This window comes from Gavia stellata, chromosome 3 (genome assembly GCF_030936135.1).
Source record: "Gavia stellata isolate bGavSte3 chromosome 3, bGavSte3.hap2, whole genome shotgun sequence".
In the NCBI taxonomy this organism is placed as follows: Eukaryota; Metazoa; Chordata; class Aves; order Gaviiformes; family Gaviidae; genus Gavia; species Gavia stellata.
This window is the reverse complement of record NC_082596.1, coordinates 26,615,975-26,740,101: the sequence shown is the minus strand read 5'-3', so window position 1 is coordinate 26,740,101 and position 124,127 is coordinate 26,615,975. Positions and strand designations below refer to the sequence as shown.

At 41.7% G+C, this 124,127-nt stretch overlaps 4 protein-coding genes across 4 annotated transcripts; 2 read left to right on the top strand and 2 right to left on the bottom strand.

The window, feature by feature from the left end:
- Window positions 1–7,439: 7,439 nt before the first annotated feature.
- LOC104261222 (RING finger protein 151) lies at window positions 7,440–18,636 on the top strand. The gene is made up of 5 exons (XM_009817180.2): window positions 7,440–7,659; window positions 9,442–9,581; window positions 11,409–11,571; window positions 12,794–12,914; window positions 13,866–18,636. Exons 1-5 carry the CDS (start codon window positions 7,454–7,456, stop codon window positions 14,100–14,102), a joined length of 867 nt encoding a protein of 288 aa, XP_009815482.1. The 5' UTR covers window positions 7,440–7,453; the 3' UTR covers window positions 14,103–18,636.
- A 3,362-nt stretch (window positions 18,637–21,998) lies between these two features.
- Window positions 21,999–46,789, bottom strand: VIRMA (vir like m6A methyltransferase associated). The gene is made up of 24 exons (XM_059815434.1): window positions 46,727–46,789; window positions 43,790–43,905; window positions 43,461–43,547; window positions 43,006–43,054; window positions 42,198–42,366; window positions 41,143–41,265; window positions 40,317–40,601; window positions 38,434–39,586; window positions 36,906–37,397; window positions 35,958–36,112; window positions 34,444–34,526; window positions 33,874–33,967; window positions 33,193–33,737; window positions 32,381–32,616; window positions 31,370–31,622; window positions 30,081–30,301; window positions 28,716–28,848; window positions 27,961–28,113; window positions 25,889–26,049; window positions 25,540–25,636; window positions 24,307–24,473; window positions 23,829–24,160; window positions 22,739–22,882; window positions 21,999–22,279 (listed from the first exon to the last, which is right to left on the bottom strand). Exons 1-24 carry the CDS (start codon window positions 46,787–46,789, stop codon window positions 22,122–22,124), a joined length of 5,469 nt encoding a protein of 1,822 aa, XP_059671417.1. The 3' UTR covers window positions 21,999–22,121.
- A 5,692-nt stretch (window positions 46,790–52,481) lies between these two features.
- Window positions 52,482–85,005, top strand: ESRP1 (epithelial splicing regulatory protein 1). Its single transcript, XM_059815267.1, has 14 exons — window positions 52,482–52,613; window positions 52,818–52,946; window positions 53,828–53,941; window positions 56,451–56,565; window positions 64,546–64,644; window positions 64,748–64,802; window positions 66,627–66,737; window positions 66,828–66,960; window positions 67,044–67,086; window positions 68,573–68,874; window positions 70,410–70,628; window positions 72,603–72,801; window positions 74,690–74,858; window positions 84,915–85,005. Exons 1-14 carry the CDS (start codon window positions 52,482–52,484, stop codon window positions 85,003–85,005), a joined length of 1,911 nt encoding a protein of 636 aa, XP_059671250.1.
- Window positions 85,006–110,076: 25,071 nt separating this feature from the next.
- LOC132316808 (GSK-3-binding protein-like) lies at window positions 110,077–110,679 on the bottom strand. The gene has a single exon (XM_059815889.1). It carries the CDS (start codon window positions 110,677–110,679, stop codon window positions 110,077–110,079), a length of 603 nt encoding a protein of 200 aa, XP_059671872.1.
- Between the last annotated feature and the right edge of the window lie 13,448 nt (window positions 110,680–124,127).

Genomic DNA, 124,127 nt, shown 5'->3' with positions numbered 1-124,127 from the left:
CGCTGACCACAGCCAGCTTCAGGTGCCATATGAATTTGAACGAGTTCTCTACCCAATCCTATGATGCATGGTGACACTTGGGAAGACAACCCAGGACACCCCACAACTCTATGTGAGGAACTATGCATAGCATGGCTAAACTGCTACACTAACTCAGCCCACTTCACTTCTAGAGCTTGTCACGCCTCCCGAGGAACAGGGGAGTTCTGCAATTCATAAATTGCATGTATCTGTGATTAAAGTGGTTTTGTTTCCAAATCCATTTGGACTTTGCACTGTCATTTGGTCTTAAACCACAAAAACAGACTCATTAAGAGATTTGCAAATTATTAAGAAATTTAAAGATATGATTCTTGTTAACTCAGTAACTTCACTCCCATTAAATTTAAGAACATGTAAGAATATTACCAGTATTACCTACTTGCAACTACAAAAACCATTAGGGGTTTGCGTTTTTTAAGCTGTAGTATTGCTTCCAGCAATACATCTCTCTGTCTTCAAAATATAAGCTTTTATAAAATATAATAAAATATAAAAAATATAAAATACAAAAAAATAATAAAAGGTTTATATTTTGTATCTTTACAGTGCTATACAGAAAAAAAGGCCATTATGGATGTGCAACAACTGACTGATGATAGATCTTTTAGATGGGATCAGAGTAGGTGTAGCTAGGGCAAGGAATAGCTCCACACTACAACTAAATCAACTGATAAGCAAATATGCCCTTTCCTCTAAGGCAGTCACGAATACATTGAATCACCCTGTACTTGCAATACCGTTAGGTATGGTTGCAGGGAAACAGCTGGAGGTAATGAGAAAAGCACCGCTCTTGCCTGCTATTAGCAACCTAGCTTGACCAAATTAAACATACCAGAAAACCACATCCTAAAACGTCTCATGAATGCATCTGGTTTTGCAAGCATTGAAACTTTCTCCTTAAAGGTATCTTAACAGCTGCATTAAAACACAAATACAAAGTATTTCAAAATTTTACACATGCCACTCTGTGTAAAGTATGCATGGAGTCCTGTAAAAGGCAGTTACATTAGCCATTTTAGCACAAATTTAACAGGCTGCTCTCCTGAACATTTGAAGAGACATTCCCGGTACGGATGACCAGGCTGAGTGATTTTTGCAGGCAACTACAAAGATAGGACACAGGATTAACTTTTACTCAGTTAAACCGCAGGCAAGGAGCGCATCAGTATTAGTGAAAAATCACCTCAAATGAGTAATAACCGTAAGGATTTGGAGCAGGTCCAAAAAGCAACGCTATTCAAATCGCTGTTAGCCCGACCCCCGGCGCACCCCGCCTCAGCCGCCCGGTAAGGGCCGCGGGGAGGTGGGTGTCCTCCTGGCGGGCAAGTGCAGGGGCTGGGAGCGCCCAGCCGGCTCCTCCGCCCGCTGACCCCGCGAGGAGAAGCCAGCGGCCGACCTGCCCGCCCGGTGACCCGCAGCCGGCGCCGCCCGCCCCCAGCCGTACCTCAGCCACCAGCCCCGCCGCCGGCGCCGGCCCAGCCGCTGACTCGGCACTCAATTGTCCCGCCGCCGGCTCCCGTCAGCCCTGGCCGCGCCGCGCATGCGCCTTGCGCAGCCCCCACCCCCCCCCCGCGGAGTGAGGCGCTTCCCGCCAAGCGCGCATGCTCCGGGGCCGTGCGCGGGGTTAACCTCAACTGCGCATGCCCAATCCCTTCCGCCTAGGAAACGCTGCGGTACGCGTGTGTAGTGGTTGACCAGCGGGGTGGTGCTCGGCGGTGGCGCGCTTGGAAGCGGTGCATGCTCGAGGCCTTTGTGCCACACACAGCATGGCGGAGAGGCCGTGTTCCCTGAGGCGTGCCGCGCGGCCGTCAAGCAAGAGCGGCCGCAAAAGTAACCTCGATTTTGCGACAGCGTGCTGCGGCGGGGCGAGGCGGCGACGGTGCCGGCGGCGGGCAGGGGTGAGTGGATGGCTGCGAGCGCCCTCAGGGCCGCCCGCGGGTTGAGGCGGCGACGGGCTGGGCCGGGGCGGGCTGTGGGCAGCCGTGCTGCGGGGAGCAGCGGGCCCGAGGCGGATGGCTGTGCGGAGCTGGGCCGTGGGGCGGGAGGCGGTGCGCGGGGGCCTTAGCGTTTGTCTGGGGTCACTTGCCGCCGGCAGGCCTGGCGCTTGCACCTTCAGCCCCTGTGCCGGGCTGGTGGTGGCTTTGCCATCCTATTGAGAAGGTAACGGTAAGTGGGTGTTCGTTGTTTAGGTCCACTTAGGTGCGGTTGCTTGGTGTTATGGTGCTGCTCCAGGTGTTTCCAGGCCAGTTTTGTTCTCCGTGGCCAAGACCGTTGACCATTCCTGAGTAGCCTACCCAGGCATGACCCGGAGGCCTTCCTCCTACCTGTGCAAAGTGCCCCCCTCCCCACCAGAGCCTCTGAGGAGAGCTTTTCTGTCCTTGGTCTTGCCTCTGTGCAGCAAAGTCCAGCCCTTCAAAGCCTAAAAAGTGGTCTGTGAGATCCGTATCTCATATTGCTCTGTTTTGAGTAGGTTTTGCAGTGGGACAGCAAGTGGAAGCATTACGTAAAAATGTTCTTTATCAAAGTAGTTCTAGTTTCTTAGGTAGTTCCTGGTAGAGGCATAGGTCTTAAATTAATTGTTTATCTCATACGGGTTATTATAGAAGCGTTTGTTGATTAAGTCAGTTTTTTACATCGCTGTAGGCTGGTATTGCTATCCATTCATTCTTATCCTCTTCCGCTCCCTTTCTCTTACACAAATGTTGATGAGACTCCATGAGGTACCAGTCTGGGGACCTGACCTGCGGGTGTAGCTCTACAGCAGCCTTAGCCACAGATGCTGCTGCTGTCTTTCTTTCCTTCCTACCCTGGCTGTGGTTTCTCATCCCCTGTCTTGCCCCACTTCCACAGACATTGGAGCTTTTGCTGAGTCATCTGTAAGGAAATCTAGCGTAGCAAATCAGTGAGTAGTTTTCTATATGGTTAGTTGCCTGAGCCAGTTCAGAAAAGGGCCAAATTAAACATTCTAATGGATTCAAAGGAGTAATTAGAAGAAGGCTAGGGGGACATTAATTAGCTGATAGATTGGCTTGGGCTACTTTGACAGCTGTCAAAGTTGAAACTTTTTTTTTCCAGTTCAGTCATAAAATGTATGACACATCAAGTAGCTGTAGAATCAGCTTGTGCTGTCACAGTTGCAGGGGTGAGTCTGCCTCTTTGGGCTTTAATACTGACTTAAACTGGCTTACAGTCACTGTGGCAAATGGTGTAAGACACCCTAAAACATTGTTTCTATATAGCAGGATTTAAAGCACAGTGTATCTTTGTGAAAATAGAAGCTGAAGCAATAGTGTGTTTTAAAGTCACCTCATTTCTGGGCGCTGCATAGAACAATCCCATGTGGATTGTTCTTCCAGCCACACAGCGATTCTGAAAATGCTGTCTTAGTGGTGCACATCTGTAGTTCCGTCGTGATTCACTCCAGCCTTGCTTTTTGTAACATGGAAGAGAAACAGTTTTTAAATACCAGAAAGTAGTGTAGAAGTAAAATCGCAAGTCACTAATCGGATCTCACTGTCCTGATTTTGACAATGGGATAGCTTTGATTAGTGCCAGACATTTAGCAATCTATACCATTATGTTGTTGAGAACTACATCCCATCTGTATCCTCCCTGCTATTAATAGCCACACAAAATCTCTGTTTGAAGGCAGTACAGGCCGTAGCTCAAGGCTGGTTTTAGGTGTGCATCTGCCTGGCAAACAACGTGGGATGACAGCTACTATAAAAGGACTTCGTACCTGTGAAGTCTGGGGGAAAATTTTGCATGTCAAAAACTGTGGGGAGAAATTAAATATATGTGAAACAATGGAAGTAAAATAGCAGGTAATAGTTTGGGGTTTTTCTGCCTTCCAGATTTGGCACCCGCGAATTCCAGATATCCCTGTGGACAGTGTCGCTGGTAATGGCCAGGTGATGGGCAAAATTCTGGACCAGAGAAACCAAAGACAAGGCAAGGTTTGGAAATGTTAATGGAGTGTGGGAAGGCAGTGATAAATAATGTAATTTCTAGGTGCAGACAAAAAACGAGTGTGACAATCGGTGAATTGTAATAGAAATAGAAGAAGAGGTTTTGAGGCCAAGTCAAGAAGAGAGAAGTTTCTGGGGAAGAGCAGAAGTTGAAAATTATGTCATTTTGTGGTGGAAGTACTGAGTAAAGTGATCTGTACTGCTGGAGTGCGTGGCATTTATCTGATGGTTTCCCTCTGCTTATCAGTTGACTAAAGTGTATTTCTTGAAGTTGGCAGAAGATAAAACATCTCTGGTTCTTCAGATCAGAAAATTTCTACTGGAAGAGGTCTGGGACTTCAGTGACAGCTGTTGTTGTAGGTCTCAGACTCAAAGCCACAAGGATTCTGGCACTGTGTAGGATGGTCCTTCTCCAGTGTCAGTCTTGAAAACATACTGAAGTTCTCATCAGAAAACCTTCTGATTTTATTTTTTGCCTCAAAGTTCCCATCCACTCTCCGTTTGAACTCTGGTTTTGGTTGGGGCTTCATTTTTGTTGCACTTCATTTTTCTGTCAAGCACAAATAAAGTTTTTGTTTCCCACTTGATAAAAATACTCTTTCCTGCATTCTGGTAGACTTCAAACTTGCTAAAAGAAGCTGAAGAGTGTCTTGAAGACCTAGTGCTCAGGGATCAACAACGTGTGTGCAAAATGTAGCTTACAGAATCCACAATTCCAGTAGGGCAGAAACCCTAGGACAGCAAAAATACTCACAGTTCTGTTGACATATCTTATATCTCTATGAAAGTTTTCTGAAAGCTGAATCCTCTGGGATCCACCAAGCCAAATCAAAATTTTAGGCTGACAGCTCAAATTATAGAATGTATATATGATGTTTAACAGTCCTCCAGCATAAACATGCTATATGTTTCAATGCTTTCAGTATTGGGAACTAGTATTTGTCTTCACATTCTGCTACTGATTGTTCTCCACTTTTAAAACTTTCCATTGTGGTCCTTGCTGTTCCTGAAATCACAGCTTTGTGCAAACATGATGCTCGTTTTATTCACGCTGAACTAGCAAAGTCCTGAATTTCCTGTCTTTGCAGGAGACCTGTAAAAACATACAAGGAAATAACAGTATTAAAAGAATTCTTTATCATCTTCATAATATGGTATTTTCTTGAGCAGAATCTTCTAAGACACAGAATGTCCATGCTGTGGCTGAAGGAATAGCATATCCCAGATACCAGTAAATTTAGTTTGCCTGTGGTTTTGGTGATAGTGTAGCCACAGAAGCACAGAGCTAAATGCAGTCTGTGAAATCTGCGTGGGACCTTGTCAGGAGTCTATGTGGATTGCACTCCCTGCTGCTGTGGCAACGCTGTCACTAGGTCACCTGGCTGGTAGGTGTCCCAGCTAATCTAAAGCTAGCTCAAGCGTCTCTGCAAGCCATGGTGTTGGCTGTGCGATAAACATGCCAGTAGAAACAAAACACAATACAGAAAACCATGTAGCAGATGATGTGTTTTGTATTTGGGTAATACACATGCTTGCTTGTGTTATGTATACTTTCACGACAGATTTTATTAACTTCAATTTTAGCAAATACCCTTTTAACACAAGTACCTTTCATAATCAGTGAAGCTATGCTTTGATACTGAGATAGATAAGATTTTCTAAATGCCAGATTTATATTGTATTCATGAAGAGGAATTGCAAAGTTCTTTTTTCCCTTTAGAGCAAAATTTGACGTTAGTCCTTAGAGATCCTTACTGTTCTTACACAGTTCTTATTCATATTGAGATTCTCTGAATGTCATACTGCAATTGTTAGATATCAACTTAAGGGATTTAAATGATGACATCCTTTTTAATTTTTTGTTTTAAGTGAGAAACCTTAGTTATGCTACACATCAGAGCAATGTTGTTTGTCAATACAATAAACTTGACTAATAGTTTTGTTTTAAAAATGAACTGCATATCATGCCTGGATAAAACCAGGTTAGATAACAAACTTTCATCTTTTTAAGGAGTATAATTTTAACAGATTTCTGTTGCTACTTTTCAATAATATTGAATTCTGTTGTCTTTAGTCTTACAAACAAATCTGTAAGGCTTCAAAATTAAATGGCAGCAGGGTGTTCAATTTTGTGACAAGTATTTGCATCAGTAATAACTGAAAGAGAGACTGATGATTCCTGCCTCCCCAGTCTAGTCAGATCTCTTGTGTGTAATTGTAGGTTTTACAGTGGCTTGCTTTGGAAAGCTTTATATTAATGGGCTGTTAGGACAGCATCTATTCAGCAGCTGGCTGGTTACACGCAGGGCTCAGTAACTTAGGAAACACTACTGAGCCTTTTTCGTTCTAATTTTTCTCACAGGCATAATAAAGCAGTGAAGAGAAACTGAAGGAAGGAAGTATTACAGGTCTTACTGATCAGAAAACTGTTTCTGAATTATTTGGACAAACTACGTGTATATGTAGTAAAATCTAAAAAGGTAGGATATCTTCCTTTTCTGTTTTATTTAGAAAACCTCATAACTAATGAAAAACTCTTTCATGAGTCTCAGTGGGGTTACGAAAGTAATTTTTTATGTTAAGGAGGAATGCAAAGTCTAAAACATTTTCTTTTAAGTGAGTTCTGTAGAGTCTTACCAGATTCTACTGGGCTTTTCATGACAGGATTTTGATGAAGGCAGATTGCCTGTTAGTTCTTCTTCAAAAAACTTCCAAATCCATTTAAAGCGTACTTGGTTTTGTAAAATAGACCCTGTAGGAGAAGACAGTAGCTCCTCATGATTTCAGGGTAGCTGCCATTTTGGCTCCTGAATATTAAGTATTTCTCTAGGCATGTGGAGATTTCATGCTGTTCCCTCTGGAATGGAAGTCTACAGTGAGTAGGGAATCTTAGCCTTTTTTTTTTCATTATGAAAACAACACATTAAGTGATGTGCAGTTCATAAATACAAAATCTGCTGGCTGAAAGTACCACAGCTATTGTCTGTAAGGACATGGTTTTTTAAGTTTGTTAGGCATTATATAAAAGGCATTAAAATGGAAAGCAAACATTTGCATTTGAACTTCTATGATGTTTCTGCCTCAGGTAGAATTCAAGTAAATAGCAACTATATGTTTCACAGTGGCTGCTAGAACTTTGTTCAATAACAGAGTTCAGAACAAGCGCAGCTCACATATCTGCTACAGCCTTTGCTGTCAGAATTCAGAGAATCTTGATAGAAAATTGGGCTTCTGACATCCAGCAGTACAATCCTCAGATTCTTAAAGTCTCCAAAGTATGTAAGTGTTTGCATTCTCCCCTGTAAAGTTCTGTATTCATGTTAAGTTCTCCATATTTCTAGAACTGCTTCCAGGCCTTTTTGTGGATCTAGCCATACGGATTCAGGACAAAGACTGCTTTATTTCTCTACATTGCTTTAATAGGTTGAAACTGTGTGGAGAGCATGGGTTATGATATTGAGCGTTTCGTTGGCTATGTTAATGAAGGGCTGTTATGCTCCATCTGCCGTGATGTGTTAGAAGATCCGTTACAGGCACCTTGTGAACACGCTTTCTGTACAGCTTGTATACATGGATGGCTTGTTCATCACAGTAACTGCCCTGAAGACAGACAAATGATTGATGTATCTTCACTACGACCTCTCTACAGGTATACAATAATCTTGCTGTATGTTGAAATTACATTAATTTGCTTGCACAGCTTCATCTCTCGTCATTTTCTGTCACTCAAATTGTCTTTACTCAATATGCCTATGGCAGAAACTGATCATTTGCATGAAAGCATTAGCATTTTCTATGTATTATAACTAACCTTCAAGGTATTAACATTTCTAAATGGAAATAACACTTAGTTTGTTCTCCATGTGCTGATTCTAGATATCTGGCTGGATATTACTCTGAGTGTCTTCTACAGCACCAAAACTTTCACATACTTTTTTAGAGAAAGCAGGCAAAGCAACTCTTGACAACAACAGTCACTAAACACTATATCTTTTGTTTTTCTTTTCAGTCTTACCTAGATACTGTAGTGGGGCTTCACACAGAATCACAGAATCATTAAGGTTGGAAAAGACCTGTAAGATCATCAAGTCCGACCATCAACCCAACACCACCATGCCCACTAAACCATGCCCCAAAGCGCCAGGTCCACACGTTCCTTGAACACCTCCAGGGATGGTGACTCCACCACCTCCCTGGGCAGCCTGTTCCAATGCTTCACCACTCCTCAGTAAAGAAATTTTTCCTAATATCCAGCCTGAACCTCCCCTGGCACAACTTGAGGCCATTTCCTCTTGTCCTGTCGTTAGTCACTTGGGAGAAGAGACCAACACCCACCTCTCTGCAACCCCCTTTCAGGTAATTGTAGAGAGCGATGAGGTCTCCCCTCAGCCTCCTCTTCTCCAGACTGAACAACCCCAGTTCCCTCAGCTGCTCCTCATAAGACTTGTGCACCAGACCCCTCACCAGCTTCGTCGCCCTTCTCTGGACACGCTCCAGCACCTCAATGTCTTTCTTGTAGTGAGGGGCCAAAAACTGAACACAGTATTCGAGGTGCGGCCTCACCAGTGCCGAGTACAGGGGCATGATCACCTCCCTGCTCCTGCTGGCCACACTATTTCAGATACAGACCTTTTTTATAAGGGTCTTTAGCCATAAATATCTGTCTTGAGCCACCTTGTCATGTAAAGCAGGCTGTTTTCACAAGTGTCTTCCATAACTGGTGAGGCAGTTGGACTAGATGATTGTTGTAGGTCCTTTCCAACTGAACTGTTCTATTCTGTTCTATTAATTCCTGCTATTGCCAGCACACAGTTTCATTAGCAGACACTGATGTTTAACCCATCTTGCTCAGATTAACAGTTATGTTGTGTTCAAAACCGTCAGCCACAAGTGTTAACTCCATTAGTACTCCTAGTACTTTTGTCACTAAGGAGATTTTACTGTATGGAAAATTGAAGTATACTGTAGACAGAGCCCTAGAGATTAATTTATGGATTGTTTTGTCTGTACTCACTGTAGTCAGTTTGATTTGGCATGGTTAGAAACACAAACTAAAACTTAAATGATGAATGAGTAGTCTAAGTGTTTGTTATTGGTAATATCTGCTGAGCTAGTGAAAGATGACAGTTAAAAATTTATTCAAAAATAGAAAATTCATTTGCACATTTAATTTTGGAGATTGACTTTTCCTTTAACATTTTTTCTTTTAAGCCTGTTCTTTTCCAATATGGTCACTTGAATTCTAAGAAAAAAAATTAAACTGATTACTACTGATGGTTGAAATTGATGATCTTACAGGACTTTTCCAACCTTAATGATTCTGTGATTCACAAGTTTTCCTAACAGAAATTAGAATCCTACTTTCCTTTCCCAAAAGTTGAAAATACAAATTTTTCAGTAACTTTTTTCATTTTTTTTTTTTTTCACATAGATATATGAAAAATGATTTAAACCGTCTTCAGCTACATTGCAAAAACAGAGAGTATGGCTGTCAAATGGTTTGTTCTCTGGAGTCTATAGACAGGCATGAAAGGGAGTGTGAATACAGTCAGATACCTTGCTCCAATGCCGGTAAGTAACGTTCAAAAGAGTTGAATCCTTTGTATTCAGAAACCTGTGTTTGTCATCTTTCTGTCAACAGAATGGCAATAATGGCTGTTATTTCCAAACGGAAATTCAAAGCTTTAGCATGATCTACTTTTTATAGCAGTCTTTTTGAACAAAATTTGTTGCCAATTTACGGCAATCATGGTCATTAGCAACAATTTTTTATCCAAGAACTAACCAAAATGAATGAGAATGATGGACTTCAAATTTATGAAAATATAGTAGTGTATTTGCTTTGCTTTGCTTTCTGTCAAGTTACGAGTTTGTATTTCAATTTTGACTGTTCATTTTGATGTTTGTAATAGCACCTACAGAATGCTTATGGGTCACAATTTATTTATAAAACAGCTGGTTGCCTGGTGCATGTGCAGCCGCTCACTCTGTCTTGTGGTTTTAACAAAAACATATTTTGGACATGGGAATTATTTTAACCTAAATTCTGGTTAGAATTGTTGTGTTCATGTTAAGATCTTCATTTAAAACAAACCTGCATCTCCTGAGGAGGAGACATAACTGCTAAAAGGAAACACACTGTTAAAACTTCCCAGGCGATTTTATTCAAAATGTCATACGTTCCCAGACAAAGTTAATTTCTAATTAGTGATGCGAAGGCCATAGTCAAGTCTGCCATTGTAATTAATAATAAGAAGATTAAGGTGCTAGAATTGCTCCACTGGAAGTTATAATTTCTCTCAGCAGTAAGTGACTCATGCAGATGCTTCAGATTCACCTGTTTTACTTTCTACGGAAACAGTAGCACTTACAGAGTTACCACGCCTTATCTCTGATGTCTGGTGTTCAGGGTGTGGGGGCTCTTACATCTCTTAAACTCTTTCTCAAGAATACATTGGGCTGTATATTTAGTACCTCAATTACAAATCATTATATTTATTAGTAAAGCTCTTCTAGAGGGCTGTCTTTTGTAATTTTCTGGTATGGTTTGTTGGCAAGTTTCATTGCTCCATTGTTTCGGTTTTCTTACCTCGATTTTTATCTTCAAATTAAATGGAAGGAGCTATAGTATGTATTAGAGCAAACAGCGCCTCAAAGACTAAACATTAAGACCACAAACTTCAAGTTTAGAGTGTTAAATGTAGCAGTAATTTATATAGTGTTCATTTTTGGTTCTCTACATTTTACTTTTAATCACTATGGACTTGTAAAGTTCATATCCTAGAATTTATGTGCAAATGTTTCTATTTTTGCATCAGTTATTAAATGTTCATAAGTAAATGTTCTTGTTTGTTTATGTGGTCTAGTATGTTACACACAAGACCAACTAATGGTCAGGAAAACAAGGTTACATTCCAGCTCACCCACATCTCTCTTACTACATGTCTTTGGACCTTTTTTCCTAAATTTGATAAGCTTTTTTTTTTTTACGCATATGCATTCTTCCTCAATTCCAGTCACTGCAATCTGTGTTGGAAGTGCAGGCAAGCTGCTAGAGTCTTAGCTTGGCATCAGTGTTGTCATTAATGAAGTTGCTTTAATGCCAGACCAGTGGTAGAAGACTTTACAGAAAATACCTACTTTCAGTTTTTCAGTATTTTCTGTTAATTGATAAATATTTTAATAAGACTTTTTAAGAGTGTTTTATTACTAGTTATGTGTGTTATAACTGTCACATTTCATGTTCTAAAGAAATCACTTTTTTCATTGCTGTAACAGATTGACAGTTGCTTAGCTCAGGATATTGCAGCTTGCTTGTTTGAGTGGTTTTGTTTGGAATTAATTAAAATGCTTTTGTTAGTTGTAAATGACTGGCTTACCTTACTGTTCCCTGTTCAGGTTGTACAGTTCAGATTGAACGACGTAACTTAGATGGTCACCTGGCAGTGTGTGAATATCGGAGCCGTGAATGCCCCAATGGTTGTGGTTACACCATTCTCAGTGCAGAAGACACACAGCATAATTGTGTAGCAGAGCTAAGAACCGAGCTAGAACTACTTCGGTACAAATCTTCTATTTCTTTGATCTTTATGTTAGTCTGGGCCTAAAATCACTGCATAAAGGACTGCAAATACTAGCACTGGATTCCGGTATATGTTAAATAGTCTGCTAATTACTTGATACTAATGGGACAGAGTATTATTATGTGTCAGCATAGACTTTAAATTCTTACTGTTCTGATTTTTTTGCTGTTATTTTTTTGTCCAAGTTGTCATAAATCCTGAAATACCATTGTTTGCCATTAAACTGCAAGCTGACCATATAAAATGACAAAATACCTAACAAGAGTTGGAATGAAGTTGGCAATTTCATTTTTCCATTGGCCTGACATAGACCCAAAGGCACATTATTTAATAGTTATGTTTAGTTCATATTTTTTTACAAATCCTGAAGATAAAAATCTCTAATTATTTGGCAGGTACAGACTGGTAGATTAAACCTCTGAGGATCTAATTTTCAATTTTCATTAAAATCCTGGCAGATTAATAACAGTTGGTGAATACGACTCTTGGTACTGGCATCCTCTTTTTCCTCTTATATATGTTTCTGTAGCTTTCCCTTTCCATGATGTTCCAGTTGGACTGGTTTTTTCCATGCTCCTTCCTGTTTCTGTCTTTCAGCTCACTGTCTGAGTCTTGTGGTGTTGATTATTGCTGTGAAGTCAGGCTCAAATCTGTTTTAAATGCATTGAGGCACGAGGGATTCTGCTACCTAGTTTCTGAACTCAAAAGGCTAATGTAGTAACAGCTAGATTTTGGCTGTGAATCTGTGTGAGTGATTAGGTTTTAGTAATTTACTGCATACTATCATTTAGTGTCCATCATAAAAGTACATGTTCAGCAATACTATAGTATTCACACTTTTTGTCTTGACTACCTGTGCTTAGTAATACTAAGCAAGCACATACTATAAGGAAAAGACAGTAAATCATTTAAAATCAGAAATACATGATCTTGATCTCATAGAATTATTTCAGGAATATGGTACGGTTGTCCCCTATATAGGCTGTCCGTGGTTGCTTTAGTGCCCCCTGGGCACAATGCACTTTTTTATGCTAGTTTTATTTAAATTAATAAATAATACTGTCATGCCTCTAGAGAGGTGTCCTGTAGAGTATGATTGGAATTGGATCGGGCTCTTTGGCTGCAAGAAGGCTTTCTGGAATTTGAAAATCATTTTGTCCCATGCTTACAAGACCTAACAAGGAAAAATAAACTTTTTAGGTCAGAAATGATCTGCAGAGTGGAGGAGGCAAAACATGAGATGGAGTCAAGGTTAGATTCACAGAGAAGGCATATGGTCCAAAAGGAGAGTATTCTGCAAAATGAAATTGAAGAACTAAAGGTAAATATGATCATTTTCTTTTCTTTTTTTTTTTTTTTTTGCGTCTCCTAACAGTCTAGCTTTTTGCTTTTCCCAGTAGGAGTCTCTTATTTTGTAAATGTAATCTTGTACAGATGAGAATTACATTAAGTATGGGAACCAAACAAGTGTTAGCACAATGCTTTGCCTAGGCTTATCAGCTCTGTCGAGAAGCAGGCTAAGTGTTGTATTCGTGTGGTTTTCCTACTTCAAATTCATTTGGAGCTAACCTGTACCAGGGCTGCATTGTTCTGTGCGTACATAACATGTCAGCAAATCAGTCTGAAACTCATTTTCGGTGTCTAAACATAGGGCATACATCACAAATCGGATGTAATTAAATATCCAGCTCCTTTTTTAGTGCTGTCCAAAGTGGCTTAATCCAGTGCAGACACAGGCCTACTGCGGACAGTGATATTTACACTATGTTCAGCTGTGGTCAAAAGGTTGAAAAGTTGCACTGTAAACTTAATCAAGTAATGAGCAAGGCCATCTTATCTTTTCATTTATCCAGTTCTTATTATATCACAGAAATGGATGTGCTATATAGTTTACATTTTTATTTGTACTGGATTTGATGTTAAATCTTTGAAGAATGTATTTGAATGTAACCAAAACCTTATTTTGGTTGGGGTCTTGAAATACAAAATTTAAGCAGCAACTGGATAAATCCACTGTTTCTTGTTATACTTTTAAGAAACTTTTTGCACTTCTAGGAAAACTGTATTGGAATCTTTGAAACAAGACCATCTCAGAGGCTGAATGCTGGATTGTGTCTCAAAATTGTTTACATTTGTTTCGCTATCAAAAAATTATTTCAGTGTTGCTTATTCTTTATAATCCATCACCCTGCATGTATGGCCAATTCAACTTCATACTACCATCATTAGAAAAGAGATTGTTTCTTGCAGTAATTTTGTGTTTGCATTTCAGAGTCAGATGTCACGAATGATGTCAGATGTACGCTCTCTGATGGCTGCCGAGAGACAGCACCGTCAAGAGCTGGAGCAGGCAGAGCTGGAAAAACGGGAATTAATGGAGCTGCTGAGGGGGCTGCAGAAGGACTGTCGATTAAATACTACAGAAGGAAGCAGGAAGTCAACAAATTTCCGCCCTCTAGCACGACTAGAGAGTGTAAAACGAAAACCTAGGGAAGTTACAGTTATCTAAATATAAGTAAGCTCAAAAAGCATTTTCTTCTAATTTCTGTGACCTTCTGGCAAACTTTTCCACTTTCTATGAATGATTGGTAAACTGTGTATCATTTCTGATTTACTTGCTTTCTTTTTAAATCTAGATTACTACTTTATTTCCTCTTGGGGCATAAAAACAAATGGGGGAATTTTCTCTTAGGGAACACTGGGCATTAAAACCAGTAATTGACAAATACCTTTTTAGCTGATGTTTTTATAAAAAGGGGGAAGGAGACTTGATTTATTATCTCTTCAGTGCATCATTTACAGGAGTCTTTCAAGCCTGAAAGCTTAAGCCTGAAAGCTTAAGCTTGAGACAGAAAGAAAATATGATCATCAGTAATGACATTTGGGATGTACTTAATTTGGGGAAAAGTCAGTAATAGAATTAGTAAGTCAGTAATAGAAATTAAAAGATTTTGCTTGTTTATGGTCTGTAGAAGGTCTATTTCAAAGGCGGAAAGAAAGCACTTGAAATTGTAATTCGACTGCTATCTAACAGCTTCAGGTGAGGTTGACTCATATTTTAGAGCTTCTGTAGTTTTCCAGGCTGATAGACACTTAAGAGACTGATACCAAAGCCCAAGGTAATAGAGTCATCTAAAACCTTTTAAATAGATGTGTGAGTAACTTGGAGTTTGTGGGAGGGCATCTGTATTTTATTTAAAAATCTGAAATTTTTGTATGTGAAAGTATCAACTATTTCTACAGGGTCCTTTAAGCTTAACAGCAGCCCATTCGGTACTCAGTGTCTTTAAAGCATATATAAATACCTTGAGTATTCTTAATTTTCTTTTGGCAGGTTTAAGGCTACTTGAACATTAATATCCACAACAGACAAATATTTGCACAGTCACTTGGACTTCAGGTGTCTTTATTAGTACTCAAGTTTGCAACTGTATAAGAGCTAGGATTTTTTAACAGACCCACAAATAGTGAATCAAGGGGGCATTTATCTGTAAGGACTGCATGAGAAATCTGTACAGTTCAAAGACTTTTCTCTAAACTTCTCACACAGCCTGTTCATGTTGTTTTCAGTGCTATAATTAAGCCATATTCTGTCCTCTCTTGCAGCTCTTCAGTGGAGTAACTAGGGGAGAAGCTGGCCTCCTGTTTACTGAATGTGCTAAATCAGTTTTGAGCTTTCAGGAAAATGTGTGCAGGTGCAACAATCTGAATAAGCTAATTTGATAGTTTAGAAAGCAAATACATTACTGTGCATGCCTTGCTGTCACTCAGAGCAATGCTTTTATGGCTAACAGCATAACCAAAGAGAGAGCCAGCAACCTTCTTTAGCACATGTACTACATTATGAAGACTTGCGATCAGAGCCGTCTTAACCTCAGGCATTAATAAATCCTTCTAACTTGCTGTTTCTTTACTACCACTGAAGCAGATGTGCACATGTTCAGCTCTTGTGTATTTTAAAACTGACAGAAAAAATGCCTCTGTAGAAGTTGGCTGGGTTTTTTTCTGAAAGAAAACATTCGTAGGAAGAGTTATGTCCAAATATTTATTTGTTTTCAGTCCTTATATTCTAGATTAAATTACAATCATTGACAGTATTTAGGTCACTATAGCAGCCTCACCAAGTCATGACATAGCACGTCTCTTAAGCAGCCGTATTTAACAATCTGAAATAGTAAAACAGTAGCTATAATTTGGGAAGACCTTCATTCACACTAAACATTCAGTGGTCAATTCACATACATCAGTGTGCATATTAAAGCTGTAGGTAGAAAATGAGAATGCTTTTATTATCTTGTGTTCTAAATAAGCGAGCCATTAGTGTCTGTGGTCTGTCTGTTTCAGCATTCACGCTAATTTTGAAGCTTCTTGGCAGCACCAGATTTCACGCTATTAGAATCAATGTATTTTCAGGATGTGCTCTTCTGTGTACTGTAACTGTGTGGTTCTGTGATGTGACTTTATCTGCTTTGCTTAATGTGAAAGAAGAAAATTCCTTCAAAATCCTGTAGAACTCAGCTGAGCTGGATCATTGTTCCCAAGTTGGAGGGCAGTAATGATCACCCAATCTTTTCTGTTCTGACCACAGGAAAAAGCAAGTTATTAGCTCTGTGCTTTCTCCATAACGGGATCTCTGCATTTGTTTGTTTTAGGAATTTCACCCACTTACTTATAACTAATTTCTTTCTAGTATAGGAAATAGGGTTCATTTAATACTTACTTAGCATTTGGTCTGCTGTCTGTCCCCTAAGTGACAGACATGAAACTGTGTAAGAAGACGCATCCTAGGTGGTAAGGAAGGACTTTCTGATACGCAATCTATGTAGCTTCTAGTTGCCAGCTCTGGAGAGTCTCAACTTCCCGTGTTGAAATGTGGCAACACTTTGGGCCCACCTGCTGCTGGAATGACCTGTCAGCTTGGGTTTCCTTTAGCAGCAAAGGAGCACTTGCAGAGATATTTTAAATGGGCACATACCAGCTGATAACATCAGATCCCTCCAGTTACTTTAAGCTTAATCCCATTCCTCAGTGTTGATAACTGTTCTGCACTTGAGATTTTCCTCTGCGAATGAACCACTCACAGGGTGGTATATGCTTAAGTATGGTCATCATTTTACCTGTCTTAAAATTAACTAGGCTGAAATTAAATATCCCACTACTATGTTAATATTTTATCTAGTTTTAGCTTTTCCAGCTCTTAATAACAGCTGGCAGAAGCAAGGAATTTTTTTCTTTCTTTCAATAGTCTGTTAATGCTGTTTATAAAAACTAAGGGTCCAGGTATTGTAGTAGACTTGGTGTAAGAGAAGACATGCACTTGGAAATGCTACTTCCCTAGTCATGATCATATCTTAGGATTAGATGAGAGATACCGCTGAAAGTGCGTAACAGGAGGGTCCAGCACTGAATTACTGGTATTAGTAGTCTCATGCTAAATAGCACTTCGGTCAGTTCCATTTCCTTAGTGGAACTGTGCTGAGCGTAAGTTGAACAGTTACTCAGGTGGACCAGTAACTGTGCAAGCAGTTGTTGTATTTTTAGTTGCTTCTAATAACACTTTGTGGCTAGAAAAGGGAGAGCAAAGACTGTGGAGCAGGGAGAGTGGAGAGAAAGAGTAAGTGCGGTCTGTCTGTCTTCCCTCAGCCCAAGAGCAATGATGAAGCTGCACCACTCTGTACACCAGCTAGCTTACGAGTGTAAACTGCTACAATTAACATAGCATTAGAATTAAAAGGAGAGTAAATCTTTAGCCACAAGTAAGTGGGTACTAAATGTCATAGTACCAAAACTGGGAGATTTGCAAACAAAACTCGTAGAGAGCAGGCTGTTAAGTAACATATGTGAGATTGCAAGGTATTGCAAGGAGTTGAGCAAATCCTTATCCTGCATTAAATTGGGTAAAGAATAACACTAAGGATGTATTTAGATAAATTAATATTTTAAAGTGAGTGGTAAGTTTGTCTTTGAAAGAAAATCGACATTTACATATTTATTCTGAAGACCCAAGAGGCCAATTACAAATACATTTAAACTAGTTCCCTCAACTGACTTCTCCACTTAAGAAGTCAAATTCAAGACAAAATATTGTTTCCTCTGTTTCCTTCAGCATTAAAGCTGCATTCCCTGTTCTCCTGCACTCCTCCCAAAGCAAAAAATTGTCGGTGGTCTTGGCCAGTATGGACCATTGCTGCTTGGATTACTTTATTTGGAACAGCAACAGTAATTCTGGGGAGAGCTTCTGGTAGGTTTGGATGAGATTGAACAAAAGGTGTGGAACTGAGAACCACGCATCTGAGCCAGGTGCAGGAGTGGTAAGGAAGAATTTTGCTGGACTTCCTAATTAAGGTGGCAGTTTTTAATTAGCATGGTTCTAGTATTAGATTAACAGTCTTATACAAGATAAATTACTTTAACAGCACATATATACAAGAGTTTCTTGTCAGCACAGAAGGGAATGATATTACATAGTCAAGTGAAATAGTGAAGTATTTTGACTGGCCAAAAGTGGTTTTATCTATCTATCTATCTCAAATGTTTATAGGTGTTTTTAAAGAAGTTTAATGTGTTAATAGATCCCAGGTGGCAAACAGTTCCCAAGAGATACAGAAATGGGTAGGCTTGCAAATTAACCTTTCCCTGTGCTGTCCTCTTGGATGTTTCTGGCATGGTGCTTTTCTACAGCCCTTTTCCTTAGGAGTGCTGGATGGTATTTAAAAGGAGCAGTACTAGCCTTGCCTTTCTCCCGTACTGCTTATCGGATGAAGTATGGTAGGTCAGGGAGATTTTTACCACATAGATAGATGCCTTTAAAAAGACCTACAATTCTATGCAACTTTCTATTAACAAATAAACATTGAACTGTCTTCCAGCATTATGGTTCACTGCCAATCTATTTACATTTTCTATCTTTATATACACAAGAAAAATAAACCAGTGCGTAACAGACCGTAATCTCCAGTCTGTAAAAGAACCAGTAATGTTATTTGTATCACTTTGAAGTACACTTTGTATAAAAGTTGAACTAATAAAGGGTCTATACCATAGTTGATGCAGTTAGTTCACTTCTTTCTGTTGCAAAGTTTAAGTATCCTCTCTATCAGATGAAATAGCATACTTTAGGCATGCTGGCTGCACAGCGCTGGAAGTCATGAATAAACTACACTATAGGGTCAGCACACTGGAGCAGGTAAGGCTATATACTTGTTGCGCAACACTTTGCCAAATAGAGGGAATATATAGCAATAAACAAGGCAGGCATTTGATCAAACAGTATCCTTTCTCAAGGATTTTTTTCTCCTGCCTTAAAAATGGGAGTTTGTGAATGCAGCTGTTTTGAGGGAGAGAAGAGCTGGCGTAAGTAAGTTGAAAACTCCTCCAAGAGGATGACAGTCCAGTCCTGCACAGACAGCAAGATTATAAACTGGCAAGAAGGGGGGTGGGGGGTGCGTGGAGAGAATTCCCTATACATCAGTTAAAGGGATCGCACCTGTAATGCAGGTTTTTTGTATACACTACAAGAGCCCATGTGAGATATGAATATGTAAGAACAGGAAAACAAGAGTTTTTTAAAGTTTTTTACTTCAGAAGTTGTAATCGAGGGATGCATTTGCTTAAACATGACCACTCTGGACATAGGGCACGCAAGAGCATGAATTTGCTGCACACAGTACTCTGCAGTAACTGTCTCAAGCATATTCTCTTACCTGATGGGAGTTATTGAGCAGAGGGGAAAAAAGGCTGAAAGCTTGCATGTCACAACAAGAGAGAGGAGCATACAGCTTGCTTATAACTATTGCATCTGCATCTGGCTTTCAGCCAGGATAGAATAATAAAGGCTGGACAGCTGCTAAAGATTCTGGAAGTAAAAAAAAGCACACACAACTTGCCTCACACTTATCCTATACACAAACTCTGCATTTGTCTGTCTGTTAACAAGGACAGTCGCTGAATCAAAGCAATTCTTACACATTTCAGCCAGAAGCGCAGCCTTTGTTCAGATCGTCTCCTTTTCTTACAGCACTCAGCCACGGGACTTCAGGAGGAAGAACTGTAGCGAAGAACTGTAGCGCACTGGGGGTCTGCTCTACCTTGCTCACTCCTCAACAAGTGTTTTGCTCATCGCATAAGCGTATGATTCACTAAGCAGTACTTTGACTTTAGCATTAGACACTGACAGTGTTCTAGTGCTCCAGTCAGGAAACAAAACTTGAAAGTTTCTTTTTGGGCAGAGTATAAAAAGCAAAATTTAATGCTTAAACTGTCATTTACTCATGGTAGGAAGCCAGTTTAAAACAGCAAACCAAGTAACTCCCAAGTTTTAAACAGCATTATTTCAAGTTGAATTCATCCAAGAAAGGAACCACTTTGCATTGAAGGGTCACAGAACTAAATTCATTTTAAAAAAAAACAAACAGAACGTGATAGACATATACTTCTTTTTCAAGTTTAACTAAATTTACAGATCTTGCATACATCAAACAATTTAACCAACCCTTTATTTCCTCCTAGTTTGAAAATGACTAGTGTGACATGCCATATAAACTTTCAAGAACCAGTACTGAATATTTACATATTTATTCCATGCTTGACAATTAACTTTTTTGTATTTCAAATTCCCTGACAGAAAACAAATTATTTATATCCCTGCTAGTTTCCAACACAGTAAAGTTTCTAAAAAAATAAAACAAGCTTAAACACATGGTCTAAAGGAGCTAGTCAGCTTTAAAAATATTTATGCAGTGCTCCTTAAAAAAATAGGATTAATACCTGTAATGCCTGTGAGAGCTCCACCCATCTTAGTAATTTACAATTGCATTATTAGTAAAATTACATCTTCCTGTTATTTTACCATTCAGAAAGTTGTTTGGCTTCCAATCCAAGTTTTTGTTCATGGTTTTAAACAACGTTAAAACACATACCTTTGTGAACTGATACTATTCCCTTCAGCTGCACCTAGTCAATTAGAAGTTTGCCACTTTCATAGGTTATGTCAATTGACTTTGTGCAAACTAATCACCTCTCAAACAGTGGAACCCTGACCCAAAGTCTCTGCCCAGAGAAACTACACAGAACAGGGACCTTCTGTGGTTCAAATAAAAACCTACTTAATTTAGCCAGGAAGTATAAAGCTAAAAAAATGCAATTCAAAGTCTTATCATAATTTAGAAACACTTAAAATAGGGCATTAAAGTTTATGATTCTAGGCAGACAAGCTTGTCCAAGTAAGTTAAGATTATGTAAAACAAGAACATCACAACTGGGCCTTATTTAAGTAGACTAAGACCTCTTTATAGCACTTCCATAATGTCAAGAGACCAAAGTGTAAGTGAAAAATCAAGCTCAGCTGAGTCTGACAGTGGAGCTCATTTGTAAAAATTGTATATAGCCTTTAGAAAAAGCAACCACTCCTTACCCCATCCAAAAATCCAATAAAAGGCTATTGAGAATCAGTTAATTCCATGGAGCCCAAAGGAATGCAAACATGTAAAAAGCTTACTTCAATCACTGAATTTAATATGAAAATAAAATTAGAGTTGAATCTAGTAGTAACATTTCTTTATGAATTCCTACTTCTCAAAGGTTTTCTTCTCAGTCTAATTACAGAAACAAAAATCCAAACCATCTATTTAAAGGGAAGGTTTAGTATTACTGCTTCACTATGTGGTGGTTCAGTTAATACATCTGTCTCTATGCCCTCTCCTCAACTACGTAAGTCAGCAGAGAGGCAGGCAACTACTTAACTCCAGGCTCTCTAAGGCTACAGGTATCTTGCCTTTTAATTTCAAAGCATACTCATGTTTCCCAATGAGATAACTCTAGTGCTCCTAATACATGAGCTGGAGTTACAAAGTAAATGCTAGAATGTTACCTTACTCTCCCTGAAGTCAATGACAGATTTTCTACTAATTTTAGGAGGTGTGGGATCTTATTTAACTGTCTAATCACATTACCAAAGATGTACAACAAAAACCTACACAAATTACATTTACATTTGTATTCTTCCACAGATGAATTCATTTCAGTCAATCTTCTATCACCTGCTACTTAACTGCTGTCAGATGGATCTTATTCATTAATAACTCTTAACTGGCTAAAAAAAAGGCTAATGGCTCTAAACCTGAGAGAAAAAAACTAAAATTGCCTTACATATTTTTTTTTTTTTATTATTTTCTTGCAGTAAGAAGTCACACACGAGACACCTGTACCTTTCTTTTGGCACAATAAGTATTTCAGAAGTCCTTCAAGTCTTAACTCAAAGAGGTTCTTTACTGAGTATTGTCTACTGAAGTCCACAAAAAAATGAAAACATTCTTTCAAAAAGAACAAAAAATTTACAGTTGTACACAAAAAGTCTTGAATTTTATTGAAATTTCAAGTCTTGTATCAAACAAAAACTTTTCTTCAGACAAAAATATTCTCTTGATGTCCTCCAGATACCAGTAACTCTGAATTGGTCCTTTAGTGCCGCCACTTTCTTTGTCATCTTCACAGAAGTCCACACGGTTGGGCTGTTCCATTAGGACCCATTTTATCGTGTGAAGGAACGTACATGACGACCTCTTCCACTGCCTCCACTAACAAACTTTCCTCTTGAGCCACCACTGCTACTACTATTAGCACTTGTCCAAGACGGTCCAATTCCTCCCCGGCCTCTGGAAGCACGGTCGCGAGGACTCGGTCGGTAGCCTTAAAGCAAAGAAAAGTATACTCAGTTGGAAAAAAAAAAAAAAAAAAAAGCCCTAGGCGTAGTAGCTGCTGTGAAAGCATAGGAAACAAAAACAAGATGAGACACAAACGGGGTCTGTTTTCTCCTTTCAATTTTCACTTTTCTTTTAGGCAAGCATTTTTTGCTTGGATTGGCTCTATAATTACCATGTAGGTACGAAGACAACTGAATTGCAAAAATCTGAATGCAAAATTAAGTTTCTGCGATCAAGTGTTCAATTCAGCAAGTTTTACGGATTACAGGGCAGTTCGTATGAAAGCATGTATTTGACACAGTCTCAGTGACAACTGTTCATATATGCTTAAAACATTTGCTGAATTTCAAAGTGTCTGCAGCATCCTTGCATGGTTTCATTTGTAAAGCAAAAATGAAATTCAAGGAATTTTCTATAGTTCGATGCCCATATGAATACCATGTACCTGCTGAACTTAATGGTCTCAGTGGTGGCAGTGGACCCCTGTTAAAATTGCTCTGACCACCTCTACTGTCATTGTAGGTTCCCCTGGGCGTACTCTGTGCACTCCAACTTGAGCCTCGAGCACCTTCACGACGACTGTAATTTCCTAGATAGGGAGAGAAAAATCCACACACTGTTAAGCAAACATAACTTTTTTTTTTTCATTTCAATCTTCACAATACTCAGGGTGGTAAACATAATACTTACATAATTCAAATAGATAAAGCTACTCTACATCAACATACCCTCAGTATTCTAACTCATCGAAGTCTACAAGGTATCATTATTATTATAATATTATACATTAGTTTATATATAGTATTGTATTATTATATATTATTGTATATATTATTATAGTATTATTATTATACACAGAATCAGGGGAAAATATCTCTTTTTCCAGACACAAACTCAAGTTTTCTAAAAAATTGCATTATCCAGTGCATTAAGATAGACTCCTATACCTTAGGTTTTTGTTGTAAAATACATCCTAGTATTTATAACTACTAAAGGCAAGTATATTCTGTTTCTACTGTGCAAGGACTTGCCCTAATTACAGGACCGAATGGAAAGGAATGCAACCTTGTCTGTGTATTAAAGAAACGTAACACTCTGTGGCTAGAATCTCCAGGTTCACTGAAAATTGCACCTTACTCCTGTCAGGATCTTCCATCCTTCTGTTTAAAAGCCTCATTTAAACCCAGAGATATATTGTGATGCTTGATTTCAGGAACTACCACATGACTACAAACAGTAGAAAGGGCTTTTTATTTTTCTGACTGCATCTCTGAAGCACTCCAACAGTTGCTAAAAGAAAACAGCTAACTCCTTTTGTGAGGGAGAGGGAGAGAGAGGCAACACAGGAACTCACAGCCTTGGTTCAATTTCACAGCAGTCGAGAGAACCTTTTCTAGTGCCAAACAACTTATTTCCACAACACTGCTTCAAGAACATCTCATGCAGGGATGATTAATTGCTAGTAAATTGGGTTAGTATTACTGAAGCATTTTTAGCATTCATTTATTCCAATTTTAATACATGAGACAACATACCTTTTGAAGCAGGTGGTGTAAAGAACCTGTTCTGACTGTGAAAAGCTCCTCGTCCTCCACGATTCCCTGAGAAGCCACCACGTGAAGAAATCTTCTGTGACACTTTTGGTGGCCTTTTGGCTGGTGGTATCCCATCTGGAGCAACCACTTCTTTGCTCTCTGCAGCAACAAAATCATCCACATGCATGGAGGGTGGCCTGCTTGTATTCTGTTTCCTCTGACGGAAGATATCATGTGGTCGAATTCCTTGTCCAAATCCTCCCCTGCCTCTTCCTCTTGGTGGTGGCACAACATGAGCTCTCTTTGCAGGCTCTATGTACTCAGATTTTCCACTGTCATGACAAACCATGATTTATTTAGTTAATGTAAAAATGTGTGCATGCTGAAGGTCAGGCATTCTCCATATTGGAGATGCAATCTGAGAATATACAAAACAGTGCTGAATGCATGAAATGTTTACTCACTACACTCATCTTACCTTGAAGTTATGAAGGTCTCATGCTTGTGCTTGCCAAGTTTGAACCCTTTTGTGGTTTTTGTGCGGCCAGGAGATGACGGTTCTGACAAAAATGACCTCTCCAATTCAGCTTGCAAGTCAAAGTCACTGCAGCCCTTCTCTGACAGTTCAATTAAGTCAACTTTTACCTGCAATGACAGAGTTTAGTTTTATCACAACAATCATTACTAGCACCTCTTAAGAGGAAAACATGCTGCACCAGAATGGATGACATTCAGCTAGGGCCCTTCCACTACAACAAAAAACCTCCATCCTCTACCTTTTAAAGCAGTAGTGTGGCTCAAAAAAAAAAAAAGCAGCAGTAACAAAACAAAAAAGCAGCACAGCTGCAGCAAAATTGTCTTGATGGTTCTGAATCTCAACAAAGTCAAATATTTCAAGTATGAACACCTGTCTTGTCACTAAATGACCTACAGTGATGCACTCTTTTGCTTAAGCTACAGTCCTATAAATTTATTAATACTGTTTTTATACAGGAATCAACAGTTTTGGTTTTGCTTAAGAAATTAAAAACACAAGTATCTTAGCACATAAATTAAAAAAGAATAAAACTAAAAAAGAATGAAGGTGATGAAGTCAACAGAAACTCATTTCTCACATAAGAAGTTAAGACACTGCCAATTGCTTAGTTTAAAAAAAAAAAGAATGTTATTGTATATTTCTCAAAATGACATTTAAAGTTTAGATTATAAAAATCAGTTTCAAATACTATGAAAAGTTTTTGTGCAAGTAGTTTAATTTGCTACTGCCATTTTTTCCCACTTTTGTCACTACAGAGCAAAAATGTAAAAAAAAAAAAAGTGTAGCTATCAGGCTTTCTGGATATTACTGCAATGACAGAAGACAAGCAAGGAAAAGAAAATAAATCACATCCTTTGTCTACGTTTTACACAAACTGTTGAGAAGCCCCAGCAGCAATGCAAAAGCAGGTTAGGATTGACACAACTGTTCCTCTAAAGGAGGTTACTTCTGCATTACAGCACTGCAGAAGGTGCCAATTTTGTGGCTGCTTCCGAGTGAACCTGAAGGCATTTGATAACAGCCTTTAATAAATGTCAACCCCTATATCTGGGTCAATTTACAAGGGTGAGCTCAGGAAAACAAACCATTTGGCCATATGAATTTCCAATGCTACTAGCCCAGATTAACCCTCATTTTTAAATCCAGTTCAGTCACATTAATGAAACTTTTTACCATATCCAAATCAGTATCTATTTCTTCAGCCTGAAAGGGCGAGAACCACATGGACTTCAGCTGGTCATCCATCACGTCTGCCAACACGTATGTAGTCCTGCAATAAAACAACATCAAATGCCTATTTGATTATGAACTACAACCAGCTGCAAGCATACACAGCATTACAGAACCTGAGGTGAATGTTATTGCCTTACCCTTGATACTTGCATGAAATTAAATACACTGGGACTAGTAGGTAGTAGTGACAACAGTGCTGCTTAGCTCCTGTTTGTACTATACTTACACATAAATTATTGCATTCTTAAGTAAACTACAGGTAGTATGGTCACATACTTAACCATTTTACCTGTTGTTAAACAAATTCTGAAGAGAGTCTGGTGCAGAAAGAATAGGCTCTACATCTTGGTCACTCAGCGGACAAGAATCACCTGCCGATTCCAACATCTGCCTCACTCCAACAATGTTGTCCAGTAAGGATTCAAGGCCATCATCTTCCTTAGAACGATCCTAAGTCAACACAACACAAGTCAGAACTTTTTCCCCTCCTCAGAGAAGGAAATATGCTTTTGTTAATTAAGAAAAAAAAAGGGGGAGTACTACACAAAAGTCTATCCATCCACAGACAGTGAAACTAAGACACCCAAGTACACAAACAGCAGCAGACAGCTCCTCAGTATGCTACAAAACAAACCATGTCACCACACGCACATTCTAGTCTTCGTTTCCAGTTAATGCAATAACCTCCATAACATAGTCCCAAAGAAGGCATCACCCCAGGTTTTCATTAACAAGCTCTCTGCTAGAGCATTGCAACATCCTAAGTGTCTGCTATTTCCCCTTCAGCACAGTTGTGGCTTTTAATCTTTTACCACAGATGTAGGTGGCCAGGGAAGGGACAGGAGGGAGTATAGCACTGGAAAGGCATCTGTGATCAACAGGCTGTGGAGCACCTGTTTTATGGACTCTTCTAAATTAGCCATCTACTGCACAGCTGCTATCAATTATGTAGGATTAGATTTGAATATTAGAGTTAAGTTTGCAATTAGAATCACAGAAATGTTGGATGCATTGAATTCTGCACACCTTCTAGTCCAATCCCCCCCTGCTTGAAGCACGACTATCATCAAAGCCAGATTAGGTCAGCCATAACTCTATCTAGCCACGTCTAAGAAAAAGCTCCAGTGACAGAGAGCCCACAGCCACTCTGTGCAATCTGTTCCAGTGCTGCACTTCTCAGTGATTTTTTTTTTTTTCCTTAATGTCAACCTGAACCTCTGAAGCCACAATGTGGGGTCACTGCCCCTTGTTTATCATCTGGAATTACCAAAAGGAATTTGATTCCACCACTTTTGTTACTGTCCCCCAAACAGCTGTAAGTAGCTGTGAGATAGCCCTTTAGCCCTCTTCATCAGGCTAAACAAGCTCGGCTTCCTCTTGCTTTCTCTATAGCACATGTGTTCCAGGTCCCTGACCACCTTGGTAGAACCCTCTTCAGTTTCCCTAGATCTCTCTAGAACTGGCGAGAGGGCAAAGCTGGCCAAAGGTGAATGCAGCACTTCACAGGAGAGCTCACCAGCATCCCACGGAGGCAGACAGTAAGGTCGCTTGACTTGCTGACCATGCTCCTTCCAGGATAACTCAGAACACAGTCTGCCTCGTTTGTAGTGACCATGCACACTGTCGGCCCATGTTCAACCTAACATCCACCATAACCATCTGGCCCTTTTCAGCCCAGTCCGCATCAAGGCATAGGGTTATCCTGCTCTCACTGCAGACCTTTGCGTTTTTCCTCATGACCCACACAAGCTTTCTGCTAAATCAACCCTAAAAAGTTTATTGAGGTCCCTCTGGATTGAAGCTTTGGTGTTTGTCGCATTAGTCACTCCCCCAGCTTACTGTCATCCATAAATTAGCTGATGATGTATCCATCGTTTGGGTCTCTAATGAAAACATCCAACAATATCAGCCCCACTGCTGACTCCTGGGTATTCCACTTCTTACTGGTCACCAGTAACATGAAGCCACTGCTAAGCAGTGGTTCCTGTTACTTATTACATCAACAATCTGCTCACCACTACCCAGTGCTCTCTGTTGTATGCATTCGCTGCCTTTCATCACACAGTTAACTGCCTGTGCTCTTATGGTGTGCAAATACTCTCAGCACAAGGGGATCCCAACACTACCTGAAACTTCTTAGCATTACCACAACACAAACAATAAAAGTCAGAATCCATCCTGCATCAGAATAGGTGATTTTGAACATCAGTATTAAAGAATGGCAACAGCTATCACCAATTTCGCAAGCTATGCCACAGAATTGCGCACCCTTCTCATCAAGGAGGGATAGTCTATATTGCTTTAAAAAACACGTTCAGATACAACACCGCAACATCAACTTGATTATTTAAATTCTTTTACCATAACATGTTTCTCCAGATCAAGCAGCAGGTTTTCTGGGGTTTCTTCTTTGTTCTGCAGTAGATGTTTTAACTCTGCAGTAGTTAGACCCAGCGTTCTGCCTGGATGAGATCCATCTGCTTCCATAAGGCTTCCATCATCTCCACAACATCCCTGAAATATTTGACAAGTGGGAAATAAGTATACGTAAATACTTACACTTCCACACTGCAAACCCCTTAGAATTCAAATGTACATTAGTGCAAATCTAGCAAAACAAGAGTAATCTCTTGATTTAAAAACATATTATGCAAAATATTTTAATAAAGTACACTTCAATAGGCAAGTTTAGATGCTGCATCAAGATGAATGCAATCCTTTCCTATACAAGCTGAGGTTTGTATCACAGAATTAACAAATATTTTATATTCCTTTCTATACTACATATCAATACAGCAACTCTCTTAATAGGATCCCATGAATCTAAAACCTGGACACAACAGAATGCTATTCACTTAGGAAATCAATATGAATCAATATGCCGTTCTTCCTACTGAAAAAAACTCTTACTTACTAAACATATATTCTGCCCAGCTTTCACAGATTTCATTAAAAACTAAAGATGGCATTAACACTACTGATGGAAAAGCCTTACACACCAAAATCTGCATAATCAATTGCTTTCTGAAGTAACTGCTCCTGAACGTGTCTCACACTACAGGTTTTAAAAGAAATGCAGCTGAGTTTCTCTAAGTATTCAATACATATTCACTTACCAGCGTATCAGAGTTTAGAATCTGTCGCATAAAATCCAAAAAAGAAGAGGCCAGTTCACCTGTGTCTTTGCTAAAACTAGTTATTACTCGTTTTAATACAGTGTACAGAGCACTGCTATGTTTTCTTAGAGAGCTGTTTTTATAATGAAAAGAGAGAAAATACTTTATTAGTGCATACATTGTGACCACTCCACTGTTATAAGAAAACAACATATATGCAAAATAGATTTGGTAAATTTTATAATTATCAAGTTGAGTTTCGATTATGAAGCTGGAGCTTCATTATTTTCTCTGTACTAGACTTGTTCTCCCTAGTCTACAGATATTTCAGACTGGACATATACAGCTATACATACTGCAGCAATACCTCTAATACCTGCAAAAAATTACATTTTCATCTTTGAGAGAAAAGGGATAGGACAACAGAAATTTTTCTTGCACAAGGGCCTTACGTATAAAGCAGAATCAAGAATCATGCTTGCTGTTACAATTTCACTGCATCCCATGATGCCTAACTGCAGGAACTAACCAGAAAGGTAATCACCAACACAGAAATAGCAAGGCCACGCACTGAAGGTAACAGCTAGACATATGAGAGCATAGAAACAGCATCTTTAACCTACTTATTTTTCATTTGCAGTTTGTATAGCGTCTTGCAGTCTGAGCAGCGCAGTTCTATAGCACTGCTTAGAAGAGTGTTTTGAACAACCTTTTATTGACATGGCTCCAGTTACTACCTTTTTCTCTTCAGAAACCTCACAACTTTCTTGCCTCTCTGCACCTCACCTTCAGTGGACAGAAACAGGTCCAAATACAGGACAAGGAATTAAGTGTCAAAACAACACAATACTGTCCAATTCATATATATATACTGTTCAAAAGGGAGTGGAGTCAACAGAAATAGTTAAAAAAAAATATATCTCCTCATTTCAAAAGCCCTAATTGCCTGGAGGTCAGAACACTCTGGGGAAGTGCAAACTGAATCCCCTCAAAATAGAAGGAACAACAGCTCTCCAATGTCCTAGATGAGAGCTCTAACTACTGAGTGACTCAACATGAGCACTATATCTCCTTCTAATCCTCCAGCTTCAGTGTGGGGAAATGGAGGGTACAAACCTTTTTTCAACGCTTTGTTTATTTCTTGAAAGAAAGTGCTCCTGTATGCATACTGCAGAAATCATTCAGAGGTAAAATCTCAAGTGAAAGAAGACCAAAATATTCAGTAAAACACTGAAGGCCCAAAGAGAAATGAAAGTTTAGGTGCCTTATCCTCAACATTTCCTATTAGATGAGTAAGAAATTATTTCACATTGCAGAAGTTTTGAAATAATTCTAAGTTGTCAGAGATATATTAAAATACCATACCTCTTTAAGTGATAGAAGCCATAGTCATGCTCTGTAAGGAACATCATTGTTCGGATACATGTCAGCAGACAACTGTAACTGCTCTCAGAATTAGTTAATGTTTCCATCAGACAGTCACAAATTAAGGGCATCAGCTCTTTGCTTGGTAAGGAATTGGAAAGCTGCTCTGATTCAGACACAGAGCCTTCTGATGATGAACTTGGTAAAATGAGTGCAATATCCTATAAAAAGTGATTATTATACAAATAGTAAAAAATGCATTCTGTATACCAGCAATAACTAACCATATATTAAGTCAGAAACACTAGGTTCTTTCACTACTGCTTTATCCAGTGTATCTTTTTAAAATTGGTTCTGTTAAGGGCTACAAACCATTATTGATTTTTAAAACCATAAAAGCTCCAAAGGGTGATAAGTGATAGCAGAGACACAACTAAAAGCCAAACAATCATCAGCTAATATCTTATACTTGCACACTGTTTCTTGCCTATGTAGTCAAACTGTCCCTTAATCTCAAAACATTCATCAAAATTAAGAGGCTGCAGACACCACCTAGGAAGTTTAAGATCTACTGCCCCCTCCACATTTTACATAAAATAAAACAAGATTGACTTTCACAAAGAATTTGCATGGGCAAAGAGCTCTTGTTTATATGCAAATGGTTGACTGATATCTACTGACCACCAACGCACAAATGTCTTTTGCATAAATGGGTAAGCACTAAAGCAAATAAATACATGCAACTAGTAAAACAAATAATGACATACAAATCTATGCATGCAACTAACGAGAAACTACTGGGGCTAGTCTATGAATCAGTTTTCAGATAACATTTCTTATTTTGCTCTAGTAACTTATACTTTTTTTTAATGGTGTAGTTTTATGGTAGCAGCATATCATACATATCTTTGAATTTGGAATACATTTTTAATATGTTTCAGTTAGACAACTAAGAGATACATATTTATTCAACTAGGTGATAGGTGAATAGTGACAACTCAAGTTTTGCCAGTAGCCCATGTTCCAAAAATCTTTGTGCCATTCAGTTTTGGGTCTCTAATGAGATACCACATAATGCAAAAGAGAGATCGTAAAATGAAAGTATTTACATTCAAGAGCAAGAAGACAGCAAATCTGTCAAAGCAGTCAACGATGCTCTTTTTTTTTTATGTTTTAACAATGTTGATTTTTTTTTTTATTTTGGAAAAAAACTAGGCACCTAAGAAATAACCTTATTTAATTTGTCTCCTACAATTATCAACACATTACACATTAAATATAGAAAATACCTGATCACAGAGAGATTGCAAAAGGGAAGTTACATATTCAGCGCTCTGTTGATGAGTGACATTGTCCCCAGCCGATCGCATTAAAGCCAAGAGCTCCTGGAAAATCTCTGCATACTTTTCATCACCTTTAGTAGTTCCATTGATAAGATGCAAAATAGCCAATTTACAAGCTTTGTGAGAAGCCAGGGCATCCAATAAAGCAAGCAATCGAGTGGTCTGTCCAGTGTACTGTTTCTCTTTATCTTCTGTGTTGCTGAAAGGATATCATACACTTTGAAAAAGCTGTTTTTAAGTGATCTAAAAAAACTATAAAAACAACCATTACAGGAGTCATAACTCTGAATTTTTAAAAAATCACCTGGTTTACGTACTTGAACTTACAGTTCAATTTACTTTTTGAATACTGCTCAACTTTACTAAATGACTTCTGGTTGCATAATAAATTAATAAATCTACTATGCATTTAACATACTATAGGGCATCTAATTGTGTATGGATAAATATGCTTTTATACAAACAGTATCTAACTTTATGTGGCTAATTATGCTTTTAAATAAACAGTACTCATTGTTTCAAAACCCTCTGAAATGGTAGTAGTCAACTTCCTCCAGCTTACAAACATCTACAGGTTCTCCTGTTAGCATGCAAATCACAGCATAGCAAACTTTACTGGTCTACCTTTGTTGTTTGTATCAGACAGGTCCCTTAGAAGCAGTTCACAGACAAGATAAGGCTTTGTAGGGACAGCCTGAAGAAAATCTTCCTAAAATACTTACCATAAACACACAATGTGAAACTGTCTACATCACAACTTAAAAGTATGACATGGTTGCTTGGCAACATTAAGCATTATCAGCACACAGTATACAGCACTTGTCTGAGAATTCATTCAGTTCATAATGGCTAAGTAATATTTCTGAAAGTATTTTTCTCCTGCTAAATCTACTGTACAGAACAAAGGTGAATTTAATAGTCCATTGAAGAAATCTTTGCAATAGAAAACAAAGATACCTTTGTAGGTCTTCTACAATCAGATCCAATACAGTCCTCATGATAAGAAGAGCAGTAGGTGAAGCCAAGTCACACAACTGAACACAAATACGTCTCAACATATGCTGAATAGGCTGGCAAGATGAACCAGAGAAAGATCGAACTATCTCTTGTATCAGTTTGGCTTGAACATGAAGATGCATACTCCACAGCTTCCTGGTGTTGAGTGCCACTGAAATATCATGTGGTTCAATTACCTGCAGGAACAGAAGAACAGGAGGTTTTTCCTTTCAACTTTTGTCATAAAACCTGAATTCTACCACAAGGTATAAATGAAGACTAAGTACTAATACGGTCCTCAACAAAAACATGCAATGCCATTTTCCTTATTATCACTGAGTGACAGGGCACGATTCCAGCAAATTAGGTATGCCTTTGGGAGCATGGGCTGTCACACACCTTTTACGCTTACTTATTAAAGATCACAAATCCAAGATGCATGCCAAAAGAAAGGAGACTCTTAACATCCCGAGAGTTTGGCATTCAGGGTTAAATCCAAAGGCTTCATAGCCAATCACTCAAGTAACAGAATGGAAGTCTAGATAATTTCATAAGGGACAAAAGCAAAACATATGACCGCTAATTTAAAAAGATGCTCCAAATAAGAACAATTTTGTTTCTGATGAAAAAGATGTCTCTTCAAAGAATCCATATGAACAGAAATGCTTTACAGAAACTTCAATTCATCCTTTCACATATCTGTTTTTTCCACAACTACAAAAACGGTCTAAGGGTTATACAATTCTTTAAAAACTAAATAAATTAAATTATACCTGAGTTGTCTGCATGGGCAGTGGAAGAGGCAACAATTCTGAAAGCAGTATAAGTCCAGAGAAAAAGCCTTCGGGAATTCTCAAAATTGAAGAAAGAACTTCCTTCAGCATTAAAGACCAAGTATTGTTCGCCAAAGTTTCTTCCGAAATGGTAAGTTTTTCATTAACACCTTGTGTAAAAGTCAGTAAAATATCAACAATGTCATTCTGAATTTTTTGTTCATCGCTATCTAAGCGGCCTGAGAGAGGAATAGAACACAGGAGCATGTGTAGAGAAACAAGTGCTGATGGAACACGCATGTCTTTGAATTCAAAAGATCCACCCCTCAGCAGTTCTGTTAGCATTGTTTTAAGGAGAGTAAGTGTACAGCGGGCCATAGAAATAGTAGTAACTCTGTGAAGCGTGGTGCCCATGTTGACATGGAGTCGCCAAGGCTGAATAAGTATGCTGTTCAGCTTCTGCAATACCCGAATGAAGGTGTCCATTCCCTCAGAAGAAAAGAGCTGAATAACTGCAAGATTCCATTTAAGGTCTTTCTGTTGACCTGTATGGAAAAGAAATAACATTTCTGTATGCTTAATTTCTCCTGGGCAATCACAGTTACACTTGAGACATGTTTAAGTAGAAGACTCAGAAGACTAAGATTTCTGTGTTAAGCAGTACAAATATATCAACCATACCTTCTACCAGAGGTGGTGGACATGCAACATGACAAAGAACACGAAGCGCAGTAGGAAGACCAACTCCATCTGGGGTCATCAAACTGTCAATATTCTTAAAAAAAAGGGGAGGGGGGGGAAGAGAAAAACAAAAAAGAACCCATATTACAAGGAAGGACTTTACAACAGGTATATCACTAGCTTACTATTCAAAATCTATATCTAGTTACTGTAAGTATTCCACAAAATTTAAGTTCAATTATTCCATTTTTGGAAAGCAGTCACAAATACAGCAGATGCAAAAAAAAATGGAGGGTCAACATTTGTGTTGTGGTTTTATGGTAAGCTAGAAGATTTAAATAGTTGGATCCCTGCAGCACATAGTTACCTTAGATTTTGATTCAATAAATATAAGTGAGAGCAAGAACTTGCCTAGATCATAAGCTTTAATAAAAACATCCATTTTGGATAATAGTGTGTATTTTTAAACACCGTATGTTAATACATACCTAAGATAAAAGATCAAACTACAAAAAGGTCTAAGCTTATAAAGCACAACTAAAAGATAGTACCTATCTGTATTTTACTAACCTGTTTGATATATTCAATGAGATTTGGAATACAATTTATTTCAAATCTAAGGTTTTTCAAAGGTTCAAGCCACTTGCTGAGCTCTGGAGGGAAAAAAAAAAAGACTTAAGTAACTTTTAAATGCATTTATGAACATAAAAATTCTGTAATAAAAATGTACTTAATTTATACAACAGGTACTAAGTCCAAGTGCAAAATCTGTGAGGCATACATTACACATTGCAGCTGTAGCCAGCTGTAAAGCATCAACAAAAATAAGACTTCAGAACTGGCAACAGACCTCACATACATGGACAAAATTCGTCTCAAGTCAACCTGAACACTCAAATAATTTTCATCTTATTATTTGTAATTAAACATATTTTATAAAAGACACTAAGGCTCCCACTGTCAGCTAAAGAAAAAGCCATCAAGAGCAAGGACCAAAGCACATTCGCCTTAATGTACATAACAGGTTATTACAAACCAAATACAAAACTCCTATTAAATGTTCAAATGGAGCCAATCTCTGCACCAGTAACACATATTCTCTCTGGAAGTCTTTATAGATTAACAGCCTCTCTCTTAGTCCAGAATAACCTGAAAGTCCCAATCTTTGGGGACAAGAGATTTAAACTTTTAAAACCCATAGTTCCTGAAAATATTTAAAAGAATGTGAAGGTTCAAAGGTCGACTGGATATGAATTGACAACTATTCTCAGACTGATTTCATTATTTGGTTTAATAAACTAGCGCCGCTTCTCACGAAACTGTCTGATGATCAGGTGAGGAGAAAAGAAATGAAAGCATGGCAGAGGAGGGAATTCAATTAAAATTTTGAAGAATTCTGATTTTTCAGTGCATTTAAGTTTTAGAAGAAATTGTTGGTATGCCTATGCAAGTCAGTTAAGCAGTGCAGAGCACAACTCTGGACAACAAAGCTTCAACATTCAGTTGTCAGAATAGTCCTCAGCAGGCTTTTTCCCTATCAGCTCCAATCCAAATGATTTGGGCCTCATCTGTGAGTCAACACAAGCCAGGGTACACCTTGAGACACAGTTTGGAGTTCAAAAGACTTAGTAACAGGGTAACATGGACTATTCCCTGCCAGTTGGCCTAGATGCCAGAAAACAGTCCCAGGATTATTTATTAGTATATACAGACCCTATAAGGCTACATCACTAAAGGAAACAAAAGTAACAGTCAGCTCACTCACTAGTTTAGTCCATTTTACTAAAATTTGCTCTATTTTCAACACAGATATAATTTCAAACTTCCTGTAATTATCCAAAATTCATGGTAGTTAATATTGCTTGAAAAATAATTTAACTATAAAGAATTTCCTATTTAACTCTAATTAACAGAAAAAAAAATTACACATTATCTCAGTGACTCAACTAACGAGATGCAGCTGGAAAAGGAATTTCATTATACACATTATCCAAACCAGATGATCGTGAAGCACCAATTACCCACATATAAAAGGTTTCTTCTATACATTCAAACAATTCAGCTGATAATGACACATACTGTACCTTGCAATTTGGTGTTATTTTCGTCTGCCTTACAAAGCTTCAGCAAAGGCGCTGAGTGCTGTTCCAACATTTGGACATCACTGGAAGATTGAACGACCAGCAAAACAAGGATGCAGGCATAATTATAAGCAACTGACTTCTTAGACTTTGAGTCTCTGAAATACCAAGAAGGATTTTCTTTAGATCTCAACTAATGCAACTGAATATTTGTTAGATTTTTCACTCTCTGACCCCTAAAAATCTACCTACAGAACTGTTACCTTCACCAAGACTTGCCCCATATAATTATCAACCAAAAAAAGCAAACCACCAAACCCCCCAAAAAAAAATTCTCCTATGCTTTTTGAAAATGGAAAGCTTTCTTTTACATTTACTTCACACTTATTTCAGCATCCACAAAAGATGAGAGCTGAAAGCACTGACAAGAGTCAGGTAGCAAACAAACTTCTCCATAACCTTGTCTGTTTTTACAAATCTTGCTTTAAAAGCACTGCTACCTAAAGTAGTGAAACTGCCTGTCCAGAGAAAATAATGACTGTTTTTAACATTTACAAGAACTTACAGAACTGAGAGAGTCCCACACTAGAAAAGTGTCCAGTGTCATTTCCCCAATCAAATCTTTTGCTCATTTCACAGTCAAGTTTTATGCTTGAATGAAAACTGCCTACTTACTGATTTTTTTTTTCACATAGCCAAAAGTCTGACCTATATCACAACACCTTTGTGGATGACCTACACAGATTGTGGGCATTAAGTACTTGATCGCAAGTGACAGGCCTGATTTTCTACTACGTTCTTCTACTTAAAACTTACTTCTACTTCTTGTTTTGGTTTTAAACAAAAAGATCACGATCTAAAAGAAAAACTATTTTAGATTTACTGAATTACTTATAAAAGGTAGATACTTTTCAAATTTAAAAACCTAAAGAATATAAACACTTAAATTACCCTAAAGCTTCTTTGGAATAGTACTCCATTAAAGTAATAAGACTTTGGAGATTTTTCTCCAGATTGAATACATGAGCCACTGCAGATCTTCCCACAGGGTTAAAGGTAATCAAGTAAAGGTTGTGAAGTGTTCCCAGCAGATCCGAATGGTCGGTCTCCTCACTGGCTGTGCACCGCTGAAAGTGGCAGAATAATTCTGAAATGCACTGTAACGTCTGTGTCGAATGCAGGAGCCACAGGGCAAAAGTATCCTCATTGGCACCATCCGATTGGAGACCTTCCTCTTGATCCGGATCAGAAAACTGGCAAAGTGCTCTAATCAACAAGTTTGTTGCTTCATACTCAGAAATAAAGAAAAGAAGACCCTTCTGTGACTGTGCCAGGAAACGCAATATATCTCGTATAGCTTGAAGCACACCTGGATGTGCACCTGTCACTGGAATAGACAGTAGCAAAGTAATGCATTCCAAGAAATGGTGACTATGAAGATATCTGAAAAAAATGTATGGCAAAGAATCAGTAATACTACAATCATCTGTCAGCTCTGCACAATAACATATACAAAATTACATGCCTTCTAGCTTCAGCACTTACTGTTCTGTGGACTATGAGAAATAACAACTAATTATGAAGTAGTACAAAATTTTAATCATACAAAACATAATTGTTATAATATTTACAGGAAATAAATCCCTAAACATATAGTACTGATTTTAAAAAACATCAAAACAAAAAAACCCTCACCTTATCTACAAACAAAATAACACTTTACCTTTTCTTAAATTTGCTGTATTTGAATCATCATTAATGCTGCATTAAATGTTTTTAATGTGCTAAGAAATTGATCATTATAGCACATGCAAGAGGTGATTTGGAGATTGTTTGCATGTAGGTACTTATATTCAGCCATGACTTACGCCGCTACTATCAAGGAAACCCGTTAGTATTTAGAGAAATACTTTCTAGACAGAAACTTGCTAACAGAGAAATAACCCATGGGATCCTTTACATGGCTGAAGGCAGATAGGCCTCTAATCCTCTGCCTGTGCTCTGAAGCAGTGAGCTACACTGACACAACTGTATGACTTCTTACCAGGGCTGGCTTCTATCTTGCCACCTCAGCATACAGACAGAGGTATTCCAGACTTGTTTTATCCATACACATAGACATGTTCCAAGATGACAAAGGGAAAACACTCTAGATCTATAACATTCAAATATGCACCTGTACAGCACCTAGCACAACTTGTCAGGATCTGTGAATGCAACTGAAGTGCCAGCATGGCACCAATAATAACAAGAGGTTAACTTCTTGTTATATGCATGCTAGGTTGATTGAAAGCCAACAAAATAACAGGTATATTAACTATCAAACTCTCTCAGACTTTAAAAGCACAATCTAGAATCCTCCAATAAAGTATGAAGTGAAACATCTAGGGAAGTGTTAGTCAACAAGCTCACCCCTAAAAAATATCTGTATCAAGTTGGAGCAAATACACTCTAGAACATGAACTTGCAACTGCCTTACCTAAACAGGACAGGGTAAGGATCATCCCTTTCTGGAGGGCCTGTAATGCGTGCCATAGTTGGGAAAGATTTCACAGGTGGCTGAATCATTGTATGAGGAGCAGTTTCCATCAAATGGAAGATTTCTTCAAGAAGACTAACAAGTTTTTCCATCTCTCCTTCGCTTATATTAGAAGATTCCAAAAGATGATCCATATCCATAGGAGCCTCCACATCATTCTCATATTCTTGGTTGGTTCTTTCAAGTCCTGCCAAGTCCTGGTCTTGTTCTGGCTCCGTGTGATTAGGAAGAGAAGGAGTGTTCTCTGCTAACTGATCAACCACCTTTTTAATATCCGACAGAATCTCATAGAAGTGGCATTTCTGGAGAATTGCAGAACCAGCAGTAACTACTCTCACAGTCTGGTCTAATAGTATGAGTTCCAGGAGTTTCTGGTAACCACTTTTTTCATGTACATCTACACCGCCCCTTAGAAACATTTCCATTCCCTCAGTCATGCTAATAACACTATCCAAAGCTTTAAAAGCATTAAGTTTAAGGGAGGATGATACATGATCTGCAAACAACAGTTCAAATAACACATTAATAACTCCTGCCTGCAAGAGTGCCGTTATTCCTTGAGTCCCACATTCTCCTAACGATGATACCAGTTTTGTCCCAGCTTTGAGTTGTCGGACATTCAAAGCAATGGGCTGTTTGAGAGCTACCTGAAGGTTTAAAGCTTGCAGGGTCCAGTCTACTAGCTGGGTAATATAGTCTTGCTTTGTGTCTTTCACCTGCAGGTAGCTCAATCCTTTTACTATTAAACTCGGAACTTCTTCTAATGCAGTGACCCACTTTGCACCCCTTTCCTCTTGATATAATTCCAACAGTTCAGTTAATTTAACTGAGGCTTCCACTGCCCCTGAATTTTCTTTTTCTGGGTCTTGGTCCTTTATTTTAGCAACTTCATTTTCAAATACAGTCTTGTAAGGGCAGCTGAAGTATAAAAGAGGTCCAAGCTCCCTTTCAAAAGGTTCATAAGTCACAGGAGGCACAGAGGCCAAATCCTCGGGAGTATATTCAATATCAAAGCTTGGATACTTAAATGTTTCACGTTCCAGATCAGCAATTCCATCTTCATCACTTGAAATCTGCTCATATCCATCATCGCCTAAAAAGAAAAAGGTTCAGTTATGAAATGAAATCAATTATGGATAAACCAGTCCACAATTGCTGAGAATCTGCTCAAAATAAAAAAAGTAATAATTTAATACAAATGTTACCGGTTAGAGAACAATCGTACACTAACATACAGAAAGCTTTCTCTCTCCAAATGTAAGTGAAAGCCCCAGTTGACAGATCTTTTTATGTAATAATGGAGATATTTAAAAGAATGTATAAAGCAAAAAGTTTAACTAGGGTACACATTACTACAAGCATGTTGACCAATTTTCTTCCTATGATTGCATCTATCATAAAACTTCTAGCCTGAAATTTTGCACAGGCATGGGTGGGAACTTTAAGTAATACAACAAGGTGACTACTGACATTATTACATAAACAACTTTATTTGACTTTTAATTAAGAAATAATTTCTTTCACCACTTTCCTACATTTTTAAACAAAACATAACAAGATCAAATGTTCATTCTCACCTATAAAAGCTGTATCTATTTTCCTCTATTTACAGAAAGTAACAGGAAGATTTACTACAAAGGAATAAATATTCCACAGCAAAATACTGTTCTCAAGAGATGTCAGAACCATAAATAAGGCAGACAATGGTGCAATGACCAAGGGAAAAAATATCCAGTTCTCTTCGCACTTAATCATCATAATGGTACTGCCATCAATATTTCATAAACCTGATTTTTTTCTTAACTTTTTACAACTTCACTTACCTTCACCTTCTTCCTCATCTTCACCTTCTTCTTCATCTTCATCTTCATCCTCCTCTTCCTCTTCCTCATCAGCAATACTCTCTACTGTATGCCCATCATCATCATCCTCATCGTCGTCCTCCTCAACATCCACATCATCTTCATCTTCTCCTTCTTCTGGTTGATCTTCCTCCACTTCTCCATCATCAGAATACTGGCTTTCTTGATGAATGGATGTTCGATCAGGAGAAATGGGCTCAAAGTAATCCTCCCTATGGTCCACATCATCTTCTTTTTCCCCAACCACTAAAAATATATACAAAGTTTAAGAAATAAGAGTACTTCTCTGAAATCCAATGCTCAATAATATGTTTTAGAATTCTGCATTACACATAGTAGAGATACAAAAAAAGTATCTTGAAGAAAATCTTCAGATTATTTGACTGAACACAAGCAACAGTCACTCAGTTCAGTAAGACTATAAAGAAATATGTAAAGAGTCCTTGGCACTTTTAACCCATAGGGAGACCAGAGAACTCGGCAGATGCTGCAGAGGGATGGAGAAGAACAATGAATATCAGAGTCAACAGAACTTTTATATAAAATATGAGCAGCATGTTCAAGCAGTGTACTTGGTCAACAGCTAATATTCTCAAATCTACTAACTTTTAAATTGATACAGTTTAACATAGCCAACAGATTTTCTTTCAAATCCCTTTCCTAAAATTTAATCTGTCCAGCAGGAGTAACAGCAGACAGGAAACCTCACACTGGGCAGGAACACAGAATTCTGCCTCCACTAAGCAGTGACGTACAGCAGATAAAACACAGTTTGTTCTCATTCTACCTGACACTGGCATAGGTTCATCCTCATCATCATCAGGAGGAGGAGGGCCTGGAGGTGTCCTTGGTCCCCTAGGTTGTGGTCTTGGAGGGCTGCCATTGAACTGGTCTTCTTTCTCTCCATCAACTGTATTTATTGTGAGAATAAAAACTTGCATTTAATGGAATCACCAGAATAGAAGCAGGAAATTGTAGTTTTTCAGTGCTACTTCTGACTAGGGAATACCTTCATTTCCCAGCTGTTACTTAATCTGTATTCTGCATCTGCAGTATGTGAGGCAATTTTCTGAAGTCACTTTTGATGTAAACAAGAGCTACATCAATAAAAAACCTTATTAACACTTCTGATGTTTTTTTAATATAATACTAGGTTAAAATCAGCATGAGTAATTGCCATTTTTGGCTTTGACACTAGCAAGACTGTAAGTCTACCAATAACATCTGAGTTATTTTAAAAAAAGTTTACATTTTAATCAACTGCTTTTTACAGTTTACAACTGGTTTTTACTACAGAGAGTATTCAAATTTTGCAGCCCAATAGCTGTACCTTGAACAAGAGAGTTCTAATTTTAAATCTAAAACCAAAAATGAAGCAGAAACTTCATCATGGATTCTATTCATGGCTATTCTAACACCAATGCAAAGCAAACACTTCTGCAATGTACTTCACACACAAGACGCAAAAAAAAAGGTAATTATGACTGTGAAATTTTCTTGTTATGATTTCAATACTATTCTAATCACTTTTTTGATATTTCAATCATCTATATTTTAATGAGTTCACATAAATTAAACTGCATTTTGACCATCCTAAGTAATTAGCAATAGCTCAAGACACCCAGCCTCAAAAAAGCACTACACAAGAATCTGCTTAAAACCATTCAATATCAATCTAAAAGAAAGTACAAAAAGTAAAGGACAAAGACATAAAGCTAGAAAAATAAAGCCACTGAAATCTAAAATGTTAAAGAACTGGGTTTTTTTCAGATGGGATACTATAATGTTAACTTAAAAAAAAAAAGAAAAAAACAACAATCTATGTCTTCTCACAATGCTTACCATGTTTTGGGTTTCTTTTCAAACCAGGCTGTTGCTGGGGAGGTGGTGGCGGAGGTGGGGGTGGAGGAGGTGACTCTCTCTCATGACTTATTACCCTGTCGACTGAGCCATATATTGCCAAAGTCAGACAGTTGTACCACCCTCTTAGAACTAATCCATCCGTGTTGACCTGTTTTTTTAAAAAAGAAAAAAAAAGAAAAAGCACTTAAAAACAACACAAGACAACTTCAGAAAAGTATTTTATTTTAATATCACTGTATCAGTATCTGCATAAATGCAAGAAAGAAGAACCAAACATTAAAATGTCTCTTTACCCTACATTTTGAAAACTAAGAAAACTTTAACTATATCAGTCATTACAACAAAAAAAAAATCTTTCTCTAAACACGTTCAATTCCTTTCAGTATATTACTTAATCTACTACAGCCTAATAATAAAAAAAAACCAACATTACCATGGGTCACACAGACACTGATCTGAATGAAATAAACCCAAACAGAACTGAAAATTACGTGCTTAGCTGTGGCCTGCAGCCACAGCATTCTGATTCATCTTTGCTCATAAGTACAGAACAACAGAACTATCCACTAGTTATGTTGGTAATCTACATAGCAATTGTAGAAGATTTGATTGCTTGACAACTCATGCCATTATAGATGCAGACTCTGAAGTAATGAGTATCTAAACTACAGGCAGGTTTTAGATCTTAAGCAATAAATGCTTTACACAGTGCTAACACACCATACGCAACCATATTTATACCTAAATGACAGACGTAGAAAAGGAGGTTTAAATCACATTGCATTACCTTTGCATTGGGTCTGAAAATAATTGAAGTGTTTTCATCATATTCAAGGCTGTTAAATAAAATACACCAAGTTATTTTTCCATTAATATAAAGCATGTTTACAGAAATGAAACACAGCAGTACTAAATGCATAAGCCAATAATAAAACACTGAACAAATACATGCTCTTAAAAAGAAGAGTGCAAAATCAGTTATTTCTACAAAACACTTTTCATTAATATATAAGGGCTCTGGAAGTTTAAAAAATAGCAGCATCTTTTCTTCTTTTAAGCATGAGCCTCTGTCCTCCCACACAGATTGGAGGAAAAGCAAAAGAACACAAACTAGCAAAAACCAGACCAAACATGAAAATCATGAGAGAAACAGATTTTCTATTATGCATTTTCTGCACTAAAAAATTCTCAGGAAGAAAAGGTAGATAATGAAGTCACGTGCTAATCTTGAAAAGTACTTACCTCCCCAGCCTATCAAAAACAGGGGCACTTGGCTTGCTGACATTGTTGAAAAACAAGTCCAGTTGAAATGTATGTGGGGATGTCTCTCTGGAAACAGAACAAAAGTAAAAATGAAATCTGATGAGCTCCTTATCAGAGTAAGTAGGACTAACACGGGAAAAAACCTTTAAATTATACTGTTTAAATAATTCTCCAAAATAATTACAAGTTTAGCAGACACATAAATGTATTTTACCTTTTTATATAGGAGGTTCTATTGAGATACACAAGTTCAAGAAAAAATAACAGGAAGGTGTTCCTGAATCAGATACCTTGTATCTTTCACTTACCCATAAGCTCTATTGTCAGGCAAACTTGTGTGAGCTCTCACTCCTGGAGGAATGACACGTACTTCATTTATGTAAACCACGCATGGAAAACGAACTACATCTATATTGGTACTCTGCTACAAAACAAAGAATAAAGGAAGTCTAAGAAACATAAAATGGAAACAACATAATATACTCACATTCTTTACCAACCAAATTAAGGTTGCAATCCTAATAATTACAAAATTCAATTCTGTAAAATGCTAAATACTGTTAGACAGGAAAGTTGGTTTTTTTTAATAATCTTCTGGCACATTTCATATATTTAACACTGTTTTTTATAAAAAGCGTCACTGGTTTATTTACATGATTAGTTCCCTTTGTTTGTGAGAATCTTCTAAACAGTAACAGGGTTTTTTCTAACAGAACATACATTGGTAAAGGTAACAACTGGAATTTAAATTATTAACAAAAGACTGAGCATATTGTTCCCTTTTAAAAAAAACATATCAATTTTATAATTAAAAGAAAATGTGTTTTTTAATTTTAAACATTAGCAAATGTTCTACTTCAAATGTAATATTAGAAATGATGGTACTATAAATCTGTTCTACTAGACCTGTACAAAAATTCCATACAATGCTCATTTCTCCAGTTTTGCAACAACATCTGGAAACCTTTTGCAAATAACTTTTCTGTTTACCACACAGAAAGAGCAAGTATAAAGAAAAGTTACACTTCAGCACTCCTAAGTTGTTTGTACAAACTAGGAAGTAATCATAAAGTCACAGTGACTTCCCATGTAGCAGCCACCAAATTAATGCTGAAAGTCTCCTCTCACTAGATTCACTATATTAGGTCTTATTACATTTATACATCATCTCTATCATATATACACTTACAAAATAGTAAAGATGATCAACTATATATCCAACTGTAAGCATATAAAGACTTTCTTGAACAGAAGCTCAGAATCACATTTCTCACTGAATGTTTACAATTAGCAAATTGGATTAGCAAAAGACTGCACTAGCAAAAAAAAAAAACCACAATCCACAAAACCAAACAACTGATCTAAGTATCTACCAACATAACTAAAAAAATAAAAATTAAAAAACAGATTGATCTGCAGTCAAAAGTCATAAAACTTTCATCACAATCAGAAAGCAAAAGAAACCCCAAAATTACCAGCGTAAGGCAAGGAAGTATGAAGATTTTTAGAAAACTAATAAGCAAAGAAATAGTCACAAGTAAAGTTTTAAAAAGAATATTTAAGCATGTGCTTTTGGGCACATATTACTGTCATTTGTTAAGAACTCTATGCATACATCCTTTAGTACACAAATACAACATCTTACACTAAGGGCTAACGTATTACAAGCAGGGTGGTAGAACAAAAGGAACCCCACTATGACAGAGAGCATAGCCTTAGGAACAGGAACGGGGTGACTGTAGCCTGCGAAGAGTGATGGTTGTGGGAGCTCTTTGTTTTGCCTTTAAAAGAAGGTGTATGTGCCACATGTGAGACTCAGGTTTCTGGAGGAAGGGCTGCTGCTGTGTCCCCAGCAGCACTGCCCAAAGACAGACAAATTCCTGCTTAAATGATATGGGATTACGCCCTGACAGCCACACATCAACATCATCACGATGGCAAGTGAACCCAATCTACTTTCTACTTTCCCTCCAATACATTAAAAAAAAATAACTACATCAGAACTGTTCAACGCATGTTAAACTGCATAGCTAAGTGAAACAAATAATTTTATTAGAAAACTCAGCAGTACTTTTCAAGAATTGCAAGTTCGAAGGCAAGACTCACGATCCATTTAGCTGAAGAATTAGCATAACATAAAGAAGTCTTTCCTGCAACGTGTAAAATACATTTTCTATTTCTTTAATGAAAATTCAATACGGTTCAGGTTTGGAAAATGTCCCTGGCAAAAATGAAAGTGCCAGAAAATGTTATACACAATTAAAACCTTCAATAAGAGAACATACTGTCCTGGAGGGAAGAGGAGTGGCTAGTGTTTCCTAGCCAGGGGAACGGCAGTGGCTAGCATTTCCTGCCCAACACCGTCTTAAACAGTAAAACCAAAAATACATGTGTGTCTCCCTGATCCCAGCAGCTAGAAAGGATTCCAGAATAGCTTCCCATTTGTTTTTAATTGCAGCACCAGCTCAAAATACTAAACTTTCTTTCCCTAACGCCTGTCCACGAACACAGCACCTTTCTCAGGTTACACTACACTTTGTGTTTTCCCCCTCATGGTCCCCTTCTTCCACCCTGAACAACACAGAGCCCTGGGCAAACCTGCTGCAACACAACCAACAGGATCCCAACAGCCTCGAAGTGGAATATTTCAATGAACTCCCACTGCTAAAGGAAGTTCGAAATACTCCTTTTGCTCACGAGGCATACAGGCTGCATAAATCTAAGGGAACATCTCACACGCACACAAATACTTATCCTCCTCATTAACCACAGAAAAGCATTCGGTATCGCTCAACTGGACAGGCATGGCCCTCTGCCTGACTTCCTCCCTTACGGGCTTCTCCAAGCAGTTTTATCCTTTTTGTTTCCCACTACCTTCTTCCCCCCGTCACCTCCTCCCTCCTGTCCCACCACCACAGGCTCCCTCAGCCCCCTGCCCGACGCACCCCGGGCTGCCAGGACAGCGGTGGGCTGGGCGCACCCCGGGGTCCGGCGCCGCGGCCCGAGAAAGGCTTCGTGGGCAAGGCAGGGAGGCAGCGGAGATCCCCCCGCGGCGGGCACCTGACCAGGGCCTGCTCCCTCCTGCCCGGCCACCCGCCGAAGCGAGGGCCACCGCCGGGGCCTACCCCAGCCCCGCTCGACCCAGCAGTGCTCCGTGCCCCGCAGCCGCCGCGGCCCAGGGAGGCCCCGACGCGGGAAGAAGGAATAGGAGGGAAGCAGCGGCCCCAACGTCCTCGCCGCGTTACCTCCGCGCTCTGGTGCTTGAACGTGTCTAAAAACAGCAGCTCGGTTGCCGTGTCCACCGCCATCTTGGCTCGGCCGAGGGGGAAGGGCTTCCGGGCGGCAGCGAGAGCGCTTCCGGGCCGCCGCCGTGCCCGGGGGCGGGGAGGGGCGGGGCTGCGGGAGGCGGGCGCCGGCCGTTGCCCCGCCCGCCCTCAGCGCCCTGAGGGGAAGCGGAGCTGGGGCGGGCGGCGGCCGTCGCGGGGCTTCCGGCGGGCGAGGCCCCGAACCTGCCGCCCCCGCTGCACCCCGGCCCGGGGGAGGCGCGGGGCCACTCGCGGCGCTGCCGAGTGCACCGGAGCAGCGCAAAGGCTCGGGGAAGGAGGGCGGGGGGGCCGGGCGGCCTTTCCCCTCAGCGATGGCTGCCCGCTGGAGGCAGCGGAGGGAGAGCTGCGGGTCGGCGGCGGGAGCGGGGTCGCTGCCGCGGCAGTCGTGCCTGCAGGTTGGGCTTGTGAGGCGGGGGCCGGTGCCCTCGTGCGGTGCCCCTGCTCTCCAGAGACCGAGCTCGGTGTGCATCGCCGTGAGTTTGGCTGTGCGCCACTGCAGTCTGCTCCAAGGCTTGGTTCTGCTTGGTTTCACAAGCTTTAGCTCCAGCTCAACACGGGCTAAATTCTGTCCTGCTTGAGAAATCTCCTTTGCAGCCTTTCCATATTTAAAACTAACCCTTTCCAGATGTAAGAAATTGTCACTTCTCTCAAGTACCTGTAGAACAATTGCTTGCAACCTTTCCGCAGCTCCCGCTGTTCTTGTTTAGCATCCAGTGCCCTTCTGCAACAACAACTAAGTTGTACGTGCATTAGAGACACCGTGAAGCCAAAGTCAGCTGTGGCCAGGAGAATGATGTGGAATTGATCTTACGCAAGCGATGTGTAGTTACACAAGTTCTGTGTACAAGCTCTACGTCTATAATAGCAAAACTGCGCCATGTGCCTTTAGAGGAAGGCTAGAAAAGGGTGTGTAACATCTCTGAACTGCCGACTGGAGCCTCAGCCATATCCCTGCACTTTTCTTAATGGTGATAATTATACCTTACCCATGTCTTGTTTCTGGAACAGCTTCTTAATGAAATAAGCTGTTTTCTATGCGCACCAGGAATTGGTGAGTCCCTTTTTTGTTTCGGTAGCTAAGCTTGCTGCTCTCAGAGCTCCGGAGTTTAACTTGCACCAGGGGTGGCAGTCCTCTAGGTTGGACTTTATGTGAAAACTTTGCATCAGTTTAAACAAGGGTGTGGTTCGATACATCCATTTTCAGTGGTGAAACGAGTTCAGGAAGTTCCTGTCCCCACACCGCATGTTGGGGAGCTGGGCCACAACGCGCAGTTCCACAACCAGTTTTATTGGCACACCTGAAGAGGTGTTCTGTGGCAGTGCAGGGAGTCTCATCAACTGGAATTGCTTCTGAATCCACTGAAAACACGGTACTGCCTCCTCATACTGTTTCAACAGACGTAGTTAAAATACTGCAAATCCCTTCACAGAAACATGTCAGAATTTGAGAATCAAGGGGCCTCCTTGGCCGTGTAGGCAGGTTTGCCCGCTCTCTTTCTTGCCCCAAGCTGGGACCCTCTCATCCTGATGGATAAATATATCTAAACTCCTGGAATTAAATATAAATTTTGAATATAGAAAAACAAAACTTGAATGTATATGTATTTTGCTAAATCAGTGCAATGCCTTACAGCCGCTAGTGACACTTGCCATGGCATATTTGAGTTATGTTTATGGGCTCTTTGGAGACTTCTATGTGAGAATAGCTTTGCAGATCTACTCCAAACATGGGCATCGTTGCGCGTACCATTGTGCCGGAGGAACGCAGTCCCAGTCAGATGGCTTCTCTCCCGGGACAGCCTGGAACAATATTGCAACCAGGTCAGCTAGCACAAGTAGTTTCAGTAACTGGCAGGGGAATTCCAGCCCTGCGTTTTTATCTGCAACGACTCCCTCGCTGCCGGTAACAGCTACAGCTCTGGATGTGAGAAGAATCAGCTTTGCAGGATTAAATTCAGATGGCTCTGAATGCAACGTCATTGATTTCAGCACGTGGCTGGGCTTACAAGTCAGTGGTGTTTCTTTGCTGCAAGGTAAAGCAGCAGTGTTTGAATGTCACACCCAGTTGCGGGATTTCAGGGAACAATTTGGGAACCAGCAAAGAGATACATAGTAGCTGATGAAAGTGGAGAAAACAGAATTCCGTTAGCAGCAGCAATTATCTTAGAGAGATTTAAAAAAACAGTTGGTGGTAACCATTAACCCATTCCAACAAAATGATACAGCTCTGCCGATTCTCCCATTCCAGTTGTAAAAAGTTGATATCCTGAAAGAAAACACAAGCAGTGATGGGGAAGAATGATACAGGTGGGAGACCTGGCATGAACCAAATGTCTGTGCAGGGAAGGATAACAGAGTTGCAGTGGTATTGGGGTGAATTGAAGACTCTCCTATAGAGGAATAAAGCAGGGTGGGAGAGGCAGAACTCTCAGCAAAAAGGTGGAGACAGTGAGATGTGCAAAGTCACAGGTTTGTTCAAAATAAACTGGGAGAAAGGGGGTTGATGGGTGAGAGGAGGAAGCTCCAGGAACACGGGGGAAATAAGTAAGAGACCACATAGGTCTGTTGCTGTGGGCAGGGGGTGGTGTTAAGACCAGCTCCTTGGCGCGAAGGAAGGTGTGGGTAGTTTCAGAAACATCCTAAAGCAGAAAATGGCACAAAAGGACGCATGGTGGGAAACCAGAACTAATACAAAAACGACAGAGAAACAGTTACACTGAGATTAGCAAAGGGGCTGGAAATTAGACAGATGGACAGCAGGCAGGAAACGGAAGGAATATCAGAGGAGAGAAATGCAGCAACAGGGTGCTGGGAGGAGCCTTGAGAGGTCATTGTGCCCCAGAGCACCCTATACATTCCTGTAGGTAACAACACTGATGTCATATGGAAGGTGACACTTCATGCAAAGACTATGCTTAAGCAGGCTGGGGATCACCAATGGCCAGGGAGAAGCAACTGGAATGGGAGTACACAAATGCCAGGAGCCTGGGCAACACAACACAGGAACCTGAACAACTGGTGTGTGTTGTCAGACCAGATACTGCAGGCATGAAAGAAAGAGGGTGGAATGGGAACTGTGACTGGAAAACAGGCATTTTAGGGAATGAGTTACCCAAGAAAGAGAAAAATAAAAGGTAATGGCACTACAGTAGCATTTAGCTACAAGTGGCTTCCAAAATAAATAAATAAATAAATAAACCATGGATTAATCAAGAACCCAAAAGATGTAATGGGAATTAAAAATACTTTTAGGGTACAGCTTACCCTGTGAAAGGGGTTACTGTATGTAATGGCAACCTGCTGTAGCAATAAGCTGGGGAGGCTGATGCTCCGAGATGGAAAGAGACAAGGCAGGACAAAACAATAAGGCAGAAGTGGGAAGAAAAAAAGAAATGCGTAAGCCAGAACACAACAAATCACAAGTGAAGGAACAGGTACCCATCCAAAAATTGTTCTCACAAAGGCAAGGGCTGCATCTCAAAAGCCAAGCAGGCATTGGGAAGAAAAATGTCTAGAATGGACGATTAAGTTTCACTGAAAGACAACCAGCCAACCATACAAGCATTATCTATCTGGCATGCTCCAATGTGAAGTCATTTCAGAAATATACTTCTGGACTTTTTTACTAAAGTATAAAGTTTAATTGAGAAGAAGTTGCACTAAACTAAGACCTGAAAGGGAAACTGTGCAAAGAAATTCACTATACCATTGAATCCCTCCATTCCAGGCTAGGCAAAGGCCACAAAGCAAACACCCTCTGTGAGGACCAACCCCGCTCCTCAGATGCTAAGTACAGATCAGCTGCAACCACCACTGAGGACACACCCCCCAGTGCTCTGCTTCACGTATGTTTTGCTCAATGCATCAGAAAGTTGGAAAACAAACACGCAAAGAAAACCAGGCACTAACCCTCCGACAAAAGGGGCACGATTACCTGGGGTGTTTCCTGATGCCAGATTCATATGGACAATTTCAGCTACTGCTTTTAAAAACTGGAGGAATTAATTTGCTCTCTTTACCCCTCAAATTGCAGTATCTGCTGTCAGTGAATGCCATTTTTGCAATCTTATACCAAAAGGGGAGAAAATTACTCCAGCCACCCTCTGTCACGCAAAGGCTGCCTGTCGAAGCCCATAAACTATGAAGCAGGGGGCAGTCCCTGCAAGGAGAACCATGCTGCACCAAACTGCGGCAGGGCAGGACAAGGGTGCCGGGTGCTATTTGGACTAGTCAGTGATCCCCTGTGCTTGTCAAACATATCCTCTCCTTCCTGCCAAACCAACGCATGCCTATACGTTAATAAAAGATGGTGCAAGCTGTGAACCTGCACCAGCAGAAGGAAAAATGATAAAGAAAAGCATTATGTGCACCATCATCTCAGTAAAAATTTAGAGAAGCATCATCACAATGAAGTTGGAAATACACAACCAGGGTCTTAAAGAACTAGATGTACTACAGGATTTCCTTGGGGAAAGTTAGTTACTTGTTTACCCTACATTCAGTGACCTTTTCCGTTATTTGTAATGAAAAAATTGGGTTTTGAGCAATACGCATTTAAAACATAAATTTCACAACGAAACAGTGATCACCACTGTGATCACAAGGTCCAAAATCGAGGGAAGGCTGCCACCGCCAAACCAGCCCGCTCTTAACACACGACTAGATCCGCCGTGCCAGAGCGGTACAGAAGCTGCGATGCCGCTGCCTTGCACACGGCAGAGGAAAAGACTCCACCGTCCTGAGCCCGCTCGGCTCCCTCGGCAGGAGTTGCTCTCAGCGGCATCCGGCCCGTGCACCGCCACGGTGCTCCCTGGCACCGCGCGGCCCGGCCCCTGCGGCCCCCGACGGCCGCGCTCAGCCCGCACCGAGGGAGAAGACCCAACGGGGCGGCTGCGGGCAGCGTCGCCATCTCCCCTCCCCTTCCGTCCAGGCGGACGGGGCTGCGGGCTGCCCGCGGACGTAGAGCCGACCCGCTCGACCCGCCCGCAACATGTCCCGGCAGGAGCAGGCGGCCTCGCCCGGGCCCGCTCCCTTCCGCCGCCCCGTCGGTGAGGAGTCGCACCTTCCCGGGCAGCGCGCTCCGGCGGCGGGCGGCGCAGCCCGGCAGGGGCCGCGCCGCCGTCGGTGCACGTTAGGGCTTCTCGGAGACCCGGAGCGGCTCCGGAGAACTCGTCCGCCGCTGCCCCCCGTACCGCGCCCGCAATCCCGGCCCCGCGCTGGGCACCCCGCCCGCAATCACGGCCCCCCACTCCGCCAACCACCCCCCCGCGCTTGCCACGTCCCTGCTTGGCGGGGCCAATGGGCGGACGGCGCCAGGTGTGTGCTACCTGCACCACGTGGGGCGGGGGGTGGGCAGGTAGGGCCGCGGCCCCGCGCAGAAAAGCCTGCAGCCATTGCGCGCTTCCCAGGGGTGCAGTTAGCGTGGGAGCGGCTGCCGCCCGCCCCGGAAAAAAGGGGGGGTGGGAAAGGGGGCAGCCGTGCGCCTTCCCCGCGTCAGGTCCTCGGGGAGTAAGGCTGCAGGTGGGGGCTCTGCCGCTTGGGTTTCGCTCGGAAGCGCCTCGGGCGGGGAAAGTTTCTGGCCTCTTCTCTTCCCCCTCCCCCCTTTCTTTCCCCCTTTTTTTCTTCTCCCCCCCCCCCTTTTTTTTTTTATCCTTTCCACTGGCTCGGTGGCACCATGACGGCGTCTCCCGACTACCTGGTGATCCTCTTCGTGACCACGGCGGGCACCAACGGAGCAAGGCTGGGCTCGGATGAGCGAGAGCTGCTCCAGCTCCTCTGGAAAGTGGTCGACCTGAGGAGTAAGGAGGTATTTTCCCCCGAGGGGGAGCACCCCGACCTGCTGCTCCCCTTGGCCCCAGCTGTGCTGGGTACAGGCAGGGTGGCCCCAGCGCTGGGCTGGTGGTGGGTGCCCCACGCTGGAGCAGGCTCTGGTGGAGGGCAGGGGCCGGTGCTGCAGGTGGGGACCTCGAGCCCGTGGAGCTGACTCGCCCCTCCTCTGCTTTCTCTGGAGCTGGGGCACCTGCATGATGTGCTGGTCCGGCCTGACCACCCGGAGCTGACGGCTGAGTGCCAGGAGATCACCCAGGTGGATGTGGAGAGCCTGGCACTGGCTCCACCGCTGGAGCAGGCATTGAGACAGGTGACACCCCATAACTGGCTGCTGGGTGCTGGTCTTCCTTGGGGGCTTCCTGGTGGGGTAGAGGCAATGTTATCATTCATTTATCCTCGCTGCCACCATCGGGGCAGTGGAGTCTGGCACAAGGGCACCACAAACATGTGTGGGCTAGGTAGCCTGGTCTGTGGTGGGCTTTGTGGGGATTTCTCCTTTGCCTTTTGCTCATTTACCTTGGGAGGGACTGAACCCCAAGAGAGGATGGTCAGAGTCAAGCATCCCCCTGCCCTGGTCTCCTGTCATTTTGGACCTTGAGTCTCAGCTGAAGGTAGGCCCCAATCAGTGTTGGAAGAGGCCAAGTTTAGGTGCCCCCTGAAAAGGCTGGGCGGTGGCAGGCCCTGTTAAGGCTTGTGGTGGCTCATCAGCCCTGGGAAAGGAGACAGTACTGAAGCCTCTAGATAACCAGGGAGGTGTGTGTGAGTCTCATTGAGGGTAGGGCTGAAAGCCTGTCTTCTTTCCAACATGCTTGAGTGCCCTGTCTGAAAAGCTCTTCTGCCCCAGCACTCCCTCAGCTCTCTGCAACTGGCTTTACATTGCCTTGCAGTGCTCTTGCAAATGCTCCTGGAAAACAATTTTTTTCTATGATGTGGACTGTCTGTGTGGCCATTTCTCAGTAGAAGGGGGGAAAAGGGGCAATTACCTTGTGAAGATAATTATCATGAAAGTGATCATGTCCTTAGCTAGTAAGAAACAAATCAACAGAAGTAAAGGACTAGGCTCATACAAAAAGAAATTCCAGTTCCATGTTCCTGCTGCCCAGGAATAACATGTTACCAACCGATGACACTGCCTAGCGCAGCCACTCTGATCTCTTTTACATGTGTGTCTTTTGTTGTTCCTGTTTTCAGTTTAATCAGTCCGTGAGCAATGAGCTGAACATTGGTGTAGGTACTTCCTTCTGTTTCTGTACTGATGGACAGTTGCACATTAGGCAGGTTCTGCACCCCGAAGCTTCCAAAAAGGTATGTAGTTGTAGCTTAAGTTTGACTCTTAGTGCGCTTTATATGATTTCTTGCAAAACTGATCAATTTCCCTTTAGTATGAGGGTGCCTCCACACCACCATAGTACAAGCATTGCTCATATGTTAATATGTTTACCAGACTACAGAGCCTTGTGGAAAGCATAGAGAATGCCCTGTGCTTATGTAGCCCTGAGACGCCTTTTTATGTTAAATAAGAAAAAAGACTTTATTGAATTAAGTGTTTGAGAAAGGAGCAATGCATTGACAGAGTACTCCTAGTTCCTACAGTTGTAGGAGCTACAATGGGTTAACAAGTGGGAATTTGGAAGTGTTGCCAAATAGTTAACCACCTTAATCATAAACTGCCTTTTGAAATTTTACATTCACCTTTAGCTTCAGCAAGTTTCAATCTTAGTATATTCAGTTGACGTTCTGAGGGCGGTGCTTGTATTTGTAAGGAGCTGAACAGTAGTTCAAGGCAGGCTATGAGTGATGACTAGTCCCATAGTCTAGAGTTTTCTATAACTTCAGAGTTGCCAAATCACTAACAGTGTTATGAGGTCCTACCTACTTTTCATTAGTGATAGAGTTGCTGCAATATGCTGAGTCTCTAGTCCTGAAATAACTGCACCAATATTAATAACAGCTCATTTTGTGGTTTGCTATGAACATGTATTGCTTTGTAACTGAGCTGTTCTGCTCCTCTCATTGCAACTGATCTCTGTGCCCATCAATTTGCTGCTTCATCTTTGAAGGGGCACTGCTGGGAGTCTGTGCTGCTAGAGAACTGATATTGGATGAGTTTGGTTTTAATACTTGTTGGTGCTCTAAGTATTCATACCTTTGAAGGTTTAGAAGAGAAACAGTGAGGATGATTCATAGTGAAGGGGCAGTCCTTGTATATGTATATATGTAACTTGTCTTAGGGTAGAATGTGAGAAAATGGGGAAACAGGGTTTTACAGACTTTCTTGCTACTTGTAATGGGTATGTGTTTTATGCAGTTAAATTATGTGGATAAAAGAAGGGACCACTCCTACCCTTATAAGTTTGTTTTGGTGTTGGGGATAGGCATCCTTTTTCTATATCATCACAGGGTCACTGATAGGAATCAAATCTTCGTCGAAATCTTCTGTTGCTGTTTTGCTAAGAATTATTCATTTGAAATCTGCTCTGTGCTGCCTATAGATTGAGTAAACCAGATGCTTATGAGACCTGTAATGGTTCTTTGGTGAATACCCTAATCCTGAGGTTGGGATGGGGGAATCACTAAAATCCAGATAGGCAGAAATCACTAGGCTCTTGAAAATAATTATTTCTTTTAAGATGCCCAGTCTGAACCAATCTAGTAGCTCGTGGTATTCAGAGAATGAATTGGCATCAGCTGTTCCAACTGAATGTCAGTGAAGTAAAGAACTTGATCTCTCATGGAGGAAGAAAAATAGCCATGCTAAAACTAGGGCAGAAAATGTTGGCAAGCACACCTGCATTTCCATAAGTTTGTCTTTAAAGAGTATTATTTGTCTAATGCACCTGTCCATATGCTAAGATACCTCAAAGCAGAACTTGTTTTGGAGCCTAAACTTCTTTCTTTGGGCTCCCTAAATGTGCTTTTACATATCCTGTCATTCTGTTATAATGCCAAGATGCTAACTAGTTGTTAAACCACAGAAAGACCTTACTTTTGGTCTAGAGAGCCATTGCAGGCAACAAACAGCCAAGTGGAGTACAAAGTATTGTGTCTGTGGGGAAGCTCTGGGGTGAAGAGCTAACTGAAGGAGTAGGGGTTTGTGTTGCTTTAAACAGCTTCCCCCAAGTCTTCTCCATGTCTTCTCCTTCCCACCCCCAAAAAATTAAAAGCATGTGGTAGGTGTACTGGTGGGGCGAAAAGGGTTTTATTGACTTCCAGTGGGCTATGTAACTTGCTTCTGGCTTCATATGCTGCAATTACAGGGGTTACCATGCATAGAGTGACAACCTCTGCACCATATCAAACCCTCATCTGCACACAGTTGGGTTTTTGTTGTTTTCTTTTTTAAGGGAATAGATATTTGAAGTGTGACTATTCTCTGAAAATCCAGCCTTGTCTATAAACCAAAACATCTTCTGCTAGTCTTGCAAAATTTGCTTGGCTCTATAAACTGAACTGAGTGCCCTCTGGCTTTTTACAGTTAAAATTGGAATCAAGAATTGATGATAACTGTTGCAATAGCAGGCATTTACTCTCCTACATATATATTGGATTTGAGGCACTAGCAATAATAGCAAATGTTTCTCTGGCAGTGAAAAAGCACATTTCTCTTTTTTAAACCACGTAGAAAGGAAGCTGCTTAAGCAAAAAAGTTTATAAACATACTTATGTGGCTAAGAGGAGCTATGAGAGTTTCTCTGCAGCAAAGGCTGTTTGTGTTTCCTACCCATTATAAGGAAATTGTTAGAAAGTTTGGTATCTAAAGACAAAGTAGATGAAACTCACCCTAGCTGATAGTAGTTGCTTTCTCCTTTTACAGAATATCTTACTGCCTGAATGCTTCTACTCCTTTTTTGACTTGCGGAAAGAGTTCAAGAAGTGCTGCCCTGGCTCACCCGAAGTTAGCAAACTCGATGTTGCAGCCATGACAGAATGTATCCTTTTAACAGTGATGGTGCCTACTGCTGTTACAGCTTTGGCTGAATTTTAGGACAGATGCGTGAGTAATGCTTGCAACACATGTTTAAGGGTGGTATAACTTTAATTAGTGACTCGGAGATGTACTGAGCTTTCTCACAAAGATAAAGATAAAAACACGAGGATGCACGCTCCCATGAGGAAAACCCTGTATTTCTTCTTGATTTCTGTACAGTTTTTTTCCTACCTTTATAGTTTTGTCTCTTTAAACTTCATAGTTTAGTGTAATTGGCACATTTGTTCAAATAGCTGATATAAATCCTAATATTGAAGTTGTGAGGTTGCTTGTTGCATCAGTTAAATTTTTATGTTATTTTTAGGTAAGAGTGAATGTTGGGAGACCATCCTAATTTTTAGGTGGGGGAGTGGTTATTCTTGATGTGAACTTGTAGTGAGTCTTTGATTCAGGAGTGAACTTAAGGCAGGGATGCTGTCGGCACATGTGGTATTCAGTCTCATCAAAGTTGTACATGTCAGCCCAGCCTCACCTTGTGAGGTGTAACAATAAGATGCAGTCAGTAACATGTTTCCATTTTCAGTGATAGGGTTGGCTAAAATTACTTTCTGACTAGTCTTAAGTAGTCTGTAACCTAGTCCTGTCTGGCTCTTTACTAGTCTTAGCCACGTACAATTACCAGAGCCAAAACTGGGGCTGGGGATGATTTGGCTGTGCCTTCCTCCTTTCTTCCCTGGCAGTTCCCCTCTTGCTGCAGGCTCCAGTCCTAGTCTCATATATATACTCTTGGACATGGAAAACACTTGACTTCCCTACTGACCTATTGAAGCAGTGACCACAAAAGCTAGCTAGTAAGGAAGGATAAAGAAATTTGAGAATATTTGTTGTTGTTGTTTTTAATAACTTTTTTCTCTGACTAGCTTATTGTGTCCATAGAGTGGTTGCCATTAAGAGCTGGTTATTTTTCAGACTTAAAAGTCTGTGGCTTCTGAATTATTTTGGCCTTTCACTGCAGGACTAGTATTGATTGCCTCGGCTTTGTACCAGTGTCAGGGGGCATAAAATATCTATGTATGTGTGGATTTTTTTGGTGTTTAACCATAAGGTTGAATACTGTTGGCTGTTTGGTCTGCTTTGCCATCTGCAAATTAAGATTAATCTCCCCTAGTGAAGGGGCAGAAATCACTTCTCGCACTACTCTGAAGCAAAGGAGTAAACTTAGTGTAGGAGTGTGAATTTTTATGTAGAAAAGCAAATGCTTGTGTTGCATAGTCTAGAAGCTGGATGATGGAGACTTCTTAAAGTTATGGTCAAAAACTTAACACATCATTTAGGGATGCTTTGACATGAGCAGGAGAAGTTAATTAAAGACAATGAGCTACTTCAGCTGTTTTGGAGAGATGCCTTTGCTTTCTCCTTGTGTGAATGTCTTGTGTATGTCTTGCCACTGTGGAAATAGTCATATGTCTATAGCCACCTGGAGCATCACTGGTCAGCTACGGCACAGTGACAGACTGTGTACTTTCTGTCTCTCTGCTGGTAGAGGGGAGCAGACCATCCTGCATTATCTGACTGTCAGGAAGCCCATAAAGAGTCAGTAGCATCTGAGGGTGGTTTTGGCAGTTGCCAGTAGTATTTCCTTCAAGTTCCTAGAGACTTGGTCAATCTATCCAAATACTCTCAACTTGATTCTGAATTCTGGATCCTGTATGCTTTTTAAGGTATATAAACCTAAACAACTTCATTCTGTTTTTATATTCATCTTTGTGGTTTGTTTTGTTTTGTAACTGCTGATGCTCTTACTTGTAAACTTGCTATGTTTATGCAACATGGCTGAAATAAACTCTCTCTGCCCTATATTGCTTGAGAGTGTTAAGGGGCAGAGGATGCAGATACCAAAAAGGTAAAATAGTTTTTGTTTTCCTTTTATTGACAAATATGATAATTTTCTTTCTCCTCACCTTGCTGAAATGTACTAACTTAATCTCCTTGGTGTCAGAAGCTGTATAATGGAGGGTCTGGATGTGCATGTAATGCTTGCGAGCAAAAAAAAAAAATTGTTGAAGTAGGTGCGAAGTCTGAAGACTAGTTCAAACAGTTATGTGCAGAGATTTTTTTCCTTCTTCATGTAAGCAGGACAGCTACTTTCCTCCTGAGACAGTTATGTAGCAAAGAAAATGTCTAAATGAAATCCACTTGGATTTGAAGTGGATATGCTGGCGAGGGGGACACAAAAACAAATTAAACAAATGGAGTAGGTTGAAATGAAGTTGCAGATTTGTGCCCAGAATCTGACCAAGCTCTTGTTATTCTTGTAGAATGTGTAAATCTTCCACCCTATAGCTAAAGGGGCTGCATGAGTGGAATTTTCCATGATTTGTGCCACAAAAACTATACTGGGACAGGTTTGTTAGCATTTGGTGGGGAAAGAAGGTGTTGGTTTAGGGGTAGGGTACTGACTAGAGATGCAGAAGACCTCCATTAACAAACTGGTAGGAGCGGGAGTAGAATGATTTTGTGGCACATCCCTTCATGTTCTTACATCTCTATTTACCTGGGTGTAAGATGGTTGTGATCAGTGAGAGGAAACTTAGGAGTTAGGGGAAAGCTGGGTGTTATTGTACTGCCATTTAAATTATTAGGAGTCTTCCAAATGCTTTTATTTTGATGGGTAGTGTTTGATTAAACAACAAATTACAGGCAAATGGAGAATGTACTCTATTGTTCCCAATAGTCAAGGGAAATGATTTCCTACCACACAGCCATTCAATATATAGATTCCAGTGTATAACACACTGGCTAGTTGGTGCTTGGCTATGTATTTCTTGCAGACAAGCCAAGCACAATCTTGAAAAAGAACATAGAGATATTAAACTGAATAATTGGCTGGGTTATTCTTTCTCTAGAAAGTACTTTTGGGACTTACTCTTTCAGCAAACTACCTGAAATTGTGTACAGCAATGAAACCATTCCAAGTCCAAGAGCTTGGGTGAAAGCTTAACATTTCCCCCTTCCCTGCCTCCCCCCACCCCCCCTGAAATTACAAATTTCATGTACAAACAGCCACTGATTTCTTTTAATGCAAGGTAAGGAAATGTTTAAAATGCCATGGAATTTGATGGACTGAGGAAGAACTGAGACTACATGTAACTGTTATCTCCTAGTGCTGCTGCTTAACTTACGATCTCAAAACAGTTTTTGGTGTAGGAGACAGTCTTCTGGCAGACTTTCTTTAGTCAGTATTGTGTAAGAGTAGCAACAGCAGGACAATTATGAGAATTTTCGAGTAACAAAAAACTTGAGAGAAGTGATCATGTTCCAGCAGAGAAAGGAACTCAGGTCTGTCGAAATCTTTTTTAAACATGTATAGCTATACAAAAGGAGCAGGGTTGTTCTTGCACCCTCTGTACCTCCCATACTTGCTGCACTTCTTGATTTGCAAAGCTTGCTGAGCCAGTTTTCACTGCTGTGAATGCCTTCAGGGTGGAGTGAACAAAGCTTGCATGACTATTCGTATTCGGTCTGCAGAAGACTCATCCTTTGCCTCAAGATTGGGTGTGCAGAAGCCATTAAATGGCAAATAGCTCTTGCTTCCTCCAGTGCATGGTTTGCTCCCCTTGCTTCTGAACTGAGTTTGTGAGGATAACTCCTTACTAGGAGTATCTGCTGGCTGTTGTCAGTAGAAACGTAGGTGTACTTCAGAACAGCCTGCTCAATGTGCTGGATATGCAATACTGAAACTTGTTTGGGTTTTTTGACCTGGTGTCTTGAAAACAATGATGTGGAGAACAGTTATAACCAATAGTACTTAACTCTGGCAATAAAAAGCCCATTATTGCGTATTGCATATTGCTATTTTGTATTTCCTGTGATAGTACCCAGGAACTGGGAAATATCAGATTGCATTTATGCAAAGTAGTATTTAAAAAGATGTAATCTTCCCCTTTTGTTCTGTTTAAGTCTCTTCAGGCAGAAGAGGATCAGTGCAGAACACAATTGCAATACTAGTTCATGTCACACCACCTCAGAGCTAAGTTGGTTGTTCAGTGTTTCTTTTGCCATAGTTAAGAAAGGAGTTGAGACTCTGAGAAATGGAAGAGACAGTGGGAGGGAAGAAGTGTTGGAGGGCACTGGCAGTGGGTAAAGCTGTGGTGACGAATCTGAGGAAATGGTTAAATGGTTTAGAAATTTCTCCTATATTATCTAGGCAACTGTGATGTAGAATATGCTCTCGCCCTTACTAATTTGCTGACTGTTGCAGGACGTGGTACCACAGCTGCACAGCAAGATTAAGAAGTTCCTTGTTTCCCATCCTCCCTTGTTATTTAGGTGTGTCTTTTGCCCATAGCTTCATTTAGAATATATGTGTGCATGCTATTGCATATAGTAGCTTTAGATAGCCAGGTGTGTTTTCTAACACTTCTAAATATGAACTTGGGTTTATCCACTGCAATCAACTCTTTCCAATTGCTCAGGAGAGGCAACCTTTAAATATCACTGTACACAAACACGTGTGGTCTCCTACCCCTTCACAGAATAAGGAGTGGGTTTTAGAAAAACTATTCCATTAACAGCTTATTCCTAAGTGTCTATAATTTCCAGTGCCTCCATCCATAGGAGTTGATCTATATGTAGTCAGTCTTGTTCATTAGAATTCAGGTTTTCACTTAGTTAATGTTATTATTAACATGCTCCTTTACATATGGAGAAAGCTATCAATTTTCTTCTCCAATCTTGCCTAAAAGCCTTGCTTCTAGCTAATCAGAGGCAAAGGTGTGAGCGATTTCTCACTTCTACTAATGTTGATGACTTTCTTCCTCTCCTCCCACTGTGTTTATATTAATCTAGAGTTCCTTGGCACAACTGACTCCCTGAGTCTGAACACCTGGTACCAACTTCTGTCAGCATTAGGGCATTTTTAGGAGCTGTCTCTCCTGTTGATCAATATTTTCAATGCAAATGTTTTCTGAAGAAAATGACCATGGTGTGAAGGAGTTGTTTGTTTTTCTTTGTGTGATAGCCTTGCTTCACATTGCCAGCTCCTTCACACTGCTGCGTTCTCCTCTCTGGAGGCTGATCTCTTGTAGGGATCTTTGGCTCTGCAAAAAGGAAATATCGAAATGTCTCTTCAGTTTTGACAGCACAGTCTAACAGCCAAGTGCACATGTGTGCACATGTGTATGCATGTCCCCTGCTGTAATAGCTATTGAAACTTGTGCGCAATTTCTCTTGACTTCAACAGAGGAAAGATAATATTTCCAAAATCTTCATAAAAATGGTCAGGCAAGACCAGGGTTCCAATACCTGCATCTTCAGCAGCTTCTGGTTCCCTGGATGGGCAGCAGAGTCTCTGTGCAAGTGCAGCATGAAGCTCTTAGATGCTGCAGGGAGGTGTGTCAGGAAAAGGAGGAGAAGCACTCCCCTGCTCTGATACACGAGGTACCCAGAAACATCTGTGTGGTGCTGATTAAGCACCCTCTCTGCAAGGGAGTCTGTTTGAGGATTATTTGTTTTCTTTTCAACCCCCTTCCCTAGGCAGCAGGGAAGGAGATGAGCTTGAGTGTACAGCCTTGGAAGAGATAATGCAGTGAAGAAGGTTCTTGTCGTAAATACTGGTAGTCTCTTAAACTGTGCTTCAGGGTTGTTGCATGTACTTTGTTTAGGATTTTTAGCTTGGCTTTTAAGAAAACCGTTTAACATTCTCACTATTTTACTCCAAAGAAGGTACCAGGAGGGAAGGTAATGGCAATGGCTAGCAAACTGTATTTAGTCAAGCAGTTGGAGGGGACGGATCACTGGTTTAAGTTTTCTTTTTTTTTCTATGATAATTCACTTGAACTTCAACATTTGAGATGTTCTTGTAAGACTAAGCACCATCTTCTCACCTTCCATACTCCAATGCACACTTAAAACCAACAAAGCCTCAAAATTGAATCAGCATCAGTGTATTGTGTTGGCACAGCAGCTTTCCTTTCCATTCTGTGGAAGAGGAGGAGTACATTAATTTGGTTGAAATTATTTTTCATCTTACAAGATAACAGTTAAACTTGAAAAACAATTTTTTAAAAAATCTGGTTTTTAGGAGTGATTTGCAGTCATCCTACAAATAATAGGGAAGACTTTATTTCACAATGACATTTGTGCTGCCTCCCCTGTTAATGAGATGTTAGGACAAAGCTGGTGTGTGGTGTTTGCTTCTAACAGAAGCTGCTGTTCTGCTCCCTGCCCTTTGTGTAGGCATCTGCCAACTCAAAAATGTGCTCAGCTCTAGGTGGAGAAAATCTTTTTCTTTTAAGAGGAACCTTGCTATCTTAGACTCAGAAGCAACTTTTGAGCACCAAAATGCAGACTCTTTTGAGCACTTGAAATATGTCTAATGTAGTTTTGTGGGAATGTGGGCAAATAATTGGTGCATCTGACTGTTTTGAATGTCCTGTACTACTGTACTGCCATACCAGGATAGGTCTTGTTTGAAAAACGCTTTCACTTTTGCTCTGAAGTCTTGATGCTTTATATTTCACTTCTGTACTTGTTTTTTTTCTACCCTACATTCATCAAAGAAGGAGATGGGAGTAGAAAAGATCTTTTTAAAAACTGGCTTTATAAATGATGGAGCAGAGTTCCAAGCAATCTTACAGTCCTATAGCTTGGTGTTAGAGAGGGGCCCCTCACTACAAGAAGGACATTGAGGTGCTGGAGCGTGTCCAGAGAAGGGCGACAAAGCTGGTGAGGGGTCTGGAGCACAAGTCTTATGAGGAGCAGCTGAGGGAACTGGGGTTGTTCAGTCTGGAGAAGAGGAGGCTGAGGGGAGACCTCATCGCTTTCTACAACTACCTGAAAGGGGGTTGCAGAGAGGTGGGTGTTGGTCTCTCCTCCCAAGTGACTAGCGACAGGACAAGAGAAAATGGCCTCAAGTTGCGCCAGGGGAGGTTCAGGCTGGATATTAGGAAAAATTTCTTTACTAAGAGAGTGGTGAAGCATTGGTACAGGCTGCGCAGGGAGGTAGTGGAGTCACCATCACTGGAGGTGTTCAAGGAACGTGTGGATGTGGCATTGCGAGACATGGTTTAGTGGGCATGGTGGTGTTGGTTGATGGTTGGACTTGATCTTACAGGTCTTTTCCAACTGTACTGATTCTGTGAAATATGACAGGAAGCAGGAGAGATACCATAGTAAACTCTGTTTAAAATAGTGTGAAAAAAGATGGTATGTGCAACTTAAATCAGATTCCCTTTATAAACATGGGGTTTTTCACCTGGTCATTTTACAGCCTGTCTTTCCAGGACAGAACATTTCCTGCTCTCTATTGGCAGAAGAGCTTATCCTTGGTGTCCTCTTCAGAAATTCTTCAGACTGAAGAAGATGTGGGTTGTGAGACTCTGTTTTGTCTCTCGGTTATCCACAATGGTGCATTCTTACCAGAGTCTTAAAATGCTTCTGCATAACAGCAAAAAAATCAGGTTGTAACTTCTAATAGGCAAGGTTTAGACAAGGTGCCATTTGTGAATTTAGTCAAAGTGGTAAGATGTTTATTCTACTTTGGGATTTACTTGTTCAGAAAGCACGTAGTATATCCTCCTATTTCTGGAGCTTTTAGTTGATGGTTTGCTTCTCCTCCTTCTTTAATCTCTAGGGGAAGATTTGGGGAAGATCTTAATTAAAGGGGACAGGACTCCAGTCTCGTCTGCATGCAAAAGTGTATCTCTCTGTCAAACATACATAATGCATGAGTATATATTAAATATATGTCCTTATTATGGGGTCTCATGTCCCCAGACACTTTGTGGAGTGACCTCACACTCCCACAGGTGGCAGCAGTTAGAGGCCAAGGCAGAACAGCTAACGTATCCCAGCAGAAAAATGGATTAAATCTTCCCCTGAGAAGTGTCTTAGCATCAAGGAACATGTGAAAGCTTGTTGCTGTAGCAGGAAGCCAATTAGAAATCTGTTTGGTGATGATTGACTTAACTCCAGCATAAAGATTTAAATCTTGACAAGAACAGTCCAGCGTTTCCGTATGGAGCCTCTCAAGTTGAAGATATGGGGAATATTATTTTAACACTAATAGCTGAACCATACAGTAAGTGATTGTGATGAACAAGTTTTCTATATTGCTTGCTTGTGTTTTCCTGCCTCTTTTGTATGCTGAGGAAAAAGAAAATAACTTGTACTGTATTTCATAGATCACAGATTTTCAGATCCTGAAAGAGTGAACTACAAATTTGAAAGTGGGCCTTGGTAAGTACCTTCTCCCTCTTCTTGCTGTCCCCCCCCTTTTTTTTTTCCAAGATACTGCTTAGATAAGCTGTACTTCTCTGTATTCCTAACTTGCAAATAGCTGTTACCATTATTTTGATTTATCTTGCCACTGCTGTGGGAATAAATTAGACCCTTTAAGTGGGAAAGGGAACAGATATTCTATGATCAGATGCAAGCCAGTTTTCTTGCTAGGCTTCAGTGTTCCCTGTTAGCTGCTGGTAGTTCTGGGTTCTGCTAATAAGTGCTTATAATGAGTGTTGTGTGCTGTGCTATTAACAAAGAATGTAAGGATTTTTGCAGAAGTAACTATAGATACTAACTCTTACACTTTTCCTGCAATTTGCTTCACAGTTACTAAACACACATAATGAATTTTTTTAATAGGGAAGAAACATTTCCATAAAGATACTGTGCTACCAGTAAATTGCTTAAGCTATGGCAATTGTTTTCCCAAATATGTTTTAAACATAAAGCTTTATCTACTCTTGACTGTTGTTGGTTGTTGTTTTTTTAATGTAATCAGGCTTTTATTTGTGCAAATACAGATTTTTCTCAGTGGTTTGCTGGATACTCCCTCTTCAGTATCGCAAGAGACTGGTGTTAAACTGACCTTATATAGCTTCCCATCTTGCATGAATACTTACTTTCCTCTTCCAGATTAAGGAACTGTCATAATGGTAGATGATGCTCACACTTCTGAGCCAAAAGAAGCAAGAAAAGAATGCAACAATATTGGCAGACAGTATCCAGTGCAATTAGTTCTGGGGTTATGTTTTAGCACTGTTCTAAGCTTTTTCCCTTTCACTGACAAAATCCTGGGATGAGGCAGAAGATTCCCATCTTATTTGTGATAGTGAGAAGTACAGAATTAGGAGGCGGGGGGGAACAGCTTGGGACAGACACCTACAGAAAGGCCACCTGAGAAATCAAAATATAAGTGAGAAACATGACCCTCCTACAACAGGGCATACCACAGCCCTTTTGTACAAGGGAGTCCTCTGCTGATGAACAGCACTTCATCTGCTTAATCAATCCCATAGTCTCTCCTGTGCAAAAACATGTTCTTGCAATAGCCAGAAAGGCGGCCTTGGGTAGCTGTCAGTGTTTTGTTCTACATAGCACTTTTAACGTGTAAGAGAACAAAAGAGACTGCAGTAATGACCAATTAAACCTGGCTTTCTGTGGCTGAGCTATTCCCATGCTAAGAAGCCAATGTAGCCTGTAGCTATATTAGGCTCTAGTAGCACAGTGATGGCCTGAACAAGCAGTGTTAAGGCTAAACTCTGGGCAGGAGTCCTCTGTGTGCTGAATGTAACCCTAAACAGATTTGGTCTTGGCTTGTGACTGACTCTTACACACTGTCACAGTACAAATAATAAGCACTAACCTCAGTTACATTTAACGGCTCTGTTTCAATTTCCACTTAGCTAAGATTAGAATAGCAAGTTTAATTTTATACCGGTAACCCGGTTCAGACAATGGAGAAGCACAAACCATTGGTATGTCAGGAGTGGGGAGTAAGTTGGAAACATGCTCAGAGATGAGAGCTCAAGGAACAAATGTGGTGAAGCAGGAAAGGGGAGCTGGGAAAGGGGCAGCTTAACAGAGCAGGTGTTCCCTGAGGAGAGACATGTACAGTGGCTTTGGATGGTGGTGACTCACTGCCCTGGCAGTGCCACCCAGTGGACGCTGAGCAGGGTCAGAAGCCTGTCCCTGGAGCATAGGTGACAAGCAGGGAGGGTGGTGTGTGGCAGATACTACACGCAGATGTCTCTGCATTACTTCCTCTTTCTGTGCCTGCAGCAGCAAGATGGAACTTGTGGATGACAATGCTGTTATCCGAGCAAGAGGATTGCCGTGGCAGTCGTCTGACCAGGACATAGCAAGATTCTTCAAAGGCCTAAATATCGCCAAGTTAGTAGCTAAGAATTTACCTCTATGTTTGTAGTACTTTGTCTGCATAAGTCATGGAGTTTTATCTCTCTTTTGATTTAAATCCTGCAGGGGAGGTGCTGCACTCTGTCTCAATGCCCAAGGTAGGAGGAATGGGGAGGCTCTCGTGAGGTTCGTGAGTGAAGAGCATAGAGATCTAGCGCTACAAAGGCACAAGCATCACATGGGGAATCGATACATTGAGGTGTGTGACACTGGCTCTGAAATCCTCTTCTCAACAGGACTGCAGATAACATGCTAATCAGATGTTCTATTTTCTTTCCTTAGGTATACAAGGCAACAGGTGAAGACTTCCTTAAAATTGCAGGAGGTAATTTTTAGGGAGTGAGAAGGGAGGGTTTGTTCCATCAGCATCTGTAACTAATTTTCAGCTGTAAACTGCTCCTGTTGAATGTGGCCTTTCATTTTCTTTCTTTGAACAAGTAGTTGGCTGGCATGTTGATTACTAAGTACTCTGCTAGCAGCAGTCCAAGAGGTTCCATCGTTCTGTCCATCTTTCTCTTCCACATTCTTGCCATTTTCAAGCAGCCTATCAAATAAGGATTTGATCAGGCAAGGTGATCTTGCATATGCACTTAATTTGTTAGGTCATCTTCTTAACTGAAGGGACCTAAATGTTATTGATTGCTGAAAAACAAAACCAGAGTGGTCTTTCAAAACAACATGACTGCTGTTGCTGTGGAGACTTGCATGCAAAAGCAAACAGATATCACAGTATAAATAAGGGATTTATGGAATTGATTTCCTTCAAATCAAATCTTTGCCTCAAACTAAAGGGGGAATTTAGGGGAATGCTTATTTAAGGTAAATATTGAAATATTTGCAGCCTTGAATTGAAAGGCTGCAAAACTTACTCTACAGACTCTCCCACGGTCTCTTTTCCTCCCCTTTATGACTACAAGCATACATAACAGCTTACTGGATCTTAACTCAAATTCTGTGTCTACAATACTACCGTAAGGTCCTTGTTGGTTCCTGACAGAGATTTGGTCTGGGGATTGTAAATGACTAACTGGATGTCTGAGGTTGAGGTTTTAGAGTGGGAGAAGCTATTAAGCTGTCAAATAAATAGCTAATTGATAGGCTTGGTAATAGTTATACCATGTGAAGTAAAGACATTGCACACTGACATCGGGGGGAAAAATGGTGCGTGTCTGGCACCAGCAAACTTCTTTGCAGAATGAGCTAGCTGTAAGTGAAAGTACCATACTAAGATGTGAAGTTGGTTAGCTGCTAGCTGTGGTTAGGGTAGTGTTATAACTATGAGCATCAGTGGTCTTCATGTAGAGATACTGAAAGTGGAATTGGCAGACTTTGACAGTTTTATCAGGATAGGATGAAATTCCTGAGCTGTTTTCAACATGCCCTTCCAACTTTCTTTCCCAGCACAATGGTCTGGGTACTTGGTTACTATATATTATGGCTTTAGAACATGCTGAAGGTATTTATAAGTTAGAAAGGCGAGGTACATGGTAGCACAGATACTGCTCATGCAAGAGATTTGCAGACTGTGCTTTCCTTGGGCTCTGAACATTGTAAGTACTTTCTATTTTCCCATTGAATAAGGATGAATCTCTTCCAAATGATGGAGTAACAGTGTTAGACTTTAATGGGAAGTGTCCTAGACAATATTTCTAGTTTATCAAAGTGGGACATCTTTTCCTGACTTTGGAGGCAAATGTTCTACCTGCTCAAAAACTTGTCTGTGGGGAGGAGAAGGTAGCTATGCCAGACTTGCTCATGATTTTTTTGTGGCTGCCTAGACTTAAGTGTTTCTGTACTTCTTTTTGTTAAAGGCACTTCCAATGAGGTTGCCCAGTTCTTGTCAAAAGAAAACCAAGTGATTGTCAGGATGCGAGGTCTTCCTTTCAATGTAACAACAGAAGAAGTGCTAACATTCTTTGGCCAGCATTGCCCTGTAACAGGAGGAAAGGAGGGAGTCCTGTTTGTCACATACCCTGACAGCAGGCCAACAGGGGATGCCTTTGTGTTGTTTGCTTGTGAAGAATATGCACAAAATGCACTGAAAAAGCATAAGGAGTTGCTGGGGAAAAGGTACATTGAACTCTTCAGGAGCACTGCAGCAGAAGTTCAGCAGGTGGGTGTAAAGCTTACAAACATTAGCTTCTTGTAATCCAAACTCCTACATTTTCTTCCACTACTGTATGCCAATACTGCTTGGCCATGACTTGAAAGCTTCTTTTCTCTTCTTTCACTCTTGACTGTTGCTGTTTGAATTTCCATGAGGTTTTGCTCCCTCTAAATGTAAGATCTTATGGTATATGGATGTTCTCAATTATATATACAAAACTTTGGGGTTTTGGCTTCCAATAGCCTTGCAAACAGCAGTTAAAGCAGAAAGTTTATGTGGGTCTAGTGCTTTACACTATATATACTGAATTTGTTTAAGTCCAATGATGGTCTGTTCAGGAGGAGTGTTAGCAATAAATCTTGATCTAAAAGACTTGACTTAGTCACTGGCACAGAAAACCAGAGCCTTTTGATGTAGTCTTCACAGCGATGTATCTGAAGAGTCTTAGGAATTGCCTCCAAGGGCAGGTCTCGGCCATCTTCTGCCAGCATTGGCTACCTAGCAGAGGGTGGTAGGACTTTGTGAAACTGGGCCTGAGGAGTGCCCCTTCTTGCATTAACATGGTTTGATGGACCATTAATTGCAGTTATGCTGTCAAGGAGAGGAAGTGGGGCTGAGAGGATTGTGTATATATGTGTCCAAAGACTTGTAAAGCTTCAGTTGAGGTCACCTACTTACTTCTAAACATGATTCTAAAAGGTCTCATCTGTGATACAAATGATGGCCAACCAATAACCATGTCATTGTAACCAAGCAGTGGCACAGCTCTGATCCCCCAAATACGCAGAAATTTCAGTGCCTCCTTTGAAGGGTGACACTAATGATGAGAAGGCATAGCTGCAACACTCAATCTTGTCGATTGTATTTTTCTCAAGTGCTCTCATGAGTTTTTTTTTGTTTAGCAAAACCTTCTGATACCTGTATACATGTAAATTAAACTTGCTCAGAGAAAGTTAAGGGATAGTGATTGAATATTCAGTGAACTCTTGACCAGGCAGGGTTTTTACTGTTAAAATTAATAACAAGAAATCTCAAAGTGTGACTCTGTTACAGATACTGTGAATCAGTAACACCACCTGTGTTACTTGATGGACTATTGCATCTCAAGTCAGGGCTTTTTGGTAGTGAAATATGATTCTAGTTCCCAGACTTCCCTAAAGTTTTGCAGAGGAGATATTTTTGGGTAGAAGTGTAACCATGACTCTATAGATGGTAGAAAGCTTTGGGGTATTTTCCCAATAAAAATACTATAGAAATACAGGCTTCATGTTCTAAGAGGTCTTCTGAGAGTTGCATAATGGTTCAAGTAAATTCTCCAAAACAAAATGATAATTTTTCAAGAAAGAATGATTCAAAGATTTACTTTAGAACATCTGAATTCTAAGCACTGCTGCTGTAGTTTAAGCCCAGAATCTAGCTCATTTGTTCTTAAAATACTGCCCAGAGTGAAAACAGATGGCATTGGTGTTACATTCAGTTCCTCAGAGTTGAAAAATGTAAGGAGACTTTCTGTAACCTCTCTGTTTTTCTGATTTGCATAGGTGCTGAACAGGTACTCTTCCACACCTCTCATTCCTCTCCCGACACCTCCTATTCTTCCAGTATTACCTCAACAATTTGTGCCTCCCACTAACATCAGAGACTGCATACGTTTGCGTGGTCTTCCCTATGCTGCTACTATAGAGGACATCCTGGAGTTCTTGGGGGAGTTTTCTACAGATATTCGGACCCATGGAGTTCACATGGTACTAAATCACCAGGTTGGTAGGGGCCATGTTTCTAGCTAGTCTGTGCCGACTGCCTGTATATGTGAACATGGTCCTTCTGATGATATCAATAGGGAAGCACTAGTGGCATTAATTAGCTTTCAGCTCTCCTCTAAAAGTGTACCGGCAATAGATGGGTTGGCTTATTTGAATTCTGCTGCTGCATTTACTGTAACGTGGTTTCTGTTGCTGAGACCCATATGCCTAAAGCTAAGCCACAGTCTTGGAGCAGCTGGTGCTCCCAGAGCAGCAGCTGTGATCCTGCACTGTAGAAGGCTTGAACAGAAGAGTCCTGCTCAACAGCATCCATAATTCCTCTTGTACCAGGCAAGGAGTATCTTCAAAACAATAGTGTGGGCAATGCTAGCTCTCAAAGGAGTGGTTTGCCCTTGCCTTGCTGAACAATGTGCCTCAGGTATATTTGAGGACAAATGTCATTGCAGCCTTTTAGAGACAGGATTTCCTATGGCATAAGCCAGCATCTGAAGTTTCAGGTTTCCTGAACTGTGTGGCTGCTTTCTTTCAACAGTCACAGCTAAGCACCAAGATTAACAGCTCATTGACATGTATAAACAGTCACATCTTTGCCATTGTTTTCTGGAAACAGTTTCTAACAAAACTTTTTAGACAAAGGATTGCGCATTGTTGTGATCACCTTTATCTGCATAGTCTTGTGACTTTAAGGGGAGGAGATGGCAGGAGATGCCCTGAGTGATTGCACTGATTACACTGATTATTGTTCTAAAATTGTTTTTGTTGACACTAAGCCTAAGCTGAAACTACAAAATACTTCCTTGTCCTGGAGTAGGACTTAGGTGTTTCAGGGGCATGGGGAAGGGAGAAGGGACTGTAGTTATTCCAGTACCTTTCTATCTAAAGAGATTCCTGTGTCTGTGAGAACTTGACGTAGCCAAGGCTGAAAAACTATAAGGAATGTGCAGGGCTGGGAGAGGCTAAGAAAAGATGCAGATGTTAAAGCAGAAGTAGTGGTTTACAGTAGTATCAGCCTTTGCCAGCAGTAATGAAAGAACCTGGAGGAAGAAATTGGTGTGTGTCTATAGTCCTGAGGGCTGTCTCCCACCCCTGCCCAAAGCTGTCAAATTTTTTTTTCCGGGTACTGCTTTTGCCTGACTACTAGATTTTTATCTTTCTGAATGCTCTCACTACTCCCACCATTCCTGGTTTCAACCCTCTAATCGTGAACAACTGTGTAAAGGATGGTGATAAAGTTGTTCTTCCCTCCGAAACTAGAACAACTGGCCCAGAACTTAAGTTAGAGCTGGCTTCAGATCTTTACCTCTAGTTTTGGCTACTTCAAGAGCAACTGCAAATGGCTAAAGTGACTACTCCCAGTTGTGTATCCCACTTATTCACAGATGTATATAAGGACGTAACTTTTTTCTTCACAACCTCACACCAAGCCTTAGGCTAGTACCCTTCTAAAACATCCTAGCCCATATTGGCCTAAACAAAACTTAAAAAAAAAAAAAAATTAATATTTGGCACTTGACTGTATTTATCTTTGACTTTTTAAAATCACAATAATAAATGTGGATTAAATCTTCCAATTGTCCATTCTTACTAAATAGGTGCTTTGAGACCTGCTCTTAACAAAGCACCTGGAATTGTAGTCTCTCCCATAGGTGTCCTTTTTTTATAAACATAGAAGTAACATGGCTCAAGTTACAATGTAGCTTAACTGTAACAGATAAATACAATCAAGTTAGCTCAAGTTGGAAGAATGCCCCTGTGATGCAGTGGGCAGACTAGGATGCCCCAGCAATAAGGGGGAAACTTTAGGGAGGAGAGCTTAAACGTGCTGATGGGTGCTAGCGATGACTGACTGTACTTGACTTTGGAGATTAATAACTTTATGGCTGAAGAGACTGCTTTTAACAACACAAATTATTGCTCTGCTGCTACTTCATGGGAGCTCCAGAAATATTTCTTTGTCTGCCTTGTTCATAGGGACGTCCATCGGGAGATGCTTTTATTCAGATGAAATCTGCAGACCGAGCGTTTCTGGCTGCACAGAAGTGTCATAAGAAGACTATGAAGGACAGATACGTTGAAGTCTTTCAATGTTCTGCTGAGGAGATGAACTTTGTATTAATGGGGGGCACTTTAAATCGAAATGGCTTGTCCCCACCACCATGTAAGTTACCATGTAAGTTTTGCATGGGTCTTGCCAATACTCTACGCTATGTGCGGGTAGGTGTTGGAGCTGCTTTCTTGACTCTGATTCTGGTTTTTGGAAAGGAGTGTCAGATGGGAGTATTAAAATAAGGTCTTTTCATCTTGAATCATCAGCAGCTTGCAATCATTATTTTTCCCTTTGGTTATGAATTACTATGACTGAAAAGCTACTTTAAAATTATTCTTGCTTTTCCATTGCCAAACTTCCCCTTCCTTCCCTGAAACTTAACTTGGCCAGGGTGAGCCATGACTTTGAAAAGTGATTTGTAAGCCCTGCCTAGAGCTTAAAGAACAGTTTCCCATTTAAAACTGATTTGTATTTATATTTTTCATCATGGTGAACATGTCAAGCAAAAGCCCTTCCCATTTCACTTCCAAAACTTAATTTATGAAACAATTGGTAATGCTCTCCTTTGGGACTTAACCACAAGTGTTCTGCCTGTTGAACCCTTACTGACTGAACTCTTCCTTTGCTTTTTGTTATTCATACAGAATTGAGATTGCCTGTGTGGGAGTAAAATACACATAGCTTTGGCCTCAGAATTGCAGAAACTGTATTTCATGTAAAATTATGCTCCTCAGAGCTACTAAGATGAACGTGGACTTCTAGACAAGCGTTTGGGGGAACTGCTTTAAGAGCTTAAGGGCTAACTTATTAAGCATACATGCCATATAAATCTGAGCCTATGGGAAAAATAATACTTTGCTTCCAAGATCATAAAAGGCAAGGTAGTCAAGTAGGAGCTTTCTCTCTGTCTTTCTATGCAAATGTGTTATTGTTGGTGGCTTTTTTAAGGAGTATCCCCTAAATCCTAGTCAGAGCTGCCAATATGGCAGCAAACTGCTTGGGTGTGGTTCCTTTTGAGTATGAGTAGACCTTCAGCTAATCCTTAGGAGAAGTTTTCTAGGTGACTACTATTTTTTTTGGTGGTTTTTTTTTTGCAATGCAAGTATCCTTCTGAGCAGGGATCTGCAGTTTGTAGTACTATGTGACAGCTGTTCCAGACAGGGGTTGGAAACTTCTCCTGAGAGCTCCTAGGACAGGTTCTTCAGCATCCCAGACTTTGGGAACTCTTAGGTGGCAGTGCTCCCATTTCCAGCTACAAATGCCAGTGATGTATTCCTCAGATAAGCCTTTTCTGCTCTGTCACTGTCCTATCCTTCAGTGCAGTGAGATGCTGACTGTCACTTTAAAGTAAACACTGAGTAACAAAAACAGAAGCTATCTAAAGCTTTTATATATTCACTTTATGGTACTGGGGAGGGGAAGGGAGAAGAAAAGGAAAAGAGTGGGGAAGGAAGAGGGTGAACTATTATATGTGAGAATTCATTTAGGGCCTCACATCTTGCTGAAACACCAACAAGTACAATTTTAACTTTTTTTAAACTGAGCGTTAACACTTGAAGCTGCAAAGCCATGGCTTTTCCCACTCTGCTGTTGGTTAATTGAAGACAGAGTTGTTTGGGGGATAGAGAGTGTCAGGATGAAAAGGGGAATGGTAGGCAGATTTTAGGCACTGAAATTTTCTTCTTACAGTGGAGAAGTCTCATTCTTGATTGGAGACTTCATTAAAATCTGAGCCTAGACAAGAAACACTGCCTTCTCTTTGGAAAGAGACCCTATTTCCAGAGTGAGAGGTGGCTTTTTGTGTATTACTGACTTTGCTTTTGATGGGTGGGTGAGCATAACACTTGTAGTCAAGCCCACGTTGGTGGCTCAAATTTATCTTCTGTGATGAGCAAGAGAATGAGAAACTTATGAAGGCTTTTTACTTACTGTGGAATTGTTCAGCTAATGAAGACCATATATATGCTGGAATTTAAAAGGTCCTAATCTATTTTCCATTTGTTCCCTTTAGGCCTTTCACCCCCTTCCTACTCCTTTCCGGCTCCTGCTGCAGTTGTGCCAACAGAAGCTGCTCTATATCAGCCATCTGTGCTTCTGAACCCACGAACGCTCCAGCCCTCCACGGCATACTACCCTGCTGGGGCTCAGCTCTTCATGAACTATACAGCATACTACCCCAGGTAAAGGAGAGGAGAAACCAAGCAGGAACAAAGAAGTCTTTTTGCAGCAAATGCACAAAGCTCACAAAAGAACATTGTCTGCCATGCTAAAGGCTTGTGCTACCAAGAACAGCTTGTTAAGTATCTTGTTCAGGGAAACAATTTCAGGATGTCTAGGGATTTCCCAAGTTTTAGAGTATTTCAGGTAGTGATGATTTTTTTTAAACATAAGTCACACATTACAGTGGAATTTTGGTTTGTTTTTTTACCTAACATGCCTCTTAAACTTGTTAGTTTGTGGTTTTGTGCCCTCAGTGGGAATTGGTGTGTGCAGTACTCTGTTCCATGTCCATAAAGAAGCTCTTGGCCTCTTTCTAGAGGGGTGGATTTGGGGTCTGCTCTAACAAATTCTGCTGAAATTCTGCCTCTTTGGTTTTTGTAATAAAGTAACTTTTGCCCTTTATGGTGAAAACTCTGTTTACTTATGAAAGTATTGCATTGAAGCATACATGTATCGAATGCATATGTAAAGCATAGAGGCATATATTCTTCCTGACCTCATAAACATCTTTCACGAAGGGCTTTTGGCTCTTCTGGATACATTAGCTCTCTTCTACAGAACTAAAACTTCTGATACCATTTGTCCTCTGCAGTCATGAGGCTTTGGAGAGACCCATGTTCCCTGTAAGCCATAAACCATTCCTTGCCTGTCAGGAAACCTGCTAAAGAACTCAAGTATTCTATTAGATTCTGACCAGTGCTTTTTGTCTCTGGAAAAGGGTCCAAATAGCTACTTATGGAGTTACTGAGCAATACGGACTCTCTAGTACCTGTAAGATAACAAAGGTTTTCTTATCACTTTACACTAAACCAGTATGTCTATGAGCTGCCTGTTTTTGTGGGGTTTTTTATTAAAATGTTTCTTCACACATGAATTAATTTCTATAATGCCTTCATGTCTGTCTTATGGTTATGATAATATGTTACCAAACTCAGCTTCTTCAATGTAAGATCAAGAAAAATAAAATTCCAAACTTGCACTGGCAATATAAAACAAGTTTCTTAATAGCTCTATATATCAGGAGAACACAGTAGCAGTAATGGTTTGTAGTGACTTTGACATGTTGTTGTACTTAAAGTAATAAGACTGACCACTGCAGGCTAAGTGTCAGGCCCTACAGAGATTTTTCACTGAATGGGATCCCACATGAGTCCCATCAGTGGCTGCTTGGGCTGTGACCATATATGTTGGTTACAAACTGATCAATCCCAAGTCCCAAAATATCCTTTTTATGGTCTCGTCTGACAGTTGTATACTATTCTTACGAAACCATACCTATGTAGCTTCTGTGCCAATTACAAGTACCTCCCTCTAAAAAATGAAAAAAAAAGTAGAAATTTTGGAGTCAAGTTGGCTTCTTTCAGTTTTGTGAGATCTGGTGTTTGGATAATGCTTTTCCATCTAGAGTAAATGTTTGATCTACAGACAAATAATATATACTCTAATAGAGGTATTGAACCTTTGTAGCTGGTATTTTGGGGGTTTTGTTTTCTTTTTTTCTAAAAAAGTAAGCTTTATTGCTTTTCAGGCAAGTTCCCTTGCTTTATAAAGGATGCAGTAAGTAATTGGGTCCCTTTCATGTAGCAATCGGAACTCTCTTAAGTGGAGTTTTCTGGTTCCGAAATTTAATTCAAAAAATGTTAAGTATGTGCAGTAGGAAAGAATGGGGTATCCTCTGTACTAAGTGGTGCATTTAAATGCATGTACATGGAAAAGCAATACAGAGCTGGTGGCTAATGATCAGACAGTGGTTCATAAATCTAACTAGTGAATACTTATGGAAATAAGGAAAGTTTCTTTGACCTGCTGCCAAAAGGTTCTACCGCTTGTGTTTTGCAAGGTCAAGTTGCTTTATAATAGCCAATTCTGTTCTCCACACAGTAATCAACCAAGATGGTGGGGAGGGAGGGAGGCAGGCAGTGCTTTGGGCTTCAGTATCTATCAGAAATCCCTGAAACTCTCAAACTCTTCTTAATGCTCTTCTAGCTTTAGTGATGAAACCAATGGTGTAAAGAAATGGATGCCTTTTATGCTATTAAAATAGCTTTAGTGAACTCCTAATGAAAAGGAGGGAGAGCAAGTTATTCGGGATTTGTCAGTCTTTGATATCTCTGTTCAGCTTGTAATTATATCTGGCAACAAGTTCTGACAGCAAATCAGTGGTCTCGGTCTCTGCCTAGTCCCAGGCTTTTGAGAAAAAGAACAATAGGATTCATGGGTGGGAGGGAGGGGTTTCTTTCCTTATCTAATCCTGGATAAATAGGTGCACTACTTGCTGTATGTACGTACATAGAAAGTAATGAGTAACTGCACTACTTGGCAACTGCTAATATATTCTATAGAAACTTTCACCATACACAAACTTGAAAGTTACTGCTAGGGGACTTGTAGTTTTAAAGCAAAGTTAAATCTTATTGTATTTATTCAGTTCTAATGCCATTTTGATCACTTCTAAGCAATGCCTTTTAAAACCTCAAAAGTTTCTGTCAAGATCCGTAATTGTAGGAGCACAAGTAAACTTTGTTCTTTTTTCAACAGTATTTTGAATAGTGAAGTGGAAACAGGAGCTTCTTACTCAGTAGGTAGTATGGTGGTGGGACTTCCAGCCAAAAAATGACGTGGAAGCTGAAAACTGATGTGGGTTCAAACAAACTGGATAAATTCAAGGGCAGGAAATTCATTGTGAGTTAGTGAATACACAAAAACCACATCTGGCTCAGGAAGTCCTTGAACTCAAAATAACTGGGAGTTTTCTCTGTCCTATGGTAAACTCTTGTGCTATTGAACAAAGGTGGGTAGGTGAACTTGTTTGTCTGCATCTTTGAAGTAGTGTTTGTCTTGAGATATTGGTACCTCTTGTGAGCATGAGTCTCTTCCAATGTGTTTGTAGTTGTATTCAGCTGTGCTAGTCTAATACTGGCTAAGTTTAGGTTATCTCCCTGTTGTGTCAGTGTATGTACAGCTCTCCATTGGAGTGATTTGAATTAAAAGGTCTTTTTATGTGGTAGTTAAAGGCATGACTCTGACACTTGCTGCACAAGGAAATACAGGGTAATTTGTTAGTGTCTTCATCTGCTTCTGCCTCTTCCTGCTATAGATTAGGTATGTTTTTTTCTTATACACTAATCCACTTGCAAAAGTATTTATATATTTATTATATACATACAGAATTAATATATGTATGCATACATACATAAGGGGGAGGTGGGTGTGTGCGTATAAAAATAAAATGACCGAGGTTAGGAAAAAGCCTCACTTGTTCTCCGTGATGGGTCAGATCCTCCATAATGACCATCATGGAGAACAAGTGAGCCTTTTGCTAACCTTGGTCATTGCTCAGATCCATGTTGAAGCACAGTTAAGTTACAACCAGTTTAAACTGGCAACACTAGGAACAAGTGGGCTGGATTAGGAGTGATATCATTCAGAGCTGCTGCCAGCAGCTTTATTTGCATATCTGCATGTCTGGCTAACTAGCATCACTTGACAGAACTGGCTTAGGAAACAACCATATGTGTATTTAGCCTGGGAGAACTATCACAGATGGAGAACAGCAGCAGCCAGAAACAAAACCTCTTCATCAACTTAGTTGTACTCATAGCATCATAGCAACATTGTGGACCACAGCTCTTAGACTGTAGTACTCTTCTTTTCTGTTTTTACAATAAGTATGTCAGCTTGGATTGCATAAGATCACATCTGCAGTGAATGGGCTCACTGAGCATAAAAGCCTACTGGTGGCTTTTAGTTGCTGTCCAGCAAATGAAGTTCATATGTTTACATCAAGTGACAGAATTTGGGACTCTTCGTTACCTATCCTTGCTCATGGTGAGCGGGTGTCCATCATGGATTTGTCAAAATAACCTCAACTCTTTAGTTAACAACACAAACTTGTCACCAGAATGATTGGTTGTTTCTGGGGGGAAGACTTAATGATTCACTTTTCTAAGTGAAGGTAGTTTGCCAAGGATTAGAACAGCAGGTATGCCTTTAACTACTACTATATTTCATTGGAGAAGGAGTGCATTAGCAGGGAAGACCAATTGTTGCGTGCCTCCATAGGCTGTCATTATCGCTTCACTTGCAGGTTTTAGTTAGTAAAACCACCATGGTGTCTTAAAAGCAGCAGAATGGCAATGCTCTGATCAATAGGTATCTGGGTATTGGAATAGTAAAATTACTTAAAAAAAACCAAACCAGCTTTCTTCAACATTTTTACAGGCTTATCAACTTGTCTCTTGTAGCAGTGTCCAAGATTTACTCAACCCACCATACAAAATGCCACCATGGATGCTGGTGGAGGTTTTTCTACTTACAGATCCCAGTTCCTTTTGTGTGCTTACTATACCGAATGATTTGATGTTCAGTTAGCAGCTCTTACTGTCATGTTCTGACTTTGCTATCTAGTAAAACATTTGGATTAGTATGAGGGATTAATTGATATTACAACATTGTGCAAGGTAGATGCGGACATCAATTTGAGTATAGTTTTTCCTTTTGCTTATTTACAGTACAGTTCAGTGGTGGGAGAGAAGATCCCCTTGTTGTGCCTCAAGGCATGTGTGTCATCCGTGCAGGTGGCTTTTTTAAACATGTGCAGTGATGGCCAGGTGATCTCAGGTTATTCAGGGTGCAAAGATATGTTGCAGCAGCCCTCTACAGGGGTGTGTTAGAAAGTCCCAACAGGACCCAGGGCAGACCATTGCAGTCTTCTGTGGCAGCAAGTGCTTCTGGCTCCATTCTTTTTGCAGCTTGTTGTGCTACCATGAACTCATACAGATGGGAAGCTTCTTGCAGTAGGCAGACTGGTTAGATATGCATTGAGTGGGCAGCAGATTATCTGGTTTAATGTGGGGATGGCATCTGTACTGAAGCAGCTTTTGGTGCTTCCAGGGGTAGAGTTAGATTGATCTTGGAATAAGGCTCCTTAGAGCTTAAACTTTTCTTTTATTAAAAAAAAAAAAAGCCTTCCCTATTGAGAACACAGTCTGTGATATTTGTCCATGATTAAACAGCAGTCATGGGGATCTAAATGTCTCTATCTGATTAACAGATGACCTGATGATTTAGCAGCTATACTTCTGCTATTTGTCAAGTTATATGGCCTTTCTTTCTTTAAATATGGATAAACATTTTTGTCTTGAAAAAAGAAAACTATTCTGGTTATGTAAATACTTTGGCTAATAGCATGTCTTGATAGTTTTTGTGAACTAAGTACCATGTTAAAACTTTCAACTTCAGTAATTATACCACAAAATTTACTAGCTTTGCCTCTCAAACTTTGTATGAACCACTTCTAAAAAAGCTTTATACTGAAGCTGCATTTCCTCCTGCTTTTGGGCTGCTTTCCAGGAATGAACATCATAGGCATTCTGCTGCAAGCTTGTGTGTACATGCACATTACACTCATGACCTGTGCCAGCCCAAGGAGTAGTTGAAAATCTCTATTGGTCTCTGAAAAAATCTGCTGTTCATCAGATGCTGGGGTGATCTGTCAAATTTCCTTGAGGTTTTCTGAAGGCTACTTGGTGATGTGCACCTTCTGCTTTTTGCTGTTCTTCCTGCTGGCGTCAGTCAGAGGATCTGGCTTTGTGGTACTGCAGAGCTCCTTGTGGTCTGCTGGGCTTCCTAGAACTAGCAAAGGGTGAGGCTAATTTAGTCTTGCAACACTAGTGGATGAGTCCAACAAGTTGTTCTTCCCTGCCCCCCTCCCCTTTCTTTTCTCTTCCATGACTTTCCCTACTAGTGTTCCTCTACGTAGTATGGTGAGGGATATGTAGTAAGACTAACTTGCAATACAGGACCTGGCTTACAGTTCTGAATTTAATAAAGCTGTCAATCAGTAGCCTGATGAAAGGATATCTTCAGTATCTGTTGTCACAGAGCAGAAAATAGTTCATACTTAACAGAGAAAAAACTTTTTCAGGACTACAAAGTCATAGGGAAAAATAGGGATAGAAAATCTGCAGGGAGGGAACTGAAACCTGTAGATGGTGTCTATGCACATATCTGTTCCTACATGCAGATAGTGCTGGGTATGTCTGTGTTTCTCTTGACTGACCTGCAGGTTACTTGGCAGAGATCTAAAAACCTGCTTAGTTATGTATGCTGACTGTTCCCAACTCACACCCACTTTTAATATAAACCACAGCTTCCTTCTGGATATTGGTATAATGGATAATGGAAAAAAATATTAGGAAGTCAAACAGGAGAGACAGTGATACTCAATATTTCTACATAATATTTTAGTGATGAATGTTTGGGATCCTTGATGTGTATAAATGCTGTCTGAATGTCAACATTAACCTTTAGAACATGTGAAAACTTGTTCTTGCATCCAAAACTGATTTCTGAAACTTAATTGTGTTTTATTTTGAGAGTCTTTGGAGAATACCACAACCTTAGAAATATTGATTGGAAAAAAAAGTCCAATCTGGCTGTTGATTAGATCCAAGAAGGATCAATTCATAAGGCAAAAAGGTTTGCGTTAGGAAATGCTTCATAGCATGTTTAATTTCAAGAACTAGATTGAAATAAAGAGTTAAGGTCTTGCACTGCATCATTATATAGTAATATGCAACTACTAAGAACGGCTGTAGAAATCCTCTCTGACACTATGTAAAACATGCAAGTAACTGTTCCTGGGGTTAGTTTAGCTAGATAAGATAAGCTGGGATAGCTATTTGTCCTGTATCCCTCCCTGGATGCTTTTCATTACTGGTGTCCTCTATCTGCTGCTTTTCCGTCTGGAGACACGACCACTCCTAAGCTGCTCATTGCTATTCCTCTAGGAAGTTGTCTCCCCTCAGTTTGGGGGAACGCAGAAATGGCTGGGGACAGTGCATATATTACCTTGTATCAGTAATTAGAGCAGGTAGGGCCCTTAGCCTAACCTGGTGCTGAAGCTGTTACCTTTATCTCCAAAGTGGTGTTATAAATTAGCGAGTGCTTGTAGCATCTCAGTGAAAAGCCAGCAGGGTTAGCCTGAATAGCTGGAGTTTTAAACAGCAATGTTTGACTTCTGCTAAAGCAGATAAGAAAATATCTGCAAAAATAATAAAGTGGGGTGCAGGGGGGAGAGGACTGAAGGGGAAGCACTTCTATGCCCCTGAACATTGTCCTACTAGAGCTGAGGAGAAAGCACGCAAGGGCTCAGCACCAGGGCCAAGTGGCTGGGACAGTGGGAAAGCTGTTCCCTGGGATGCCCAGCCAAGGCTCTCGTGGCCCACCCTCTCAGCAAGGGCCAGAGAGGCAGAGGAACTCCAGTTTAACAGTGATACCTTCCAAAGACAAGGGATCTTCTTCAAAAGGAAGGCTAGATTGCCCAAGGTGTCTGTCTTGCTGTGGGTCTATTTTCTGGTGATTTCTTGTTTGGTTTTGGTGTTTTGTTTTTTTTTTTTTTAGTTTACCTCAAAGCTGCGTCATGATCTGGTTTGGTGGTTGGGCACCCCGCCCCCCCCAATAAGAATCAACTCTGAAAAAAAAACTGGAAAAAGGTCTCTTTCCTTGCTCTTCATATGAGTTTTGGAAGTAATGGGGTTGTTTTCATGAGGATTCTAGAAAAATTTAAACTATTCTACAGCTTAAGTTCTCTTACAGTGTTCTGTTTTCTTATCTCAGATGCACAAATTACCCTTTTTTGGTAGCTTCAGCTGTCTGGCCAAAAGGATTCATGTTAATGACATTTTCCACAAAGCTATGCAGTTGCAAATAGTCTGGGGGTGTGTCTTGTTCAGTGAAACAAAGAGTAAATTTTTTTTATTAAATGTTATATGTATATATGTGTGTCCAGCAGTAGCCGAAAACTCATATGGATTTCCTGACATTTTAGCAAAAAGAGGATACTTGCTGGAACTACTAAATCAAAACAAAACAAGGGTCTGTTAACTAGCTATAGTTTTGTGGCAATTTGAATAAGGCTATAAAAGACCTGACAAAGAATATCATAGTTTGTAGATGTTAGGAGCTTGGAGTATTTTGGGTGTTAGAGTATTTTTTGATTACTCCTGAATAAATTATATTAACTATCGTGGCATCAATATTGCTTTAAAGCAAGACAAGCATGAACCTTTGTGGTACTTGCCTTTAACCTGCGGCAGTTGCCATTGACCACCAAAGATGCTGTGTCTAAAGAGTCCATGAAATATATGTAAATAAAAGCAAATACTACCTCGCTAGCATTGCTGGCAGCTGTGGAGAGCTTCTTCCTCAGAGGTATTTGGCAGATAGGTAATGGTGGGTGCTGATCTGGAGCTTGCATCCAAACCACAGATGGTCATACCTGCCATGGATTCATCTCCTTACTCTTTAGATAGGTTTAAAACTTTGTGGTTGTAGGCAGCATATGGTGGCAATAGGCTCCAAAGCTGAATGGTGCACTGGGAGGCAAGACTTATTTTCAGCCTCCTTAGTGTCATAAGTTGACGGCTGGACCTTGTGCTTGAGAAGTTTAGTACATAGGTATAGTGGCTGTGGTAGTATTTTTGTTAGAGATTAATAAGATTATTAATATTATGGAAAAGGCATGCAGGGAACCATTAGTGGGAAGTGTTGTATTGTGATAAATTTGTATGAAGATGCTACTCTACAGCATAAAATCTTAACTTTCCATAGCTGTTCTTCCGGCAATAGGCTCAAAACTGATATATATGATTGCAAGTATCATCTCTGACATTAGAGCATCTCTGCTATCTGGTGGAGCCACCAGTGAAGAATTAGGAACATGATATTGGGGGGATAAACAAGCATTATAGGCAGTTCCTGTAGAAAAACAGCTCTCCTTCTAGACATGGATAGCTGTTCACTGTAGAAGTAGTAGTGTTAGACCTCAGTCAATTGCATTTGCTTAGTGAAACTCCTTGAAGACTTTTTGTCTGAAGGGAAACCATAAACATCTCTATGTTGTGTCCAGGAATGGCTCTTGTCTGCTGGATTTGCTTGTTGCCTGCTGTTATTGAGCTATCCTCTTCCATACTGTGCTGTATGAATATATCCTAGGGCTTTGCAAATAGTGGGAACTGGGGAAGGGAAAGACTGAAAACAGCGGTGAGAACATATGCTTGGAGGCAAATGCACCTACTGGACTTCAAAAGCGCAGAGAAACTCAAGAAGATTAGCTTTGATTTAGAGAGATTGAATACAGGCTAACACTGTAGCACTCATGGGGAGGGATGACTCCTCTGCAAGGAATCTTGGGACAGTGGCCTTTGGGCTAAACTTATTCTTCATGAGTATCATTTTAGCTAAGGATTTAAGCACAGATGTAAGCAAGCAAAGGAAAGACTGATAGTCCCCAGCAGAAACTTTCCCATGGTATTTTTATAGCCACAAGTTTGGAGAACAGAAGTGGAGGTGGTGTGGAAACTACTTTTCTAGTGTGTTTTGGGGAAGCTATCCTAGGTCTAAGGAATAGTATGAAAATGCTGATGGAAATGGTAGGTGCTTGAAGCCATGCTCAGGAGATCAAGCAAAATGATCAAGGTGGCTTTGAGCAAGAAGTATGGGCTTTTTGCAGGGTTTATTTGCTTTTTTACTTTCATCTTAAAATTGTATAATAGGCAGGAGAAGCCAGTGCCATCCCTCAGTGCTAGGACAACTTCAGAGATAAATGGCCTATGTGGAGCTACCTAGTAGTGAACTTAACTTTTCCTTTAGAGACTTCAAGAGTATGTGTGGCTCCAGCTGTACAGGAGGTGTGTTTGTCTCTGATCTCCAGGGACACTCTCTCGAGACCAGTCAGTTGTGACTGCCAGGGTCTGGAGACAGTAGTCGTCAACAAGGTACTGTGTGTACCCATGTGTTGTCCTGTTAGGGGAGGTTGATTACCCCTGTGTAGCTTCTGTTGTTGAATTGCTCTTGATGCCATGGTGATGGGAGAGTTACAAATGTCTATGTGGCCTGAACTTTGATATCTGCCCAGGGCTTTAAGAAAGGTTAAGGTAGCATAGCCAGCTGCTGGCGCTCTCTTCTGCACTAGTTTGGCTTCTGATTGCTTCTATCTTAACTTGTGTTTGTAGTATGCAGCAGAGGATGGACTTGTACACACAAATGATCCGGCCAGGACAGTGTCCAAAGAATGGATTTGCATTTAAAGGCCCCAGCAGTTAGACTTCCCTAGAGAAGGTAAGGATAATGAACCCCAGGAGACGGGCTTGGGGTTATCATAAGTGTTTGCTTCAGATAACCACGATATTCAACATAATTTTTCACTTGCTGCCCTGGGAACATAGCTACTCTCTGCTATGTCCAGAATGTCATGCTGCAATATGTAAGATGTTGGCTATTAAAGCCATCATTTAAAGGATTTTAACTACTCTAGTCTTGTTATGGGCTGCTGCTTTGCGTATTTCCCAGGGCTCCAAATGCATGCTACCTAAAGCTTTAATATCAGGATTGAGAGCCTCCAGTTTCCTGAGGAGCAAAGTGCAGAGATGATGTTACTCTCCTAGCAATGCACTAGGATATAGCGTTGGTTAGGCAGAATGAGCTACTTTCTTAGGTAACTACAGAATCGGATTTCTGAACCTTGTGCTGATGTAAAATTGCCACAATGAAGTAGACTGTGTTTGTATAACTGGCAGCTACTCTCTTGCTTTTGTAAGCTTTCTGATCAGGCTATTTTAGCCTTTCAAGCTTGGTTTACTTGATCCTCTGTATAGGAACAGTCAAAGGGTGAGGTCACCCAGAAAGCATTTGCGCAAAAAAAGCAAGTGGAACTGAAGAGTGGTGTATTGGTGGCTGCACTTTATGCTTTATCATGTGCAGCAGTCTTAAAGGAAGATATAGGAATATATTTATGAAAAATTCTTCTGTAATCTCTAGTCTTTTAAAAAATACATAGTCAAAGAAGTTATAGGATTTCTCAGGTGCTTTTCTTTCCTCTATTACTTTCTTCACCTTCCCCTCTGAAAAATAACAAAAAAATGCCCTCTTCTTCATTCTTCCTTTTCTCTGACACAAAGGCAACTTAGCCCAGGGTGTAATCCACTTCTGGGCAAAATCTTCGTCTGCAGCATCACCTTGCTGTCATCTGCTCTGAGTCCTGCTAAGTGAAGTACAGCATGTGTAAAAACAAAAGTGACCATCTCAGCTAGTTGGCCAGCAAACTGTTTTTTGGCTGAGCTGATAAAGCTAAACCCCGTCCACGTAACTAATAATCTAAGGCTGTAGATGCTTAGTAGCATCCTGTCCTAAACTATGCTACATTGCTTCCCATCCACCTGTAGCTGGTTGTCTATGGTGAGCGCTGCCATGCGGTGACCCAGGTCAGGAAAGCTGAACCAACTGGAAGAACCTGTGGGGAAAAAGGGTTCATCTTTCAGGCACTATTCACCCAATCCAGTTTACTGCTTTACTGTAAAAATCAGTTTTACTGATACTGTGTGAGTATCTGTGTCAGCTCAGAGAAGCAAAGGTAGAAGCGAGCAAAACAGGCACTGAGGGATGGTAATGGCATTGCCACATAGGAGTTGATGGTAAAACTTCATCATGAAAACTAAAGGGTCGTGTAATATTGAATAAAGTCTGGCATACTCTTAGTGAAACACTGTTCGCTCTAACAGAAAACGTCATTGAAATGCTGTGTGTGTAAGGTGGAAACTAAAGCTTTTGATCCTTCAGTAAAGATTTGATATCTTGAAAATGAAGAAATTAAAATTTGCTTTTATCATGGGGTTCAGTGACCTGCATAACTCTTCCATGCAGATTCCTCCACCCTTTCTGACGTTTTGAACAAACACAGCGAGCCTAGATGGAGATTTTGATTATGTTCCCAGTTTTACCACTGCTCAAGCCAATTGTGCTCAAGAAAAATCATCAGAACTCTGGAAATCAGCAGGTGGACCTCTAACTTTAAGAAAGTTAATGCACAATTTTCACAGGCAATGTGCACACAGATCACTAAGCCCTTCACTGAGAGCACAGGTGCTGAAATCAAGCAAGTCCTCAAGGGTTTCTTCTTGGTAAAGTATTAAGCTGCTCTTAACACAGAAATAGTTTAGCCTAAACCTCCAAGGTCTGATCTACTATGTTCTTTGAAATAGCAAAAAAGTCTTTTTTAACTAATTTTGCACACAGTTTAAAGTTGTTTTTTTAAAAGTATTTTAAGACCTCTAATTGTGCATTTGACATTTTTATTAAAAAAACATTGTTTTCTTGTCTTGTACATATTTGTCTGATTGTTCTGTGCTCTGTATACTTCAACATATTCTAACAGGCATATTTTACATGGCACAGAAATAATTAGTAATGTAAAATGGATTATCTGAGGGGAAAAAATGCTGTAACTTTGTAAAAAAAAAAAATATAAGTACAGGATGTTAAATGCTTTGTCTCTGATTCTTATCTTATACACTCTCTGATGTATTCAGGTATTTAAATTTTAAATGGCTTACAGCAGTAGACACTTTCAAACTTTGATCACACTACCTAGTCAAAAAGTGAGAAATGCAGTTAACCACTCATGTCATACTATTTTATTTTTCCACTTCTTGCTCTACTCACCCTACTTGGTGTTTAATGATACCATATTTAAGAGATGGAATCATGATCTGCTGTAAAACCCACCACCTAGTCTACTTTAAGGGAGGGTCAGGCAGGGACAGTTGTTTGAGTTTGGTCTTTCTGAACTACAGCAAGTATACTTTGACTATAACCTAGCACCACAATGGTCACTCTTGGCAAAGAAATCAGATTATGTACATGTTCTTACTTAAATAACTGATGTCTTTTAGCATCTGTCTCCCTGCCTGCCCTAGGACTGGGCAATTATACTCAAAGGGGAGTGGGGGGAAAAGAAACCCTGAAATAAAGAGATCTGTGAGGCAAAAAGTTATATTTGGGATAGGTTCTCTGGCATGTTCAAAATAAATCTTACAGAACTGAGGCTTTTGCAAGCTGATCTGTTCTTGAAATTGGCCACAAGCAACCCGTCTCTGCTGCACGTTAGAAACTATCTTCCAAAGAAGAGAAAGTTACTGCCAAACAAGATAAGGTATTTGGCAAACTGACCTGTCTCACTATTTAAAAACAAACAAATCCACAAAAATGTGCTTGGAGGTTTATGTGGGAAAGCATTTATCTGATGGACTCCTCCTTGCTGGTCCAGCTTCTCCTGGAAAGCACAGCTGGAGTGCTACCACCTCAAAGGTAATTCCTCTCCCAGAGACCGGTGCTCAGAGCTGTGTATGTGCTTTATTCCAAGACCCTCTAAACCACATAGATGGTCCAGGGTGGAGACCTTAGGCCCTGGGACCTGCATCTGCTGGAGACGCTGAGCTCAGCATCAGCTTTTCCTTCTCCTGTTCTCCCAAATACCTCTTCTAACTGTGGCTGAAGGGCTGCACCTTCGTGCTCCTTTGGTTGCATATTCTCTTGAGAAGAAGAAAGCAACAGGCTTTCGCAGTGTTGCAGCCTGAGAAGGGACTGAATCCACCTTGTAACCAATAGTGGTATGAGGTAAATCTGTCACCTCTGTTCTTATTAGACTAAGGAGCCATGGGAGGGGAGTCCCTCGTGGCTTTGGAGCCACTTTCTTCCCTCACTTTCCCCAAACTCAGCAGAAAGAATAGCAAAATTCTAGGACCTAACTCATGCTATGGTTCCTGGGAGGCCCTTGGGAAACCTCAACGGTTAAAACAGAGGTCCTATAAAGCGCTTTGGGTATGGGGTGCTTACGTTCCTCCTATAGCAGTATTTAGTTTGGAGACCAAAGCCACAACAGTGCCTTGGTGTCTATGAAAGTAGGTACAAGAGAAGAAAAAAAAAAAGGGGGTGTGGGAGGGAATGACAACAGCAAAGTAGGAAAACTCTTCCAGACAAGACAAGTGATAATGCTAATGAGGCTATCTAATTTTAAAATTCCCCCCCTTTCATTTTTTTTCCTTTATTTCTTTGCTCTTCTCTTTCCTGTGTGCTACCCTCCTGCAATCACTACAGCCATAGTAATCTAGATTTATATTTTCTTCTGGCAAACTTCACACTGTTACAGTCTGAAGCATTTGCCAGAACCTTCTTTTAAATCACTATTCTGTAAGCATGAGTATATTGAACAGGATTTATTGATGCAAAATATTTTAAAATGGTATTTCCAACTTCTCAGAAAGAGAAGATGGTTCTGCCTTTAATTTTGGAGCACAGTTATAAATTAATAGTTATGCAGAGAGAAAATTAGCCTATATGAGCCACTTGGGGAGTGATGGTGGAATAGACCATTTGCATATTAACTGCATAGGAATATCCCAACTGCGCAAATACAGATAGGGAGTGAGTGGATGGGAAGCAGTAGGGCAGAAAAGGTTTGGAAAAATGAATTGCAAACTGTATGCAACAATAATTAAATGCTTTTGGGGAAAAAAAAAAAGCAAACCTCACGTTGGGTTGCACAAATGGGATTTTTGTTTGGGATGCTCTTGAAGTTTTCTAAGTCGTCTATGCAGTGCTGGTAAAACTTAAGTGAAAAGTTATGGCCAACAGTTGGCACAAAAATTGCAGAAAGGTGGGGACCAACAGCAGAGTGAACAGACAGGACGTGAAAATGGCTCCTGGGGCCTGCTGAAGGCATTGGGATTGCTTCATTTGGTGAAAAGGAGGCTGAGGAGTGGTATGAGAACAGCATATAAAAAATATGGCTATGAAGAGAGAAAGAATAAATTCTTCCCATTGTGGATGGGACCAGGAGAGAGAGAGATGGAGTTACAGCCAGGGATTAAGGCGGATGTGAGAACAAACCTTCCCATACTAACAATAGTTAAGTACTGATCTGGACTGCCTGTGTAGGCTGCTCAGTCTCCACTCCTGGCAATCTTTTGGGACTGGTTGCCCAAGCACCCATCAGAGATGGCACTGGTATAGCTGATGGCACTGGTATAGCTGATCCCACTGTTGGGCACTGATGTGGACTAGATGTCTTCTTCAGGTCCCCGCCAGCCTTGTTTTCTATGATGATACCGCTTTCTTCTTAGATTTTATAAAGTTAGATGCACATTCTAATGTATATGATCTGACTTGGGTCTTGTGTTGCTTTTCACAACCTCTGTCATATTTGGGATTCTTTGAATTCTATTTATTAAGTTCAGAATGGAATCCTTTATATTCTTTTTCAATAAGTCAGTCTTTTAATTTATTACAACAATATTAAATGTCATTTAACCTAAAGCTGAGTAGGGTACCATGCCCCCATTATAACGGTTGTATGTTTCAGAAATCAAACAAACTAGAAATTAAGCAATTCCTACAAAAGGGGAAAACGTGCATATGTTTGGTTTTCTTTTTGCAAGATTAATTGGAAAATCTCACAGCTTTGATATCTTTAAATATCTCAGTTACCTCAGTTAGGCACAGGATCTCAGCTGGAGGCAATTTTATTTATTTAAGCAGGAAAGCCTGAAACTCCATCAATAAAGATGAAAGTCCAATTCCACAATGTAACTTTCTCTGAGGTTAAGATTATTAATTGAACTTGAGATGTGAATCTATCACTCAGGTATTCAGATGTGTAAATAATATGTAATATGAACGTAATAACTGGAATTAATCTGAACAAACATTGTGAAAATATATATTATACTTTCATAAAGACAGTATTTAAAATTATTGTATTACATGGAGGAAATTCACCTTCTGAGCTACAGTCTTAGTAAAACATGTTTTTAAATCTAATGGGTTTATATGTTTAAAAAAAAAAATCTAAACTGCAGAAGCTTACTATACCTTCCACTAGCCTGGATAACCTAAGGAATGACAACTTTGTTTACTCTGATAATAAAAGTATGTCCAGTATTCAGCCTGCTACACCTTCATCCTGTTTCTCTTTTTTTTTTATTTTAAACTGAGTCTCAGCAATCATGTTGACTTGTATTTTAAAATCCCAAATTAAAAATCTAAAACTGAATATTTATGTATTTCATGTAGTTTTTATAAGAGCTTAATGTTAAGGAATTTTTTTTAAATAAGCTTTTGTCTAACACTTATGTGCTTTCTGTGGTCAGTATGCCAGCCTGCATAGCATGATGTTACACTGTTTAACTAGGAACATTACAATCTTTTTCTCATTCTAAAACAATTTTAAAAAAAAAGAGAATTCTATCACAATTTGTTTCCTGTGAAAATAACACCTCACATTTAGGGTAAGATTTCTTTAAGCGTAAAGGAGTTCCTAAAAATTCTGCCCGCAAATTTTTATTTTTCTATTTGCACTTTTGCAAAACAAAGGAAAATCTCGCTGTAACATCTCGCGACAGCAAGAGCTTTACGCGGGTGTTGGGAAAAGCCAGTTTCCACACTGCCTGTGGGCAGCTATAGAGAGCTTGGTGCTCTCCATTTTGCCAGTGAAATTTCTTGTCCTAAATTTCCTACCGTGCACCCTGAGCCGCCAAAACCAAACAATACTTCAAGTCTTTAATTATATTTTGGTCTGTGGGTTTTGGTTGTTTTCTTCTCAAAGATTGCAAGCTAATAATAAATATACATTGATTCAAGTAAATTGCAAAGGAATACCCCAAGTCTGTGACCACGAAGTGTTTTTAACCCATAATTAGTAACTTGCCAACCAAAGCTGTGTATGTTCTGGTGTCTGAATTGCAGCAGTGCCGTCCTCTAAGGAGACTTTTTCAGGACGCTTTTATCGCTGCCAACAGCCTCGAATGCTAGGACTGCTGTATTTCAAGATCTTACATGTGGCAAGATCCTAAAAGCAATGCTGCCAGAAAGCAGCAAATTGCAATGAAAAATGCAATGACTGGCATTGGCTTTTTTTTTTTTTTTTTTTTTACATTTACAGTTTTACGCTTTCAGCAAGGGACCTTGTTAAAATGCAGAGCTGGTAGAAACTGGCCAAAATAATGAGAAGAGAGAGAAGACTCTAACCCCGTCCCATACAAAGCACTCCAGGGAGGGGGAGGGTGAATATGCCCTCTCCCCCTCTGTCACCCACTTCCCTGAGTATGGACTTTCTGCCTTTTTTCATGCTCCCACCTATATATCCCACCCTGCTCTTTCTCAAAGGTCATCTCCTTGGCCTCTCCGGAGCTGGGGAGGGGGTAGAGCCGGGCCGTGCCCCTCACAGGGGGAGAAGGGCTGGCAGGGGGACAGTGCTGGAGGGGAGGGAAGGGGGCGAGAGGCGCGGTACAGGGACCCAAAGCACCAGGAGTCCTGCGCAAGCGTGGCGGTACTCCCCCAGCAGAGAGGGTGGTGAGGGGCAGGCACAGCCCACTCCCCAGCATCCCCTGTCCAGCCCCTGTCCCTCTCTGGTCCCATGCCACAGGGAAGGAGCCGGTGTGTTTGCCGGGCTCAGCACCACCTTGAAGCAACCGGTTATTTCAGTGTGTGCTCAGACAGGCACGTTTGGCTCGTGAATCCACGTGGACTCTTTTTCTGTTGTTGTTTAATCATTAATCACTTGAACAGAGATGTAAGCAGCCCCTCTTGCCTGCATCCTCACCCACAAAGGGAGTCAAGTGATCCTTTTGAACACTGCAGTTCACAGCTAGGCTACTTGGCTAACAAGCCTGGGCAGTCAGAGCAAGCGTAAGCAAGATGAGCTTGCTTTTGTCCACCTTTGCTGCCTCTGCCCTGCTTGGTTTGAGAAGCCGATGGAAGGTCATGCTGTGCTAAATTGGAAACAAAGAAAAAAAACTTGTTTTCACCGTGGAAGTGGAGCATGGTGATAAAAAATGTTCTCCTGTGGCTCTTGCATGTTGTGTGGCAGTTACTTGGCTCAGTACCTGCATCTCCCCAGGGTATGTGTAATCCTGGTCTGCTGTGGGACCTCCTGCAATGAGACACTTCAGTAACAGAGTCTGAGCAAACCCTGTTGAAAGGATGTGTGACCAAAGCACTGGCTACAGAACTGTGCTGGAAAACAGCTGAAAAAGTACCATGGCCATGCTGAGAAAAGTTATTAAATACCAACGCCACCCCTTCAGTTAGTGCTGTGAGAGATGTGGCTGCACACATCAGCCTGGCTGGGCTTGAGGGAGAGGACCGATTTAATAGCCATAACTGAGCAAGGAGCCCCCATGAACTCCAGTAAACCATACCCTGACTGGCTCTGACTGCCTATGAGATGTCTGAAAACAGAAATATCATACCCAAGGATGGGCCTGGAGACCCAAACTTTGGGGTTTTTTCAACTTTATCAATCCAGTTAATGAAAGGTATCACCTCTGCCTAGAAGGTATGCATGCCCCCATTCATACCCAGGGGCCATGATTTCATACTATGAGAGCAACCCCAACCAAAAATCCCTTCCTCCTCCCTGGCCATGCTTGCAGCCGGCCCTGCACCACCGCACACTGCCCTGCATCCTGGGCACGGCCCTGAGGGTCCAAGGGCACTCTTGGGCATAGAGAAGCAACAGAGATCTTTAGCCAGTAATAGTTCCCTATTACTGATCGCAGTTTGGAGCTGGATCAACAGCGGTGGCCACACAGTCAAGGGGAGCCCCAGTGCAGAGCCAGGAACGAGCAGGGAGTTGAAGTAGCACCACCATCAACACTGGGATGTCACTAGAGCATCACAGGATCCCAGGCAACGGAACAGCCTGAAAAGACCCGGGAGAAATTTAGGGAAGGCCAGCTGGAGGCACGGTGCTCTGCTCTCACCCTCATGGTAGCACTAGCACATCGAATCGCCCCACACTCAACCAAGGCTTCCTGCAACAGCTGAATAGGTGGCAGAAGCTTATCCCACCCAGTCTCATTGCACCACAGAAGAGAAACAAAATGCAGGAGTGGTTTGCACCACAAAGGCTATGAGCCTTGTCTACCCCAGCTATCGACAACTGATATCGTACTGAGTTTTGAGCCTGACTGGTGATAAAAGAGTGGTCCCAGGCTCACCACGCTCATGGAGCCTGGGGTGGGAGTGTTGAGGCCCTGCTGTGAATTACTGCTGGAGTTTGGGGGGGTTTGGGCAGGGGCTGAGGCTGTGCCAGCCCCACTGCAGCCAGATCCCTGATGGGGAAGGAAGGAGGGAGGTCCTCTCTCACATGGCTGCAGTCACATTTAGGTGGACTTAGCAGTGAGCACCCTCCATGATAGCACAGGAATTAAATAAGAATGCACAGAAATGAGCACAGAGAAAATTAAAGATGGCCTAGATTAATCAGCAAGCCTGGTTTTCTTCTTATAGAGTTGTCACACACTGCTGCCTGTAGAGAGAATCCATCACGGTATAACGAAGCATCAGCAGCAAAAATGGGATTTTGTGAGCGTTCCCTCTGAGATCTCTAACGTCAAACCCCATGTCCTGTGTCCATCCACGCAGGTGGGGAGTTGCATGGGCTGCTGTGATCCGGAGGCTGCTGGCTCTGTCTGTGCAGTCTGTGCGTCCCTCCGCCTGCTCCTCTGGCTGCCAAGAACCAGGAGAGCATCCCTGGCCCTGCTTTGCTTCCAGTCTCAGCCCCTGTATCAAAGCTGGTGTGAGGTTATAGAGGGAGGCGTCTGCGTTGCAAGCTCCCCAGCCATCAGCTGAGCCAGCTTTCAGCAGGCAGCGACAGCGTCTGGCATGTGCACGCCACCTGAAATGGCACAGCAGCGCTTCACCCACATCTCTTAGGAGACTGGTGTGTAACTCGGGGTGCAAGATACACACTAAACGAAGAACAAAGGAGCCCATTTATTAAAAAGCTTCAGCCTGTAGAAATCTGCTTGCAGGGTGGAGAGGGAAAGGATGTTACATGGAATAAATGTTTCTTACAAGGGATTGTAAGTAAGCACAAAGTTATGGAGTGGCAACATTTCTAGAGCACTCCTCTGCCTGGGCACCATTCCTGGTTAAAGGACCCTTGTCACTACCCTGATACAAATTGTAGCTGGGCTATTTTTACTAACCAACATCTCAGATGGAAAATACAGTTACAACCAAATGGAAAAAGCTAGTAAGATAGAGCTGATTGATAGATGGGTTTTAACACTTGATTCTTTTTCAGACAGCAGCTGCAAAAATAGCAGAATGGAATCACACGTTCATTGTTTCTGACTTCAGATAAAAAAGCATCCATCCTGTGTTGGAGGAGACAAATTACAGCCAAAGTTTCAAACCCAGCCTGGTCTTCAAGTCTCAGGCAGGTTGGGTCTCCTTCCTGTGCGCAGTCACCAGTTGCAGCTGCTCTAAAGGTTCAATAACACCCTCGCTGGCCCCGGTTAAAGCTTCCGACTGTGCAGGTACCCTGGGGTATGTCTGTGCAACCCCATGAGCTCATGGGCTGCAGGGGCCTGTGGTCAGCAACGCTGCCAGGGCATCACACGACATTGCTGTGTCCCCCACTCACAAGCAGGATTAAAAAGTATAATAAGGTAAAAATGAATAAATGGATGACGACATAAAACTGGGTGCTGTGGTTAGCTGTATGCCACAGGGCAGTAGCTGTGTATTTGAGGTCATTACTCTGATCCTCATTCTTCATGACAAGGGGAAAACAGTGTTTGGGAAGAGCTGGGGGGCTCTGGTACAGCCACCCATCTCCACCAGCAGCAGCTTGCGGGGCAGAGCTGAGCCGCCCGCCCAGCACTGCCTGGCAAGTCGAAAAAAACTTTGGAAATAAGCACCGCTTCTGCTCTGTTGTGCAGGTGATTTTTTTCCCCCTCCCAACTTGTTATAAAACCTGTGAGCTGTGACCAGCTTTCTGGATGCTACAGGCGAGTAATTCTCCTATTGAAACGTTCTGGCTGCGGCGCGGTGAGACCCGGCAGCACCTCCGCCAGCTGAGGCTGTGGCCGCAGAGTACACTTTCCAGCCCGGGAAGATGGAGACTGGTAGGTGGACATAAAAAAAGGCAGTGTCTTCCAAATCCATCTCTCTGTGTGCTTTGGGATAAATGTATAGTGGCTGAACCAACCGGAGGGAAGGAAATTTCTGGTTTAATTAAATGAACAGACTGAGCAACCAGATGCTTGAATAAAGAATAAAGAGCTGCCACTTCTCTAGGAGAGGACTTCGGTGGTGGGGGCTGGTTCGCGGATGGGCCACTTTCCCCTGCTCCTGCCCTTGGGGACAGCACTGTATTGTCTCTTTACACATAGGTGACTTGGACTGACATCGGTGGTGATCATACACTTGCACAGGAGGGGAAACGGAGCTCCCCTTGAGAGCAGACGCTGGCTCTCCCCGTAGCGCACACCAAGATCACCTGACAAATCCCGTACGGGTGATGCACAACACGCTTTGGGTACTGACAGATTTACAGAAAGCTGCTTAAGGTGGAAGGCAGCTGCAGGGCGGCTGTACGAGGCACTTGCACATCCTTATTTCGCTGTGTTCAACTCAACTAACTAATAAGACAAAAGCCACTTTAAAAGCACCCTGCAGATTACTTTGTGCAAGAGCTTCTTAAAAGCTCACACAATGAAAGTGCATTTGAGCTAAAAATATGGCATCAGTCATGGCAGTATATAATAGCTATAACTTTTAACCCAGGAGGAATCAGCTCTGTTAAGTGTATCCCTTTACAACTGCTGGCACCTGGGAATAGTGTCTGTGTTTCTGGGTCAGTCTTTCAGATCCCAGTTTGTCAGGCTAAAAGGAACTGAACCTTTTCTACCTAAAATGTAACAGCCCGCCGTATTGCGCACTCGAGTAAATCTAATGGCCAGCAATGGTGCGACAAAAATAATGCGGGCAGCTGGGGAGGGAGTTGATGCCTGTGATTTAATCCATCATGAAATCGCTCTCAGGCACCCCATTTCAATGCAATTTGTGTGCTATGGAAGCGTTTCTGCTGCTGAGTTATTTCTGTTGTTTCACGCCCGACGGCGGTCACTGCCCCCCTGCCCCGTCCTGCCCAGCTTCCCCAGTCCCACCCGTGGAGGGTGAAAGGCTCCGTGGGAGCGGAGTCAGAGCCACCCCGGGGCTCACGGGACCTGAGCTTCACCTTATGCTTTGCCAGCCAAGTCGTCTGACTTTTCTTGGGTTTAGCACAAGATGGCTAATAAGTATTATCTGTAAGCGAGGGAAAGTACAAACAGCTTTTATCTCCACAAAGCCAGGCAGTGTGTGTCCCCACCGGCTTGGAGTCAACCGCATCTATCTACGCGGTTAAAAACCACCAGCCCCTTATCTGCAAAACCTCTTGCAAGAGAGAGACCTGAGATATCTTGTTTTCTGGCTCTCAAGACAAAGACTGAGGCTTAGGTCCACACTTTAAAGTTTCATTTTGCCAATCGGGAGTTTGCAGGGCTTGGTGCCTACCATCCCCAGCCAAACAGCCACGCCGGCGGGACTGCTGTTATCACAAAAGTGAAACCTATTTAAACTGCCATCCTGCTATCGACTATCCCAGTCCTGATACGGCCGAGGAGAAGCAGGTAGTCAGTTCAAGGGCTAGCGCTGTTTGCTTGATAAATATTAATGGTGTGGAGCAACGAGTACTGCAACACTGCAAAAGGTCCTTAAAAATGTTCAGAGGATGAAAATTGCCGACACTGTTGTGATTTTGGAGCTCAAATAATAAATGATTCAACAACTGTACAGTTACCATGGGGATGAATTCTCATTGAGCCTAAAATTACCAAGCTGCTGACAAGGACCTATTTTTAGTATCAGCAGATGTGTATCTTTAAAAACATCAGCACAAACCTACTACTGTGTGTTTGTGTATGCATGCCTGCTCGCCTATAATTGAGTTTTCTGATGCTAATAACAAAAGCAAAAATAAGTAAATGTCTGATTGCTGCAACGGACGATGCAGCGACTTAGGCTGGGGTTGATAAGCGGAAGTTGCAATTAATACCTGATAAATAAAGCATGCAAAGTGGCCAGATTGCCAGTACGTAACTGAACTAGTAAGCAGAGCCCTATCATTACCGTCAGCTAATGTGCTACAGTAATGGAGTGTCTCTTTTCAGTGCCTGCAAGTATCTAATGGGAAGCACCCGTCTGCACTGTCACAGCCCCACGACCCGGGAAAACGGAGGCTCAAAGCTGACATGAGCTGCTGGCCCAGATCCTGAATCTCTGCGCTCAAAGACTGAGTTTGTCAGCGTTCTCCCTGCATTTCACACTTGAGGGAGGTGCAAGGATAACCCCCCCAAGAAAGCACACAGATTAGGCAAGGTGTTAATACATCCCCAGCAATGACATAACAGCAGCTGGTATCCGTGCCAAGTCGTGGAGTGCTTGCTAACCACCGACCAACTCATCCCTTCCGTGCTGACTCACCTCACCGTCAGCGATGCAAATTGTGCCACCAATTTAAGAAAGGTTAAGGCCCCTGCACTGCTGACTTTGACTGGGTTTTTCTCGTTAACTCTAATAGAACAGGCTGGAGACCTGCCTTTTTTTTTATAGCCTAATTTTGCTGAGGGAGAGGCCAGAGGGTGCCTATAATGACATCTCATTTGGTGGTAAAAGGATTGGTTTGTTTTTGCCAAACACGTAGCCAGATAGACGTATCTCTGCTCGCCTCTTGGCATACCAGCGCAGTACATACACATGCAAACGGAGTTTGCTAGCAAACCAGCCAAGCAAAAATCAAAAGCAGTACATTACAGCCGGGTAGAATAATAGGGCATTACAGGAGACAGTTCAGCAGTTTTGTTCAAAAACCAAACAAGCTCTTCAAGTTTCTTAAAGGCAGTGATGGAGGCAACAGAGAGGACTGCAGTGGTTCATAGCAGGCAGTAGTGTTCCCTGCCTGCACTGCCGCGCGAGGCGCCGGTCACGCTTCCCACAGAGAGCAACGGGAAAATAATGGCATTTCAGATAAGAGGGAGAAGAATTAAGATCAAGAAAAGCCCTTGTGCAGAGACACATTTGAAAAAAAACTGTGAATGATCTTCTATCCCAGAGTAAGTTATGTAAAGGGGCCTGATTAAACCATCCATCATTTCCCATTTTTTATATTTAATTAGGAAAGAACGTTTAGTTCCTCAGAGTTGGCTCTTTGAGATGTGTTGGCCATATACACTCTGCTCTTGGAGCGTATGTGCCTCTGTTACAAATGTCTGACTCTGCTAAGGAATACCATAGTGTTCTGCCACCGTAGAAAACTCTCCCCTTATTTTTTTAAAATAATTGATCTTGTATAATTTGGGGCTTGGGGGAGTTTTGTTTGACTTTGAAGAAGCTGTCCCTGTGTAAGCCAGCCAACCAATATTCCAGGTGAGGCTTAGAGATGCTCTCGTTCAGAAAGACTGTCTGAACGATTTGGCCACGCTACTGAAGATTAAACTGAGAGCTTCAGGAGATCTGGATAGCTGAGCTGCCTGGACTGGCCCTGTCCTGTTAAGATCATACATGTGGGCTCCCATCTGAGTTTCCTAATGCTCTTGCTAAAAGAAGAATAGGATGGTATGCACTGGAGACCAGAAGCATATGGAGCACACAGACATGCCTGAGAGGCGGTCTCAGGCTTGTGGCTTATCTGAAGCAAAGGATGTGAATTTAATTCTGTAGCAAACAGAAACTTGACCTCACATTCAATTTTCAGTTTGAACAAGCAAAATTGGAGGGTTTTTTTTGTTTTCCGGGCACAGTGATCTGAAACCCCCAACATGGGCACTGGACTAGAACATTTTCAGAGAAGTCATTGGTTCACAGCAAACTGGCTCCGGATACGGAGGGTGTTGTCAGCTCTAGTTGGATCTCAAGGCACTAGGTTTACTGAGACAAGAGCTGCCATTATGAGCACAATCCTAAGAGCACAAGCGACGGTGTCCTTCAAATCTGGGAAAGGGCTTTTTTCTTGCTCTCTTAGGAATAAGCCTTACCTTTGGGCACACATTAACATTGCACTGGTTTGTTCCCTCCTGAGTCCAAAAGTAACAACAGATGATCCAGATGTGAGCCGTGGGGGGAAAGTAAGGATGCCTGAACGACGAGGATGACATCTGGCCCTTTCTGTCTGCCTTTTCCAGTGCTGGAGGAAAAGGCGCATGTGTCTGCCTGAGCAGTACCAGCTGAGCAGTGGATGTCCTCCCTGTTGTACATGAGCAATTGGTGGCTGGGGAAAGGCTGTTATTACTTTCAAGTCCTCACAGATCTCAGTGAGAAAGGGCAGAACCTAGGTCTAGAAGAAACCAAGGAGAACGGTCTTGTCAACCATAGGACCCTAAATGAGAGCAGTACTCAAGGTGAATTAGGGTGAATGAAGCTACAGCAGCAAAAAGTCTTGAAATTACGTGCTTGCTAAGGGGCTACATTCACATAGCCTGGATTCCTTATTCCTAGCTGAGATTTAGGGAAACACTGGGTGAATTCCATGCATTGCATTAGAATGGAATATTTTGTTGCAAGTGGATGCGCCATCTTTATAGGATCGTAGGATCATTCGGGTCAGAATGAACTCAAGAGGTCTCTGGCCCAACTGTCTGTCCAAAGCAGGGACAGCTCTGAGGTCAGACCATGTTGCTCAGCATTTTATCCAGTCTGATCTTAAAAAAGGCCAAGGAGGGAGACAGCAACCTGTTCCAATGCCTGAGTGTCCTCACGGGGAAGAGGTTTGTCCTTATACCCAGGACATAAGGATGTGGTAAATTATTTAATCAGCTTCTCTGTGCCTCAGAAACATCACCAAACAGAGTGAGAGTGTTAACAACTGAGTAACAGCAGTTATTCAAGGGAAGCTGTTGATGCCAGGATCACCCAGGGCCACGAATCCCAGCTGTGAGACTCTCAGTACTACGTGCAGAGCTGCAAAGGTAGCCCATGCTGACAACGTAAGTGCTGAGGTCTTTGGTATTGACAAAAGTTTTCTCATCATTGCTGAATGTACAGTCAGAAGAACAGCAAGACAATAATAGATACCATTTGTACTTAATTTTGCTCACTGTGATATGGGTTAAAGTGTAGCAGCCACTAACTTTAACAAAAAAAAAAAGCTAACTCGAAGAGGAAGGTGTAACTGCTACAACTTCATTGCTTTCCAAATCACAAGCTTTGCAATAACCAAGGAGTCAATAACCAGTCAGGTTCTGTTTTATAGCCAGAACTATGGAAACAAGACTTTGGTAGTGCTGTATTTCCCCTTCTCTCTAGGGCAGATGGAAGAGGCTGAGGCTTCTATGTGCCACATTAGACAAAAGATTCAGATCTCAAGTGCTGGGGTGTCGAGGAGTACCAACACACAAATAAATATGGTCAAGCCCCCCAGTTATCTCTGTCCTGCCAGTGCAGACCCACAGTCCTGGAGGCAATGGGTGACAGGAAAAGGGCAAAATCCCAGTGAGACCCAGACAGGTGTTGAAGCCAAGAGTGCACCAGAACAGAAGGAAGAGCAGGATCAGTGCTGCCCACGGTCAGTGTCCACATGCCAGCACCCTTTTGAAGACAGTCAGGGAAGCTGTTTGAGCCTTAGCTTTCTCTGCCATGCTACTGTTTTTTCTCATCAGGAAGCTCGTTTCTACCTACAGTTCTCCAGATGGGTCTCTAACAGTCTTCCCTCTCATGATGGGGCTCCATAATCTGCTTTCGAAGCTTTAGTAATCACCCTCTCTAGGAGTTAGTAAGGGGAATTGAGGCTTATGCACACTTCTGGGTTTCAGTGTAGGTCCTTTGGTCTAGAGTGTCTGAAACCACTTTTTCCCGGAGTTCTTCAAGTCCTTGTGTTGGTTCAAATCTCACCTCTTTGGGGAGTGTTTTCTCTTGTTCATCTTCTGTTTCTTTTCCTGCTCAGCTCCAACATTTCCTAAGGAGTCTCTTCTTACGGAGCCTGACTTCCAGTCTCACACCCCCCTCCGGAGGCAGCTTCCACAGGCAACATCCATCCTGCTGTTTCATCGTCAGCCCTCAACATTACACCCAGAAGCCAAGGCAGCCACCAGGTATGTCTGATGGGCTGGCCGGGCTCTCTGCTTCTCACAGAGGGAAGCTTGCTCCCCTGACCACCCTGACCACCCTCTGCAGAAGCCAGCTTTTCTTCCAAGCATACATGGGCCAACTGACCACAGCAGGTCAGGTCTCCTGGCTCTGAAAGCCCTGGACCACCTATACCATCATGCACAGCTATCAAGAAAATCAGCTGTAACCATGACTAAAGCTCCAAAACCCAAAAGTATGGAAGGGATAGTAAGCTATGCAATCAAGAGGGAGCCAAACTGCCAGACATCAGGATGAGAACTGCTGGGGCTCTTCCACCATGCAGCAGCTAGTATGAAGCAGCTGACCAGCATCCAAGATACTGAGCTACCTAGAGCTCAGGTCCTACCCAGTATGACAATCCCTAGAGTTTTAAAGATTTAATTATGTGGGACTGTCACTTATGAAAGATCACCTTTGGTGTCAGTCCATTAATCTCCTCTGCTGAGTCACAGGAGTTCATATAAATTGGACTGGACTACTTGCGAAGTTGAAATTGCCCACTGAAAATCTTTGCTCTTTCTATTTAATTTTAACATTCAAGTTAACTTCCCCTCTCCAATTTAAAACTTCCTAAAGTTTATAGACTTAAAAGTAGTGCCTCCTGAATAACACAGTTTCAACTTCTAGGTGTCTGTGCTTGTTGTACTTAAAGGCGAAGATCAGTTTGTAATATAATTTCCCCAAGCAGATACAATCTGAAACCACTAAATGTTTTTCACAATTAAATTTTGTGCTGCCTTTTTCTTTTTTTTTTTCCCCTCCTCACCCTGACGGAAAACTTTTCTGACTCTAGAAAATATGAGAAAAATCTCCACTCTTGCAAATGAGAAAAAACATTGCAACCACATTAAAAAATACTGAAGCCAAAAGAATTGAGACTTTTAGTAACAGTTAAGTTAAAGCCATTGCGATCATAAGGCAGATCTGTATCGTGCTGGCTGCAAACTTCAAGTCACTCCTGCATGAAGACATCCTTGAAAGAGTTATTCAGCATTGATATATACCTGACAATAAGGATTTTTGTTTTGCTTAGGAAGAAGCAGGAGAACCAAAACCCACTTGAAATTCTATTTCTTACAATAATTTGGTAGTTCTGATTGATAGAGTCTGATTTGCTTTTACTAAGAAAAGACCTGTTCAGGAGCAGCTATTAAGGCAATACATGCACAGAACATATGCAGTATTGCATTAAAAAAACATTTCCCTTAACTTTGACAATGAAACAAAAAGCACAATGGTATTCTTCCATCATTTTTGCTGTATACTAAATTTTTTCCTAGAAATTTGATTTTAAAGCTAATTAATAGCACATGTCCTTTGTGTAGGACTATCTTTTATTCTTAGTGTCAATAAACATCTGCACATTTCACCCTGTGTGGAAGTACTCTTTCAGCAACTCACATTTGACCCCATGCTTGTGTGTGCACATAGACAGCACCCATGCTATGCATGTTTGCTCTTCAGCCCCAGAGCATCTCTGTCTTACCGCAGACTGGAGAACAGGATCGACACAAACCACATGTGCTGTGAAATGGTCTCTAGCAAAATAATGGGAAAAGTGAAAAAAGGGGCTGTGGATCACTTCCAAATCCCTAGGCAATTTGACTTTCAGAGGTGTTTGACATCTGTAGTCTCTCTTAAAGGGAAAAAAAACAGGAAGAACAGATCTATACAGATGCAGGGGTGGGAATTTCTGTCTCCTATTTCCATTCTGCTACCAGTCTGGCACACTCCCAGCTGACATACTCCTAATTTATGGGAATAAGATTTCTGTATCCTGTGACCCAGGATCCAGCCACTGTTAGGACAGAGCTGAAAGCAGCCAAGGAAGTTTGCATCGGATGCCTTGGAGGAAAGCAGCTGTCAAAGCAGCCTGGTGGCATCTAACAGGAGAGAAGAGCAGCAAGATGAAAAACGTAAGTATCTGCTTTTTTACCTTCCAAAACGATGTACAGATGAGATATCACATCGGTGGGGCATACCTGTGCACTAACTGACAGCTAGGTGTTGCCAGAATAGCAAGTACCAATGCTGCCTGCTACCAACAGGAGACAATTAGATATCCCCCTCATTTTCCATCTTTCAGGAGAAGCTGGGCATGTATGTACACACATTCAACCACCTGCTTCAGCACTGCTTGATTTCCTATGGAAAACTACTAGTCCTGTAAAAAAGAAAAGGCACTGCAACGTGGATTTAAGAACACTAATAACCCAAATTTGCACCTTAACTTAGAGCCCATGCTTCTGTAGATTTAAGCCTTGAAACTAGGACAATTGTTGTGATACAGGTAGAATAAGCCCCAACCTCTTTTGGTAAAATGCTTAGAGCAGCATATATCTAGTATTAAGCCCGACAGCATCCACTTCCTCTAATTAAAACATTTTCATCCTGGTGCTGTTTCATCACATACCACCAAATGAAAAATGTATTTCTTTAATTCAGTGCTGCTCCTAAAAGTGATCCCATTGAGCTGGAAGCCTACAACCTCTCTGGAGACTGTAAAATCAATCAGAGACCACCTTCTGAGGGGCAACTGATGGCACAAGCCCCATAGCACCGGGAAGCAGCGAAGTTCCTTGGATGGGGACTGACAGTACCTACATGGGAGGAAAACGAAAGCAGGTCTATTTATTCTGTAACTTACCATTTGGCTTCCAAGCCTAAAAGCTCCAGCAGGATTTTTTTTCCCTAGCTTTACAATGGTTGCTGCTATAAAACTTGTACTTGGGGTTCGAATTGAACATATTAAACCTCTTCATATAGCTGAGGAGTTTACAGCCTTTCTTTAGCACCTCTTCATGAAAGTCCTGCCAAGTCAGTGATTACCAAGGGGACACAGAGCCAAGGTGTTTTTACAGTTTCTTTTGATTGCTGATGTCCTAGCGCCTACAGCGATGAAGAGCACCCTTAGCTGGCTGTATTACTCTACCAGACACCGCCAGATTAGATCATGGGAAGCAAAAATAATACAATTTAGGTACAGGATATTGCATAAGGAACAGCTAATGCTGCGCGCCTCTGAATTTATGGTGCCTGATTTCCTGTAGCTTCCTCTGTTGTGGAGTCTACAGTGTCTACTAGTGCGGCTTGGGCACACTGCAGCCTTTCTGTCTCTAAGGGCACCAATTCCTTCATCTCTAGCAGCTGCCTTTTGCCATGGAAATTGCAGAATGGCAGTTCTGCAGCTCTGACAAAGGTGGTCGAGGTTAGTCACACAGCAAGAGCATCATTTTTGGAAGAGAAAAGGCGAACCAACCTCTTTGACTCAGGAAATGAGTTTGCCAATGTCGTTTTTGTGTTGCTGCAAAGACATTTATGTAGTAATCATATCACTTTAAGTGGTGTTTCCCAGCTACTTCTTAAAAAAAACACAAGAGGAAACTCCCATAGAAGTTGACAGGAATTTTTCTGTTAACTTCATCCGTTCATTTCATTGCAGCTAGGATTTCACCTCTGATTTCTGCCCTATGTTGTACAAACTGAACATGAAAGACAGTTTAACTTGCCCTCCAACTCACACACTGCAAGGTTTATAAAAAGTAAAACAGATCTTGGCTACCAAGAAGTGTCTGAGCTACAATACTTGAAGCCAAATGAACAAGCAAGTCGAAAGTACGTACCAAAAAGCAACTGAGGAGAACAAAGCTATTTAATATTTGGGAAGAGAAATATGACATGGACAAAAGACATGTAAAAGTGAAAGATTACAACCACAAGCTGAAAATAATGGCCTGGGTAAGGCAGGGAATGCAGGGTGAGGAGAGGAAAATCGTGGGGCCAGGGCCTAGAAGGGAATGAGGGATGCTCCTTACATGGAGATGGAGATGGGGGTGGAGGTGGAAGTGGAGATGGAGATGGAGGTGGAGATAGAGATGGAGATGGAGGTGAATGTGGAGATAGAGATGGAGATGAAGACGGAAACAGAGATGGAGGTGGAGGTGGAGATGGAGGTGGAGGTGGAGTTGGAGGTGGAGGTGGAGGTGAAGATGGAGATGGAGGTGGAGATAGAGATGGAGATGAAGATGGAAACAGAGATGGAGGTGGAGATGGAAGTAGAGGTTGAGTTGGAGGTGGAGATGGAGATGGAGAGGGAGATGGAGGTGGAGATCGAGATGGAGAGAAAGAAAGACAGAGACAGAGATGGAGATGAGATGGAGATGGAGATGAAGGTGGAGGTAGAGAAGCCGCCGACACTGGGACCGGGCCTGACTGGCCAGAACTTAAGTTGTACATTAACCAGCCTACATCCTTCTTCTCCCTTATGCCTTTCATGAGATGCACTTGCTATTTTCTTTAAAACCTTCTTTAGAACCTATCTTAAGGACTTAGGGCAGAGTCCTCACTTTCTTACCATGTTTATTATGCCGAGTACTATACCAACATGATTTTTACAAGAGTCTCTAAGCGCTAGTGCAATACACAATAGTAAGCTAGAAGGGAGACAGGAGACATGAGGGGAATAGCAGACAAAAACCATTCTACCTGCCAGACTTCTGGCTAAACTGAGTTACTTTCAAGACCTCAGGGAACGTGAGAGTAGAAAGAACAAGACATAACAAGGCTGCAAAGCTCAGTTTTGGGCAAGGGGTCAGGAAAACACTTGTTCAGTTGTATAAAGAAAACTCAGGAGGAATTAAGCTGCAACGTAGACTACTAGTGAAAAAGCTGTGGCAGCCTTGTGCCATGCTAATGCAACACCACAGAGAGGCTCATTGAAAGATGAGATTGTGAGTCTTTTGTGCATTTGTTTACAAAATTATTTAAAATCAAGTTTACCCCTAAAATATACCCCCCCATAAATATAATGAAAATAAATTTCTTCCCCAACGCATTGCAGTATCACGTGTTACAAATAGCTAAACTGTTTGCTTTTGATGCTACAGCTCCTATGTGATCCACTGTAAAATCTTGTGTGTTGAACATTTTTTTCCTCACAAGGTGGGAAAAAAAAAGATAAAACATAGCTAAATGCCTATTATGAAAACATAATTTTATTCCAAATTTAAAGCTGAGGTAAGCTGTCTTTTCACTTACTAATGAAGATAGTCTAAGCATACTGTGGAAGCCAAATGTAGTATGTATCCAAATCTGCTTTTTGCTTCTCCAGAAACCAAGTAATTGCTATTTGAGAACCAGCACAGGTTAAACGTGTTAAAGAATCCCTACCTCTAAAACAAAAAAAATTGCTTACAAAAATGTTTACTTCACTGTTCAACCTTTTTTATCCTATTTAGGAAACAAAGCAGACAGTGACTTTTATATCAAAGTTCCTTTCTGTTTGTATGGCTGCATAGCGTAGCACAAGGCAATATTTGAAAAAGAGAATTTGCAATGAATCAACGGAAACCTTCTGGCAATATTTCAATTGGTCCAACATCTTGTAAAACTTGGCTTCCAAAACCAAAATAAGCCATGTTCGAGCCGTTCCCTTATGAAGACGTGCTCTATTTTGAAGAAGATAATTTTAAAGACTTATAAGGAAGAGGTGACGATAAAGGCTGCTGGCATGAGCTTAGGATGTTCAACGTTACGAGTGATGAAGATGTGTCGGTGAGTTATGCAAGTTATCTGAAACAAGTGCCAAAAACCCTTTTACCAAATCATCACGCACTGTACCTAACACTTAGCTCACTACAACCCTTTTCATATATACATCTCCCAGCCTTGCACAAAGAAAAAAGTAGAAGCTATTTTAGAAGTAATTTAGGAAGCTTAAAAACCAGCCAGTCACTGTGAAATTTATTAGCATCTTTTCTAAGCCTCACTTCAACTGCCAGTTTATTGAAAAGTGTTATTCTAGTAAAATCCTTAAAAGGAATGTCTCGAGGCTTTCAATGACTACAAAGGACACTTGTAAAGTTAGCTGTTCTCATTAGTATACAGAGGCTAGGATTTGGGGAGGGGGGGAGGAGGAGGGCAAAAGGGGGATGCGGAATCGATGCATAATTATCAGTGGCAAAAAATTCAAGCCAACCATGCCAGCTTTCAGAATTTCAGCTGACGGTGGCACATATACTTTTAACCGTAGTTGTGTAACAACTCGGGCTCCATCAGCTCTGCTCAGTTTTTAGCTTGTTTCCTCCAGCTCTTCTAGTGAAGATAATTAAACTACTCATCCTCGGGTTCAAATTCAGCGTCGGCACAGCAAATACCTATCTGCCTGAGCATCTGAAGGACAAACACAAGAACAACTAGTTTTTTAGTTGCTGGCTAGTGGTTATATTTGAAGCTAAGATTTCTTTCTACATTCTATTGAACATTTTTCCCTGGATTAAGAAAGAAACAAGAAAATTTCAAATAAAAATTCATTTGCAGTAAGGACAACCTACACATTGCATTATTGTATTAAAGGATAAAAACTAATGGCAGATCTGAATCCTTTCCAAGTTGTGCATAATGCCACAAAAGCAGCGTAAGTTATGAGAAAAAATACTTCAGATGTTAGTAATTAAGGAGGTTCTAAAATGCATTGAACTTCCTTTGCATTTTACATGCTTTGATATGGAAAAAGTGCATTCTACTTATAAATTAATCAAGATAAAACTAATAATAACATCACATACTGTTCCCAGTGCATGAGGAATTCAGTGAGACATTGTAAAAACCTTCAGCATCAGTTTCTATCAGTAGCTGGCAGAAGAGAAAGAAATCTAAAATATTTTGTGGATTTAATGTGTTCTTGAAAGAACGAATCGCACAAGTAAACGTAGCTGCTCAGATTGCTCTCTTGGACAAAGGCAAACATCTTCCATTTTCTTTCATGTGGGATTGCTACCTTCTTCAAAGGAAAAGCTTTTACCTCAAATCGAGTGGGGGTTGGGAGATTGTTATACTCCAGTCTGTCTGATGTGTTTAGTTCTGATCTTGAAGCTCATTCTTTGACTCCTAAAAACCTAACATAGGATTTTACCAAGGAAACTATTCAGAATAGGTATTGAAACTTAATCTTATCACCGGCATCAAATTTTGTTTAACAGATTTTTTTTTTTTTTTTAAATTGCTGCCTAGACCTCTCTCCCCTCTTTCTAGAGTCTCTTTTTCCCGCCCCCCTCCCTGGGGAAAGAAAAAAAACCCAAACGAGTAACAAACACAAGCTCTGTTCCTTCCCCAATACAAGATACCTAATTTTGGTTTCAGTATGATTTGACTTCTAAATTCCAACAGCCACGTTCTCGGCTGCTCGAAGGGGCGTCTCACAGCTTATGAATGAACGCTGCTGGCAAACAAAGGGGCTCAGTTGCATCTCCCTGCATTAATAACCGGTGTCCCACTGCATCAGACTATGCGGATTGTTGTGGGGATTTTTTTTTTTTTTGTCTGCAAAATGGAGATCTCACAACTGAAAGAAGATCAAGGGGAACGTGCCTACTGGAGCATCATCCACATAGTTTTGTTCTCATGAACCAAAATTCACTTCCCCTTAACAATGAGACACAGACCCAAAAATAAAAACAAGACCACGTTTATTCAATACAGACAGGTTAATTAAGACAGCAAGTCCTGTAAATCAGGAACACATTTCAAACACTCCGGTACGAAGTGCATATATTTAAAATCAACAGCTGCATCTTGTATTCGAGCCATTGAGTTTGTCGGGGAAGGGTGGATTCAGAGTTGGTTTTTTTTTTTCTTTTTGGTAGAAAAAACTTGTTTCGGCTACCTTATGTGAACAATGCGTCTCAGGCTCCATTCACTCATCAGGCTTTACAATTGTAAGTCCAGCTGCCTTCCAGCTTTGATATTCACATTTTTTTAAACTGCTTCATACAGTCACGACGGGAAAAAAATAATAATAAACGTTAAAATAATAATAATAAAAAACAAACAAACAAACAAAAAAACCCAAACTAGTCCGGGAGGGGAAAGGAAACACCTCCCGCCGGGGTCAGCGAGAATTATTGCAAATGGCTCCTGGGAGACGGAGCAGCCCCGCGGCGGCCGGGGGACCGGCGGCGGGGGGGTCCGCGGCCCCGGCCGGGCTGCCCCGGCGGGGGGAGGAGGAGGAGGAGGAGCTCCCGGGGAAGGCGCCGGGGGGGGGACGGGGAGGGGGGGGTTGCCGCACAACAACAGCTCGGGGCGGGCGGCGTGCGCGGCCTCCGCCGGTTGGAGAGCGGCGGGGCTCGGCGCCGCGCCGGGGGTGACCTTGGGGCGGGGGGGGGGGGGGGCACACCCGCCCCTCCCCAACCGACCCCGCCGCGCCCGGCCGGTCCTCGCGCGGCAGCGGCAGGGGGGGCCCCGCCGCCGCCCCGCCAGACTTACATCGCGGCGGAGCCAGCACCGCGCTCCCGCAGTCCGCTCGGCGCGGGGGGGGCCCGCCGCCGCCAGCGGCCGCCCCAGCCGCGCTCCTCTGCCCCGGCCGCCGCCGCTGCTCGTCCCCGCCGGCTACTGCAGGGGCTGCACCGCCGCCGCCTCGGCCGCCTCGCCGTCCGCGCCGCTGCTCCCCGCCGAGGCGCTGCCGCTGGAGGCCGTGGAGGCCGCCGCCGCCGCTGCCGCCGCCGCCGCTAGCTGCAGCCGCCGGACGGCTTCTTTGATGAGGTTGCCGGAGAGGATGAGCTGCTGCAGGAGCCTGTGGGGGTCCTCCTCCTCCGCCGGCCCGTCGCCGGGCCCCGGCGGCGGTTGCTTCCTCCGGCGGGCGGCGCTCCGCAGCCAGCCCCGGCCGCACAGCTGCTTGGTCACCCGCTGGTGGCCGCTCCGGTCCGGCCGCGGGGGCTCGGCGTGCTGCTGGTGGGCTTGCGGCGGGGCCGGCCCCCGGGGCGCCAGCAGGCTGCCGCCGCTGCAGCGCGGCGAGTAGGGGGCGGCGCGGTCGCGGGCGCTGCCCGGCCCCAGGTGCTTGGGGGCGCGGGGCGGCGGCGGCGCCCGCTGGGCGCTCAGCTGCAGCACCTCGCCCAGCTTGGCCACCAGCGCGTCCACGTCCTTGGAGCCCGCCTGCCCCACGGCGACCGAGCGCTCCAGCAGCAGGAAGCGCTCGCCCGGGCGGCACGGCATCTCGGCCGGCGCCCTGCCGTGCCGCAGACGCAGCGGGACCGGGGCCGCCGCCCGCCGCCCCGCGCGCACGCGAGCACACGCGGCTCCGGCGGCTGCGGTTGAAGCTGGAGCTCGGCCCGCTGGGGTTGGTTTGTAAACAATGGGTGACGCGGGATCCCGGGCGCCTCCCACTGCGCCGGGCGGGGGGGGAAAGCCCCCGCGACCAACCGCCCGCCGACCGCTCCCGGCACCAGCACCCCGCGCGGCGGGTGGGCGAGACTCACCCGCCGGCGCGGGGGCGGCTCCCGCGGCCGGAAACGGCCGGCCGGGCGAGGCCGCCCCGCGCCCACCGGCCACGCCGCTCCCTCTCCCCCCCCCCCGTCTGGGCGCCGCGTGGACCGGCCCGCTTTCAAACCCCGCACCTCGGGTCTCGGAGGCGGGGCCGGGATGATTGGCAGGAGGGGTGTGAGGGGGCGGGGCGGGCGGCCCGGCTGAGGGGCGGGGCGGGGCCGACCCGCGGGAAGGGGGTGCCGAGGGCCCCGCGGGGGCTGCGCTGGGCGGGGAGGGGTTTCGCCGTCTTGTCGCCTCGGGTCGAGTGCCCGGAGGGGAGGCGGGGGGGGCACCGAGGAGGGCGAGTGGCGCCCGGGCGCAGAGGGAAGGGGGGCCGCCTGCCTGCCGCCCCCCGAGGGGCTTCTTCCGGGCGCCCGGCCCGCTTCCCCCTCGGTCGGAATCGCGTCTGCCTCAGCTCCGCCGGCGTGACATATACTGTCCCGGGAAACCGCTGGTAGTCCGGAGGGCTCCACGTACGGGCGTATGCCAGTGCCTCCAACCGCCTGCCTTGCGCCGGCGAGGCGGCAGTTGTACGTGTTTCTGCTTTAACACCGCACGTGGAAGTGATGCTTGTGTTTTCCTACAAGAGCGTCAACGTTAGGCACTGGTGCCTTCAAGAGCAGATCGTTACGTTGCAATTCCCTTTATAGTAGTCTCCCGCAAGATTCAGTCTTGAGATCGCAACACGTTCATACTACAGTGCCCGGTTCTGCGATCACAACGCACCCCTGTGCTGCCGCCGGTTCACACTCGGCGGTGACGGTTCTTCTGCTTGGTATGCCTGCCATGTCCTCGCATCCGGCAGTGCATTGATTTTGGGTTTAGTTCCTTGGCATAGAAACACCTTTGGGGTCTTACTTTCCATCACTAGAATTAGCAGATGTGAAGCAAGTCTGTGTGGGTGTTCTCTCGGGTTTTCTACCCGCCCGCGGTTTACTTCACCGCCTGGACCAAGGCTCTGTCCTGCCTCTTCCTGTCCCAGTCCCATTTCCTTCCCTTGAATCCGTCACCACGTCCTGTAAGCGAGTGCTGAAGTTTCTACGATGAGCCTTAAATAACATTTTCTGGATGTCAAAACTCGGGGGGCATAGTCCAGAACACGCTCATTCACATAACCGGGCACGCGGTTGCTGCCGCCGGGGAACTGCTAGTGAAATGGAAGTTGCTCACACACGTAACTGCTATCAGCACCGTGCCCGTGATTAATCAGTAAGCGGCTGGCAAAGGAGAGGGCATGTCCTTTGGTCTGTTTGTCCATGTTTTCCTGAGCTACTTTCACTTGCTGTACAAAACGAAAGAGACCCTGTGTGTATGCGCATGCATTTCTGAAGGTGCCTGCCACCTGAACACGTTACTGGTCGCTCCAGCCTAGGTGTCCAAGTCCATTACTACATTTCTAGGCTGGATTTATGTGAGCTGGACATAAAACATGCTACCTAATTGCATATTATTTATTCATAGATATATTTAATGTACTGATACTTTCTTATTTTCAGCACCTTCTTGGTAACTGGCCATTAAAACCCAGATCACATTGTTCTACAGGTAATGAAAAAGTGGGATCTTGTTTCCCCACACCAAAATATTTTTAGGAAAGCACTTCTACGCTTGTTCCCTAATTATGCAGTATCTTTTCAAGTGAAATAAAGGGAGACCTACATAGATGCAGTGGATAAATCTACTTCAACTCCAAGGGAGATCTATATTCAGAGCACTTCTGAGTAGGTAATCTGGTATTCTGTACAAGCAAAACTGCAATAAACCAGTACAGCTTATTCCAGCCTTTTCTTCTCCTCCCACAAAAGCAAAATAAGCTATACCAGCAAAAGCTCAGTGCTGCTTGTGATTACATCTACACCTGGGGCTTTCATGAGCCCAGCAATGATAATCGCAAATCGTGCTTCATCGCATCGCTAACCAACAGCAGCACTGGGAAAAGTTTGCAGGATAGAGCAGATCAGTGCTACAGATAGGGAGCTCAGCGCACAGTCGTTAGCAGAATCCTGATGTCCTCAGATCTTTTTTAATGCAAAACTTCCGTGATGACTGATTGACAGTCGACTGAGTAAGTATCTGCTGAGGATTTTAGGGCTAAACCCACTGAAAATATTTACATTGAATGATACTAATCAGGGTTAATAGTTTTACCACCTCAACAAAGTGAGTGTCGTAGATTTGCATATCTTAAGGAGTTACCAGGAGAAGGATGTTTCAGATTATGTTCTCCTAGAGGAACCTCAGCCATTACTTTGGTGTTCTAACTGCTCTCAGTAAGAGTGAAAGACAAGAGAAAAGCTGAAATGCTGGAGAAGACAGTATATCCTATGTCAGACTGAAGTTCCCCCTCAAAGATTTGTTTATGTGGGAAAACTACGCCAAAGAGGGCTCAGTATGAATTTACATCACACTGACATCTGTGGAGTGGATCTCAGCATGTCAGCACCCAGAGACCTTTCTGGCATTACACCCCAATCCGTGCTGGGAGCAGGTCTAAACTGTCCGCAGCCACCATCGGATGTTCCCGGCAGAAATCACCACAGCAGTTTATGAACTGTTAGCTGTTTGCTAGTGCCTCTCTGTAGAAATGAGAACAACTTCAGCAGTGGGTTTTGCAGTAAGGTGGCTGTCATACACATAGGTGCCCTGATGCAGAGTTTGTGAGCGTAAGTGGCAGAGGTAGCTGCCAGGTCAACCCTGAAGAAGCTGGGGCTTCAGTTGTAGCCATCAGGTTATTTGGCCGAGTTAGCTATAGCAAGGTATTCTCATTTAGATTAGGAGAATCACAGACTGGTTATCATATCTTGTCTTCTGCTGGTGATAGGTTCTGCAGCACTGCTTTTACTTCAGCATTTTACCACCACAGTAATTTCAATTATAAAACCCCAAACTCCAAAACATTAAAGATAGGGGCAGGTTTTTTTAAAAATAAAAAAGGATGAAAAGAGTTGCAAAACTGTTGACAAGATTTTTCAACATTTTTCTGAGCAGTAGTTTGACAATGGGCATTGCCGTGATTCTTTTTTTTCCTGATACATTTGTCTGTATTGTCTGTTTCTGTTCTGAGATTGCCAAAATTCCCACTGTAAATTGTTGTCTAAGTCATTCTATTAGCAATATGTTACAGTTGCAAACAGTAATTGATTCCTTTATATTATTATTGTTCATCTGCACTCTTACTTTATCTGTTCACATTTTTAGAAAACAGTCTTTAAGATATTTTTAGTAACACCTGACTTTCAGATATCCCTAGCAGAGGACAAAGTCTGAGTTTCATAAACAAGTACTAATTGTATTAATTATGTGGCCATCTATAAAATTTTGACATAATTTTATAGCGTTTCCTGAGGATACATTTTATTTTCAGAATATAAAGGTCAATTTATGTATCTTACCTTTTGTATTGATCCCGACAGGGTGGACAACTGGATGTGAATTCTGAGCTTTAAACCTATTAAGGACAAAGAAAGAAAACCCTTAAAACCTTTGAAGCCCACGATCCAGTGTAATCTCAGTCCCTTCCACTACATGTATGTGTTCAGGATCATATACATGTTCTAACCTGTTACGGAAACCCGGTAACCCAATCAATAAGAAATAATACTTAATTTGCACAGGTGTTTGCATTTCAAACCCTTATGCCGGAGCTGCGTGATCTGTGATCTCAGACTTCAGCATTGCATATAGAAATAAATTGGGTTGATAAGTTCGTGACAGAGACTATGTAGTGTTGCATTGCAATGGTAAAGTATTTACAGTGTTGTTTGCAAAACAGTAAGAGTGCTTTGAACTGGGTGAACCCAGTGACTAGGAGGACCTTTCTAGTCCTTTCTTTCTCTGGGCATTTCTCACATCTTTTATTTTCAACAGAAACTTCTGTCATATGTATTAAATATGCAGAGCTTTTCTTCATAGCAATAGTGTCAATGAAGGATGCTTGTGCAAAGTAAATTAATTTCCTGTGCACACTTTAAATACAGAATGGGGAGAGGCCAGGATACCATCCAAATAAGACGAGTTTAGATTCCTCAATAATCATTTTGTAACCTGCATATATAATAGATTTTCAAGAACAAAAGACATTCCTTTAGAAACAGCTGAGGTTGCTAAGTGACACAAATGTATTTACTGTGTCATAACTTGCAAAAGCCAAACACATTAAAACAGGGGAATTGATAAGCAGAAATGTCGTGAGTCTTACCCTGACTCCCAGGGTAAATATAAACCTGTTGGCCAACAGTTTTACGTGGTTTTGGATGTCCAGTCCGAGACCTGAATGGAAACGGGAAACAGTAGCTGCTTTTGAAAATATAGGCTTTAATTCTTAAGAAATTAAAATATGCATATTTTGTCCCAACAGAAGAACCTGAATTCAGATGTATGGGATTTGTTTCTTTCATGTATTGTTTCTGTTTAACCCCAGTCAATTACCTAAGAATTTGCATAAAGGGATACTGCTTCCTAGCAAGGCTGGGAACTACATCATCAGTTGTGAGGCTGGGTTACTTCTTTTTGCTGAAGTTATCACTGTTTCTTACATCTTTTAGACACACAAAAAAATGGTCTTTAGGAGAAAAGCTAAAGCTGGCACCTTCTTCTACCTTCTCACCTTCTTCTAGTGTCTGACACACCAAACTGCTGTTTCCCAGCTCGTCCATGCAATCAGGACATGTGTCCCCTTTGGAGGGACCACAGGAACCTTCCTTTGGCCTGATAAGCTGATCCTTCCCTTTCCCTAAGCTGCAAAACCTCTTCTCCCTCCTGTGATACACACAAGATGCTGACAATTCCCTGTGCCTGCCCCAAATGTGCAAAGCTGCCCGGTGTGCAGGGATTGCTTCAGAAGACTCCATTAAGCTACCTGTTTATTAGGAGTTGTCAGGTTGCCTTGCACAACAGCCTTTGCTAGTTTAGGAATGAGACAGCAGGCGTGGGAAAGGAGCCTGCAGACATCTCAGGGATGCACTAAACTACGGGGCAACCAGGTCTTTGTTTGTTTATTCAAATAATTGACTCACTTCCAGCTTTCCTAATAACCGGAATACATTTTAATGGTAACATTATATTGTAAGCAATGGGCTGGTGTAATCCGTCATGTGGGCTATTATGGATTTTCCATATATGCAATTCCTGTGAATAATTTCCATTCGTCTGATCTTTTCAAATATTAAAATATAGGAAACAGAGATGAAAACGAAATATTGAACCACCCCCGAAATTCAATGAAAACAGACTTTTGAGACATCTCTTGAAAAATACCACACATTCAAAAGAAAATCCCATTCACCTTTTGTCAAAATTCCCTGCACATTTCTGTACATCCTGACAAAATCCCAGTGCTTGCTGTTATACCTTCAATAGGTAATTGTTTGTTAACCAGACGCGTTTCTTGACAGTTCTGTTAAAACAAGCCTATCTACAGTGAATACTGAAAAGCCACAATCAATAAACTAGTATATAATGATTACAAGTAACGTGTCTCACTCAGCATGTAGGCCAAAAAAGAAAGAAAAAAAGCCTCTTGTCTAATTGTGTTTGAAGTAGACTTGTCTAAAATTAAGGGAGCACTTGTCCCACAAGGACTGGAGCCAATTCCGCTAAATCAATGGAACCTGGGCACGACTGCCAGCTTTCTTCATTGAAATCCCTCCTTCAAGCATACTTTTGACATTAAGCTATTAGAAAATGATGACTGTTACTTAAACAGAAAAAAGAAAACCAGGCACCACCTGAGATCTGATAAACCCTTCTTGTTTTGAATCTGAACTGTGGTGTTTGCGTAATTTAGGGCCTGGACCTGCTCCTCACAGAAGTATGATCAACCCTCAGATGAGAAACATCTTGGGGCAGCTGCTGTGGTTATAGATACGGTTCCATTTCCTGCTTTCTGCTCCGTGATCACAGCTTATCTGTTTTTTTCTTTTCTTTGTGTTGTTACTCGTCCCATCATGAATTCCTCAGTTTTCCTGATTATTCTAGTCCTGCACAGCACTATGATGTCCAGTAGTGGTACTCAGTATGAAGTTTGATCTCTGCCATTTTTCTCTGCAAGAATCCGTGATTAGTAAAAGATTTTAAAACTAACAAACTTCATATTCATTTTTCTAAAGTCTTATTTGCCCCTCAGAACAAGACAGGTAGGTCTAGCTTCTTGAAACACATTCCCTTCTTCTCTCTAAAAAAATTATGTGTGTGACAGCCTGATTCCACTGCACCACCCCCCTTTGTAGCAAATATAGTCTTTTTGATGTGCTTGCCTTCTTTTTTTTTTATTGTGTTTTTTTCCCATTAACTTTTAAAAATCCACATGCATTTGTGAAGAAGTGGCTTATTTCAAGCTTTTTTTTTTTAACTCTGTCTGCTTATTTTATCTTCCAGCCACCTATTAGGTCAGCCTGATTTTCCCTTATTAAATCAAGCCGATATATTTAGACAGTGAATTTCCCAATAGCAAAGTCAACAAACAAGATCCATAAATTATTACACAGTAATAATTTCCCTCACATTAGCAAGTGTGTTTTCCTGAATATTTTGTTTAGAGCTGAATTCACCCTGAGTGGATAATGAAAAACAGCCCTTCCGGTTGCAAACTTTTCAGCATACAATGTCCAACGTTATAAATTTCATGAGATCCTTGGGTGCTATTATACGTGCATAATTTAGAGTAAGTGTTGCAGGCCGTGTCACTTGCCTCCTTCTGGTGTAGGGCTTTCAAGTCTTTTGGATAAAAAAAAAAAGCTCTGGCTTACCATAAGAGACATGGAGAGGTCCCTGCCTCGTTCACTTCTCTGCTCTTCGGGGTCCTGCTGAACTGCCACGGTTCACAGCCAAGGGCACCCATGTAAACTGGCCGTGATTTTAATTTTCCTTTATAGCAAGACTTGGATTTGTGGCAGTTCTGTAGCTGCAGAGAGTGGGCTGAGTCGCCCCTGAAGCGGGAAGAGCAGGCAGTGGGGAAGCGGGTGGGAGAAGCTCTTGCACCCGTCCCAGTGTGAGCATTGCCTTCCCACTTGTGATCAGAGCGTTGTGCTTGGGTTGAGTGGAGGCCTGGGGGATGGAGCTTTACAGGTAAAGTCCTACAGGAGCCACCGCTTTTTACATGATCTGAATTGTTCTTATTGGACTCTCACGGTTGCTATCGATAAATGTGCTCTCCGCTCTTTGAAGACATTCAGCATTTTGGAATAGTTTCCCCCTCTTCCCTCTCGATAGCATCATTTAAATTAAAAGCAACAAAACAAAATTCCTGCCAATTATGAAGAAACTTTTTCAATACTTTAAAGCCAAATAGCAATAATTTTCCTGCCTCACTCTATGTTTCCTCTTCCCACCAGTGACTGCTACAACACAATGATCATTGCTACTAGAAATTTTGACTCCCGCTTTACACCCTTTTTGCTGAAAGACGTGACTGTATTTCAGAGGGGCAAGTCATGGGGATTCAAGTGCTTTTTTGTCAGGAAAATTACAGCTAGCCCTCCCCAATACTCCCTGAGCACTGACTGTGTTTTGTTGGGATTTCAAGTGATCTATGTGCTCTTATGGTAGCTTCTTCAAAACCCTTGCTAGTATATAATGGCACACCTGCAGCCTCTGCCCCAGGAGCATGTCTTTATACCTTCGCTTGTGCCTGCTGCAGTAGCCACAGCTTCCAAATGCAAAATGTTTAGTAAATGCAAAATGTTTAGTAACAATATTGCTCTAAGGTTTCTGACCCCACATGCCTGCTGCCATGTCCGTGTTGCAGCCCTCACTGTTGTGCTAGCAGAGACTTGTGTTAAGCCACGCTGGGAGCCGATGAGCTGTGCTCACAGTACAGAGTAGCTGGCAAGATCAACACTTTCATATCAGCCTATATCTTCCTGTTAAACTCACTGCCTCAAATCAAAAGAACTGCAGGCCTAGACTTCATATTTTTTATGTAGAAAGGATTCCAGTTATAGCTGGAATAAGTTACAACTCAGAGCTTAGAAACAGAAACCTTGATTGCAAAATTGATTTTAAACTGTATAAAGTAGACCTGCTGGCACAATTCTATTTTGGCAATGAAGACAGGACCCTGAAGGCCAACATTTCTAAGGCAATTTGTCCAAGGAAGAAACACCCCTTTTCAGTTAATGAACCATTTTATAAAGCACTTAATATTATTAACTTTAATTATAACGTTCCTATAAAATAAACATTAGATTACCATCTTCATCACTCAAGTTATATACCGTCAGCAAAATGAGTTCATATATTTCAGAAGTCGCCTCCTTTGCTCTTTTCACACATTTACCTACATGATCCATTTTAAAATGGTCCCTACTTCAAGTTTGTGTCTCTTATTGAGTGTCAAGCTGCAAGAGGAAAACCCTCCACTCTGTTTGCCCAAATTTGTTATTGTTACAGCTCGGTGGTTTTTACTACTTTCATTTAACGTTCAATTGAATAAGATAGTAAATTGGGCAAAACAGTTCTAAAACCAGACGTTGCAACATGGTTTGTGAAGACGCAAAGTTATAAATGAGCAACAAAGCTAGGAACCAGGGAAGCTAGACATAATCTGCCTATATGCTTGAGACTTCCTTCCTTCTACCTCAAAATCATACCTGACTTGAAACATACCCACATGGCAGAACAAAAATAATTTCAAAATATCAAAAGGAAAAATTCCTGTGGCAGTTCCAGCTTTGTGATGACTTTCTTCCTCGTGGCTTTCCTACTCTTCATATTTATGCAGATTCTTATCAGCACTGGGCACTGCATAGTCTGCTATAGCAAATTGTGGTACATCATAGTAGGGATGGCACTGCAGAAAATAAAATGTTAATGATTGTGATTAAGGTGTCCCTGGGATTCCCATATGCACTTTTATTATCACTGCTGCTATCATTCAGCTGCTGAACTCTCCATGCTGTGCTCATTGATGCCTCTGCGACTGAAGTAGGTAGGATATTAAACTGAAGAAATTTCTTGAAGAGAATGTGAATCAAAATCGCTCTTCCTTCATAAAATCACTCTGAAAGAGCTGTGCAGTCCCAAAATCCCCCCCCAAAAGCTCTTCTAAGATACCAAAAGAGGAAGATGGTTGCATTGCTCAGTAAGAACCCCCTTGACAATGATGAGTGGAAGGGAGTGACCACATGAATATTTCCTGTGCTGAGGTACCCCAGCTTTCGCGGGGGTGTTGTAAGGTGACTTGTGTAACTTGTGGGTGGTCTGGTCAGCATCTCATCATGGAGATGCCACTTGATAATGGCCTAACCTGGCTAAGCCAACCAAATGGCAAGTTGCCTTTAGAAGTCCTTCCCCACCTGCATCCCTCTCTGCGTTTCTAACAAACACATCCCTTGTGCTGGCCCTGGTGCTCTTTAGAGCCACAGCCAGTCAGATCAGAAGGCCTGATCAGCTAGCAGGAAACTAAGCCTGCAAAAAAGAATGAGTTTTTTATCAGTTTAGCTTTCTGCACTGGATTATTTATGGTTTGATGTACATACCTGGGAAAGAGCTTGCAGAAAGCATGGCTAGCAGGCAGGAGGGGCAGTGAGACATCTCCTTTCAGCTGTAAGTTTGGCTTAACCGAATCATAAACCTGCGAGTGGAGTTTCCCCAAGACACTGACTTTGGCAGTGAAGCTCTTTTTAGAAGTGCCTGCCCTGCTCCATGCCCAGCTGATTGCTCCCACCCTCCTCAGATAAGCCCGTGCAATCATCCTCTATAGGGGTAGACTATAAATTGGGCTGCGGCTCAAGGTACATAACTTCTCATGCAACAGCAGGGGTGATGAGCTCTGGTGTAAGACCAGAAGTGAGTAGCTGGAGGTCATAGGGCAGGAACTTCTCTAACCAACGTGCCAGTCTCTCATGAAACTTCAGTTGAAGGGATCTCAGTGGATCATGTTCCTTGAACTCATCAGCACCTGCAATTCCTCTGTGCTTACGTATTAAAGAAAATGCTCTGTGTGGCAACTACAGTAGTGGATTCATTTTTTTCCACAGAAAATGTTCTGCTGGGGCAACAAATTAACACACAGCTATTACGGCATAGCATTGTGGGCTTGTATGTGACACCATGGTTGTACATCATTCAGTCTTGCAGTGTAGACAGGCATTGTAGAGGGGACCCTAATACAATTGCAGTACAGTTTCTAGGGCTTACGACTGCCACAGATCTTCTTTGCAGAATGGAGCCATGCAGATCTGCTCAATATAGAGTCATATATAGCTCATGGTACAGCCCTTCAAAATCCATTGTTTTAATAATGATTTAGGAATAAACAAAAATCCAATTTCTTCCATGCTGACAGTAAGCCATAGTTTATTTGGGGGGAAAAAAACCCCTTAAGAGTGCCTATATTTGGACTTGGGCTGAAGTGCTCGAAGGTGTGGTCTTCACAGGCAATCTCAGTGTTTCAGTGGAAGTTTGTGTGCAGACAAGCCTCCAAGAGAGGTGTGATTCTGATGCAACCATATGACTTGCAGAACTGGCGTATGAGGCAAGGACCAGTTGCCATAAGGAGCTATCTCGGTTGAGACTGGTGTAAGGGACAAGTGAGCTTTTTGGACCTCTCCTGCTGAGAAAACTTCATAAAATATTTTACTTATAAAATAGTTTCTGCTTGGAGAGTGTGGCAAAGTTCAAACTAATTATTCACTATTTGGAGTGAACTCTTTCTCCCATCCTTAGATGTTTGAATTGCTCATCTCACAACGAACACCTTCTCTTACTGCAGCCGAAACAAAATGTGTAAAGGATTTTGGCAGATCCCCTCCCACCCCTGCTGATATCTAAAGGAGACTAATACCGCTAGTAACAAAATTATGAAGAACTTCACGCACATAATTTCTCATTTTGATAATAAGGCAAACACGAGTATGATGGAAAGCATTTCCTTTCTGAACTGATTTTTTGTATATATATTGCTGTTTGGAGCAACAAAGAAGCCGTTGTAATGTAAAAATATCAGTCCTCAAGTCGAATTTGTAGTTGCAGTTATCTGATTATATAAAAGGAGATGATGAAGAACTGTAAAACTCTCAAATACTTATTCAGCAAAAAAGCTGAACCCCGTACACACTTTCCTAGCCATGCACATGTGCATGTTTCTCGTATGTTGTTTAATGTGTGCTGCATGTTATAGCACAGTTTGCGTAATTCGTAACTTTGATTTACTGTATGATTTCCGGAGTATGTAACAATCCTGAAATAAGTGCCATTTTGTGGGTAGCAAAGTATTTGAGTGCAGCTCACCACCTCCAATGTGTCAGCTAGATCTATTGCGCCACTATTAATGGCATATTCAGAAGAACTCTTACTCTACTATTGAAATTCTTCTAAGACTGTATTTAGCTTTGGCAAATGTTTCCCACGTGTCTTTGAGTGGCAGTCCATCTTTTGATGTTTATATTTGCCATCTGGAGATGTCAGCTTTGTTCTATAGAAGAGCTATGAAATGGTGTAAGTAAATCTCAAGAAGTAGAAAAGAACATTTTTAAAAGGTTTACAAACAAATGTACCCATAAATAGTATAGAAAAATGAAAGTTTTATTCATGCATAATGGTACGGACATACTTTTTTGGCAAGTCACTCTACTATTGGAAATTTTTTTCGATCCTATTGCTACAGATAACCCAAAAGGCATTGTAAGTAAATTCCATAAGAGAAAGAATATATACTGTAGTTTTTAGCTTGTTCATTTTATGCATGTGATCATATGTTCAGTATGATCAGGCTCACAGTTCTTCCAGTACTCCTTTATAATGGGCAGATTTCCTGATTTTCATGGATTTTCCCCACAACAACTTTTGTGGAAAATATTTGAACAAAGGATGATCTACATGTAAAGTAAAAAAACCTCCCGGGTTCCTTGGGCAGGCAGATGCAAGAATTATGCATTGTTCTTATGGCTGTTGCCATTACTATTCACACTTGCAACGATTTGAATGCAGAATCTGTGTTTCCTTGTACTCAGCTACAACTCAGATAAGCATCAGAAGAGATTAAATATAACCATGTAAAGGTTGTAACCTCCTGTTACGCTGCAGTAGGTTTGTTTTGCCACCAGCTACTGCAGGATAACCACTAACATGAAATTCAGATCTTGGCAGGTAAAATGCTTCCAGTTGAACTTCATAATTTCCATAATGTGGAATATTTGAAGCTATGGCCACATTAAATAGAATTAGATGCAACCGATGGTTGTAAACCACAGAACAATTAAAACTCAGTCCCTAGAAATGTGTTAATGTTCTTTCCAGTTATTTATGCTGGTGAGATAGGCAGGGCCGTATACAGTACTCTGAAATGATACACATTCATCTATGTTTATATCACTGGGAAAGGCATTGCCATCTGCCCTTAGCAATTCTCTCTCTACTCTTTGCTCTTTGTAAGATGAGCTTCAGTGTCACGTTAAGATTTATTGCTAGCGATCTGTTTCAAGTTGTTTTCTGGTCCCCAGTAGTTTGTTTGGATTCCCTTTTCTCTTCACTGTTGGCTAGTGCCACTGTGGGACTTTGGCTTGTCAGAGCTATTTTATACATCATTAGCTCAGCAGTGCAGGGGGCGATTACTTTCCCATGGAAAAGTAATTCTTTCTCGGAAGATGCATGTAAATCTTGGCTGTTGAGACAGTGGCTTTTGAAAATTTCCTTGAAAGCTGAGTACTCAGGATTTTATTCTTCGCTGCCTCACACCTCTTGCCATCATTTATACTCCTGCCAAAGAACGCTACTCAATCAGCAGCACTGTGCGCTGCATCTTCCGACCTATGAGACCGCCTGCTTTGTAATCTTAATGACCTTGTACACAATTCTTATTTACTTATTTTAATGTCATTTCAAGTTCATTTCCTTTAATGATCAAAAGCCCGTGGTGTGGTTTAGCCCTGAAAAGGAATGATACTACAGCCCTCGCTGCATTACGGAGAGTAACTAGGGCAGAGGCCAGCTGGGCGGCAGCCAGCGCCTGACTCCAGCATTTGTAGGCTGGGAAGCTCCAAGGTGAAACATGATCGGACACACTCGAAAACTAGAGGCTGTAAATAGAATAAAACAAATAAACACATTCAGAAAAATGAGGGCTGCAAGAGCTGGGCTCCTTCCAAACACTCTTCCTATTTTTTTGACAAAGTCATCATTTCATTTGTATGGTAACGCAA

Bases quoted from the DNA above. Each gene is read 5' to 3' on its own strand.
- ESRP1 (XM_059815267.1), top strand. From the start codon at position 52,482: ATGACGGCGTCTCCCGACTACCTGGTGATCCTCTTCGTGACCACGGCG. The intron at 53,942-56,450 runs GTATGTAGTTGT...CTCCTTTTACAG, and splicing joins ACCCCGAAGCTTCCAAAAAG to AATATCTTACTGCCTGAATG. The intron at 68,875-70,409 runs GTGGGTGTAAAG...TGATTTGCATAG, and splicing joins CTGCAGCAGAAGTTCAGCAG to GTGCTGAACAGGTACTCTTC.
- LOC104261222 (XM_009817180.2), top strand. From the start codon at position 7,454: ATGGGTTATGATATTGAGCGTTTCGTTGGCTATGTTAATGAAGGGCTG. The intron at 9,582-11,408 runs GTAAGTAACGTT...TTCCCTGTTCAG, and splicing joins GATACCTTGCTCCAATGCCG to GTTGTACAGTTCAGATTGAA. The intron at 11,572-12,793 runs GTACAAATCTTC...TAAACTTTTTAG, and splicing joins ACCGAGCTAGAACTACTTCG to GTCAGAAATGATCTGCAGAG.
- LOC132316808 (XM_059815889.1), bottom strand. From the start codon at position 110,679: ATGCCGTGCCGCCCGGGCGAGCGCTTCCTGCTGCTGGAGCGCTCGGTC.
- VIRMA (XM_059815434.1), bottom strand. From the start codon at position 46,789: ATGGCGGTGGACACGGCAACCGAGCTGCTGTTTTTAGACACGTTCAAG. The intron at 33,738-33,873 runs GTATGGTTGATA...TTTTCCATACAG, and splicing joins TCCACCACCTCTGGTAGAAG to GTCAACAGAAAGACCTTAAA. The intron at 28,114-28,715 runs GTAAGTGAATAT...CAAATATTTCAG, and splicing joins TTCTAAACTCTGATACGCTG to GGATGTTGTGGAGATGATGG.